At 43.7% G+C, this 141,139-nt stretch overlaps 5 protein-coding genes across 9 annotated transcripts in view; 2 read left to right on the top strand and 3 right to left on the bottom strand.

The window, feature by feature from the left end:
* Positions 1–8,210, top strand: part of SMG7 (SMG7 nonsense mediated mRNA decay factor) — a 34,722-nt gene extending 26,512 nt beyond the window's left edge. For 2 of the 4 annotated variants that reach the window (XM_054384494.1, XM_054384492.1), the window contains exons 16-21: positions 1,388–1,537; positions 3,899–3,979; positions 4,851–5,010; positions 6,762–6,932; positions 7,032–7,183; positions 7,728–8,210. In XM_054384494.1, the coding sequence (XP_054240469.1) occupies positions 1,388–1,537; positions 3,899–3,979; positions 4,851–5,010; positions 6,762–6,932; positions 7,032–7,183; positions 7,728–7,841 (828 nt within the window). In that variant the 3' untranslated portion in view covers positions 7,842–8,210. The remainder of the gene's footprint in view (positions 1–1,387; positions 1,538–3,898; positions 3,980–4,850; positions 5,011–6,761; positions 6,933–7,031; positions 7,184–7,727) is intronic. The other 2 variants (XM_054384495.1, XM_054384493.1) reach the window with 1 other exon arrangement.
* Positions 8,211–12,013: 3,803 nt separating this feature from the next.
* NCF2 (neutrophil cytosolic factor 2) lies at positions 12,014–19,359 on the bottom strand. Its single transcript, XM_054384525.1, has 15 exons — positions 19,186–19,359; positions 18,584–18,666; positions 18,167–18,275; positions 17,849–17,983; positions 17,368–17,475; positions 16,887–16,946; positions 15,968–16,011; positions 15,635–15,776; positions 15,299–15,361; positions 14,850–14,928; positions 13,957–14,000; positions 12,982–13,133; positions 12,790–12,901; positions 12,395–12,557; positions 12,014–12,111 (listed from the first exon to the last, which is right to left on the bottom strand). Exons 1-15 carry the CDS (start codon positions 19,357–19,359, stop codon positions 12,014–12,016), a joined length of 1,566 nt encoding a protein of 521 aa, XP_054240500.1.
* Positions 19,360–24,681: 5,322 nt separating this feature from the next.
* Positions 24,682–30,457, bottom strand: ARPC5 (actin related protein 2/3 complex subunit 5). 2 transcript variants are annotated; one of them, XM_054384171.1, is made up of 4 exons: positions 30,315–30,457; positions 29,546–29,627; positions 26,837–27,013; positions 24,682–25,910 (listed from the first exon to the last, which is right to left on the bottom strand). In XM_054384171.1, exons 1-4 carry the CDS (start codon positions 30,455–30,457, stop codon positions 25,848–25,850), a joined length of 465 nt encoding a protein of 154 aa, XP_054240146.1. In that variant the 3' UTR covers positions 24,682–25,847. The 2 variants fall into 2 exon arrangements, with proteins under 2 accessions (XP_054240146.1, XP_054240147.1); XM_054384172.1 differs by having other exon boundaries at positions 29,546–29,618.
* A 3,060-nt stretch (positions 30,458–33,517) lies between these two features.
* Positions 33,518–34,489, bottom strand: APOBEC4 (apolipoprotein B mRNA editing enzyme catalytic polypeptide like 4). The gene has a single exon (XM_054384604.1). The coding sequence runs from the start codon at positions 34,487–34,489 to the stop codon at positions 33,518–33,520; it is 972 nt and encodes a 323-aa protein (XP_054240579.1).
* Positions 34,490–65,499: 31,010 nt separating this feature from the next.
* Positions 65,500–140,427, top strand: RGL1 (ral guanine nucleotide dissociation stimulator like 1). The gene is made up of 18 exons (XM_054384279.1): positions 65,500–65,526; positions 66,492–66,602; positions 93,089–93,297; positions 103,668–103,745; positions 114,939–115,123; positions 118,362–118,495; positions 119,397–119,612; positions 123,866–123,969; positions 125,539–125,623; positions 128,474–128,563; positions 130,408–130,494; positions 131,799–131,831; positions 133,241–133,362; positions 134,432–134,521; positions 136,805–136,946; positions 138,751–139,086; positions 140,022–140,136; positions 140,258–140,427. The coding sequence occupies exons 1-18, from the start codon at positions 65,500–65,502 to the stop codon at positions 140,425–140,427; spliced, it is 2,334 nt and encodes a 777-aa protein (XP_054240254.1).
* Positions 140,428–141,139: the final 712 nt, after the last annotated feature.

Below are 141,139 nucleotides of genomic sequence, written 5' to 3'. Positions count from 1 at the left end.
AAGGAGATCAATATGAACTTATTTGGTAAGGAGCTGAGTATCAGTAGATGGAATTCCAGTAAACAGTGATGAATTCTCCCTTTTAGTTGTCTGTGTGTGGGATCTAACTCTTGGAAGATTTGGTTGCAAGTAGGTGTAAGTCTTGTTCAGTGTCAATGTGATGTCGATCTCAGCAGTGTGTCTGTCAGGTGGAAAAACAGGGCAGCTGGCAGTTTTGGAGGAAAATTTTTGCCTGACAACTGGTGAAAACTATAAAACCAGTCCAGGTGATTGCAGTTGAATGATGACTGCATGATGAACTCTTAACACCTATATAGTATGTTGAGTGTCTTGAGTGACTGAGGCTGGAAATCAAGGATGGCTGGAGCAGTCTTGTCTTGGATTGTGGTTTTGGTTTTCCTACAAACCCCACCATGCAGTGATACAGCTGAACACCTTCCTCAGCTCTTGATTGCACTAATGGAATACTTTGCTTCTGTTCATGCAGCTGTGCTTCATGTTGCTGTTTATAAAACCTTCAGTCTTTGTTATTTATTAACAGTCTCCTGGAGTTGTCTGTGAGAGCTTTTGGTGATGTTTATAAGCAAACTTAAACAGAGGCTTCTTTAAATCTTTGGTCAGATGTGCTTCTGTAAATGCGCTCAGGGTTTTCAGAAGGTCAGCTGAGATCACTTGATTTGTCTTTCAGAGAAAAGCCAGACAATATACAGAGATCTGCCTCTATACTGATGTCAGCTTGTGGTTTGGGGTCTAAGCCATGTTCTCCTGCCTGAAAGGGAAACTATGCCTTGGTGGAAGCACAGTGCAGTACAGACAGGAGCCTGTGATTCTTCTTTTCAGTACCCCTCACAAAATTCAAGGTTCCAAGTCTGACCAGCACTCAGTAGTCTGGTCAGCTGTATGTTGACATAGCAGCCATTTGCAGTGGAGATAAGTCTCATGGGTTTTAAACTCCACAAATAGAAGAGGGATAATATATAAGCATAATTTTACTTGAAACTTAAATTGCTCACAGCTCACCTATAGAAGAAAAATAATAAGATTTTGTGTTCCCTCTCCCTGAATGTGAAAACAGGTTCAGTGTTTGGCATAGCTGGGATGGAAAGTACACTCTTCACTGATGGCAGCTAGATGCCCACTGTTGTGATGGTGCAGTGCTCCTCTCAGTGCTTGTTAGGCCATGGGGCTGGTTATGTTTCCTGCTCAGTGTTTTTTCTTTGTGCCACAGCACACTTCTCTTGCACCACTTTCTCACCCTGCACTTCTGCATGTCTTTCTGCCTTTTGCTGGTTTCCCTCCTCTTGCTGTGGCTTAGTTTCTCCTTGCCATCTCTTGCTGGTTCCCTTTCTGCCTTCTGTTGTCTCACTGTGCTCATTTCTGTCACTAGGACCCCAAGAGCTCCCCTCTGCTTCCTCCGGACCTGTTAAAGAGTCTGGCTGCCTTGGAGGAGGAGGAAGAGCTGATTTTCTCTAATCCTCCTGATCTTTACCCAGCTCTGCTGGGGCCTCTCGCCTCTCTTCCTGGACGAAGCCTCTTTGTATGTATTTGATGTAATACTGCTGCTTCTCACTCTTAACTGGCATCTTCTGTGAAATGAGAAATGTAGAATTCCTTTCTCTCCCCCATCCCTCCTGTCCACCTCTCTGCTTCATGCGAGAGCTCAGAGCACCTGAAAGCCTGTGGCAGAGCTCTTGGGCCAAATCCAGGCCTGCTAATTTGTTCAGAAATGAGCATAACAGGTTTTTTGTCAGTAAAGTCCCCAGGAAAGACATCAACGTGTCATTTAATGCACTCGCTCTTCTGCAGTTGTACAGGCGTAGAGATAAGGGCAAGGGGCAGCACAGGCTCTGCTGTGGGAAGCCATCAGTGCAAGTCTAGCTTATGACAATCTTCATATAAGAATTCCCTAAAGGCAGGGGGAAGCTGCCCTGCTAAATGCAGAAGAGACTGTAAAAGGACAAGATGGTTTTGGGAGAAAGTTGTGAGCAACTGGCTAAGTAATTGGTGACGCCTCCAGAAATACAGCCCTTACTGCTATAGAAATACAGTCATCTGGGGCAGACTGAGAGATTTGTAATTTGTTTTTTACTATGTTTATGTATTAAAGCCTTCCTGGTTCACTAGCTGGAGGGTCTTGGAGCTGCTGAATTTGTAAATGGCCTTGGAAAATGCAGACTGCCTTTCTAGTATGGCCACAAGCATGTTGATTAAGTACTGCTATTTCAAATTAGTAACAGTAGCCAAGAAGAGTTCTTTGTGACTCCACTCAAAATCTCTGATTAAGTCTATTCCTCAGTTATTTTACATGCCATCCCAAGGAGCCGGGAGCAAGCCAGGCAGCCATTTCTCTCTCATTAGATACCTTTGCTGAGAAACTAATAGCTGCTGCTTCAGCAGCTGCCTTTGAAGCTCCTGCTCTTGCTCTTCACTGACAAACTGAAGGAAGCTCTCTGTGCAAGCTATATGGATATGCAGAGTGTGAATTTTGTTTGCCTTTTAAAATGTGCTTTCAAAGTAATGAGTTGTCACTTGGAAAAGCTAACAAGCTGGGAGCTGCTTGCCAAGAAAATGAGGCTGTTTGTCTTAAGTTTACAGGATAAAAGCAAAGATATTCCAGATATTGAGACCATGTTAGAGAGGAAAGCTAGTCCAGGTTTTTGTTGTTTGAACAATACATGTAAAAATATCTGAAATGCTGAGCTGCTATGAGTGCAGGAGGGCTTTTATTTGGAACAAGACCACAGCTTTCATTTATGATCACACACAGTTTTGCTTAAGGCTTCAACAATTCTATGGCTTGGTGATCCTGGCTCTACATTTGGTGCTATTTGTTGTCTACCAGCCAAGCTTTGTAACTGCTCTTTGGCTTCTGTATTGATGATAACTGATCCTGGGGGCTGGTCTCTTCTCCCTAGTAACAAATGATATTATGAAAGGAAATGGCCTTTAATTGCGCCAGGTGTTGGAAGAAACTTTTTCACTGAAAGGGTTCTCAAACACCAGAACAGGTTCCCCGTGGAGGTGGTTGAACCTCTATCCCTGGAGGTGTTTAAAAGATATTGAAATGTGGTGCTGAGGGAAAGGTTTAGCACCAGACTTGGTGGAGTTAGAGAATGTTTGGTCTCAATGATCTTAAAGGTCTTTTCCAACCAAGACAGTTCTATGATTTCTTCCCAGTGTTTCAGAGAGAGACTGATTTTTTCACTGTTTTCATAGCAGGAACTGAATGGAAAGCTGAGAAATAGACTGGCAATAACAGCTGTGTTAGAAGGGGTGGTGTAGATGAAGTCATGGTCCATAATGTCTTAACATGGAGCCCCAGGGGACTTTTGGTCCTCTGTTTTAAACACTGGCATTTGTTTATTCTTCTGTACAGTAATTTATAATGAGAATGCCACATGAAATTTGGACTGTTTAATTAAAAAATTACAACACTCGGCGATCTAAGAATGTGCATCAGGGATGCACTCAAAACTGAAAATAACTCTGTCAGTAGCAACATACAAGAGTAACCATATTGGAAGGAGTCCTCTGATCGCTGGGAATGATCTTATCTCATTTTTACAAGGTTTTGCTCAGCAATAGGGGGTTTTGGCAGGAGTCTCCTCTCTGGATGTATCAGAGTATTACACTAAGGATTTAAAAAGCTCTTCTGGCAGTGGGGTTTGCCTGAGATGCTCAAATTGTTGATTTTTAGGTGTTCATTATCGCTGATAGGGAAATTACTGGCTTTCTGTATTTGTTAGGTTGTTCTCCCTGTCCTCCAAGGTGCTGGAGCTAAAACGAAAGGAAGGTTTAACTGTGACCAAAACCATCTTGGCAGTTTCTGATAGAATACTGTCCTCCTGCTTGCTATGCTGAACACTAACTGTGATTTTTCCCTTTTTGGGTTCTGAAGAAGTCCCTGCTGGAAAAACCGTCAGAATTGATGTCTCAGTCATCGTCTTTCCTGTCCCTCAGTGGCTTTTCTCTTAATCAGGTAAGTGAGGACTGGTGTCAGCAGCCATTTGCTGTTAGAGTTTGACATTAAACTGGCAGAAATATGGGGACAGCCTTTACTTGAAAGCAATGGAACACCTGAAAAGAGTCCATATGGATGCCTAATTTCTGTGTTGGCAAGATTATCTTTACCTTTCTCAGCTGTCCTCCCAAATTCTCCCTGACTGTAGTTCTGCAGATGTACTCTGGACTTTTGCTGAGTTCATGGGCCTCTTGCTCCTAGTAGAATCATGGCGTTGACAGAAAAGGTACATCTCAAAGTGTTATGGTGTGTAGGTTTTGATTTTTGTGAGCAATGGATTGCCCATTCTCTTCCAGAGATCTGAGCAGGGTGTTGTTCATAGAATGGCTTAGGTTGGGAGGCACCTCAGAAATCATCTACTCCAACCTCCCCACCATGGGCAGGGACAACTCTCAACTAGACTCGACTGCTCAAGGCCTCATCCATCCTGGCCTTGAACACCCCCAGGGAGGAGGCATCCACAACCTCCCTGGGCAGCCTATTCTGGAGTCTCACCACCTTTGTACTGAAGACCTCTAAGATCCACTCTAAACCTACTCTCCCTCAGGTTCAAATTGTTCCCTCTTGTCCTATCACTAGACTGTTATGAAAAGTCCCTCTTGGATTTTGTGAGTGCTGGGAAATTAAAGGTTTGGTGGAGGCTTTGCAGTCCAGCCAGGAGAAATCTGTCCTGATTCAGAAGGTCATGGAATTCTTGTTAAATGAAATGGTCAAAGAAGAGGGGGAGTTAGAAAAATATTTTAATCTCTAATTGTTTTCATTGTGCAATCTCAGTGTTTGAAGTAAATCTGATACCTAAACTCTTTTTTTTTTTTTTTTTTTTTTTCAGGAAAGATACCCAAACAACAGCATGTTCAATGAGGTGTATGGGAAAAACATGAATACCAGCACAAAAACAGAAGTCACCCCTTCAGTTGCCCACCAGGAGACTTCACTATATTCTCTCTTTGAAGGGACTCCATGGTCTCCATCCCTTCCAGCCAGCTCAGGTAATCCTGGTCTGGTTTTTCTTGTCTCAAGTGATTTAAGAGGATTTGAGTTAATTCTGAACCTACTGCAAGTTAAATGTAACTGGGAATTAAAAAGAATACCTGCTTGACAAGGTGACTGAAGGCTTCTGCTTGGGTTTCTTTACATATTCTCAGAAAAATGAAGGGATTCTCTAATTAATGTAACATAAGAACCAGGATTTTAATTGAAGTAGTTGAACAAGATGAAAATTGTAGGTGTTAAATCATTAAATCCCTTTAGATTCCTGACAAGCATTTGGGAGTAGGGCTTGAATATCCTTATACTGTCAGTGTTGCTTCTTTGGAAGCAGGAAGAACTGGATTTCATAATGCAGATATTTAAAAGAGAAAGAAGCTATGTGACTAATGAGTGTGGAGGAAAATATGACAGTTTGGGGGGTGGGGGGTTGTTGGTGGTTTGTGAAGCAGCCTACAAAGTAAACCAACTTTTCCCTTATTTATCTTAAAGGCATAAACTGTAACTATTATGTTATGGGTTTTTTTTCTTCTGACTTAAAATCCAGAAGAGCACAAAGCAAGGAATTAGGTCAGTCTAAGAAATGAGTGAATTTTAAATACCATCAGCACTGGTCAAGATTTTTGGTTGCACCAAGACTGCTGCAACCAACCAGGAGTATTCATTATGGGTGAAATGGGAGGATTTGCAAAGTGCTTTTGTTCTAGCAGGATTTATGGCTCTCGTGGTTTCAGTTTTCTTTCCCTTCACCTCTTCATTCAAGATCACGGAGTTTCCTGCTCTGTGGCGGTGTCTTCCGGCAGTGTATTCTCCTGCCTGCAGATAGGCTTTTCCATGCAAGCTCCCCTCTTTGCTTCTGGTCTGAGTTACTTTAAAAACTCCTAGAACTGTAAAACATTCCCAGACTTGGGAATTCAGGTTTTAAACTTGCAAACTCCTCAAGGTCTTAATATTTTTTCCCACTGATTCATCAAGCTTGGAGGCAATTTTTTTGTTTGAGAAGACCTGTTAGAGTGGGTCCAGAGGAGTCTACAGAAGTGATCAGAGTGCTGGAACCTCACTGCTGCAAGACCAGGCTGAGAGTTTGGATTGTTCAGCCCGGAGAAGAGAAGGCTCCAGGGAGACCTTCTGGTGGCCTTTTGCTACTTGAAGGGTCTGATCAGAAAGCTGAGGATAGACTTTTTAGCAGGACCTGTTGTGACAGAACAAGGGGTGATGGGTTTAAACTAAAAGAGGGACATCTAGACTAGAGAGAAGGAAGGAAGGTGGTGAGACACTGTCCCAAGTTCCCCAGAGAGCTGATAGATGCCCCATGAATGGAGCAATTCTTGGTCACGTTATTCAGGGCTCTGAACAGCTTGATCTAGTTGCAGGTGGGTGTCCCTGCTGACTGCAGGGGGTTCAACTAGGTGACCTCTAAAGGCCCCTTCCAGTCCAAAACATTCTGTGATTCTCTGGAAAGTTCTTCAGGAAATCTGAGAAAAGCTCACTTTGACTAGCCAATGCTCCTGAGATTTCTTGGTTGTTTTGGTAAGCACATGTGTGCATTAAACAGTCATTTTCTTCTTGTATATGAACAAAAAAAAATTCACTCAGAACTTAGGAATTTGCATTGCACTTGGGGGAATAAAAACTGACCTTCAGCACTGGAGAAAGCTGAGTGATGGTAAAATTTGCATCAGTACTCAAATTTAAAATCAGGAGGCTCCTGCTGTTTCTGCTGACCTTTTCCCTCTTGCCTTCTAATCACTAGATCATTCAACACCAGCCAGTCAGTCTCCTCACTCCTCCAACCCCAGCAGCTTGCCAAGCTCCCCTCCAACCCATAACCACAATTCTGTTCCCTTCTCCAATTTTGGACCTATTGGGACTCCAGACAACAGAGACAGGAGAGTTGCAGACCGCTGGAAAACAGATAAGCCAGGCAAGTGGTGGGCTCCAGGCTGGGGTGAAGCCAGCTGATGGTGTTTGTTTTGCATTGGTTTTGCTACATTCCTTTGAACTTGTCCTTCTCCCATTTCAGCAATGGGAGGGTTTGGTCTGGACTATCTCCCAGCAACATCCTCGTCTTCAGAGAGCAGCTGGCACCAGTCCAGCACTCCCAGTGGCACCTGGGCAGCCCAAGGCCCTCCTGCGATGGAAGACTCCTCAGCTGTGCTTATGGAGAGCCTGAAGGTATATTTGACTAAAACTGTGCTGAGGAATGGATGCTGTCTGTGGGGCCGGAAGATCCAGTGATAGGCCTTAGCTTATTGCACCAGAGTTCAGCATCAGGAAAGGAAGGTTTTTCCTGCAGATTCACTTACTCAGGTAGTGTGGGAGGTGGGACCAGTGCTGGAGGACGTCACAGTTTTCCAGTTCTTGCTGTTCTAGAATATTTTGTGGAACAAGACCAGGCTGGCAGAACTGGAAGAAATGGTAGTGTTTGTTTTGACTAGTCTAAAACAAAAATTCGTTAATGTGGGATGAATTGGTATGGTAATGAGGATTCTGGAGGAGGAGAAGCTCCTTCCAGAGAGCCTCTCTTTAGAAGACCTTCTTTGAAGTCTGGATAACTTTCATGATAAGCCAGATATGTGTGATAAAGACGGAGGATATGGAGTTAGAGAGTCATTTAGGTTGGACAAGACCTTTAGATTGAGTCTGTCTCTCCATTCTCATCTGTGCGAGGGGGGTTGTCTGACATGAGTTGGTGCTAGTGTTGGCTGTTTGGTTTTAGTCCATCTGGTCCAGTTCCATGATGCACCCTGGACCCTCAGCCCTGGAGCAGCTGTTAATGCAGCAGAAGCAGAAGCAGCAACGCGGACAAGGCACCATGAACCCGCCGCATTGAGACAGAGGTGGCAGCCCTTTGCAACCGAAGGCTCCATAAACCATGGCATGTTGGGTTTGCAGGACTGGCCCACACGGTCCTGTGCAGGTGGCAGCCCTCTCTTCTGTTCCTTGCTGTCAGGAGGGCGTAAGTACTCCACCAACCCACTGAGTGTGCACAAAACGTCTGCAGTGCAAGAAAAACCAACACCAGGAACTCTCCCATCCCTGGGCCCTCTGGAGGGAGAGCGGAACTGCTGTTTGGCTCACTCAGTAACCCGGTATCACCGCCTCTCACCTTCTCCATCGTGCATGTCCCCAGCCACATGGGAAGTAAAAGCTGAGAACGAAGGGCAGATGGGAGAAGCCAATGAGAACTTCTCAATCTTTTTCCTCTCTTTGGGGAGATAAAATAGGAATCCATTAATGATTGCTTTGCTGACTGAGAATGTAGTTGAAATTACTCCTAAACATCTTTATTACTATCTCAGTAGTAAGATCACACTGAATTCTTCCGTACACAGATGTGCTTCGTAGTCAGTGTGTAGCAATGAAAGCCCCAGTTGCTGCTCCAGTCAGAGGTGGTTGGTGGCAAGGTGAGGCTCTATGTCCTGGGCTAGCAAAGGAGTTTCATGAAGGAGAGTCTGGCACTTGACACCACTTCACCTTTCACCCAAAGGCTTTGGCCAGCCCATGGGTGGATTAAGAGACTCCAGCATGAAATGGCCTCCTCTCAGTAGGTGTTTGAGCTAGAGTTGGTGACACGGGGCATTGCAGCACTCTGCTGGACAAGCAAGTTAACTGCTATGGGGTTTTAAATTAATGTTTGATTCCTGTACATTTTACTGTAGCATAGTGGCTAGCCCCACAAAGGGCAGGCTAGTCTGTGCATTCACAGCCTGACTCATTTTAATAGGTAGGTAGAAAGCTTTCAATGGTTTTTGGTTTTTGTTTTGGTTTATTTTTTTTCTTTCTCCATCCTCCCACCTTCGCTGGACGCTAATAGTTTCATTACCAACGTGCAACGTCTCACACACAAGGAAAAAAAAAAAGAAGAGAAATCAGGGGTCCAGCAGGACTGGGTAAAGTTGTCAGTCAGCCTGGACAGTGCAGAGCCTCTGCACCCCCACAGGCATACACATCAGCTCTGCAGAAACCTGTCCCCCCTTCCCCAGCCCCCAGCTGCAGCCCCCAACTTTCCGTTCTGGAAGGAAATCCAAGTGGACACGCGTGCGTGAGCCGCGCACGGAAGAATGCATAGTGCTGTTCATAGATGGAAAAGGTGCAGAAGGGAAAAAGGAAAAACATTTTATTTGCTATTTATTAGGGGGAAGGAAGACTGGAAGCTTCGCTTAAAGAAAAGGACAGCGGATTTGTTAGGTTTCCCAGGGAAGTCATGGAAACAATCTCAATGTCCATTTGCTGTGTTTAGCAGTAGGGGTTTGTGTGATGATTCAGGATCTCTGCGCTGGAAGCCAGCTGCAGAGCAAAGCACATGCAGGAGCCGAAGCGACACTGGAGTCTGGGCAGCCCCAAAGAATTATGAAAAGGGAAGACGGAGGAGACACGATACCCCTCTGGGAGGGGGGACACAGCAGCTCCCCCATAGTCTCCACCTTAGCAACGTCACTGTTCTTTGTTGCATTTCGAACCTGTATTTCCTTGGAAAAGTCCAACAGGTGAAGTTCCCACCCAGTGGTAACCTGAACCAAACCCCTCTGTGCTTCCCTCCAGCCCTCCCGGTTTGTGTCTCGAGCTGCGCACCCAGGCAGCTGCCACATTCCAGTGTTTGAACGTCTCACTGACTCTTGCACCCTAGACGAGCTAACCAGGTTCACCATCTCACTCCTGGCAGTGCCAGGGTTCCAGCCGCACCGTTCCACTTGTGCATGAGCATCCGGCCTCGGAAATGCCTCCTGACTCGGCTGGGACTCCCCTCCTGCCCTCCAAACCCCTGGGGGGAGCAAGGGAAGGGCCCCCCAAAAGAAACTGGTTTGTGTCGTAAGCTTTTTTTGTGTTTTTTGTCTGTCTGTGCAAGAACTGCAGCTGCTGAAATCAGCTTTGCCTTTAATTAAACCATGTTCTCTCCACCCAGATCTCTGTGTCACCTTTATTTCCTGCGTCACTCAGCTGCAGGCTTTTAAAACCACCTTATTTTTCTGTAGAGGTCAGAATAAGGTTTGAAGTTGAATTTGTCTTCTGTTTCAAAGAGGGAAAATAACTTGCAGAGATTCGGTCTTGGGCTCAGGGAAGATAATGGGATCATGGTTTTGTGCTGCCTGTGTGCTGGACTAAAGATCTGGGACAGCAGTGATTTGCAGAGCTCTTTAGTTGCAGATTGAACCCATTAGAGCACAGGCAGTGGGAGCTGGAGGACATGGATCCTTCTTCTGTTGATCTGCTTGCAGAGAAAGAGATCTGGATTTCTGGAGATCTGGATCCCTGGAGACATTCAACAGCTTGATGGAGCTCTGAGCAGCCTGACCTAGATGGGAATGTCTCTGATTACTGCAGGAGCTGGGACTAGATGACCTTAAAAGGTCCCTTTTAAGCCAGTGACAATTATCTATGATAATTTTTAAACAGCATGCTTCAAATGTGCTGAAGAAATGTGTTCCAGAACCCAAAAGGGGCCTACACAAAAGCTGAGGAGGGACTTTTTACAGGGGCTTGTAGTGGTAGGGTGAAGGGTAATGGATTGAAGCTTGAGGTAGACAGATTTAGACTGGACATCAGGAAGAAGTTCTTTCAAGTGATGGTGGTGAGACACTCGAACAAATTGCCCAGGGAGGTCGTCTATGCCCCTCCCTGGGAGGTGTTCAGGGCCAGGTTGGATGAGGCCTTGAGCAACCTGGTGTAGTGGAAGGTGTCCCTGCCCATGGTGGGCTGGGGTGGGTCTGGTACTAGATGATCTTTAAGGCCCCTTCCAACCTAAACCATTCTATGAACATATGAAAACTACAGTAATATTCTGGTTTTAAAACAAGAGGCATTCGTTCTATCCAGGTGACTTCAGAATAAGTTCCTTTAAAAATAAGGGGGCAGGAGCAGGGTAGATAATTTTTAAGTATCGGAAGGAGCAGCTGTCAGCAGCTGGGGAAGTTGAAATGCTGTGAAAGTAGCATCAAAGGCTGAGGGGAGCAAACCTCTTGGATAGGGAAGAGGCCATCAAAATTGTGCAGGCATTTATACTGGGGACAATTTCATTTCTCTGACCTGCTCCCAAAGGTGAAAAACTTTGCATAATTTTATTGCTGGTGGGGTTAAAGTCACTGTGTTTGGAAGCCAGTTGTCCATCAGAGCAGGGTGAGGCAGCATGGTTGGCAGTAAGTGTGTAACCTGCTGTGGGTGATCCTGCATAAGCAGCAGGGTTGAGCTAGTTGATCTCCAGAGGTTCCTTCAAACCCCCACCATGCTGGAGTTCTGTAATGCTTTAAGCAAGCAATAGCCTTTCAGCCCTTCCTGGTCTGTAGCTGTGCCAGGGGAGGTTTAGGCTGGATGTTAGGAAGAAATTCTTCACAAGAAAGAGTGATTGGCCATTGGAAGGGGCTGCCCAGGGAGGTGGTGGAGTCATCGTCCCTGGAAGTGCTTAAAATAACACTGGATGAAGCACTTAGTGCCATGGTTTAGTTGATAGATGGTGTTGAGTGATAGGTTGGACTTGATGATCTTGAAGGTCTTTTCTAACCTGTTTAATTCTGTGATTCTGTGAAAGCTAGTTCCTCTGCTGGCTTTGACAGGGCTGTAAATTCAAGTGGCACCACCCTCAGGGGTTTCCCCAGCTGCTAGGATGTGTGTGTAAAAGCTTTGTTAAGAACAGGCTGCCCAGAGAGGGTGTAGAGTCTTCTCTGGAAGATTCTAAACTCACCTGGGCATTGTGATCTTGGGCAACCTGCTGTGGGTGACTCTGCTTTAGAAGGGGTTTGGACTAGATGACCTCCAGAGGTCCCTTCCAACCCCCACCATTCTGTGTGATAGGCCAGGTGGGACAGAACATCTCTCTTTGCTGTCCTCGCTTTTAGGACAGCTATTTTAGAGAGCAATGCAGTGGGTAAAAGCACAAATAAAGCTTTTAATAGAAGTAGCAATAATACTGAATACTCATTTTCATGCAGTGATTAATATAGAAACTTAGTGATTGCAACAGTTGAATTCTTCATTTCATTCCATGTCCATGACTAAGCTCTTCTGAAATCACATCTCGAGGTCTTTAGTGTTAGACCTTTGAACAAAAGCAGATGGGAAGATGCCTATCTTCCCATTGCATTGGCCTTCTAACCAGTCTTCGTTCACTGGAAGACAAAATTGACACCGTGTTTGCACCCTAGGGATGTACAGGATCACAGTAACTTCCACGTGCAGATGAGGTTAGAACCCAACCATTTAGTGAGAAATACTCAGCTCAGCAGGGAAGGGGAAAGTAGGATTTTGAGCCAGTCTATGATTTTGTGTTGGGAACCCACAACTTCCACTAAGTAAGCAGCAGTTGCTATAGGTGCTTAGCATCTTGTAGTCACACCCATGCTCTCACCAGGGCTGGGAGGGTCTCCCCTCCCACAGAGGAAGTACAATTACCTTTGGATAAAACAAGTATCACATCTCCTGCCTGAAACTCCAGGTCTTCAGGTTGAGTGGCTTCATAATTGTACTGTGCTATAACTTGGGTTTGTCCCATCTCCTCTGGCATTGTCTCCTGCAGTGACTCTTCTGGTTTGCTGTCCAGTAAAAACCCCTCTCCCTAAGGCAGGAAATAACAGCTTTTGGCTTCTCTTTCTCTTTTGTACCAGGGTAAGAGACATGAGTTCTACTTTTTCACCCACTCTCTGCTCCTCTGCTTTTCAAGAGGTCACTGGCTTGCTTAGAAAGCCACAATCCTGCACTCACGGCAAGGAAAGCAAAGGCAAAGTCTGCTTAGATACCCTGCAGGGAGTGGGCTGCAGAAGTGTTTGCTACAGCTTGCTGTCACTGACCTCTGTGCTGTCACACCAGACTGTCAGACAGTTGCCCTTGCTTTGGCTCCAAGCCACCTCCAGGTTCTCTGTGCTCAGAGTCACCAGCGCTTGGCTCTCCACAGATTTGTACCTGGGTGTGCAGAGGACATGAGGTAAGGGTGGGAGCCCTGATAACATGGCTGTAGCTCCCTGCCACAGCCAACACCTCACCTTAGCTGTGTGTGCTCAGGTTGGAGCTCCAGTTTCTTGCAAACCTTCTCCAGGAGCTCTGTGTAAGAGACGTCTGGCTTGACTTGCAGGGCCACTGTGTATTTGTAGTGCACCTTGAGGACATGGGGGCTGGCAGTGGTGGCTTCAGCCTCCTGCGGGTGGTAAATTTGATGTCAGAGCTTGTGGTTGAGGGCAGGGAGAGGGACAAGGATGTGGAAACAGCAGTTGTATGAGTCAGAGCTGAGCTGTGAGGCATCAGCTGGCTGTTGGTCGGGGAGACATCTCTGCTCATGACCAAGCAGTTCTGGGTTAATGGTTGGACTTGACAATCTTAAAGGTCTCTTCCAACCAGAATCATCCCATGCTTCTAGCATGTGCAGCTCTTGGTACTTCCCTCAGGGCAGGTCAGCAGTTGGGCTACCCAAGCTGTGGTTGGATGAGCAGCTGGCTGGCAGCCCTGCTCTTGGCCCAGGAGAGAGCACAGTGTGGGATTAGGCACTTAGCAAAGAAACTGTGGCTTTCAGGTGGCCAAATTCAAGGTTTGTCCACCCTCTGACTCCCTTGTTTCTTTCTTTATTTTTGAGTTGGGACTGTTGTGTTTTCCCAACTCTCTCCGCAGTGTCACCTTCTGATGTGCTGACCCTGCCTAGGAGCACATGCAGTACAGCCAGGCTCTCCTATTTTTGCCCTTCTTCAGTGCTGCAAGTCAACCAAGATGAGAGTCATACGAGGGCTCTGCTGACACCTCTGGGCCCACCAGGGACTAGCCCTGGAAGACAACTCCTGTACAAGCAGCCTTAGTCACCTGGCTGGGTCCTGCTGGCCCCTAGCCTTGTCATTACACTCCTGAATGATGAAAACCTCAAACACTTGAGGGCTGTGGTGCTTGCCAGGCATGCCAGCACCTTTCAGCGTGCCGTAAATGCAGATCTCTAACACCAACAGGACCTTGGGTCGGCACTCACAGAGTATTACCTTTGCTGTGTCTCTCAGCTTCGTCACAGTAGCAGGAACATAGTCTGTGGAGGAAGAAAAGGGTGACTTAGCAAGTGGGACAAGGTAAGCACCCCTGCTTTGTGCCTAAACACACATCCAGATCTTCTGCAGCCCCTCTCATCAACATGTATCATTATCTGCAGCAACAGCAACCAACCCTGGAACCAGCAGTGGTCCTTTGAAAGCTGCAGCAGCAGCTGCCGTGGGTTTCATCCATAAGATTTAGGTAGAACCATCAAGCAGAGTCCAAGAACTCTAGGAGCTTTAGGGGTCAGGTGTCTTTCCTGGGTGGAGTTTTCAGCTTTCCACCATCCTAAACCAGTTGTGGAGGTTATATTGTACCTTTGTGAGGTGATGGTACCCTGGTGGTACCATGCCTACTCCAGGCCTCAGACATGGGGCATTAGGTAGCATCAGCCACGTATCACCTTCCCAGGGCAACCACAGTGCCTTCAAACCCAGCCCAGCTCACAGCAGGACTAAAATTGTCTCAGGTACCTTGCTCTAAGGAGAAGCTGGTAAGGAACCTTCTGGTCCAAGACTCGGACAGGCTGGGTCACTTGCCCCACTCCTGTCCCCAGGCCCTTTTTCCTGTTAGTTGCTGAGCTAATTAAGAGCACAAAGGAACTTGGTGTTCTCAGAGATCCAAGTGCTCTATTCCTCTGCTTCCTGAGCACTGCAGTTGCTGTCAGTGCCTCCTGCTCTAATATCTCTCCATCCATGACTACAAATATGTCCAGGAACAAGATGGAAATGAGCTCCAGCCCTGGACTCAAAGCCTGAGAGCATAACACCAAGGAAACCAATTCCAGCCTGCTGCCAGTGGTTTCTCCCCTAGAGCACTCCTGTCCCTTCAGCTTCCTCTCACTGACCTGGTGCCGGCCGCCGTGGCTTCTCTGGAGTGGCAGAGCTGGGAGACTCTGGGATCTCTGCTTCAAGAGAGGCTTCTTCCTGTGCCAGATGGGAAGAAGGTAGTGATGTCAATCCTACCCTTCCTAAGGGAGCTGCTGCCTTGTAGAACCTCCCCTCCAACTTACTCAATTCCCAGCGCTTGTTGGGTTTTGAACTGGGGAGTGTTGACTTCACCACTCCTCATCTCCCAGGCATTGCCAGCCACCATCTGGTGGGGCACACATGGCATCTGCACTGATTTTGCTGGTCACTGAGCTCATGTTCAATGACCATGAGGCAGAAGAACCAACCCCAGCATTATGAAGTAGAGGGATTTGCAGGTATGGGTCCTGCTGGAAGACCCGCAATATACGGTGAGCGAATGTGTGGAGATTGGCCCTTCCCAGGACACTGTCCTGGGCCTCCTCACCTGAACATGCAGCTTGTTCTGGAGCTCCACAGGCTCGAGGAAGTTGCAGGGGACGATCCCTTTCTGTGGGGGAAGGAAACGAGTGGGGATTTCTTGGCAAGGAGGCAACCCACTGCTGGAGGATGCAGCTGAGCTTGTCCTCACCCTGCCCTGAACCCAGGAGAGTCCCTGAGACTTGAAGGTTAGTTGCTGAAGGTTTCACCAAATCCTGTGGCCTGAGCCAAGGTGCACATAAGGGTTTTAAGCCAGAAGTTTGCTTTGCCTTGCAAGTTCTCTGTAGAACCTTACAGTGTCCACCCCACCATCTGCCCCCTCCTGCTGAGCACACCCCGGTACCTTTCCATTGAACATCACTGTAGCCCAGTTGTCCTTCTCTTTCTTCAGGACAAAGACAATGTTTCCTGGCAGGACCTGCAGCTCTTCGGCAGTCTCAGGGATGAACTCGAACAGGACACGGTGCGGCTGCCCTTGGAGTGCCCTGGGTGCAGGAGCAGAGGACAGGCCGACGTAGTTGGTTTACTTTGTGGAGGGAACCCTCTACATCTTTGTTTCTATCATCCATTCCTCTGAGTTTTGGGTGGTGGCTGAAAGCTCAACTTCAATGGTACATGATGAGGTTGGACCTGGCTGCTTGGTTGAGCAGCGTTGTCCATCCTTCATCCAACTTACCTGAGGATTTCTGGAGTCTTGGGCCTGGGGGGAGGACCAGAGGCCTGCCAACAAGAAGACAAAATTAGAATCACCAGTAATCTGGACCACTTGCTTTGCAGACATGTCCTGCAGCCTTCTACCATGCCTGCCATCACCCCTACATGGTTCCTTCCTCCCTGGGCTGGTGTCAGGTCAGATGATCTGAACCTAATAGGAGGTTTTGCTGCTTTGCAGCTGGCTGTAGTGGATTTTCAGCTCTCTGCCACCCTGATGCATAAAGCAACTGCCTTTTGTGCCATGAGGAGTATCAGTGGTGTTGATCCTTCTGAGGAGCAGGTTCCACGTTCTTCTTAGTTGGTTTTCAGAGGCACAGTCCTGGCTTCACTCATGATTTTGGTTTCAACTCACAGAGGGCTGAGATCAAGGGTTTGAGATCAGCTGGTTTAAACTAAGTTGTGTCCCCCTGTATCTTCCCATTATTCTTGTAAAATCCCCTCCTGCCACCATTGTCCTTTATGGTTACTCCTGCTAAAGTAATTTAAGGTTTCTGGTAGATTCATGAACGCTCTGAAAAAGTTACTAGAAAGAATGAGGTTTACAGGAGGGTCTGAGACAGCACCCCATTAAAAGCTGTCAGACCACAGCAATGGCAGGGCCAGAGGAGGTACCACCAGGCCACTACTTCCCTGTTCAAGGAACCAGCTTAACCTCAACCACAGTCATGGGTGCAGGCTCCACTCTCCAGTGATGTAGAGAGCAGCTGAGATGTGGGGGCAGCATCCATCTCCTCACTGTGGCAGTAGCAGAAAGTTCACAGTGGTGATGCTGCTTTTAGCCTCCCACTGTAAGCTGGAGCTCTGAGCAAGGTGGGGATGATACCCATCCCCACATCCTCCTGAACTTTTGCCAAGGATGCTGTTCACTGATGGTGCCTCACCGGTGGTTGGAGTGGAGCAAAGCCTGAGAAGTCATCCTTTTCCACCACGGATGCCACCACCTGCAGCCAAAGACAGACAGGCAGTTACTTGATTCACGTAGACATCTCTTAGACTTTCGATGTCTATCCTCATCCTTTGCTGTTGGCCAAGCCAAGTTCCTCAGGATGCTTCAAGTTCAAGAGGTTCACCTCTCAGCCATGGTAAGTTCTCAGCTCTTAGCCTCATGTTACTGTGGTTGCAGTCATTATAACCTCAAAGTTTCCTTTCATGTTTTAATCACAAATATTGATGGGAGCCAAAGTGTCCAGCTCCAGCTGACACCTGAGGAGCTGCTTGGCTCTCAGTCATCTGATTCAGGTGCTAGAAAATGTTCAAAGAAGGGCAAGAAAACTGGTGAGGTAGCAGCTCAGAGGAGTGGTGAGAGGGTGGACAGCAGCTCTCCTCAGCCCACAGAGTTGGCCTGAATAAATAAGATCTTACCGTAGCTTTTCCCAGGTAGTCCTTCTTCTCCAGCTGAGCCACTTGCTTTTCATTTGGTCTAAACAGCTTTCCCACAGGAATGGCCACCAGCTCACAGACTTTCTGCTTCTGTAGCACAGAGGAAACTTAGTGCTCTTCAGAGGTGAGATCAGGGACCTCTTCAGAGGTGAGATTAGTGTCCCCTTCTAACCCCTCTGGGATTAAGATCTTGCTCTATAAAGTCAAAACACCCCCATGACAGTCCAACCCTGGCCCCGACATGGTCTGTTTCACAATCGACTGCTTCACAAGTGACCCAAAGCTCTTCCCACCAACTCATGTGTCACTATGATATCCACATTTTGCTCAGCCCACTGCATTTTACTCCTGCTCGCTAAAGCTGCACCTACAAGGTGGTCTCTTTATCACTGAGATCTTCTTCCTCCTCACTGTGGGGCTGCCATGAGCAAACATGGCAACTGTAAGACCTGCTCCTCCATACCAGGATGGCTTCCATTGCCCTGTCAATCTTGTTGTGCTGTGGCTCGCTCTTCAAGTTCATGGCCAGTGTCAGGTGCTCCTCAGCTCTCTTCCAGTCCTCCATCATGGCATACACCAGTGCAATGTTGTAGAGTATCTGCCAGAGGGGTGGGAGCAAGGGAATGAGCTCTGAGAACTGATGGACCATTGCCAGGTAGGTGGTGGCACTGCACCACTTCTCTTGGTTAGTGCAAGGTACAAAGAGAGGTTGGCTGTCTTCTTAGGTTTCTTGAGCTGGTGAACAGACCTTCGGGATCAAAACTGCTGAGGTCTTCCTTACCTCACAAGCAAAGAGCCTGTACCGCAAGCCCAGGATCTTGTAGTCGATGAGCTGGTTGCCTCGCAGCTGGGCCAGTGCTTCTTTAAAGTCTTCAATGGCCTTTTCATGGCTGGGGAGGAGAGGACAAGAGTGTCACCACCTCGTGGTGCCAATCTGCCTGCCTCTAACTCTTTAAGCAAGATTGTGTGAGTTTAGCTGGGTCTCCCCTGTCTCCTTGCAGTGGTTTCAGACACCTTATGGGGAGCAGAGATGCTCCAAGGCTGGTGTTCATCCAGCCTTGCTGACGAACAGAAGCCTGGTTTACCTCAAGAGATTGCAGTTTGGCCCCTGGGCTGCCAACCTGCCTGGGGCCATCTTCAGCTTCAGGCTGCCATCTCCACAAGTGGCAAGAATGAAACTTTAAACCCTTCCACTCACTTCTGCCTCCGGTAAAACACGGTTGCCCGCTGGAAATAAGCCACGGCCAGATGCTTGTCACAGCCAATGCTCCGGGTGAAAGCCTGCGTGGAGGTAGGTAGGGAAGGGTCAAAAAAGGGGTAAAAAGGGAGGACCTTTAAAAGCCTGAGGCTGTAGAGTGGTTTTATCTGCCCTGCTTTAGACAAGTGGCCTAAACTGGGCTGTCTCCCTGCAGTGCGGGGAACTGGGTGGTGGAACTTGTACCAGGCTTCTAGTGTTTTTTTGCGCTGGAACCATCTGCCACCATTCACTCAGCATCTTAGTGCCTCCATGGCCACCTCTTGTAGAGAGAGAGAGGGTAAGCAGCAAGCTGTGCACCTCATCTGCTGCTTCACCTCTGATTTGATGATCTTGGAGGTCTTTTCCAACCAAAACAATTCTGTGACTCACTGGAGAAAAGGTTCAGCAAGAAAAGCCCAGGAGTGTCACATTTCATCTGAGCTTTAAAAAGCTCAAATCCTTCCCCTGGTCACAACATCACCCTCAGTTCCTCCTTCCCCACCACGCCCATCTGTCTGGCAGGTCTGCAAGCAGGAGTAGTGACCCCCAGGGTTGTACCTTACCTCCTCTGCCTCAGCCAGGCTCCCCAGAACAAGGTGCATGCAGCCGATGTTAAAGCAGATTTTGGCAGGAGGGTTCTGGACAGCTGTGAAAGCTTCCAGGGCTGCCCTCCACTCCTTCCTGTCTGCTGCACACACCCCTTCTTGCCACAGCCGGATCGTCTCCACCAGGGACATGGCGTGGTGGGAGCAGGACCTGAGGTCCACAGCCACGTCCTGGGTCTCGCCTCTCTCCTCGTTCTTCCTTGTGGTGTTGCTCAGCCTTTCTCTAGCTCCCTTCTCTTCTGCCCATGTCGCAAACCTGGCAGGAAGTGGCCTCACTCAGCGTCAGTGAAACGTGGCCCTGGGATGGGGAAGTGGGGCAGAGGCTGCAGCAAGTTTCCACACTGAGGTGCCACAGGGTGCACACTAGGTCCTCTCTGACAGCCACTCCTCACCTCTTATGGTTTTGCTTCTCTGAGTTTTTCATGAAAAGCCATGGATGTTGTTGGCTGGATGGTTGGCCAGGTCAAATTTAAGGTTGCCAAGCTTAATTTAGGGTTGCAAAGGGTGAGCACTGTAGCCAAGCTCCTTGTAGCCTTCGAAGTGTCATCTTCAATGGAAGTAGTTGATCAATGGTTCCTGCAAGCATCTCCTGCCAGCAGCTGGGCTGCTCAAGCAGGAAGGCAAGGTACAGTCCAAGACACAACCTTTTGTCCTGCCTATCTCCTACTGCATTGCCCCAGTGAGGAGCTACACTGCTGAGGGTACATGGAGTTGCCCAAAGATGGGGCTTCAGAGGCCAGTGACCATACCACACTAAGCCCCAGCAGTGGTGATAACTCACCCCCCCGCCCAACATCACTTTTCTTGAGGGCTTTTGTGGTCCATGGAGCATAAATGGTTCTGGAGTGCTACTGGGAGGACCCATAGAGGCGGTGATGGCAGGGGATCTGACCTGCTGACTCAGAAGGTTTGGAGCTGGGTATTCCACGTGATCCTAAGTAGTTTTGGAAAAGTCGATTTGCTTGTGCCTCATCTACCAGTGATGTGATGTGCAAGATGTGTCAGCAAGCCCTGTGCCTTGTGCACTTACTCATGCTTCCTCAGCAAATGACCATGGAGGAGGCTTGTTTGACTTCTGCTTGGGAAGAAGCCTGAGCTGCTGACGAGCAAGGACTTAGTTTTCAGTAAGAGTTAGGACTGAGCACCCCTGAACCTTGTGCTCTGTTTGGTTCTCCAGTTGTAACCGTGCCCTTGGCATCCCTTTGCTCTCAGTTGGCTCCCAGCGCTTCCAACAGGAGCATGGAGAATGTTCTCTGACCTCCATAAGAGCAGAAGGAAATGCAGCCACTGAAAGTGACACCAAAGGGTGGGAGTACCAACATGGTGAGCATGAAAACACCCCACTGAGCTGCCTTTTCTCATCCCTTTGAGGAATGGGAGACCCTATCTCATAGGAATTGGTTCACTTTACTGTAGTGATTCTATGATCATTTTTTGGCCATTTAATTATCTGAACAGGCACAGTGGTAGGGTCAGGATGATCCCAAAATGGGTACAAGGGGAGCTGGAGGGGGATGTAAGATCACCCCTGAGCCAAGTGTTGGGTTTTTTCCCTTGCCTTTCACAGAAAGATGGGATCTGCCAATGCCAAGTAAGCATTGCAGGTACTCAGAGCAGCTCATCTGCTTGGGCTTTTTTAAGGTCATATTCAGGCAATTTCAAAGCTTGATAAACAAACCCCTTCTAGTCTCTTCTTCCCCATTCTCTTACCAAGTTATTTAGTAGGCACACTCTTTTCTTCTACAGTCAAGTCCCAGAGGAAGTGGGTAATGAAGATGGTGGCATTTCCCACGAGAGATTCTTGGAGTCCAGCACAAATGCAGATTGCCAAGAGATGGGTAAGAAATAAGTAGAAATGCCCCAAATCCAGCAAAGGTGCAGCAGTCACTTTTCACTTTGCACAACAGGGCTCACTGCCTAAATCACAGAATCATAAAATGGGAGGGGTTGGAAGACACCTCCAGAGATCAAGTCCAACTCCCCTGCCAAAGCAGGATCACCTATTGCAGGCCACACAGGAACACATCCAGATGGGCATTGAAAGTCTCCAGGGAAGGAGACTTCACAAGATCTCTGGACAGTGTGTTTCAGTGCTTCAGCACCCTCACAGTAAAGAAGTTTCTCCTCCTGCTGAAGTGGAACTTTCTGAGTTCCAGTGTGTCTGTTGCTCCTTATCCGACCACAGGACACCGCTGACAAGAGACGGGCCCCCACTTCTTGACACCCACCCTTCAGGTATTTATCAACATTTATAAGATCGCCCCCTCAGTCTTCCCTTTTCCAGACTAAACAGCCCCAGGTCTCTCAGCCTTCACTCGTCAGACATGTGCCAGTCCCTTAATCATCCTCATATCTCTAGGTGGTGGCAGGGAGCAAAGTAGGAGCCTGCAATAACTCTTTGGTCAAGTGGATAACTTGGAGGCCATGGCTTAACTGGAGCTGCAGCCCAGGCCAGCAGCTTCTCTTGGCTGTTACAAAAGCAGGATGTGACTGATAAGGTGCTGTTGCCACATGCTCTGGGCAAGCTGAAGCAGTAGTGGGAAGTTTGCAAGCCAAGTTCAGAAGCACTGAGCCTTCCTAGAGAGCTCTGCAAATGCTGATCCCCTTTCAGTAGGTCCAGTCAGCATGTGGAGTATTTTTAATTGAAGGGTTCCTTCCTATAATAGGAAGGGAAATGTGCTTTGAAAAATTGAGTGGTTTAGGAATTTTTTTTTCTTCCCTGCCTATCATCTTTCTCTGATCTAGAAACCTGTTGTGCCATATTACTCAAGGGATTAAAACACCTCCCATGCCTGTATGTATGCTAATGTCTGCTCTTGTTGGGAGCTGAGGATGACCTCCACCAGCCCCAACTGCTACAAGACAGACACTGTGTAGAGGTGATTCCCATGTGAAGCTCTCTCCATCCTACAGGCTGTTCCATTCCCCACAAGCTCCTGTGAATGCCATGCTGGTGGATTTTGGCTGTGCCAGGATCACTCGGTGTCCTCTGCCACGTGCCTGCTGGGGTGCTGGTGGTATTTGTGTGGTCCATGAGACTGAACAAGGCAGGATTTGGAGGAAAGAGGTTAATTTGGTTAAAAACTAGACTTACTTTTCAGATTCATGTCACCCAGGTACCAGCAGAGATAACCTCCTGCAGATCCCTGAATGCATTTTGTAAATGGTTCTAAATACATCATTGCCTAACCAAGGGGAAGCTGCTGAACCTCTTAGGATGGCTCTTCTGGTTGCCTCCATCCATCTAATGCCATCTAGAGGTAGCTGACCTGCTTCAACAGCAATTGTTGTGGGAAATACTTTTAATTTATCTGGCACTACAGCTTTTCATCATAAAAACATAGAATCACAGAATCATTTTGGTTGGAAAAGACCTTTACAGTCATCGAGTTTGCGAACCCAGCAGTGCCAGGTCACCTCTAAACCATGTCCCTCAGCACCACGTTTACATGACTTTGAAAACCCTCCAGGGATGGGGACTCCAGCACTGCTCTCAACAGCCTGTTCCAGGCCTTGACAACCAAACAAAACCAACATCCGAACAAAACCTCCCCTGGAGCAACTTGAGGCCATTCCTTCTTGTCCTATCATTTGTTCCTTGGGAGAAGAGACCAACCCGCACCTGGCTCCAACCTCCTTTCAGGGAGTTGTAGAGAACGAGGTCTCCCCTCAGCCTCCTTTTCTCCAGGCTGAACAACCCCAGTCCTTTCAGCCATTCCTCATAGGATTTGGTTAATTTTATTAATTCTTGTTATTCTTATTTAATACATTTAATTATTTAATACATTTGTAAATAATACATTTATACACCAGGTTTACAAAGAGTAATTTATTAGTTATTTCTTTTTTTTAAATGAGGATTGATTGGAGTCTTAACCAGATTTGGATGAACAGAAAGACACAGAAAAGCCAAACAATCCCCAGGAGGGCTACAAGGACAGAGCCATCCCTACACATGCCCAGGAGGCCAAGGTGTGGTGGTATGTGTGGTTGAAACCCTGACCTTTCCTGTGGTCTTCCATGTCTTCCGCTTTGTATGCCCAGTACCTCTAGTTGTTCCGAAGAAGGTAAGCAAGAAAAAGCATCCTGGGAAGAAAGGCAGGGCAGGCACAAAGCAGTTGAGCGGTAACCACACTGGCTCCTGTCTGTGCTGAGGCCCTGAAGGACATGGGCACCCTGGGTGAGTGAGTGGTGTTGGGTGACAGGGGTCTACTGCCCGGTGCAGAGGCACCATGCTGCTTGTGTCTACCACATGTAGCAGCAGCAGCTGTACAGGTCTTGAACTGTCCTGGGGAAACTAGGGGAGGAAGAGGTGGGATGGAGGTTAAAAAAGCTTTAGTGAAGCTGTCTTACTGACTCCTGAGTGAACACAGTGCATTGGGAATGCTTTGGTCAAAGCTATCTGAAGGCAGTAGTTCCACTTTTCAGGAGAATGACTTGGGTCATCACAGAATCCCAGCACAGCAGAGGTTGGAAGGGACCTCTGAGGGATCACCTGGTCCAACCTGCCTGCTAAAGCAGGATCACACAGAGCAGGTTGCCCAAGACCACAATGTCCAGGTGGGTTTGCAATCTCTGCAGGGAAGGAGACTCCACAACCTCTCTGGGCAGCCTGGGTCAGGGCTCCAGCACCCTCACACCAAAGAAGCTTTTCCTGAAGTGAAATCTCTTGTGCTCTAGTTTGTAATGAAGTGTCCTTGGAGTGCCCCACACCTGGTTTCTGTAGACTCAGCCCTTCAGGAGCTCAAGCTGAGCGTGTGTGCCATTAGCAATGACGTAAGCACACCCAGTCACCGCACCCACAGGACAAGCCCAGCGCTGTATCTGTGCTTCAATCATTAAACCCAACAATTAAATGTTTCATCTTGGAGCTGGGATAGGCAGAGACAAACCAAAAGCCCACTGTGAAACCAGGAGTGTTGCTCCACAACCACCCTTCTCCTTCTTTTGTTCTTGAGAAAGCATCTAAATTAATGCCAGTTAATTAATCTGGCATTAATGATTGTGAGGATGTTGTCTGGCTATAGTTTTACCGTAGGTGGAGACATCTCCAGTAGTCCTGGTTTGGAACATACTGTTCTTTAAATCATAGAATTCCTTTGATTGGGAAGACCTTTAAGAACATCAAGTCCAACCATCAAACTAACACCACCATGGCCACTAAACCAAGTCCCAAAGTGCCATGCCCACATATTTCTTGAACACCTCCAGGGCTGGTGACTCTAGCACCTCCATGGGTAAATCCCAGATCTTTTAGTTGGAGAAAGCTCTCCACCTGTCACTGTAATACAACTACAACAGGTAGAAAGCAAAACTATCAAGAAAAATAATGGAAGAAGTTTTATGGCTTTGTTTTCCAGTGTTGTCCATCCTGGAACATCAGCCTGCTGAAAATGGTCAGTCCCATAGTTAACCTGAAGGCACTTCAGACACCAAGTAAATATTCAGCAACGATTTATTGTCTGGTCTTTGTTATTTTTACCAAAAAAAAAAGCAGGTATCAAAAAACAGCAAAGATTTCACAAGTTCCCCAACAGTTTTACACAAGTGAACTGCAGTAAAATGGTGAATGGAAAATATGTGTTTCAGTCCTGGCCCTAAACCATCAAGAGTGACCTGAGGTCTGGGATGTCCTGGCCTTTCCCAGTTCTTTGTGAGATACTCCTCTGTATTTTGGAACCTGATTTGCCCACTACCTAACATGTTGTGGCTCAACCCAACAGGAATGTAAACTCTCTGGTGTCCCTTAAGAGACTAGGAAAAAAAATATTGGAGCTCTGCAAGGACCAAGTGGACACCAGTTAAGTGTTTCTCAGATTTCCCCAAGCAGCCTCTTCATTGTGCTTGACAAAATTAGACTCCTTTCAAGTTGCTGAAAGGGGATTTGCTGTGTGAAAGCTGTTTTTCCGTCATTTCAGGATCTTTACTCCCACTGGGCTTGGCTCCAGCATAAATGGACCATCAGCCTTTTAGGTTCTACCATCCCAACTGCTTGATGGACAACTTCATGACCTCCCTGCTGTGGACCTGACTCATCACAAGGAACCTGAGCAGGCTGTGAGATGCAAGGGTAAGGAAAACGCTCAGCTCTCTGGAATGATTAATTGGGGTCAGAAAGGAGTTTTTGCTTGCTGTCCTGTTCAAGGCTGTAGGTTCAGAGGTTCACCAAAGGAAGTATGGTCCCATTACCTATGTTAATAGCTGCCTCACTTCTCAAATATAGATCTTAGGGCAAAACACTGCTTGGCTAGCAGAAAGAATTAAGACATTGCCCTCGGTCCCTCGGCACTTACTTGGAAAGTCAGGTTGAAATCAGCCATAATTACACACAAATGCCAATCACCCTAAAGACATCACTAGATGCTGTCACTGAAATGTTTACCAGTACCAAATATTCCTGTTAGAAACAAAATTGCACCTTCATAATTTTCCAGAATTTAACAAAAAAACCCATAAAAAAGAGACCACGATATGCATTACTGGTCAGGTATGAAAGCAGCAGCAAGAAGGCAAGCTGAGAGACAGGCACTGTCCATGGGGCAGCAACGGCATGTGGTGGTCTGGGGTTTGCACCAGCACTTCCCGGGCCCTGAAGGACAGACAGCTGCTCCTTGCTGGATTTAAACCGTTTTCCTGGCAGTCAGAACGCGCACGATGGACCCCACTCCTCCTGCAGCCAGCGCCTGGGAACAGAAACACGGGAATTAACCCCAGGTCAAGGTAACTACAAGCTGAAACCACTGATCAGAAAGCCTTCCTGACTATGTTTCAGATGAGTATCTCCCCACCTTTTACATTATAGATCACACAGAATCACTGAAAGCCAAGTTGGAAGGGACCCCAAGGATCATCTGGTCCAACCTTTCTAGGTGATAGTGTAGTTGAAATGAGATGGCCTAGTACTCTGTCAAGCTGACTTTTAGAACTGACCAATGTAGGGGAATCCACTGCTTCCTCTGGGAGATGATTCCAATGTCTGACTGCTCTCATGGAGAAACATTTTTCTTCTGGAGTCAAATTGGAATCTTCCCAGCAGTAACTTGTACCCATCAACCCCTGTCTTTTCCATGGGACTTCTTTTACAGAGGGAGTATCCATCCTCCTGGTGGCAACCCCTTACATATTGGTCTATGATAATAAGGTCTCCCCTAAGCTTTCTCTTTCCAAGGCTGAACAAAGCCAGCTCTCTCAGCATTTCCTCACATGGCAGGGTTACCAGTTTTCTGGATGCTTTCCAGTCTGTCCACACCTGCACAGCAGAGACCAAAACTGCACTCAAATGCAGGGTGCCAGGGAACAAGGACCATGTTTGCTCTTAAGGCAGTTATTTAACAAGCTTTTATTTCTAAGTGGCAAATTTTGCTTCCCTCTGGGAAGAAAATTCTATTTCCACCCACATGAATCACTGGACTGAAGGGTTTTGTTTCCCTCAGTCTGACATAAACCCAAACTTTAACTGCAGAATCTCTACTCAAGGAATCGGAAACAGGCACAAGAGCTGGCAGGACCTCTTAAAGCATGAAATGTGACATTTCAGTTTTACCAGACTTGGTGAGCATGCCCCAGACCCAAGAACCTGCTCCCCCAAGAGCACGCCCTGTAAACGCACCTTCTCATGCCACTGCAGCAGCACAGCACTGCTGTTGTCAGAGGGGCTCTCAAAGCCTTTGTAGATGTACTTCATCAGCAGGTCAACCCCATTCTTGTCCAGTGACTGCACTGCCTTCTCAATGTCATTGGCTTTGAATGAGATGAGGACCTTCAGGACAATGCTTTCTGCACGGTCCTGTCAAGAAATGAGGCAGGCAAAGACACACTCACTCCCATGTAAGGTGTAGTGCATTCGTCATTTGAAAACAATTCTAAAGAGCAGGTTGTGCACAAAACTTGTGACAATAACATGTAACAGATAAACAGCATCAAAGAGTTGAATTGTGTTTGTCCTGCTCTAGGTTTTTCCTCTCTCTGCTTGTTTGCAGCTCTCCACCTATAAACTCAGGTTACAGCTAAATAATAATTCTGAAACTCGAGGTCTGGCAAATTCCCAAATAATTTTGAAAGCTGGCTCCCTTTTGTCACCAGAGCCTCTCTGAACCACTTAACAAGATGCTAGGTTATGTTATGGCAGTGAAACACTGGCCCAGGTGGCCCAGGAAGGTGGTAGATGCCCCATTGCTGGAACCATTCCAGGTCAGGTTGATTGAGGCTCTGAGCAATCTGCTCTAGTTGCAGATGTCCCTGATGACTGCAGTAGGGTTAGAGTAGGTGACCTTTCTAAGTGACCTTTTAAAGGTCTCTTCCAACCCAAACCAGTCTGATTCTATGATTCTGTTCCATGGAAATGCCACTGCCCAGTCTGGAAGAGGAGACAGCTTGAATTCACGTTTTCAACACAGTCAGCTTCTGTCCCAAGATGCAAACTTGCTGCACTAATAGTTTGCATTAATAACCATTTGCAAGTCTATCTGGATGTCATTTCAGGCCCTGAAATGTGTGTGGCATGATTACAGCAGAAATTAGCCATGTAATCAGCAAAGAGCCAGCTCTTCCTGCTCATTCATCACTGGGGGTGGATGAAAGAAAAAGGTCTCATATATGTTGGACTTCTGAATAGTTCCATTATATGAATACTTCAAGCAGCTTCACTCCTTGGAAATTAAGGATGTTAGTCTGTTCATCTTAGTATCACATAGCTACTTCGCTTAGCAGGACCTCGTAAAAAACTAGAAGTAAAAACTTTGAAGTTCCACCAGACCAACTAAAAATGAGGCCAAACATTAAAATTGAGTGGTTCTACCCTCTTCAATTCCACTGTCTTCACAGTATGTACATCAATATGGATCTAATGGAAACAAGTCATTGATGTGAGAACAAAGCTTCTAAGCCGTTCATACAGCACTATCTGTAGCAGAATCCCAGCATGGTGGGGGTTGGAAGAGACCTCTGGAGATCTTCCAGTCCAACCCCTCTGCTAAAGTAGGGTCAGCCACAGCACGTTGCCCAGGATCACAATGTTCAGGTGGGTTTGGAATTTCTCCAGAGGAGACTCCACTGGGAAGCTTGTTCCAGGACTCCAGCACCCCTGCAGCAAACAAGTTTTTCATCCTGTTCAGATGAAACCTTCCGGGTTCCAGTTTGCACCTGTTGCCCCTTGTCTTGTCACTGGGCATCACTGAGAACAGTCTGGCTCCATCCTCTTGACCCCACCCTCGTTCCCCTTTAGATTTTAGTAATTACTGATCAGCTTCCCTCTCGGGTTGTTCCTCTCCATGCTAAACAGCCCCAGGTCTCTCAGCCCTTCCTCCTCACAGAGATGCTCCAGAATCCTCAGCATTTTTGTGGCCTCCACTGGGTTCTCTCCAGTAGTTCCCTGTCTCTCTTGAACTGGGAAGCCCGTAACTGGACACAGTTACTCCAGATGTCTCACTGGTGCAGAGTAGAGGAAGAGGTGGAGAACATTGCTCAACCTGCTGATGGCCACACTTCTTAAACAGCTGGATCTCAAAACCCTGTGAAAACCCTTGGGAAAGGTGAGTAAGTCTCCATGGGCAGCCTGGTGAGCAGCACAAGAAACATGCCCGTGGGACTCTCAAGCAGGAAGAACAGACCTTGGCAGGCACTTGCCATCTGGGCAGTTCCATGTCTTATCTGCCTATTCCTCCTGCTACTGCAATCAGGAGCCATTCAAGGTTTAGTTTGCAGAGGTTCAGAAATACAGGCAAGCAGCAGGCGTCTGCATTCAGTCACAGGGGGAGTGCTTGCATATGCTGCTGAGGTTTTGAACAGCTCAGTTTTGATTGGATGCAATAACCACCAGTTCTTCCTTTTTTGTAGGTTCAGGCTCTGGCTGTTTTAGCAGCTTCCTTAGTCAGAGGTGATGACTGCACTTGTGGTTCCTTGGTTGTTCAGCGCCAGTTACATCTATGTGCTGCCAGCTCTGGATCAGACACGGGCACTTGGTGCTGTGTGGAGTTTCCCAAGGCACACAACACACCAGCAGCTCAGGTAGGAGAACACATTAAACCTGATCCAGCACCAAGTTAAAGCACAGGTGACACCCAAGGCTGTGGTATTTTGAACAAGATTAAATGGCTGGAGGTCATGGATGTTTTGACATCAGGGAATGCCCTAAAACCAGCTTCCTTGGCTTCCTCAAAGTGCACTTGGCAGCGCTGGTGGGGTTATAGAAACAAAACCTGATTTTTAAGGAGTGTCAGGGGTTAAAGCTGTAAAAAAATATCACTGAAGTGAGAATTGGTTTTGTTCTAGCTCAAACCAGGACAAGGAGTAAGCCAAGAGTGAGTCAGTTCCTATTCACCTTCACTGCTTGGTTCTTTGTGTTGATGGGAGGGTTCTTCAGAGCCGCCTGTAGTGCAGCCGTCATGTTCCCTGTGCCAGAGGGTTAAGGACCAGATACCAAGTACTTAGGAAGCAACAGAACCAGCTGCAGGGAAGTGAGACCTGTAGTTGGCTTGTGTATGACTGAAAATACTTAACAGAACTAACGGTGGCTGCAATAATTACCTCAACAGCCAGCACAGACTACATTGTAAGGTTGCAATCATCAGGCCATTAGAGGAAGGAGCAGCACTGAAAAGAAGCTGCACACTGCCAGTATTGGAGCATACTTCTTAGGCTCCTCAGTGAACGAGGATCCAAGTAAAATAAATTATTCCCCACCAAGTCTCCAATTGGTAGCCCTCCAAAACAGGCCTCAGGGACAGCAACTTAGCAGTGCCTGGTGGAAAAAGCCACGCAGGGAAGCCGAGGGCTTTCCTCCACAGGAAAAAAACCCTTCCTCCATCCTGCTTGCCCCTCCCAGATACGGCAGCTCTGAGCCGCCGCCTCTGCCGTGATGGGGAAGAAGCGGGGCTGGCTTCCTTCTGTCAGTCTCGGTCGCTTGCCCCCTGTCAGCCTTGTAGCCCTTCCTCCTGCCAGCTCCGGCCGCCTTTCCCCTCAGCCGCTTCCCGCCCTCCTTTCAGGCCAGGCCGTGCCCGTTCCCTGCCCGCAAGGCTCCGCACCCAGCTCCCACAGCCGCCGCGCCCGCTCGTGACGAGACTCTTTCTCACCCGCAGGCGGAAGGATATTGCCGCAGGCACGAATCCACCTCGCCCTCATCGGGCCCCGCTTGCCCGTCGCCTCCTTCTTCCTCGTCCACAAACTTGTTCTCGTCGTACTCATCGACATCCACCCGGCGGAACCGCGCCGAGGACACCGTGTGCTTCGCCATGGCCGAAACGCTCACGCCCGCCGCGGGCACGCGCGCAGGGAAGGCGCGCCCAGGACAACGGCGGCGGCCCGAGAGACGAGCTGCCATTGGCGAGCCGCGCGGTGCGTCATGGGCCGGAGGTAGGGCTACTGCTGCGGGCGAGGCAGCGAGCGTCTTAACCGGTTGGGTGTCTGCTTGCGAGTGTCCCTGGCGGTGTGGTGGTGTGCGAGGCTTGCTTCTCGGTGCCTGCGGGGGGCTGTCTTGCTGTGTTTTTTGGTGGTTTGCGGGGCGGTGTTCGTTGTGGAGTTTGGTGGTTTGCGGTGGGGTTTGGTGGTGTGCGGTGAGTCTTGCCTGGTGGTGTGTGGTGGTCTGTTTGGCCCCTGGCCAGCCTCACCTGCAGTGTGCAGCCCCATCGGTGGCTGTGCAGCCCGCTGTGTGCAGTCTGCGTGCTGCTGTCCACCTTCATCTCTCGATGTCCAGGTTCTCGTACCTGCTATTTCTGTGGAACCACTGACAAGCCATGATGCCGTGCTTCAACTTTGGCCGATTTCTCAGATGGGTATGAACAAGGCAGGACCCTGTCAACCCCTCCCAGGTGTTTCATGGGCACAAAGTGCTCACATATCACCCAACGCAGTGTCAGTACAACATCTGTGGCCTGTGGTTAATAACTACAGTTTGGTCCTGAATTTGGAGGATTGAACACCACTTTATTGCTACTAGATTGTAATTTAAAAAAATATTAAATTACATCATTGGTTCTATGCTTTTTGGCAAAACAAGTAATAAAGAATCACAGGATCATTTTGGTTGCTAAAAAATCTCTAAGATCATCAAGTCCAACCACGAACTCAATACCACTGTGCCAAATAAACCATGTCCCAAAGCACCATGTCTACACATTCTTTGAAAACCTCCAGAGATGGTGATTCCAGCATCTCCGTGGGCAGCCTGTTCCAGGCCTTGACCACTCTTTCAGTAAAGAAATGTTTCCTAATATCCAACCTAAACTTACCCTGGTGCAATGTGAGGTCATTTCCTGTCCTTCTGTCACTTCATCGTAGGGAGAAGAAACCAACACACACCTCACTACAAACCCCTTTCAGCTTAGAAAGTTTCTTGTGAACACATTAGGTAACATTTTAGTGATAGGACAAGAGGAAATGGCCTCAAGTTGTGCAAGGGAAAGTTATAGAATCGTAGGGGTTAGGAGAGATCTCATTTAGTACAATCCCTTTGCTAACATAGTTGCTATAAACTAGAAGTTTTATTTTATGATCACAAGGCTTAATGGGGTCCAAATTGTCCAGCTCAAGCCCTTTACTCCTATAAGTGACTTTACACACGATATAGAAATCTCACAATTGTTACGTGTGTATTTTGGGGATTCTTCTGACACCTGTGGAGCTGCATGGCCCTCAGTCGTCTGACTTTGATGCTGGAACGGGTCCATAGAAGGTCAGCAAAGATGGTGAAGGGTCTGGAGAACCCACCTTGTGAGGAGCAGCTGAGGGAACTGGCGTTTTTTAGTCTGGAGAAAAGGAGGCTGAGGGGAGACCTTTTGGCTCTCTACAACTCCCTGAAAGGAGGTTGGAGCCAGGTGGTTGTCAGGCTCTTCTCCCAAGGAACAAATGACAGGACAAGAGGAAATGGCCTCGGATTGCATCAGGAGAGGTTTAGACTGGACATCAGGAACAATTTATTTCCCAAAAGGGTTTTTAAGACCTGGAACAGGCTGCCCAGGGCAGTAATGGAATCCCCCTTCCTAGAGCGATAAAAACCCTTCACCAGTTTAAGGTCATGATGAGAACCAAGCTACTATCTTTTTTTTTTTTTTTTTGACTCAGATACATAACATTTGTGACCACAACAAGAGTGAAAAAGTAGCAGAATCACTGATGTTACAAAACAAACCGATGTGTTTATATACAATTAACACTAACTGAGAAGGAACCCTTATTTGCTGGGAAACAACATGTTCTTTACTTTAGTTGCCCCACTCTTTAAGACCTTTAGTATAGTAACAAATACATTTAGGGCCACAAGAAATGATCAGAGAGCTGAAACACCTCTGCTACGAGGGCAGGCTGGGAGACTTGGGATTGTTCAGCCATTTTTTACAATAATGGTGATAAACACTCGCCCAGGTTGCCCAGAGAGGTGCTAGATGCTTTATCCCTGGAACCCTGTCAGGTTGGACAAGGCTATGAGCAACCTGCTTTAGTTGCAGATGTTCCTGCTGACTGGAGGGAGATTGGACTAGATGACCTTTAAAGGTCCCTTCCAACCCAAAGCAGTCTGTGGTTCTGTAGTGAATCATAAAGTGAAAACACTGCTTTAAAAATGATAGGAACTTCTTTTTCAAGTTACTTTTAGACTGTCTAGATATGTGTAACCCATCTCCTATTAGATATTTCTTACTCATCAGAAAATTACACAGCTGTGTGAGGTTCCTCTTAATTGAAGGCAACAGCCCTGCAAAAAAATCCTTAAAAAGAAAAAAAAACATACACACACATATGTGTATATAAACCCCCCTATTATAAAGGAAACAGCTTTATTCATGTATTAGCATTAACTGCTGAACCACCTTCCTGATAGAGGAGGAATTTAGGGAAAGTTATATGTTCCACCACAACTGTCTCAGCTGAGAGGCTACAGTCCACCTGTAGCTGTGCTTGCAGCTTGTGGATTGTTTGTATTTTACTGATAGAAATTGGCTTAAGGGTGACAACTAAATTAATCACAGGAGGTAATCAGGAAATCCTGAGGTTTTGGATTTATTCCTAGGTTTCAAAGGCATGGGACTAAACCAAAAGCATATTATCTTCATAATCAGATATTTGAGACCCACAGTTATTCTCTGGGCTAACTTTGGTAGGAGGTGACTTTATTGGTGCAGGGGAGTTTGCCATCTGTGTAAAACAGAGGTCTTAACAGCCTCAAAGCAGTTCAGTTTGTAGTGTCTTCAGAGTAGGGATCTGCCACTTGGAAACATAGAATTGAAAATATTCCAATCATTTTGGTTGTAAAATACCTTTAAGGTCATGGAGTAATTTCAGAATTCCAAGTTTCATTAAATTATTTCTTTGGCATTCTTAAATGCCTTATGATATTTTTAGGTTTGGGGTATAGATGTTCCTTCTGAAAGGGCAAAAACATGCCTGGGTAAAGCACCAAGTGGCTTTGAGATGTGGGAGGTGGCAGACTGCCTTTTGTCCTTTGGAAAGGCTGGTGGGAAGCCAGGCTAGGAAAAGAAAAGACCTTTAAGTTTTGCCATGCAGCAGGCTTTCCCTCCATCCCTTGAGGAAAGGTTTCCCTAAAATACAGTTTTGTTCCTGTGAAGTCATTAATTTGATGTAGATTTAGTTGATCTGCTGAGGTTCTTGACAGTGGAGTTGGGTGAGAAAGGGTTGACCCTGGGATGCCATACACAAAATTGCAGAGGAGGTAAGGCCATGCCCCCTCCGGCAGCCTCTGCAGGGTCACCCGAGGCCACAGGCTGGAGAGGCTCTGCAGAGCTTCGCAGTTCCATGTGGCAGTGGGGAAACTGTCCTCAGTGTGATAAAGGTGGGAGAAGTAGATGCAGAGCTTGATTTCTGGGTACTTCAGCAGGAAGTTGTAGATTTTACTTATGCAGCAGTGGAAAGCCTCATTACAAGGAGAGTAATTGGAATAGAGGACAATGCAGCCCAGGTTTTCATAGGTACCTGTGACTGCATCCAGATATCCACCTGTCTCAAACAGCATAGATTCAGGGTGGCTGCCTTGGGCAGTACAGTTTGTAGCCTGGCCTTTTTGGACTATTCTGCCTGAAAAACTCGTCAGTTCATAGAAGACAAGGTGTTTGGTGTGGAGAGTTGCTCTTGATCTGTAGGGGAAGCCAAAGATCCTGTGAAATTCTGCATAAGGAACTCTGGCCTCTTCACCAGTCCGTATGTGGTAGGGACACTGGGCACAGATGCGGTTCTGTCTCTGCCAGCAGTAGGGCTTTACCACAGTCCCCTGGCTTGTCAGGTATTCTCGGAAAACTCTTTCCTCCTGTGCATTCATGTTTTCATGTGTTGAAAAACCTCCCTGTTTATGTGCTGCATAGTTGACAATCCTGAATGAAAAGGAAAGGAATATTTTAGTTCAACAATTCAACTTGCATTGCACTTAAGCTGAAAAAATAATAGGGGATAGTCTCTTCAGAATGACACGTGCAGTGGCATACAACTTGCTCAAAGGAGGTTGTAGTGAGCTGGGGGTCAGTCTCTTCTCTCAGGTAACAAGCAATAGAGCAAGAGGAAAAGGCCTTAAGTTATGCCAGGGGAGGTTTAGATTGGAAATCAGGAACAATTTCTTCCCCAAAAGGGTCATCAAGCCCTGGAACAGGTTGTCCAGGGCAATGGTGGGGTCCTCATTACTGGAAGCATTCAAAAACATGTAGACATGGCACTTTGGGACATAGTGGTATTGGATCGATGGTTAGACTTGATGATCTTAGAGTTTTTTTCCAACCTCAATAATCCTGTGATTATATCAGCATATTGAAACATGATCAGTGACACAAAGAACAGAGTTCTTTGTGTTGCAAAGTTGCAGCCTTGGAGCAGCTTTAGTTTACACAAAGTAGTCTTTTCTGAAGGCTAAAAATATGAACAAAAAGCATTTCTTAGGTTTCTGCCCTCATACCCTAGACAGGAGAAACTGCATCATAAACCCAGCTGTTTTTCAGGATTTGATTAGCAGATGAGCCTCATACAATCTGGCCAAACAAACAAACACCAACAAAACAAAAGGTATAATCACCCTCAAAACAACAACAACAACAACAACAAAAGTTAGAATTACCATCTCAGCAGCTCCAGGTTGGGAGGTTAGTAAATAGTTCTCTGATTTCCTTCACTAGCTTTTTAGGATTGGTTCAGAGATGCCAGTTCTGTGATACTGAAAGCTTTATTTTCAGAATTATATGAAAGAAGAACTGTGGCTTCCACAGTTTTGGAAGCTGAGCTGTAGAAGGACCTTCCCTCAGCACGGTAACTTTGCTTCAGTTGTAATGCTGAGGGCAGGCAGGCTTCCTTTGGTGTTTACAGGTGCCAAGTGCTAGGAGACAAGAATCCAAACAGGATTTTCTTCATACAGCCAGCCACTGGTGGCAGTTACACTGCTGTTCTTTGCCTGTCAATATTTGTTTCCTGTCTCTAGTGATTAAGTGTCCTTTGTTTCTTTAGTACTGTTCTGATACAAGGTTTTTATAGCTAAAAGATGGATGTTGTTATAACAAGCATGTTACTGAATTTGTTTGCAGTCAGTTGTTATTTCTGTGCATATCTGTTTGTGGTGCCAGCTGGGCAGAAAGCTTCTCTTGTGCTTCTGCCCTCGTATGCAGGCATCGAGGCTGGCCCTTCCATAACAGGTTTGTGTGTCCCTCACTGAGGCTGTAATTCAAGCAAGCAGTGGACAATTTCATGGCTAAACTAAATCATGCCTGCTTGGCTTGGGCAGGATTCCAGCTGACTGCAAACACAAGTTTTGAGTAGATGAACAACTTTTGACTTGAGCAGATAATTATTTTTATTCACTGCTGTTCTAATTGAGGCACTGATCAACCCTGGATCTGATTTAATTCCATTACTACTTTTTCTGACCATGTACAGCTTTTCTGTCTGCATATTTTATTATAGCTTGACTCTGCATTCCATGGTATTTTGCCCTCTGACTGTCAGTGTTTCATTCTTCTTCTTAAATTACTAATTTGATTCATTTGCTTTGTTTTCCACTCCTGACTCTATGCCAATTTTCATGTATTTTCCTGTGTTGGAGCTCTTTCCTGATTCAGACTATTGTGCTGTTCTCATTCAGATTACATCTAAAGATTGACTTCCTGACATCGAGAATGCCCCATTGGTCATTTTTGACGTTTCTGTGTGGTTTTGATGTTCACTTTTTTTCTGTACTGTACAGTGCAGTATCACTGTAGAATTGGATTGTCTCATGAAACGAAAAATGCCTTTGCTACCTGGCACCAAAAAGAGGAGGTCTGAAGAAGGGAGTGCTGGATGTTATGAGTTTTCAGCACCTCACTCGTTCTCCTGTAAGATGCCAGTATTATTACAGACAATTTACAAAGCTGCAAATATGGGGCAAGGTTCCAGTTCCTTCTGTCACTGCTGGTGCTTGTGCAGAGCTCCAATGGCCGCATGATGGCAATGTTGGTCACCAGAGAGAAATCTCATTTTATCCTTGATGGAAGCACCGGCTTGAACTCTTTGTTTCAGTGCGTTCAAAAGGATTCTATTATTAAATGCACGTAAAATTTTATATGTCCCTCTACAACTCGCCTTTTTTATTTGTTTGTTGGCCTGATCAAAACCCAGCACATTCAATCTTCTCAACTGACAGCATCACATCATTACAGGATGGGAGTCAATCCATCTACCTTGGAAGTTTGGGACTCAGCTGGAAGAGTGTTGCCATAACTGGAGCTCATTTCTGTGTGCATTGCACCAGCCTTTGACTTCTTGGCCAGTGCTGTTCCCCTGAGCCAGCTGGGGCTTGCAGTGACAAGGGCTCCAGCCTTCCCAATCACCGAAATCCTCCACCAGCTCTGAGGAGCAGAGAAGAACAGAGAGCAGAATCCCAATGAAGCTCTGCATTTAAATGAGGCTTTTAATTTGCCATATATGATTATTTGGGAGGTGTAAAGACATGCTCAGAATAGGCCCTTTTCTGGTTTAGGAGAGGCTACAAAACTGGGTTTTGTCTTTTTTTTTTTTTCCTCCAATTTTTTCTAAAGTAGAAAAAAAGCTGCAAATGTGTTACTCTTAAACTGAGTATATAAACACGTATACATGAGTTAGGTTTATGGTTGGACTCAGTCTTAAAGGTCTTTTCCAACCTAACTTACTCTGTGTGTGTGTATACTCCCCTGTGGATCAGGCAGCTAAAAGCCCTCAGCATTCAGCTCTCTTGCAGGGAAAAAGGGAAAACAAAAAAAGTGTTCCCATGCACAAATTTCTGGAGTAATGCTGAACAGCTCGGTAGCATTTGTCATCTTGAAAGTATTTTATAAATCTGACCAAGTGGTTGAAATCTAGACTGGTCTCAATGGCTTTCTTGCTGCTGTTCCTGTTGCTTAGTGTCACTTAGACCTCATGCAATGGAAATAGGTAAAGGGGCTTCTGACTTAGAGGGCACCCAATTTGTCACAGCAATCCTGATGCATCTACAGAGGCAGTAAATGCTGCAGACTTCAGCTCAGATTCCAGTTTACACTGGAAATTTGGAATGCAGATGGTTTCAAGATGGGAAGTGAAAAACGGAGGTACTCAAAATGACTTCTCCCTTTTGGTAATTCTCATCTTGAGTGGGGAGGAGGAGAAATTCTGCCTGATCAGGTACCTGGTTTGATCTGTTATTCTTTATAAGGTGATTCCAGTGCTTCCTCTTGGCACTAACCAGTTGTAAAATGCTTTGAGATCTTCAAAATACGTGGTGGGCTGCAGTGTTGTATAAAGCTCATTCAATTTCATTCTCTTTATCCTTCAAATGCAACACACCAATCAAAGTAGTCAATGCCTTGGGATAAAAGCAAGATATCCAGACTTTTCCTTGTTCTCGACTGGTTGTCCATGGCCCAAGCAGAAAGCCCTTCATGATCTCATCCTCAGGAGAAACTCTTGATATTAAATAAGTTGTATGAACCTGAGGGTTTTAACACTTGTTGTTGTTAGGAAAAATCCCATCTTCATCTATCACTTTCACTGATTGAAAACATCATCCTGAGCCAGCAGATCATGTCTACTGGATATGATCAGAAATTCAAAACATGAGTTAACAGATCCAATTATATTTAAAATTATAATTGTATCCTTATCTCTCCCAATTGTATTGGAGAGGACAGGGATATAAATATAACTTTAAGGGATAATTTTGCTTTGACTAAAATGCAGCAGTCTTTGGGGCAGGAGCTGTTTAACAGTGTTCCTCAACAAGGTACAAATGTTCATAGGAGGTACTGAAGAGGAATGCTCTATCCAGTTGAAACCACAGGGGAAACTTCTGTGGTCAGTACATAATTACTGAGGTTGGAAGTCAGCCAAGATACAAGCCATATGTTCTGCTCCTAGGGGAAAAAAACCCAAAACCTTAATGAGCAGGACTGTGAATTATTTTAATCCAAATATTAGCTAAAACTTGATACTCTTCAGGCTAAGAAGCAACACAGAAATTCTGATCCATCCACGGACAGTTTGGACCTGATACTGTTTTTTCTGATTTAAGCTTGGAATACCCTGATTTATGAAGGTGTCTTTTGGAAGCGAAGTTGCATGAACCAATTAGGCAAAAGCTGTTTTTTCTGACATGTAATTATATGGAAATATGATGTTTTTATTCCCTAATCTAAACCATCATCTGCCTCCCTAGTCCAGCACAAGTGTATTTCTCTTTCTGGGAAGGGATCTGGTGCATCCTGGCAAAGCCTTGCCCTGAGTACTAGAATGGTTCCTTTTTTTTTTTTTCTTTCTGAAATAGGAGTGTTGAAATTCTGTTGCATTTCTTAGTACAGCTTGGTTCAAAATAATCTCTGTTGGAAAGCATTTTACACATGACTTCATTCAGTAAGAAGTTTATCTGAGTTCAAAGTCCAGAGCAGTCACATGGCTTTTTCAACAGCCAGAGACTTGACGTTCTTCTGCAGACCTAAGATTTGAAACTTAAGGAGAAAAAGAAGGGAAGGGAGAAGCAGGATGCTGTCCACAACTGCTAATAAACCCACCCACAGGGACAATTTCTACCAGAGCTGCAGTGGTATAACCTGCCTCCACACCCAACAATCTCTAAATTCATTTAACATGTGAGTTTGGGTTATCAAGCACTGCAGGAACAGAGCCCTGGCATTTTGCATTCTGCCACTGGGCCGTAAAGATTAGTGAGGATTTAGATCCTGAGTTTGGAACATTTCCTGCTTGAGCTCATGTGAAAGTCAGACCTTCAAGAAATGGTTCCACCAAACTTTCCTTACTTGTCTTGTCCAGCCTCAAAGGGATTTAGATTATCACCTCACTTCCAGAATATTTTCCAGGGTTCCTCTGCTCCTTTTTTGTTTCCTTTTCTCTATCTTTACATCTAAAAATAAGGATTTTTCCCTTATCTGTCTACTCAGAGGGGAATTTAATGTTTGGTTAGTTTTAAATCTTTTATCCACCAATAAATTTATGATGCCTTTGACAATGACCAGTATAAAGAATAGCAGTGTGTCTCCTGCTTCTTTTACGTTAGGTAGGTGCTGGTGAACCTGAATGGAGGAATTAAATAGAATTTTGCTTTTGAATTAGGTTGAGATTGGCATAAGTAGCTCTGCCATATGTTAGAGTGGCCTGTGAGCCAGCTACCCTCTGGTTCATTCAGTTTAAACAGTCTCTGTAGATTACTCTTCAGCATGATTATAAACCTGTTGAGATAAACGGCCATAACTGATGTTCAAGTGTTTTCATTTCAGCTGTTCCTTTTGCTGGCTTTCACTCATAGACAAGCAAACATCTAAAAGGGCCCTCTAAAGATTTTTCTGGGCTTGGAGAGACATATTTGTATCTAAGGCTACTTGAGAAGGCGTCATGAAAAATGGGAACCTGGAAACACAAAGTGAAGAAATTCTAATCATGCTTATTTCAAATTCAGATTTTCCTTGCTTGTGAGAATTCTGGGGAATGTCCTGGTTCTACAGAGTTTAAATTTACAAATAGGAAGGCTCCTACTGATGTCACTGGGTCTGTTGATGTGGGTAAAGTTAAGTAGATGTACAAATCTTTGCAGGGTATGGAACTAAAACAGAAACAGCTGCCAAAGGTGATTTAGTTATTGTACAGCTAGGGTACTGGCAGCTGAGGGTGATGGTTAACATTGCATGAAACTGGTCACAGTGGTATCTGCTGTTACTCTTACAGATATGAATTTGGATTCATATGTGGTTGGATGAGAAAAATGTAAACAGAGGTTAGGAAAGAGGTCACATGGCAGCTATAAATGCACCCCCCAAATTAACTAGAATCCAAAATTTGTGCTGGCATCATTGCCAGCCTGCAGCCCTTCATGACTGGTGTGAAAGTTAAGCCCCTTTCACTGAAAAGTAAGGGCTCCACTCCTTCAACACCAAATCTTTCATACCCTGAGAAAGTGAAAAGCTCTAAAGTTGTTCAGCAGTAACCTGGCATTGCTAGCTGGGTTCCTATCTCAAAGGCTAAGTATGAGCATTGCTATCCTCTTCAAGGTTTTTGTAATCCTTTGGCTCTCAAAAGAAAAAAAGGGGATTTTCTAAGCAATGCTGATCCACACTATCCTGCTGTCATCATCTTCTGACTTGCCTCTTTCCAAGAGATGATTCTTTCAGTTTCTTCCAGGAATCTAGCAGCATTGCTCTAAAGTCCTTTTTCCAGATATACAGAATGACCTTTCTCTTTTTTTCAGGACTCAGTCAAGCTTTTTTCTCATGATTCCTTCTAGCCCACTGGAAGGAAGGGAGAAGTTCATATCTCTTTCCCATCTGACTTTTACTCTTTTGGCTCTACTTGTAAGCACATAATATATACATCATGTCTGAAAGTCAGGGAATCCCAGCATATTGATAACTTGTTTGGGTTTTGCTCATCCTTTCCTGGGTAATATAAGACTTACACACTCCTGACATGGGTGAATGATCAGAACCAGACATTCATGTGCTCAGGTTTCAGAGAACCACGTGGACATGGTGAATGAGAGAGGTTTGCTTTATTTTTTTCTATAATAATCTCCATAAAGGTTGTTGTGTCAGTTTGTGAAGCTCACAACACACACACACACACACATATATATATATATATTTGTGATCTTTCTTTTATGCTAGAAAAATGCTGTCCTTGTGTATGCATTGTCCTAGGAAATATAAACTGAGATTGCAGCAATTAATCTAATATTAGTGGTTCCGTAAATCCGTGCACAGGTCTTTAACTGGAGACTGCAGAATAAGATGTGCTATTGGCGTTAAAGGCGGAGTGGAAACTTCACATGATAGTTATCAGCAGATATTCTGACAAGAGGGTGAATTTGACTGGAGAGAGGTTGGTAGTGGTGTTTGTTTGGTTTTGGGATGTTTTTTGTTGGCTTGGTTTTTTTCCCTAGTTGCTCTGTAAAGACGAATTGGTTAGCGGTCTGCTAGCTTTTGTGTACAGTCTGTAGGTTACAATAGATTACCCCTGTAATCTTGTGCTTGCATATGGGGAAAACCTGTCCCTGTTTTGATTATTTTCACAGGCTTCAAAAGTGTGACTAACCAGGTCATAAAAATGAAAAAGACAGATTTCCTAGTGAACTGATCAAAACCTTCATCTGTCAGCTTGTTTCCAATCAATATTGAAGAGAAGGCAAGAACGTTATTTGAAAATAAAAAGGATTGCTATTGTCTGGCTTGGACAGAGGTAAAACCAGAGAAAATGAAAGACAAATGCTTGCTGGCTTTGGAATATCATCCATCTTGAATAAAGCAGGAAACTATTGCGTCAAGAAGAAGCTGTGGAGTGAGGAAAGCCAGCAGTCTTCCATCCTAATTCATGGTCTTTGCATAACCTTGAGATAACATCACATCCATTGGGGTAAATTAGTCAATCATACTCCTCTTCCTCCTCCTGATACATATCTCTTCATTTCAGTGCTTTTCCTACTCTCCTCTTCCTGAAATGGGAATTTTCTCCCTGATGGCTCTTAGACTGGGGATTGCTCCTGTTTGACATTGAAATTGAGCAGCTTCCTCATTAGTCAGGGAAAGATACATCAATCTCGTATGCTGAAATGGAGATGGGTCCCATAGCAGTAAGGTGAATGAGGCATAAGGAATACTTAAACATCATAGGCAGAGTGACCAGTTTAAATTTCAGGAGAGCAAAAAGCAATAAGGAAAAAATATAGATGAAGTAACTCAGGGTGTTTTGGATTACTTCATTCAAAATCCCGTTCTGCTGAGCATGGTCACACCACAGATTCTAGGTTGAGAAATTCTTCCATATCACTTTATGAAGTGTTATCAGTGAGCTTTGCTTGTCGGCAGTTGGACTCTTTCCTCCTGACCTATGCAAAAGGCAGCAAACTTGCCAAGAGCCTGTGTTTAGTGATAGAAAATAGAAACCCAGAACTTAAGCTTTAGAGATGGAACAAGAAAGGCTGGCTGTAATTCACATGAAACACATGAAGCAAGTAGAAATAACCAAAAAATTATTGAAACCAGCTACTGCATGACTGCTAGTACTATGCTGCTTCATCTCCTTTCCATTTAAAGTGAGGATAATTCTTGGGACTCAAAGAGCCATATTTCATTCTCAGAAAATATCAGCTCAGAAAATGTGAGATTTAGGCTCAAATTATCAATGTGTGTAAAAACGAGCTTCATTGAAGGTCAGTAGAGCTAGGATTGTCTCCAGAAGCGTAGAGCCTGGGAAAGTTTTACCAGCTCCTTGCATAAGTGTCATGAAACAGGCAGGAATGTTCCTTTTAATTTTTGTCTGAGCTATGAGCTGTGTACATGTAGAATATTGAATCAATATTCAGGCCAATTCTGACCTCAACTCCACTTGTCTACTTCAGAGCCCTTCTTTTGAAATAGATGGAGTTCACTGACATAAAACCCATTGGAGTTGTGACCCCACTCTGTTAACATTATAACCAGGCCAATCAAAATTAGCCAGTGCAATAAAGGATGCTTAGACCTGTATCAACTCCTCACTCAGCTCAAACAGACTGACAAATCATAGCTGTACAACACAAGAGAGGAGGCCAGAATTTGGTGTTCTTTGGGAATACCCAGAGATGTCTGGGGATGTTTTAGCTGTGGGTATTGAGCCTGGGCATCCCAAACAGCCTCTACAGCCATTGTGACTTCTGGAGTTATTTACAGGTCATCAGGGAACCAATAAATAGGATGATGTGGCAGACATTGCCAAATGGTTTGGTGGGGCTCAAAGTGTTGTTTTCGGCCAGTTCTACCTCTAATCTTGTCATTAAAACAGTAGAAAAGGCAATAATATTTCTCTATTTAGATGCCCTATGTTCTCTCACTATGCAGAGATGAGTGTTAGCTAAACAACACAATTTGAGATCTGCTGGCCTCTAATAGAATAAGACTTTTTACAGTAGAGGAAAATCTGCTTTCAATTGCTATTGTTAGGCATTATTTTAGTCAATGAAAACAGTGTGCTTGGGAAGCTGCCTAGAAGTCATGTGATTTCAGGGTATTGCTATTTTCTTTTGTATGATAGAAGAGCCAGCATTTTTATGTCATGGTTGGATAAAGTGATGCATTCAGTCTTGATGACGAGAATTCACTCAGACTCCTTCAATACATCTAGGGCAGTTCACAAATAGAAGGAGCCATTTTTGTGTACAGCACTGAAGCCTCTTAGAGGTGTGGTTAAAACTCATATAAACTGCCTAAATCCTGTCAGTCATCTCAAGATCTAGTAAAAATTGCAGTAAGAAATAATATTCTGTTTCTAGAGGTGTGTATTGTGCATACTGAGCTGGTTTTTACCAGAATTATTTAGGAGAGAATGAGGTGTTTTCCAGTATAATTGGCAGTATTAAGACAGTGGGAAGTTTGAGGTTTCTGTTATTTTGTGTTAGTTGCACTGTTGATAAGCAGTTGTGTGAGGAAGGGAAAAAGCAGGAGAGGAAAGTGAATGAAAACAAACGAAAACATGAGAATACCACTAGCTGTGGAGTGTCTTGCATTCACAGGATAGAGGACTTCCTTTTCCTTCTCTGCCCCTTCTCCCGTTGTGAAACTGCAAGGACTGTATGACCTCATTTTGTTGCATACATGATTTCTTGACTCAATCGGTTGAGGTTTCCTGCATTCTCAGCTTAGTGTCACGTTTAGTGGTGGTGGGCAAACCTCCAAGGATTCAGATTGCAGATGTAGATCAGATAAGCAGTGAAGTTATCTCTTGGAATTAAACCTCACGGGGCTGCAATCTGCTCCTTCCTGCTTCTAGTTGTGTTGAGAATACCTCAAAGCTCTTGCTGTGATATCTCGTCCAGATATTTCAGACACTCAGATTTAATTTCAGGTTTAATGATTGCTAGTCTTTTAGATGGATAAGCTTGTGGTCAAGGAATGTCTTGTTATTTTGTGTTTATTTTTTTTGTCTTTATTCTGTCTTTATTCTGACTGAAGATTCTTTTCAAAGTATCGATGCCCTGATCTGCTATATGACTTCTAAACCTGAAGTCCTGAAACGAGCGCTTTGTAAATACCAATGAATTTATTTGATCTCTGGAGGTCCCTTCCAACTCCTAACATTCTATGATAAATACCACCTTGGCTCTTGCACAGAGATAGTCCCTCCCACTGTTTTAACTGCCAGTGGTTTAGTTCTTGCTCTCTGATACTCATCCCTGTCACATTTCACCCTCACTTCTTGGAGAACTTTGGGATGTTTGATTCAGTAAGTCTGTGAAATGTGGGGAGACCTGATATGTATGTAACAGAAGTGCTAAAAGCTGGAAAATAAAAACAAATTGTAACGTCCCAACTGTGCTAGAGTTCACAGTGGGTCCTTTGTGCTCATGCCAAATCGTAACTGAAGGTAATTCCTTGTTCCATACAATCTTTTGATGCACTTCAGGATTCAGGTTATAGTGTAAACCCATATCCTCCTAAAAGAGAAATTGAAACAGATTTGATTGAGAAAAATGAACATCTGGTATAGCTATGTCTCTTGCAAAGAGCTCAGACTTTTGTATCCCAGAGTGGGAGAAAAAAAATATCTCTGTGCTATAGGAAATTCTTAAAGAACTGCAATTTTCTTAAGGTTTTCAAATGCTATAGCAGGGCTGTGCCTGGATTTCTCATCACATCTTAAGAATCCCTCGGACAATTCTTAACAGCACTTGTGAAGACAATGCAGAATGGTTTGTGTGTGTTTGCTGGGTGTTGGTACTTTGATCCTTGATGTTTATACATTTTTATGTGTCTTTAGACATCTATAGGTTAAGGGTTAAAGTTTGACAGCTGGGACTGCTACCTATCAGACCTCTTCTATCTCTACTTTGTATACAAGTGCTTGGTAAGTGAAGTTATAAAATGCCAGGTCTCCAGTTTGATACCAGTCTGGAATGCAGCAGGTGAAATATTTTGCTGCCTCTTGACTTTCTCAGCCGGCACAGTGTTGTATCACATTTTGTGCTGTGTTATACCATAACTCATTGTTTCACTTTCCACCATCATAGTTTCTACTATTGCTCTGAATTTCTATTAGATAAATTTTAAAAAATAGTTGTGTTTATCTCTTGTATTCTCCAATCCAAGTTGTTTGAGAAGAGCATTTTTAACCTGTACTCTTTGTAACTTTTTTTTCCCCACTCTTTTTTTTTTGCCTGCATTCTACTCTTCTGGAGTAATAGGGTTTTTTCCCCCTTCTCCCTCTGAATTTAGCAGGAGAAAGCATACTCCAAAAATCTGTACATTTTTTGTCGCTAAGAAAAAATACAATTAAAATGATCTTGTTAAATTAAAATAAAAATAGATGATGATAAAACTTGCTTTCAAAATGCAAACAGAAAACAAATAGAGCTCTGCACAGGAAGCATGTAGCTGTTTTCTGGTTTGGGCCAGGTGTGATCCTGAGTCATGGAACACCTGGATTTCCACCCAACATATGGCTTGTATTGTGATAGCAAAGCATATTTCCTTTAAGTGGAAGAAAACCTGCTGGTTTACTTGCTTTTAATATTTTAAAAACAATTTAGTATTTCAGTAGCACCTTCAGTCTGATGGCTTCAAAGTGCTTTACAGATGTGAAACTAAACTCCTTGGGGCAGGAAGAGTCCAGTTGTATTTATTTATCAAGTGTCTGACACAGGATTAGCTCTTGGGTTTGCTGTATGGATTCTGTCATAATATGTGTAAGAAACAACTGTATTTTCTTGGTGAGCAGGAATGGGAAACTCTTGAAGAGATCTATTCCTTTCTGTGGACAGTGCCACAGCTGAGTGTTTGCCCTCTTCTAGATAGAAGGATCTTGAGTGTGACATGCTTATTTTGTCTGGTTTGGAAGAGGGAAGGAATAGACCAGAACCTGCTGTAAAGTAACTGAAGTTTCATAATGTCCTGTGTGAGGAAAGTAAGAGGTGCCTAGAAACATCAGAAAGTCTTAATTTTATTTCAGAGCTTCACTTTGCTCCAAACTAGTTGATGCATTTCACATAAATGAGACATCCCCTAGATCCTGCAGGATTTTTTGCCCCTAGATCCTGTGGGATTTTTTTGCTTTGCTTTTTTCCAAATGCCATTCTCATTTCTGTTAACACCAGTAACACATTTATTTCAGTAATTCACAGTTGACCGAGTTGTGAGCACTTGCAAGCCTCTGGCTGGGGTTAAAGGTAGTAGGAGTCTAGGAACAATTCTACTGGGAAGTCTCTGTTTGGGGTAAAGATGTTTCAAACCTGAGGTATTTCTAATGGACCACATTAATTCAATAGATGCCCCATTTTCTGATTCACAAAACTTAACACGTGAAAAATTTGGGGGCAGTTCTATGTATTAGCTGTGTTTTAAACACAAATCAACACAGAAAACTTCCTAAAATCATGTCAGTTTCTGAAAATTATGTGAGGCAGTGCCTAAGCCCTGACTTCTAATCCTCAGTAATCAATTGCATTACCTTCCTGCTGTACTGGTCCCCTTCTGACTCAAGAAGTGCCAGTATTTTGGGTTCTTACAGAGTTTTCTCATTAGGAAGAAAAAATCATTAGAGCCAGACTGTTTGTGGCTTTTTAAAAAATCAATTCACTTGTTTATGAAAAATCTTATTCAAAGCAACAACTTTGCACAGAGGAGGAATCAAACTGCTATGAGTTTTTTCTTTAGCTTCCAGGTAGTACCTTTCCCACACTCTTCTCTGTCATTGCTCAGCTTGCATGGTATCCCCCTGCCACCATCTTTATTATCAGCATTATTTCTTCTTCCAAGTCAATCAAGGAATGCTCTGACTTTGCTAATACTCAAGTTAAAAAAAATTCTGTGGATGATGGCAAGTACATTTAATTGGGAAGCCAGATGCAGATGACCTTCTGTTGAAGCTACTGCCCCTATAAGTAAAAGTGCCCAAATGTGTCCACTTCTGAAGAGCCACAACTTTTATAGTTCACCGTAGGAGCACCAGTGGAAGTCACCAATGGGCTGTACATTTGTGTGGGACTATAAACTGCTGTGAGTCATCCAATCTCAGAGGCTGCAGCTCCCTTCTCCTCTAAAAGCTTTGTGAAGGTCTTTATTTTGACTTGGTTGTTTCCAGAATCAAGTGTATCTCATAATGTCTTCATCTGTTGTAGTCAGTATTGTACAAAATCCCTTTCATGCCTAAGACCAGCTTTCTTTTAGTTACAGTTGTTAAATCACCTTTACTTAAAGGTTGCCTAATTTTACTTTGCTCCAAATCTTCATCTCATTTTGTTCATGTTTTCAGATTCTCTCTAATCTCAAAGCAGTTTTAGTTATGGACCTGAGCAAATGAGGTTTATGCGAGTATGTGATTTTCTAGCTTGTATTTCAACTGAATCTTGGCTCACTGGGCAGCTATCAGCTTGACTTAGCAAAGTAGTAGAGGTTTCCCAGGTAGTATCACAAAACCCAGCATTTGGGTAGAGAGAAATTGTTTCATGTGAAAAAGGGTTCCAACTGGGGCTCCAAATATTTTCTTCTCTGCCTTCTTCTAGCAGGCCAGTTGGCACAGACATATTGGTTGGGCAGTCAAGTGGTGGTGAGGACCAGCTACAACATGAACTGTTTTTTGCCTGGGCTGCATGGGAAGGAGGGTAGGATAACTGGGCTATGTGGAGGAAGGGATGAAATTACTTAGCTCAGAGACTGATTAGAAGCTAGGCTTCGGTTTTGTGAGAAAAAGAATGATTGATTTGTTTCAGGTCTGTATTATGGGGTTTCATAATAATCCAAGTCTGAGTTTCTCTGTATCTGTTCCAAAACCCCACACAGGAGGTTTTCTGAGACCTGTTGAGTATGCCCTGCATTTTCACAGGCACTCTCAACCATGGAGGCCATAATTACCAAAGTCTAGTTTTCCTGTAGTTTGTGTTTGGAGATAGCTTCTTAGAATCTAGAATCAGCATGCTCAGAATGGAGTATTTTCCAAGATGGGGTCATTTTTTATCAATGAGAAGCTAGAAGGGCCTTCTCTCCTTTCCAGTTGTAGAAGATTTCCATCAACCACACAGCAGTTTAAATTTCTGTTCAACCTGGCTTAAATCCACTGGTTTAAGGGGGAGGGTGGCACGCAATGCAATTGCCTGGGAAATCAAAGAAAAGAGTATACTGAGCTAATTCCTTCAGTGTTGTTTTAAAGACTTAGCCAGCTGAGCCCTCAGAGTAAGGTTGATCCTTCCCAACATCTCATCAGGTTTTGATGGCTGCGGTTAGGAGTTTTATGACTTGCTACTAACTTATAAATCTCTAGACTTAGAGTTTCTTCTTCAACGTGTACATAATGCCTTTCTAGCTTCAGTTCTGATGAAGAATGAGTTTGCAGTTGTCACATCCTCTCAATCCCTTGTTCAATAGATTTCAGGTATTTGGGTAGATGATACATGGCAAACACACTGCTGCACCTCAGGGAGAAGGCTCAAGGAGATCAGTTGCTTATTTTGGGAGCCTCCTCAAGCTACTGTTGTGTAGGTGATCTCTTGGTTTTAATGGCACCTTTCTTTGCAGTGGAAACATGATAAACCAGAAGAATTTCTCTATGATCTTTGCTAAATATTGTTTAAGATACCATTTACCCCACTCTGCTTGTATTGTTGCTGGCCCAGATACCTAGATCAAAGGAGGATGTAAAACAATTCCTCAAATAATTGAGCACGAAAAGGTGAAACAGTGACCTAGATAAGAAACATTTTCACAAGCACAATAAATAAGCATGATAAACTCCTGAAGAGGGACTTTATAATTCCTTTGGTGTCTGTCTCCCATGGAGACTAATTAAGTTTGGCCATGGATCCACTTTTTTAGCATACCTGTGTAATACCTTCATTTGATTTGGGTATGCTTGTACTCTGTTCATGTATTAGCACAGGAGACCAACAAAGATGATGGAGGACAGGTCAGCACAGGTAAAAGATTCACTGCCATCTGACTCTTCTGGGAGATGGCTAGTGCTGTTTTCTGATCCTGAAGGTAGTCCTGACTTGACTATGATACACATTGTGACTTTTCTCCTTAAGCCTTCTGATTAAACATGTAGGAACAGACAAGTTACATGCCCTGTACCTTATACACAGGGCACTTGCTTTTAATGTAGTCTTACGTTAATCAACATTTGTATAATCACTTGAATATTACTTTGGAATATTTACTTCCATTCTTTTCATCTAAATACCGTTGGAGGAACTTCTTTCCTCATTTCTCAACTGCAGATTGAACCAGAAGAATTTGTTGTTTGTCCAATGGGTAGGCTGAGAGCTGGCCATAAGGTTACAGTGAGGGAACTCCACAGGAAAATAAGAAAAGGAGGTGAGGAGAGAAGGAAAAGGACCCATCCTGACATTCAAAGTGTTGTGATGACACAGCCCCAGGAAAAGGATAGACCTTCAGACTGTGAAGTCTGTTGCCTTAGGGGTATAGCACTGCTCTCTCCTCTTTTCCTTCCCCCCTCACTAAACCATTAGAAGCCAGACTATTGTAAAAGGTTAGTTAGTATTATCTTGATGTGATTAGTGATGAGACACAAATAAAAAGGTCACTTTTCCTTAAAAGGACGAAAGGAACAAAGCTGAAAAGGGGGGAAATGCAGGGCTGGAGTGTTATCCAGTATCAGTGTAGTAAAAACACAAATATATATATATACCCTCATCTGAACCAAATTATCAGCATTGCCTGACTTCCCTGGAGATTGAACTGTTGAGTCTCTTCCAGAACCCAGCTATGATCTCAGATGCTTTGCATTTTGAAATTTAAATGTAAGGAAGTTAGCAAGTAATATATGGATTTTCAAATTAAAACCCATGGAGCGGTTTGATTTAGGACTTCATGGCTCCTTGGCTGACATGTTGGCTTTCTATGTTTTTCTAACTAGACATTGTGTTTCTCGGGATAAAAATAATGTCCATCAAAATAATCTCGAAGCCTGGGGAGATGTGGTGATAGCTACATAGTCAGTGTTGGTTTTCTAGAGGGTGGAAAGGGATTTAAAGCAAATCTCTTGGTGCTCAGATTATACTGGACGATATCCTTATGTGTCTGACAGCTGTTAGGATTTCAGCCACATAATTATCAATCTCATCTTGGCAAGCTCCTCCCTTCTCAGTGTGAAGATGATGTAACTACAAGACTTAAAAAGTAACAGTCTTTGCATTATCTTCATATTTTAGATGCTAAAGGAGTTATCAAGAACGTACTGTAATGCTGAAAATTACAAAAATCACAGAATCCGAGCATGGTAGGGAATGGAACGGACTGCTGAGGATCATCCAACCCAACCCCACTGTTAAAGCAGGGTAACTCACAGCAGGTTGCAGAGGATCACAATGTCCAGGTGGGTCTGGAATCTCTGGAGAGAAGGAGACTCCACAACCTCTCTGGGCAGCCTGCTCCAGGGCTCCAGCACCCTCACAGGAAGGAATTTTCTCCTCCTGCTCAGACGGAACCTCCTGGGTTCCAATTTGTGCCCATTGCCCCTTGTCCTGTTGCTGGGCACCACTAAAAAGAGCCTGGCCCCACCCTCTTGCCCTTTAGCTATTGAGAAATCTCCTCTCAGTCTGCTTTTCTCCATGCTAAACAGCAACAGGTCTCTCAGCCTTTCCTCCTCACAGAGATGCTCCAGGCCACTCAGCATCTTTGTAGCCTCTGTTGGACTCTGCAGTAGTTTGTGGGACATGCCTGTCCCAGAAAATGTATACTCAAGCCCCCAGCACATTCATGGGGTGATGACATGGGGCATGTATCTGTTGCTTTGCCTTGCTGTTTCTAGTTGTTAGTGCTGGGCTGTGCCCAGGATCAGGCTGTTGTGACCTGGCTGCTCAAGCCCAGGCCATTCCAGCATGGTCTTTACAAGGGATCCACTTTCTTCATTGTGATGCTGGTAGCCACTTGATGTGAAGCATTTCCCCAGCTTTGGTGGGCAGACAGGTCAGGTTGTTGATGCGTTCAGCGTTATTTTGAAAGACTGAATCTATTCATTAAAAAAAGTGAGCTGCAAATAACATCTTACAAAAGTCATGGTGCATTTCTTTGTCAATGATTCTTTGTTGATCTCAGCCTCTGTTTCTTTCTATAAGCGTCTGTTCCTAGGCTGCCAGGCCTGAATGGAGAATAGGAAGTCACTCCAGCTGTTTTCCTCGTGTTGGCACTCTGTGCTGAACAGGAATTGCTGAGCAAAGAACATCATTTCCCCAGAGAGGTTTGCTGGGGTAGCACAAAGGCAGCCTGGATTTATTTATTTATTTATTTTTAATTAAAAGTTCCTGCCAAATACTATCATCAAGGGTTGGGAGGAGGGAGAGAGGGAAACAAATCCATGAAGTGTGGAACCCAGTTGGAAGAGCAAGAAACCTGCCTGGGAAGGCAAAAGAGCAGTGTTTTTCTCTGTGGAACTCTTTGCTTTTTTAACATATAAGCACTTAGCCAGAAAAGAGGACTAGGATTTTTAATTATTTTTCCCCCTCTTCTGCAAATCTTGTTTCTGTCTGTTACTCCTCCAACAAAGTTGGAGGGATTGTGCAACGTTGCACTTGGACTAGCTAGTGGAACAAAAAATAAGCAGAATTCCTTCTCTTCAACGGGTGCCAAATTATCAACTGACACATTGTGCCACGTTTCGGTGATAAACGCACGTCTGGCCATGCTGTGCACTAAGCTGAAATTCTGGTTTTTCCCTTTTCTTGGGCTATGACTTCTTTGCTTTCTTTTTGCCACAAAGAATAATTGATACATATCTGGGGGGAAGTGGATCATACAGTGTCATTTTGCTTCCTGCTTGGAGGTTTAATCCGGGATATGTCCATAGTGACTGAAACATACTGCCACCTGATGCTGTCTGCTGCTGGTTTGAGTGGTTTATTCCAGTCATCAGTGCACTGGTGATCACCTTAGAAACTCCTTTAGGGCATTTGACACTTTCTGGTATTCTTACAGGCAGTATTACTAAAGAATTGCCTTGCAGTTTGAGTATTCCTCTTTAGCAAGGCAGCTTCAAGTAAACTACTTGTGGATCGAAGACTTTATGTTTTAGCTCATTCTTTGGGGATGCCTCAAAATCCTCATGGTTCCTATCACTGTTCAGCTTATAACCCAAATGGAGAGAATTTCACAGAATCACAGAAACCCAGCACAGTGGGGATTGGAAGGGATGTCTGGACATCATCTAATCCAATCCCCCTACAGCAGGTTCACCTACAGTGGGGTGGATTTCTTGTGTGTGTGTGTGCGTGTTAGTGTTTGGTTTTTTTACTATACTGTGTAATTATGAATTACCTGCTCTACTTTTTGATTTCCAATCCAGGTCAGCCTCTTGAATGCAGTGACACAATTTGCACAATTAATTTGCTGTTTGTAATATTCCCTTGAAAATTCTGTCTTCCTTCCTGTTTATTGGTATATTTCCAGCCCATCTCTGGAGAGCAAAATAGTTGGCTTCTGCTGGAATTTTTGTGTACAATGGTCAGCCGTGGCCATTACTTGTTTTTTACTGCAGAGAAACTATGTTTGACAAAGACTATGTTGACAAAGATCAGCTAGATCTTTGTCTATCTACAGCACATCTTTAGAAATGAAAGGAAGTTGTAGTGAGGTGGCTGTTAGTCTGTTCACCCAAGTACCAAGTGATGGAATAAGAGGAAATGGCCTCAAGTTGATGTGCCAGGGGACGTTTAGGTTGGACATTAGGAAAAATATCCTCCCTGAAAGGGTTGTTGAGGAAGTGGTGGAGTCCTCATCCCTGGGGAGGTTTAAAAGCCATGTAGATGTTGTGCTGAGGGACAAGATTTAGTGGTGGACTTGGTAGTGTTAAGTCGGACATGATTTTAAAGGTCTTTTCCCACCTAGAAAATTCTATGATTCTATGTAGGTTTTCTTACCTGTTCTTTAACCCAGCTGGGGTTTTGTGTTCATATATTTATAATCAATATAAGCTGAAGGACGTTTCTTGCCTGAGCTTCTGGAAATCTCTGAGGCAAATTAGCTGTGAAGCTTTATACACCTAAAAACATTCATGCCCTGTGTTCAGCAGTCACTCTTGTAGGTACTTTGAAAATATCTAAGCCAGGTATCCTTTGACTGTACCCATTACAAAACACACGAAATATTTGGTTTGTTTGTAATTTTGCTTGGAGGAATGGGATTGCTTGGAGTGGACGGTGGAATCATTTATTCTTGTAACATCCTGTCACTGTCCTCTTGCTGTTCCAGTCCTTCTTTTATATAGATACGTTTTTTCTAACGTAATTTTCTAGACCTGGATTCCCTCTAAAATTTTCCACTCTTCTGGTCTCTGAACACAAGAGGATTTCCCCTTTGTGGAGCTCTGTTTATGTTTTCATTTTGCTTTTTGGACTTTGTCTAATTCTTCAGTAAAGATCAGCTGGAAGAGAATTGGGGGAACTGTCAAAACACAGGCTGTTTCCTGTCATTGTCTAGAGCCTCAAGCATTGTGGACTTCCATCTCCTTCCTGTCTTTTGTTTCTGGGTTGATACTGTTGTCTTTAAATAAGTCCAAATAAAAATAGATGTAATAGAGCTGCAAATAGAAATTAGAATCCTTAAATGAATGCCTTTGCCGTCTCAGCACAACGTGCCAATAATAATAAAACAACATAATCTCAGAGGGGACTGAAGTGTTTACAGCCTGTGGGTCTAATCCTGTCACCTTTCCCTTGCAAGGGAATCCACTGAAGTCTAATGAACCTGACTGAGCATCTTTTTTATTTGTGTAATGACCTTATCCTGTTGCTGTGCTTCACAACAGAGAAACATAATGAATGTTAAAAGTCAATGTATTGCTAATCACATTTCATAATTGCTTTCAAACAGCCATGGAAGATAGTCCATTGCAGACCTCACAGAGGACAAAAGAACGAGATCACACCAGGACCTGAGCAAGATGGAGAGAGTCCAGCCAGGCTGGAAAAGGCAAGTCGCCATTGTACAGACTGTTGTATTGGAGTATGGGATATTTCAGTGGTAGAAGCAGTAAAAACAACTAAACCATCACAAAAACAACTCAACCCCAAATTCCAACCTCCCCAAACCTGGATTTTATTGAATTCAAAAGATAGAAACCTCATTTAGAGCTTGCTGTGGTAGTTAAGTTAGTAAAGCCCTGAAATTTTAACTGTTTCAGTGAAATGTATGATTAAAAAAACACAATGCAGGGACCAGATAATATATTTCTTAGGCTAATTGTTACATATTTGTTTACAATTATCTTCTTTTCTCCTCTCTGCAAATCTAAACAGCACTCAAAAGAAAGCTGCAGTAGGAGTCTGATTTAGTGGTGCCTACTTTGCTCTGTAGCAGGGCTAGAAGATGGTAATAAAACCCTTGTAGGATTTGATTAAATCAGTTAGAATGAATGTAGCATTAAAGAAAACAAGAGACCCATAGATAAGCCGAATTCTTGCTTCACTTCAATTATTTCCCTTTTAACCCAATATTTAAAAAAAAATGACAACTCTGGCTTGCTGGTTGCTTGAGCACTGGGAAAAAGGTGGGATTAGTAGCCCAAGCCAGCTGGAAAATGAGGTTTATTCTCATGTCTTCACTCCGATCTGAATCGAAGCCTGTGTTCTGTTTTCTGTTACGCCGGTGGGAATCCTTTACTGGCTCAGATTAACAGCACTGCCATCTGAGACCACAGAATCCCACAGAGTGCCCTTCTTACATGAAAGCTTGCAAGAATTTGGTTTAGATCTGCCTGAGAAATCTGTCCATGGTGTTCAGCACTCTTCAGCATCCAGAACAGCTCTTGTGTATGACTGCCACTCAGCAGGCTTCTTAAAATGGGGTCTATTTCTGAGTATTTCTCTGTATTTTTGGAGGATTTCTAAGTATTTTGAAATACATTGTCCCCAATAAAGGGGGATAGATCTTATGAGCTCAATATAGGTCATTTAGAATAAGTAAGCAAATAATATACATTATAATAGGAAGACAAGGATGCATGATTACCTCAGCCCTGCTACTTTAACGACCTCTCAGAGGTTAAGAGTGCTATGTTTGTGCGCAACATTTAAAAGTGCCAGACTTTGGGTTGGGGTTCACAATTCACAAGATCACTTTATGCAGATTTCCCTCATGTTTTAAGTCTAAGATATGGACTTCTTGATGTTTTATTTGTGATCTTTAACATATATAATGCCATTGAAAACATGTTATTACGAGGATTTATTACAGGAACAGCATCTAAATTGGAATTCTTCATTTACTTGTTCTGTTAAGCATGTATATGTGAAATGAGTCAAACTGAAGACATCTGATTGTAACTTGGTAGGAGGGATAAAGTTCTTGGTCTTTGAACTAATTAGATACAAATATGGACCCAGCTGGCAAAGATCTGCTCAGAAGACCAGGCTGCCCTGGATAGAGTGGGAAATCCTCCTAGCATCCTAAATAATAGACACTTCAATGTAATTACTAAGCCAGGAGTCCTCTGGGGAGTGCTTGGATTAAAGGATACCAGAGGGATACAGACTTTTAGGGGAAGAAATACTTCTTTTTTTAAGAGGTAAAATGAGAAAGATGCTAGAGTCAAAATTAGGGAGATGAAAATCCTTATAAATATATATAAATCTCCGACTGAGATTTATACTGTTCAAGCATACTGAAACAGGGCCATAGAAGATGCATGTGCAGTATGTCTGTAGCCAAAGCAAAACGAAAGAGAGCAGAAGGGGAAAAGAAAGTTGTTTGTAAATGGGAAGTTTTGAGAGCTCATTTAATCAAACAGATTTCTTATTCTGGAAATGGAAACTTGCTAGAAAAGAACATGAACTATGGCAGGTAATTTGGGAATGAGGAGAATAATTGAGTACTAACAAGCCAATAACATAAATAACAAATTTGTAAATGTACTGAAAGTCAGAAGCTGCTTATGGAGAGTCACACTTTATGGAGATGAGAGCGCAGTCAGGGAAAATGAGAACTTTGCTAAATCAATCCAATTAAACCTTGCTTAGTTGCAAAAAAAAAAAATCTGGAACACAGAGAAGGCAATCTTTTGAGTGATAACTGTATAGGCGAGCCAATTGATTCACAAATCAGGAAAAAGATTATGGATTTTCTTTTCCTTAATTCAACTGCTGCAAAGAAAAGAACCAATTTATATCACAATGTCTGTAGGACAACTTGGTGGTTACAACACTGATGTTGGTGGTTACAGGAGAAGTATGGGAAAGTCAGTCCTTTCCTTGAGAGAGGAAGAAACTTGAGAGCTCCATCTCCCTGTATTCTCCCTTAATAAGCAATAATAAAACAGAGAAACACAGTCTTATTGTTTACAGAGTGATCTCAACAGCATAAGCAACTTTCATTTCATTGATACCTTTTTATCCCCCAAGATATCCTTGTTTCAAGCACTGTGCAGTGTCTCTGCTTCGGTTTCTGCCTTAAACCCTTGACCTGTCATAGCTGTTTTGTACCATCTTTACAAAGAAATTTCTGAGTGGCATTTCCATGCAACATGGTTTTTACTTTCTTTTGTGTGTTTGGGTTTCTTGTTTGGTTTTTTTGTTTGTTTGTCTGTTTGTTTGGGGGGGGAGGTTGGGTTGGGTTTTTTTTTTTTGGTGTGGGTTTTTTTTTTTTTTTTTTTTTGAGATATGATTAAATTGTCATGAAAGGGTAGTAAAATCAGGGGCAGCTCAGGTGGAACTTTGTGATCAAACTATCAGCTGAGCAAGACATGGGTTGTACTGGTGGTAGGGTCTGCTGCAGGATCCAAATCTCCATCTGGCTGAAGTCACCAGGTTGTCCTGGAGCTCTGCTGTGTGACAAGGCCAACTCCAATTGATCATGTCCAGGGAGTACTTGAGTCTTCTTCAACCTCAAATGTTTTTCTCTTTCTGCCATTTTTCATGCTTCTTGTGACATGAAGATTTTGGTGCAAAGCTTAAAGGTTTAGGCATTTTGGTCTTCTATGGTGCTGTTATTTTTGTCACTGCTCTTTTAGGTATATAAAGCTGTCTGGATATACTAGTCTTCTCTTTTCAGTCTTCCTTAATTTTTTTTTGGAGGATGGAGTAATAATTTTTATTAGTTCTGTATAGGCGCTGGGGTTGATTCTAGTCTCATGACAATGTAAATGGGGAGAAATGGAATTGACGTCAGGAGAATTACCCACAGTCAAATTTGTAATTGAGCAATGCCTTTTTAGACTATTAAAGTATTTATTATTTGCAGAAAGTTTTTGAATTGTTCAAATGAGGCACTTGGACTCTGCTCAAAGGTAAATTTTTTGGAAAGTTTCAGTGCAAACATTTCATCCATGTGTGAGTATGAGGAGAGTGGAAAACTATTTTTCCTCTCCATAAAGACTTTTTGCTGCTTTCATTTGAACAGCTTTGCAGCATGAGTGTGCTAAAGTTTGGCACTGAAATAGTCAGAACTGTGAACTGTCTTAGTTTTGGCTTTGATTTGACTGAGTTATGAGCCTTAGAAACCCATGTACTCAGCCTGCAGTTGAAGGGTTTGTTTCTTCCTTCAAAGCGTGTGAAGGGTGCAGTCAAGAGGATCTGCTGCAGACAGCCAAGTAGCACGAAACTAGAGAAGGAAGCAGCAGGGACACGTGGGGCTGGAAAAGGAACAGAAGACCTCGTAAAGCACTCACGGCCTAAGAAACATTTCTGGGTGTTTTGCAGTATGAGCAACTAAGATTCAAGTTCCTCGGACTTGCTGTCTCTGCTTCTACGTGTTGTTTCCAGAGAACCAAGGGAGGTTTCTGCAGACTGAGTAGGGGCAGATATAAGCCTAGATTCTGTGGTAGACTAACACTGTGTACACTCTTTTTGAATCAAAAGGCTCAGGGGACAGAGACTAAAACACACTGTTGTTTCTTCATATGCCGTTGCAGGTGGTGCAGTTTACCAGCAACGTGACCATGGTTTTGCAAGCAGCGTTGCTTTGAAGTCTTAACAAATGGAAGTCTAAGGACTTGCTGTTCCTGAAGGAGATATTCCACCTAGATCTGAGATTATACAAAAGCATGCCATGTCCTACCGAACAGCGTAGTTTGTGAAACAGTGCATGCCTATCTAATCACAATCACATGAGAAATGAGAGGTCACAGCAAGGCTGGATGTGCTTCCTTAACTACAGAATCTTCTGACTTGGCATCATTAATTATGCAGCCTTATGAATCATTAATTGAGTTTTATGTATGGGAGCTTTGCTGCATTTCCTCTCACGTTTTACCATGAAGTTGGTTAATATTTCCAATTACTTGAAGGCCTCTCTTTAGTTCTAGTGTCAGTGAAGACAGACTGTGATGAACTTGTGTATCCGGCACTTTCCTGAGCTGCTACTGCATTGTCACACCTTTCAATGCTGGTCAGAGTGAGTAGAAAACATTGGGTTTCCCTTTTTGCACAGGAGAAAGGATTGCAAAAGTGGCAGAGAATGGAAGATAAGACATACAGTGTGTAGTGTAACATTTCCTTTGCTTCGATTGAAATGGCCTCAAGTTGTGCCATGGGAAGTTTAGATTAGATACTAGGAAACATTTATTTCCTGAAAGCATTGGAAAGGGCTACCCAGGGAAGTGGTGGAATCACCATCCCTGGAGGTGTTAAAAAAAATTTGTAGACATGGCACTTTGGGACATGGTTTAGTGGGCACAGTAGTGTTGACAGTTGGACTTGATTTAGAGGTCTTTTCCACCCTTAATGATTCTATGAATAGTTACTGGTCTAAAATTCTAATTTAACTTTTTACCCCCCAGATTTTTTCTTACTGGTTGACATGTAGTGACAGTGTATCTCAGCCATTTAAATAATACAAATATTCAAGTTAGTTTATTTCCAAATGAGGAAGGTGAAGGACCTGGCTCACCTCTGTTACTCCCTACATCAGCATGCAGCATGTGCAGAGTATTGCCCCTGTACTGATGCAAATGACTGCCTGAGGTATGTGCCTGTGAGGTGCTTTGTGCTGCAAAGGACCTTCAGTATAGGTGAGCTTGTATCATGCTGAATGTTAACCAGATCTAAAGCACTCCCTGCCAAACTGTGTAATTGAGTGGAAAACAGGAGCTCAGGTGTGCACAAGGTAAAGGAATACTACTAGGTGAGTTTCATACAGGAGCTGTGGTGAAGAGCCAAGCTGCAGATCAAGAGTCCATGGCCATTAAAACCCAATATAAAACTGATAACTGTTTTGTGTTTGCATTTCTATGGGTTCTGCATTTTGCAGTTTTTGTGGCCCATCTGTGTGTGGTTTGGGTTTTTACAATAGTTTCAGTCTCGAGAACTACATTCTGCAGCACCTGTTAGTTATCAAGTGGAGGGCATGTGCTCTGAATGGAAAAGAAGGATGAAATGTGGTTATAAAGAAAGCAGGCAAACAATTAATGAGATAGTCTTAACAGAAATAGCATTTATTTTCTTTTGTAGGCATGCACTTCTAATCCATCATCCATTGCAGAGGTGTCTCTTTGGACAGGCTTTATTCTAGATGATAAATGCTCGTATTTTTTACAGGATGAACAGTCTGTCTTGTGGAATCCTCTCTTCTCATGAACAGTTGAACACAAACAGATAGTACTCTTGAGGTGATAGCCATTGCTTCTTGGGGAAAAAAAAAAGGTAACATTGAAAAACATTTAATGCAAAGCGTAGTTCCTAGGAAATCTCAAGCATATGCAACATGCAAACAACTCTAGCCCCTAGCAGAGTCAAGCATCAGGCCATGGAAATGGCTTCTCTCCTTTTAGGCTGCATGACGCCTTTCTCTCATGGAGAAGCTATCTAGGATGACTCTTATGTCACCTGGTTACTTTGTCCTTTGCCCTCCCAGATATGTCCCTTATTTGGGTATCTCTGACTTCTGTTTCCTCTTCTCCTCCTGTTAGGCCCCTAGCAGAAGCAGTAAGACTGGCTCCTCTTTCTTTCCAGCTGGTTTATAGTCTTCTGCTTTGTCTTCTCATGAAAGCGTCTGCAGGCCAGCTGTAGCAATAGCTGAAAACAAGGAAAAATCATCACTCTGTGACTAGCTTATTTCTCTGTGGAGAGTCGACAAGTTCTTTTGGGGCTCTAAGTGGTCAATGATCTGCAGTTTGAGAGCTTTCCAGACCTCAAAGTATTCTCTTATATAATATTTCACTGTAAGGAGTGTAAGGTTGCATTCACAAGTGGATTTATGCTTCTTTCTTGTTGCGAGGGGGGGGGGGGAATGCACATTCAGATGCGTTAGAGGAGCAAATCTGATTCGGTAGAAAGGGCAGGCACAGAGATTGGTTATAGCAGGAATGTAGTCATTGCATGTGAACATGATTTGGAAAGAACCAGATACTTAATACAGCATTGCTCAGGAGTCTGGTTTGTTGGGATGGATCAGTTTTGTGATTAATGTCTGTGAAAAGAGCAAAACATCAGTTCCACTAAACCTTCTTGCAGACTGTTCTTATGCTTTTCTATTGTTCCTTGAAGTCTTTACAGAACATCTTTCAGATTAATCAGAGCCTGCTTTGTCTTCATCTTTTCCTGTGCATTCTGATCCTGTCTCTTGCTCTCACAAGAGCTGAACTTTACACAATGGTCTTAGAATGCAGCTAAATGGAAGTTAAATGTTACATATGCATTTCCTCCATTCCACTATTAAATAATCAGTGTTTGGATCTAAGGCAGATTTTTAGGAGTGCAGACTGAGCATAATCCTTTCTCTCTAAAACATCAAAGAAATACATGTATGTTAGGTAGTATACATACCCAGATAGGCATGTTTCTGTACAAGTTAATGACAGGAACTGGACTTCAGACAGGTCCTTCTGTGAAATCTGTAGTCAGTACAATATGTTTCATTCACTTCGAAAGATTCTGCCAGTCTAGGAGAAATCTCATGTATTCCATGTAACACCACTTGTTGTAGTTAGGGGATCTGACAATATAAATACAGACAAGGTCTGTCAAAAGAAATAGTGTAGTTAAACTAACCTCTTTGTTTAGCTGGAGAGCAAGCAAATACTGCAGGAAAAGAAAGTCACGCTACGTTGGAAAACACTATTCCATCCACTGCCAGCTGCTTTTAGCGAAGACATCACCCCAACCTACAAAGAGCCTTTTCCCACGTGAGAAAGTTACCAACTGAATCCAGGCTTCCAAGGAACTAGAAAACTGCAAGTATTAGACTTAGCAGAGGATTTGGATAAACAGTCTTCATCAAAAAGATGTTGCAAATATTATTCCTGGGCTTTTTGCAATGCTGCATTTGATGTACTTCTTGTGGGGAGAAGACTTGGTCACAGGGAGGCTTGAACCTGTGATTCACTGATTTCAGGGCCTAGGCTCCAGCTCATCAAAGAATCTGAAGAATTTAGTTTATTTGACATGAATGTTTTAAGCTCATGCTAAAGTAAGCTATGGCTTATGTCCTTTTTGAACTAGCATACCAGGTTGGGGCTAAACAAAAATTAAATTGGTCAGACTAAGGTGTGTTGTCTTGGCCGTTTTGCAGTTTCCCCCTTGCAGCCAAACTAGTTGCTGAGAACAATTTCTAGAAACAATTTCTAGAAACTAGTGCAAACTAGTTTAAGTGATAAGTAATAACTAGATGAAGATTTTAATCAAGTAAATACTGAAGGTTTCTACAAATGGCAGATCATTTTAATACTGGGTTGGTGGGGTTTTTTTGCCTCATCCTTAAAGAGCACTAAAGCTTAGCACAGACAAAGAAATTTTATTTCAGGCTAATTCTGATACTTTCCTCCCACATCAGCTGACTGAGGACATCTCATTGTAAATGTATTGTCTTCCAGGCTCGCTCAGAAATCTGTTGAGCTGGGAAATAACTTCCTCTGAAGCATAACCTTCACAGGTGCTTTTAGCACCCATGACAGAAGAGGGTGGGTGGTGCTGGAAAACCCCAGAAAACACCAGTTTGCCATCTCAGGTGCATGTTTGGCAGAGCTGAGATTGAGGGATGAAAAGATCACAGAATCGTTTAGGTTGCCAAAGACCTTTAACATCATCAAGGCCAAGATGAGCATTTGGGTGTGATTTAAACTGTGTGAAACTTCAACTTCACATCTGGAAGAGTGTAAGATAGCTCTTTGTTCTTGTAAAATAGATGTCTCTGTTGTCATACAGACCTCATCACCTTGGCCAAAATTTTTGTCTCCCTTACTGCATGTGTTGTAGTACTGCATGTTCAGCGGCCCAGGTGTAGCCACACTCCAGGGTTGCAGTTTGTACAGTAACTTGTTCGTGCAATTTCTTAGGATGAAAGCCAGCATGTAAATTCAAAGTATACTGTCACAAAACCAGGATGCAGTTTGATATACTGCAGAATTCTGTGCCTGATTAATGTCCCACCTGACACCTTTCACTCTGATTCTGATTTGGTTACTTTCAGAAAGGTGTATTTGTGCTGAATGTTACGAAGTCTGGGCACCTTATTTCACTGAAAATAATCTGGAAAATAATCTGAGAAAGTCTAATTGCAAATTAATGAATTAAGAGAGTAGGTTTTTGCTGCTTGCTAAACTGGATTGGTTCATGTGCCACTCCTTGACAACAGACCTTCTCTCTGTTATCTATCAGCGACCCAGAGGATTTGGAAGTACCATCATCCATAAGAGGACTTGTACCCTGCTTTGGATGAAAAGCCCTGAGCTTGTGTCTCTGTAAGAAAGCGTTCCCTAAGTTTCAAATGTTAATGTTAAAATCCATTTTGAAAGGCACATTCAGCAGAAGCTAAATTGAGTCAAAGGCATGTGCTTGTTCCTACTGTATTAACTCATTACCATTTTCTTAATATTGAAATACCAGCTATTTCTAACTGCCATTTTTTGTTGATTGCCACCCCAAGTAATGGTAGTGGCACTGGTGCACCAGAACACACCATGACAAAGCTTCTTTTTCAACACAGAATAATTATTTGCCTTTGGTGTTCCTTGTAGCTAGATACCCATTTTCATGTGTTTGTCCTGTTCAACAGCAATTTGTTCTGAAACTGCTTCGCATGCCTGCTGGGTTAGCTACAAGAATTCAATGCAGGCTCTCTGGTTTTGCACCTAAAAATTATGATGTGGAAAGGCATTTTGCAAAATCTGAAGCATTCAAACTGCTCTGTTCAGTTTTACAGGAGAAACCAAGGGGGTCTGGAAAATCTAGAGTTTGATTTGTATTCTATGATACATTTTAGTCAGACTTTTAAAGCCTTTCTCTGCCTCAGCATGTTCTGGATCACTTTCAGTATTAGGTAATAAACTAAATGCACAGCCTGAAAAACAATCAGATCAGTTCACCTGTGACAACACAGCTCAGTCTTGGTTTCATAGCTTAAAATAATGTTCCTTGCTTTCACATGCTTCCTCATGTTAACAGCTGCAAGTGGTAACAGCCTGTCTGAAGCAGCCCCTCTCCTGAAATTACTGGAAGTAACACTTTGTGTATAAATATGTAATGCACTGGCTGTTAGCAGAGGTCCAAGAGGTCTGAACTCTCTGGTCCAAGTCTTACTGCTGCCATTGGCTTGTATGGGAACTTCTGGATGCAACTTCTCTCATGGACATAGCTCAGGCAGCAACTTTAGTGGTTTTAAAACCATTTAGCTTGAGATCCTGTTCACATGCTGATGTCTACAGCTTGTTTGAGTGAAGGTGGTCATGCCTGATACAGGCTTGTCTCCAAGAAAGGGCCTCCACAGAAGGAAAATGGTGTTGTGGGTTTAGTCTGTGTCCAAGGAGGTAGGTGGGAAATATGTTGGGACTGTAAATTCTTGATTACAAAATCAGTATGAGAACCTTTTCTTCTCGAATAGGAAATCACTCTCTTAGGGAGACACAGGTGAAAACACTCAGCATTTGTTTCCTAATGTCTAATGGTGAAATGTGTAGGAACGTTTTCCCCTTGCCTCCCATTTTCCATCTCCTCAAAGTAGGACATCAGCCCTGTTCTTCTCTCAATCTGATCTCACACCCCACGTCTCTGCTCCTGCTGGCTCCTCTATCACCTGTTTCTAATCTGGTGCTACACAGGTGCAGCTGCACATCCCCTGTCCCTGCTATTTCCATCTCCCCGTGAGGCGATGGTGGTCATAGGCTTACAGAGGGCTCCCAGGGACCCCGAGCCAGCGTAGAGGGCAGCCTCGCTGGCAAGGGCAGGAGGTGGTGGAGGAGGAGCAGGAGGAAGGCTCTCTCTCTGCTCCGCGAGTGCTGGGCAGGCTCAATCTCCTGCAGAGGCAGGACCAGAACATAGCGGAGCGTCGAGCTTAACTCTTAACGTTGACTTTTCACGCCTTTGGAAGTAAGTTTTTAGAACTGAGCTTGGCTTGAAGTTCCCGTCTTTTGTGACCCTCGGTTTTTAGGCTAGGACAGAACAAAACCCGCCAGCAGCGTGCCCCCAAGGCGACCAACCCTCAGCGACCTGCACCGGCAGCCCGCTCTCCGCTGCCGTGTCGGGGCCCCGCAGCGCGGCTGCACCCGGCCGGAGGAGGCTCGCGGAGGCGTTTCCTTCGTGCCCGGCCCCACGGGGAGCCGGGCGGGACGCTCGTACCTTGTCCCCCTCACAGGGCAACCGGGGCGAGGGTGAGTGACCGCCCCTCTCCGCGCTGTAAACCCCGAGTAACTGCATCCCCACGGCTGCTCCCCGCACGCTGAGCAACTACACCCAGCGCAACTTTCCTGCCCGTGGTAAACAGGAAGCCCCTCGGCGGGGCCGGGCTGAGGCGGGGCCTGGCGCTGCCGCCCGCCCTCCCGCGCCGCGGAGCTGAGGGGCCGCACGGCTCGGCCCGGCCCGGCCCGCGGCGGCGGCGGCCGCTGGCAGGGCAGGGCGGACCGGTGAGGCGACGGCGGACAGCGGCGTGCCCCGCCGAGGCGCCTGGGAAGGCATCGAGAATGAAATTGCTGTGGAGAGCTAAAATGGTAACAGGGCGTCCCGTGTCCCAGTCCCCCCCAATCCCCTGCCCGTGCCGCGGGGTGCTGGTGGCCGGGCGCGCCGCTTCCCGGAGCCTCGCCGCTCTCCCTCGCTTCCCCAGGGATGCGTGTCTTCCAGGGGAGGATGGAGAGAGGGAAGTTAGTTGCCTTTCGGAGAAATCCACGCGCCTGTTTTGTATGCGTGCGGCAGCGGCTTTGCGCTCTTTGTACGGTTCATCATCTCGGCGGTGAGGAGTCACTGCTCCAACACATCTTCGGTTAAAGTTGGAGAGGCGTTCAGCTTCTCTTTCTTGTGTTTTTCATCCGCTTTCTGTTAGCTGTGAGTTTTAAATCCTCGACTGACTCCGGCAAGTTGTGTTTTGGGTTTGGTTTGGGTTTTTTTTTTTTTTTTGTTTGTTTGCTTGCTTTGTTTTGTTTTTTTAGCATGAAAGAATAGGTTTTGGAAAAGCAACCACAAGTGCTCTAGGTTCCTACTGTCAAAAGAAATAAAGGGTCCCTGTATTTTAAATGCTTGTTAACTTCAAAGTTTAAAGGCTGCTTTGCATAAGTAATTCAGCAGTTTTTAAAAGTGCAGTTCTTCCATAATTGAAAGACTGAAGAGATTAATTGCTTTGGAAAAGAAGGGAGTGAAAGGGAAGAGAGAACTGCTAATCAAAACCAAACTATTTCCTTCGAAAAGTCTTTATACAACTATTTAAAATATGTGCTAGCCTAGGAAAAATGGTTAAATGGAAAGTCAGGGTATCTTGATACCACAGGAAAGGACAGCTTGCCAAGAATATCTCCAGTGTTCCCTCCATCTAAAAGAATCCTGTGCTGCTGTGATTGTTGCATTTACTTTGTGCAGCCTATCTTCTGCCCTTAGCAATAGAGCACCTGGTATAGATTGTGGCTAGTAGAAGAGGGATAGTGTTGTTTTCTCTCTGATGTTTTCTTTCCCCTTTCTTTGGTAGACCACAATTCAAGATGAAGGTGAAGAAGTAGAAGAGGGAGCTGTTTACCATGTCACCCTGAAAAGAGTGCAGATTCAGCAGGCTGCCAGCAAAGGAGCAAGATGGCTTGGGGTAAGTGAGGTTGGTGTGGCAGCATTTTGGAAGGCTGGTCATGGACTTTGGAGGGAGCTGAATTCCACACCAGTCATTACAATATTAACATTTAGCTCTGGCTGCGCTTGCTATTTAAAAAAGCAAAACAGAAGACTGAAGTTGTCTGTCAGGATCATCTGAAATAACTTTCTCTTTGTGTTGACTCTTCTTCTTGACATGTAAAAAGATTTTCCCAGTTGTGGCCATGGCTCAGTTGTTACTTAGTGCAGAAATAATGAGCTTAGCTTCTGGCCTGAGAAGATGGAACATTTAACAGTTATTTCAGACTGGGCTATAGCTTGTTTCTGCTGCTAGGAATGTATCTCACAGCTCCCAAACAAATAGCCATGGTATTTTGATTAATGGAGGACTCTGAAAAGTTAGTAGAAACTTCCTCAAAACGTTTGGGTCTTATTTTTGTATTGCTTTCTCAGCCAGCTGAGAAATTAATTGTCTGCATTTCTGCAAGAATTATAGCTCTCTATTGTTTTTCAAAAGTATATTTCAAAGCAGGAAGGCTTTAGTGGTAAGTAAAATGAGCTTCAGTGCACACACACTCAACTGCTGAGTGCCTTCACCTTTGTCAGACCAAGTCCCCAGCTGATATAACATGTCCTCACTTTGGTGGAATTATTGCAGCTGTGGCAGCTGGAGCCAGATCTTCAGGAGGTCGCTACAGCTTTCATATTATTTTATGTTTATATGTTTTCTTCAAGTTTCAAGGCAATAGTAGGAGAACTTGGTTTCATGTAGTATCCAGGTTGGTATTTTAAAGATTTTTAAAACTGTCTTGAGGTTTATATAAAAAAATTTTCTGGTGATATTCTGTGAAATAAAAGCAGTATAACAAGGCTGAAACCACAGTGAAAAAAGATAAGCAAATTCTCTCCTGCACATAGATAGTGTTTAGAATCTCCCCATCCCATGTTTCCAAGAAGTACACAGAGTTCTAATCAGAACAGATAATTTCAAATCTGCTTCCTTTGAGTGGCAGATTTCCCATCTCTGCCTCCTGTTTCCTACCAGGAAAAATATTAGAAAGTATTTTTGAGCTCCTGTAAATTCCACCAGCTGGTGGTTTTGTGTAAGAGTTGGAGATAATTTTGAACATGTCTGTGTCCCATAAACATACTTTAGGAAAGTATATTTTTTCCCCCTATTTTGGCTCTGTTGTTCCTTTTGTGTAGAAGGAGTTTGCCAGGTCTTGGTCACATTCTCAAAGGCAGAGTGCATTTGTGTTCCTGAGATCATCAACCACAGCTGATGGTGCTAATCTTAACAGGCAGACAAACGACTGCAAGGTCATAGAGGTGGCTTTTAGCTTTCTGTCGTTAGTGTTAGATTTTTTTTGTAGGTCAGAATGGAGCCTTTTTTGTGGAGAAAGACACAGTGGGTCAGAAGTCTGCACCTGTTCTGGACATAAATTGGTGACTTCAGCTTTCAGGCTGATGTCTTCGATCAGGAAAAAAAAATCTCATGCATATTATTTGAAAATATTTTAAAATATACGGGCTATTTGTTTCCCTTAAGGTCTTCAGAACATGAAATATTTTAAGCTCTTTCTGTGATCTTGTTTCATTAATAGCTTTACTGTGGTCCTAAAGTCAATAAATAGCCTCTAACCCAAAACATTATTTATGAATAGCCATCCCTGCCCCCAGCAGTTTTGCCTTCAAAAGCGTCATTGTCTCATTTAGAATTGTCATCAGGTGACTTTTTTCTTAATCTTGGATTTTATGAATTTCTTTTTCCCTGTGCTCTGAAATTCATAGAACTAAATAAGGTGTTAGATTGATCAGGCTTGGTGTCCCTTTTTGTTGGTGGTGCTCTAAGTCAGGCTTAGGTTGAAGACTCAAGGTCAGCTGAAGAGTATGGGAACAAGTTGTTTGTACATCAGCAAGTATTGAGCCTTCATTGACACAAATACAGCAGCTCTGTTACTGATTATATGCATGTGTGGATTTACTTTTTAAAAAGTTACTTTTTCAGTGTAGTTTGTGCCCTGTAAAGGTCTCATTAGAGGTTTGACCTTCTCTGTGGTACTGAGCTCCTCCTGGTTTAGTAGCACAGGTCAAGTTCCTGGTGACTTGAAAAGCCCAAGTAATTTAAAACCTTGGTATTTTATGTGGATGTTAAATACTGTGTGGTACCAGAGCAGGAGCTTGATCCAGTGGTTCCAGAATGGTTAGTTCTTAATGATGCTGTATTTGCAGAGTCAGGTGAAAAGTGTGAGGTGGTAAATTCTTGGATGTGTCAGAAAAATGCAGATTTGAAATTTCCTAGAACCTGTGGTGAAGGCATTTAAAAAGTCTGGCTTATTGTGAATGTGTTGGAATTTATTACCAATTTCTTTAATTACTGAGAAACTTGAAGTCTTGGTTAAATACGTTCTTGTACAGGTGTTAGTAAGTGAATGAACCTAGGTCTTGTAAGTTTCAAGAAGTCTAACAAATCTTTTTTTAAAGTTTCTGTCCTAAGAACTCATACAGAGTTCTTGAATGGCTGGCCCTGAGAGAACAGTCAATTTTCTCATGTTGAAATACAACTGGAAGCCCTGTACTGTGAGGCCAGGCTGGGAGAGTTGGTTGTTCAGCCTGGGGAAGAGAAGGTTTCCAGGGAGACCTCCTGGTGGCCTTTCAGTACTTAAAAGGACCAGTAAGAAAGCTGGGGACAGACTTTTTAGCAGGGTGTGTTGTGACAGGACAGGGGTGATGGTTGAAACTAAAAGTTGGCAGATGCCTCATCCCTGGAAACATTCCAAATCAGGTTGTTTGGGGCTGTGAGCAACTTGAGGTAGTTGTAGATGTTTCTGCTGACTGCAGGCAGGTTGGACTAAATGGCCTTTAAAGGTTGCTTCCAACCCAAACCATTTGGTGATTTTATGCTGCACAAAAGCACTAGCCTGAGTGAAAAGAACTTGCAGACTAAGTATCAAATGAGGCCTGGCTGCAAACATATGTTTGTCTCAGTTGCTGATTGGTGTCTGAGGCAGTGGTATCCATCTCTCAACAGTCTGATTGTCCTCAGGTTATTTGTAGACATCAAGGTAATGGAGAATCTTAATAAAACTTGAAAAGTTAAATGTAACTTCTGGAGGTGTTGAGGGAGAGTACTGGTTCAAGAAGACAAAATGAAAGTGGACTTTCGTGTCTCCAGGATAGACTTTGAGGGAGGTCTCCAAAATCTTGAGAGAGGTGATGTGGAGATTGGGAACAAGCCACAAAGGACATGGAAATTGAGATACGTAGCCTAACTTCTTTGTGACAGAGAAAGATGAAAAGTGAAGGTTTGTATAGATGGATGGCACACTTAAAAGAGGGGATGAAGAGAATGCTTTCTGCAGCAGGCTTTTGAGTGGACATTCAGCATAATTTTGAGTGGCATTATGGTCAGGCTAGGAGAAAAAGGAATATCAGTAACTGGAATAGAAGGTTTAAGAGTGCAGCAGGGGATTTAAATGATGTAGCTGGAATGAGAAGGTTATGCTTTAAAACTACAACACATAACAAACCTGAAGAATGAGATGTGGCTTCTCACTGAGGATGTAAAGACAGCCAGCAGGGAAGCTGGCACCCAGTGTTTCAAACAGGATGATAACTGTTGTCCAGAAGGAAAAGACAACAAAGCGGAAAAGACAGGTGAAACGTTTAGAGTTCTGTGGGGCTTTTTTTTCTTGAACTGACACTCAGGTACTCATGAAAAGAAATGGAGACAAGCTGAATCATACTGTAGCCAGAAGCAGAGAAGAAGAGTAAAGCCATGGCTATAAAAGTAGATCAGCTGCTGAACACCTGAATTTCTGTTGCCAGGAGCAGTATGCTGATGGAGTATGAATGGCATTGGAAGAGGTGAACTCCAGTCATTGATTCATTGTGAACAGTAGACTGAAAAGTAAAGTTAGTCGAAGGAGAAAGGAAAATGGGGCAGGTAGAAAAGTGGAGAGGTGGGGAGAATGTTTGAGGTGAGATACTGACAGAGATTTTTGAATGATGAGGAGATTTTGAGGAGAGTAATGAGACTGGGAGGCAAAAGGTCCAAGAGTTATAAGGTGAGGTGAGGTGAGATCCTCTAGACAAGCTAAAGGATTTGAGGAGCACCTCAGGAAATGAAACTTATGCACTTGCAACATGGTAGAAATGAGAAGGACTCCTTGAACCTTTGCAAAGAGAAGTTAAGCAGCTGGGACTGCAGATGTGGAATGGGGTTAAATTGCTTGATTGTGGAACTGACAAAATTGAAAAGTGGAAGGAAAAAGCCTTTCTAGTGAAGGTAGTTGGTCTGGTTGTTGTGCTTGTGCCATACACCACTTGATGCACACATCGAAGATGCACCATAGCTAGGGGCCTGCAGAATAGGCCTTACAGTGGTAGAAAGAGAAAAGAACAAAGACAGTAGGCAGGAAGAAAATGATTTGCCATATATATAGCAAAGAAGCAAGTGAAGGAGTGGTTTAAAGCTACCTGGATGGGTAAATGTTCTTGGTAACTAGTAAGAGTTGAACTAAGGCAGGAGGAGATACTAATCTCACAAAGAGAAATGATCTTCTGGGTTCAAAAAAAGCTGTTGGTTTGATCTGTTTGCTTGGATATCTGCCCTTGAAAACACTAAAAAAAATTAGTCTATGGAGAGGCTGAGGAATTACAAAGTATTTTGAAGGACCAGTTGAAGAGCTGCTGCTGCAGCATAAGCTGAAAGAAGGACTTTTGGTCTGGAGACAGGTGTGTATGGGAGCTCTATCTGGAGGAAGGAAATATCCTACGGGCTGATGTTCAGGATTGGTGTGGCAGAAGTGGGTTGAAGTTGAATAGCAATGAATGCAAAAGCATGTTTGTGAATGAATTGAGATAAGTTCTGCTATAGGATGACAGGTTTTTGTCTTTGTGCTTTCCAATTTCCAATCATAGGATTGATGCAAATGTGATGCAAATCAGAAAAGGGTCACAGTAGTAATTTCAGTCATCTTTGAGAAACTAGATTCAAACTGGAAGGGAGACAGGAGAGGACTTTTGGGATCATCAAGAAAATGATGAATTTGTTATAATCTGAACACTTTAGCTTAGGTTAACAAAAGGAAGATTTAGGGAGTACATGATTAATACCTTTTAAACATCATGAAATAAGCACAGTGGAGGGAAAAGTACTGTTCACCCCAGCTATAGACTGGTGTATAAATTGTTAGAAATGAAAGGAAAGTTTCAAATCATCAGAGCAATGATACAGTGGAATTGCACTCCAGCGAGAGTGAAGGGAGCAAAGAACCCAGCAGACACCAGCACTGGAGGTAGATGATTTAGACAAGAGAATTATAAGGTGATTTCCTTTGGTAGCAGAACACAGCATCCTCCAATTGTGTGTTTCTAAGCCAAAAGGAAACGTAAGAACAAGAAAGTGTGCAACAGAGGGGAGGACTGGGGTGGAAGTTGCATTTTTGAGAGGAAAAATGTGGGAGTTTGTGACAAAAAGAGATCCAAATGTACAATCAGAGGGAGGAAAGTTGGCTGTGCAGAGCTGGTTGTGTGTAAGAGATGAAGGTGAGAGTCTGGAGAAGTTGCACTACGAAAGGGGGAAGCATTTGAAAGCAGCTGTTTTGTGGTAGAAGTCCCCTTATCTTAGCCAGGGGTCTTATCCAGGATGATGAAGAAAAGGGTGGCTGAAAAGCTTTGGCTAATTAAAAGCAGGCAGTGTTGTTGCTCTCTCTTGCTGATAGAGGAGGCTACTGCCAAAGGTAGGTTTGAAGTTGTTGTTCTATAGGCAGTGGGAGAAGGACAGGTGGGAGTGAGGAGACAATGAGGAGGAGGGAGGTGGATAAAGAGTGTGCCTTGTTCATGTGTATCTGCATACACACTGGGAAGTGGAATATGGAGAAGTGGATGCAGAAGAGTAACAAAAAGATGTTGGAAAACGGTGTGAAGTTGGAGAACAACATTGGTGTAAGAACAACGGGGCAGAATCAGTGCCACAGAAAATGAGGAGTGAAAGGCTTGGGTGTGGCCTGGGCAAATGAATGAGGAGAGTACAAAAAGGAAAAGCAAAGAAGTTTTTCAGATGCTGTGAAGTGACTTTTGTAGACCTCCCTGTTAACCAGCCCAGAGTGCTTTATCTCACCCTTCCAGGGCTTAGGTAGGGGCAAGTGGCTGGTGTCCTGCCCTGGTAATGAGGAATGAGTCTTTGAGACAGGAGAGGCTCCCTAAGGCTTGTCAGTGTTTTTTCCTATTGGGGTCTTTTATCCAGGAAGGAGTGCAAAAGAGACCTGCACTCTGCCTCCAGAGTTTTTACTTGGGCAGGTCCCAGGAAAAGCAGCCAGGAATGACACTTCCCCAGAGTCTCTGTGCACCAGGGGAGGCCTGCAGAGACTGTATCTCTACATCTTAAATGATGGCTAGGCTTTCAGAGGCAGTCCTCAAGCATCCCATTTCTTGCTCTGCTGATGGATGGCATGGACTGCTCTTCCTCTGAGCCTTAGATACCCAGATAGCAGGGAAATGCTATGCTCCTTCACAGCCACTGCTGCCTGCTTTAGTTAGCCTTTGATTCCACATCTAGGGTGGATTGTGGATCCATACTTTTTTCTTTCTGATTTCTTTTTTTGGTCACAGCTGAACTTCTGGCTCTGGGGTTTGTGCAGGCAAAGATTGATTCAAAACATTGCTTGTCTTGATGTGTCTTTGATACTGTAACTTTGAGTGTGCAGCAGAACATGCTCTTCTAACACTACAAACTAACTGCTGTAGAATGGTGCTTTTAAATACCTCCAAAGTTTTGAAAGGGGAAGAGCTGAAAAGGACCAAAAGTCTTGTTAAATATTTTTGTGTTTCCTTAACACCAACATTATTTGATAATTTCATTTTTGAAGAATTTTGTGGTGTGTTAGAAATGCATTTTGAATGGGTGTCTTGCGTTTCACGCTGCATGTGACCATGAGTTTGGCTTCTAAACACATTTACAGTCATATTGGCAGGAAGCTTGTACTGGAGAGTTCAGTCAGAAAAACATTACAAAAACTTTTAAGTAGTCTGTAGCCCAGTTAGGACCTAGGACACTGCCTTCCCTTTGAATTGAACAGTCTATCAGAAAAGGTTTAGTTTATTTTTTTTCTCTCCAAAGATGACCTATAAGTATGGGTTGATATTTAAATGGCTTCTGGAACCACCAACGTTTTAGGAACATGCACAACCTCAAATTTTCTCTGGGCCTGCTCCTTACCCTCTCATATGCCCTTCTGAGCCAGCTCTGTGATTTCTTTTTGATCTTACTTTTAGGTCCCAGATGTTCTGGTCAAAAGTTGTTTGTTTCCTGTGGAATCAGCAGGCAAGGACTTGGCTGATGATTGTCCTTCCTGCAGCTTGCTGTTTTGTCTCCTGATTTATAGCATGTGTTGGTCCTTTTTGGGTAAATCAGACTCTTTGGATCAGGTTCCTGCAGCCCATCCTGACCACCCAGACCAAGGCCAGGGTGTAGTTCTGACCGAATGTTTGGCAGAAGCAGAAAAGCAGTTCCCAAGGAGCTGACAGGCTTCTTATAGAAATCATGTTGTGCTATTGTCTACTCCAAATGCTGTCTTCTCTGAGAAACTGTCTTGGAGCAGGAAGAAAGATGGGGTGTGTTCCCATCAATATTGTGTGGTAGAAGATGCCTGTCAACTGCTAGAGACCCGAAAAAGTGGATATATGAGATTTCAGAGGAAATGGGATGATTTTGCCTATAGGCAGGTGCATAGTTACAAATAAGCTTTGGCATCTCACTCAGCTTGCCTTTTGGTTTTGAGGAGGCTCTTTCCTCCTGCCCTTCCCTTCAGTTGTGGGTATATTAGTACCATAACATCAAAGCCCTTATTAATGACTTCTTATGGAACATTTTACTCCTTCCTTCCTGGTTCAGGCAGAGGTCTCTGCTCCAGGGATACACCAAGGAGCACTCTGATGCAGTCATCAGCTGGATAATAGAGGCTGTATGTGGAACAGCACTCTGAAATGGAAACTGAGCTTATTATGAGTTTTAAAATGGAAGCCTAAAAGATTACTGTCTCATACTTTGCCAGTTCCAAGGACAAAATGTGTAATTAGAAGGGTAACTAGCTTTGTAGCAGTGTCACACTCTCGGTTGAGTTTCAGACATCCCATTCCAGGCTGTGACAGGGCTTTAATCTTGTGTTGTTAACGCTTGAGTCGAGGCTGGAGGATGCTCCAGTGAGGCCACATGGAACTAAGGAGGGAGGCACAGGCAGCCTCCTTTCCTATGGGGCTGTGCAGAGGCATCCCTCACTAATGTTTCCTTGATTCAGTGGAATAACAAGAGCTGAGACAGTGCAGTGGGTACTGCACTGGTTGTGTGTGACTGGATGTTTGGAAAGCTCACAGCCAGCCTATCAGTTGGGTTTGATTTGATTTTTTTTTTTTTTTTTTAATGGACAAAAACTTGCCTTTGGCACACTTTCAGTATACCTCTGTCATGCAGGAATATAATGATATCCTGTGCTATAATTAATCTCTACTGGGGATTCCTCTGCTAGCTAGGATGCCTGTCTTTTTAAACTATTCTTCTTGGATGCTTGAGGTTCTCCCTGAATTATAGCATCTCATTGTCTTGCAGCTGAATGTTATTTTGCTTGCTTTATCAAGAATTGAAAAGAAGGACAAAAAAAATCACTTTACAAAGAAACCATAATTTTCTTTCTGAATCCTAGAAGATGTAGGTCACTTGTTGGGTCGAAGAAGGGTTGGTGAGGAATGTGGCTATGTGTCATAGGAAAGCCTGGGAGAAGCAGCCTATGAACTGGACTGAGATGCTGTGAAGAGAATAGCCCTGGAGAAACCATTAGCTTTACAGTTTGGGTTTTGATGTTTCCATTTAAGAAGCAAGTTGAAGCATTGCGAGCCTGTTAGTCATGCCTGGATTTAAATTTAGCCTTGGCAAAGCTAATTAAAAATATGTTTGGTGACAGTGTGTAAATGCATGCTTTGGACTTGCATCTTTTACTACTGGTGTAGGAATCTCTTTTCTAAACATACAGCCTTCTGTAGCCAGCCCTGTGAGGGGCTACAGCTGTGAGAAGGATTGATCACAGAGTGATCAGATCATGGCCTAGCCCCTTGAAGAAAATGGGGTTACTTGGTCTGGAAGGGGTAGATGAACCTTAACTCAGTGCAAATCCTGTTCTTGCTTGCGTTTGTGTGGCGTCTTGTAAACCAGAGGCAAAACCATAGAACCATACAATATTTTGGGTTAGAAGACACCTTCAACAGTCATTTAGTCCAACCCCCCTGCACTGAGCAGGGGCATCTTCAGTTAGAGCAGGTCACTCAGAGCCGCAGACAACCTGGCCTGGAATGTTTCCAGGGATGTCTTAGTGTCATCACCACAGTAAGATCATATCAGAGATTGTAAATTGTTATGGTGAGACTTGTCGTCTTTTAGTAAAAAACACCAGTAGGACAGGAGGTCCCACTTGCAATGGAAGCGTGGATTGCTCAGACAGCAGGAAAGCTGCCTATGTCCAGTGGAGGTGGACCAGTTTGATACACCCTTCTTTGAACCCTGAGATGATACTTTGGTATGTTTTATTTGATTTCTTCTCTGTATCTCCTCATAGTTAATGCAGATACATTTAGACCTCACTCCTAAAGGGCTAAGCAGCTGACTAGTAGTTGTTTATAGGGAGCTGTTGTAGTTTGCCTCTGCAGTGTCCTTCTTCTGACCTTGATTCACCCACAAAATGCTCTTTTTTTTCCATGCTGAGTGGCCATACAAGCTCTTAAAGTGAATTGTAGTTCTTCATGGGTGGTATACTAGCATGTAGCTTTACATTAAGGGCTGAACTATAAAGTTTTTATGTTTTCACACCTCCTGGAATAAGAATTTTATTGAGATGTGTGAGGATGTGTTTTGTTTTGGGGTTTATTTTATTAAGTTATAAAGCTATAGTGAGGAATTCTGTGTTTTGGACTCTGAAATCTCTTTACAGTTTATGGAAATCACTCTACCTAGGCTCAGAATGAACTCATGCCTAGTGCCTGAATACAGCTGCACTGTAGCTCTCAGTTCAGCACCATGCCACCAATAATTCAGGGACCGGAAGGAAACTAAAAGCCTATCCAAGTGAAATGATAATGATCTTGCATTCTTACAGCATTTTTCATCCATATAACTGTCAAAGCATGGTCACAAATTTTCACCAGGCAGACTATGAGAAATATGCTGTAATGTGACATAGTACAAAAGTATGATTGAGGTGGGGCTTTACTGCTGGGTTCTCTGCTGGTGAGTTCCCCTTTCTTTGGGGAGATGGGGAAAAAGTGTTTCTGGGACAATGTGACTTTAAAAAGAATCTTTTTGGAGATTGCTGAGTTTGAAGCATTAGATAAAGTTCAGGGGGAGATGGATTAGCTGTCAAAATGTCATGGTGAACTTTACTTAGTGGCTTCATAGTGTTATCACATGGATATCTTCTCCCCTTGTGACATATGCCACAAGGAGCAGCCGCTTAACAATGCACAGCAGCATATTGAAACAATTTAGGACCAGAAGTGAATTAATTCAAAACTACTTGAGCAAACGAGGACTTCTGAGAGTCCAGAGTTCAGTGGAATCATTTGCCCACCAGGCAGCAGAGCAGTTGTGAAAGCAAGCTCCAATACGAACCTGGAGAGTGCAGTGAAGCTTAGAAAATAGCACTAAAAAGATGACAGTAGCACTTCACTCGTACCTGGTGCTTTTCCTCTCATCTCAAAGGTAAGGGAACTAGAAAAGGGATCCAGAGGTGGGAAAGGAATGCTGAGATCTGGAGACACTGAAAGGGTGAGGACTTAAATTTGCAACCAGGATTGATGTGCAGGTTTTAAGAAGTGCATTTGTTAAATTTTCACAGGATTGCGGCTCAATATTGGCAATTAATAGGAGGATATACAGAAATACTTAAAACAGTGAGTGGAGAAGGGACACTCCAGGAGTGTTGGGTGGTTTTGAAAGCAAGGGGAAGGGGTGAAGAAATGTGTTAATTTTACATTGCATGTAATAACCTGAAAGACTTGCTGCTGGAAGAAGTAATTGAGTCCAACTGAGTCTGGAAGAATTCAGAAAGGATTTGGCATTTATATAAATAATGAAAAGAAATGAATGAATACTATGTGAGATGGGAAGCACAAAACATGTGAGATTTTGTGATGTGGGGATAAAACAAGCACCTCCTGCAGCTGAGAAGAGGCATTCCCTTTAGACTACTTATTTTGTATGTTATGAGTGTTATTTCTTCACCTTCCTCTATAGCATATGGCCATTGTCAGAGGGGAAAACCTCAAGTTTAGTTTAGAATGATAATTATTATGTGTTGCTGTTTATAAAGTTCTGATTTCAATTTGTTTGCAGCACGTATTTAATGAGGCAGAATAAAACTGATCACAGGCTATCATAAAAAGAATCATGAGAACTTTAATGTTCAGAAGATGTCAAGGCCATATTGCAACATAGTGTGGGAGCGTGTTGTGGACCTGTTTTCCAGCAGTCCTACTACCTCCTCCTTGGTCAGTGAGAGCTCTGGGTGCTCAGAGCCTGCTTTTGTTGTCTGCGTGTGAAACAAAAGTTTGCGTCCTTGCTGGTTCCAAATGTGCAACTGTAAGAATTGTGTGGGTTGCCCTTTGCTTTCCCCCATTCAGCTTCATAATAGCTACTTTAAAAATAAGGCAGCTAGAAGAGAGTATGGTGCTCTACATGTGGTCTCATCAGACCCTTTATGCAGTGGAAGAATAATGTCCTTTGACTCACTTTGGTACCCTTTATTTATATGTTGCAGAACTGTTTGCTTTTTGTTGCTGCTTCCAAGTGTTGTGCTGAAAGATTTAATGTGCCTACTCTAACCCTTCAGATCTTGCCTCTAATGTGTGTGCCACTGGGTGACCTTTGAGGCTAGTACTTTCAACAGACTTTTTTGTTGGCCTCTTATATTTCTTTGCATGTAGTTGTATAAGCCATCTGTTGCCCATCAGTGTAGCTCCCCTTTAATAGCTTTGGCAATCAAAATAAAACTTTGGCTGCCTACACCTTAGGTGTGAATCTCTCTGCCATTTTGCACAGTAGCACTTCTGCTCTGTCAGGCTGCTGGGTTACAGTCTGAGGGAAGTTTTATTTGTTTCTTTGCCACCAGTTGGTGATCAAATACCAATTTACATCGAAATTTTGCAGTAATCTCTGCATAGCTCAGCCCTGCATCTGTGCAGAAGCTATTGCATACTAAAATTTGTGGTGGTTGTCCCATAGCTGCTACTGCTCCGCTTGTCTCCTATGACTTCATGTAAAATCCTCACTGAGAATAAACTGGTTGCTGCATGTGATATTGAACATGTGAATTATTGTGTATAATGGCCCTGTCATACCGATTTGGGGACAATTGTCAGACTGGATTTAGAAAGGTAGAGCAAGTCAGGAGTCCTGTGCTCAGTGTTAATTTGCTAATGACTCGTCCTGTGGCTTGAGCTGACCAACTTCTTTTCTGAGGGTTTCATTTTCTTACCTGTAATACACTTGCTACTCATGCTGAGATTTAGTGATGGTGATGAGGCAAACTCTTGTGCTTTAATACTTAAATAGAGCTCTAAAGATTCAAACTTAGAGAAAAAGTCTTCTACTTTGTTGGACATTTAAGAGAAGTTGTGTAGCAGAGCAAGATCCTCCTGATATACCCTGTGACTGTTGTCCAAGCTTTACCCTTGGAATTTTGGAGAGTAATATACTCTACTGTTTACAGATGCAGAGACTTGGCTTTGCTAATCCTTTCTGTGAAGAGAAAGGTATCAGATGAGATACCAGAGTTTACCACCTTCACCCTAAAACCTGGGGGTGCAGCACTTGGAGGAGTGGTTCTCCTGTGGGGTGGGTGGCTGTGTTGTGGTGGGTCACCACCAGACAGCTTGTGGACTATAGCCAGCAACACTGCTACCAGGATGTAATGGCCCTAATAAGGTGTAGGTATTTAAAATAGTTTTGCAAACTGATCCTGGTTTTATAATCTATTTTTTTTTCATCTGTTTTCCTCTCATTTTCTTCCCAACTTTTTGTTCTGAATTCAATTTTAAAAGGTTGGTTTCTTTTCCCCTCCCACCCACTCAGCTGTTTTGTACAGTTGCCTTTCTCCTTATGAACCTTTCTCCCGGTCAATAACTGTTTCTTCCTTTCTAGGACTCTTTGTGCAAGTCAAATTACAGGTTTCTATTACAAAGTGGCATTTTCTATTGAGAAGGTTCCAGAATGATTGAAAAATATGGAACGACTCAATGTTTTGAGATGTCATAGAATCACAGAATCAGTCAGGGTTGGAAGGGACCACAAGGATCATCTAGTTCCAACCCCCTGCCATGGGCAGGGACACCTCACGCTAGCTCAGGCTGGCCAGAGCCTCATCCAGCCTGGCCTTAAACACCTTCAGGGATGGGGCCTCAACCACCTCCCTGGACAACCCATTCCAGGCTCTCACCACTCTCATGGGGAAGAACTTCTTCCTCACTTCCAGCCTGAATCTCCCCACTTCCAGCTTTATTCCATTCCCCCTAGTCTTATCACTTCCTGATATCCTAAAAAGTCCCTCCCCAGCTTTCTTGTAGCCCCCTTCAGATATTGAAAGGCCACAAGAAGGTCACCTCGGAGCCTTCTCTTCTCCAGACTGAACAGCCCCAACTCTTTCAGTCTGTCCTCATAGGAGAGGTGCTCCAGCCCTCTGATCATCCTAGTGGCCCTTCTCTGGACACGTTCCAGCATGTCCATATCCCTCTTGTAATAGGGGCTCCAGAACTGGATGCAGTTCTCCAGGTGGGGTCTCACCAGAGCTGAGCAGAGGGGGAGAATCACCTCCCTTGACCTGCTGGCCACACTTCTCTTGATGCAGCCCAGGGTCTGGTTGGCTTTCTGGGCTGCAAGTGCACATTGACAGCTCATGTTGAGCTTCTCGTCCACCAGCACCCCCAAGTCCCTCTCCTCAGGGCTGCTTTCCAGCCAGTCACTGCCCAGCCTGTATTTGTGCTTGGGATTGCCTCGACCCAGACGCAGGGCCCTGCACTTTGTCTTGTTGAACCTCATGAGGTTGGCTTGTGCCCACCTCTCCAGCCTGTCAAGGTCCCTCTGGATGGATCCCTTCCCTCCAGCGTGTCTGCTGCACCACACAGCTTGGTGTCATCAGCAAACCTGCTGAGGGTGCACTCAATGCCTCTGTCCATGGCACCAACAAAGATGTTGGACAAGACTGGTCCCAGGACTGATCCCTGAGGGACTCCACTTGTCACTGGCCTCCACTGGGACATGGAGCCATTGACAGCCACTCTTTGGGTGTGGCCATCAAGCCAGTTCTTTATCCATCTCATGATCCACCCATCAAACCCATGTGTCACCAGTTTGGAGACCAGGAGTGGTACAGGACAGTGTCGAAGGCTTTGCTCAGGTCCAGGTAAATGACATCAGTTGCTCTCCCCTCATCTACTAATGTTGTCACCTGTTCATAGAAGGCCACCAGGGCAGGATTTGCCCTTGGTGAACCCATGCTGACTGTACCAAATCATCTCTTCACTATTCTTTTGCCTCAGTAGTGCCTCCAGGAGAATGTGCTCCATGATCTTACTAGGCACAGAAGTGAGACTGACTGGCCTGTAATTCCCTGGTTCTTCCTTCTTACCCTTTTTGAAAACGGGAGTAATGTTTCCCCTTTTCCAGTCAGTGGGGACTTCCCCAGACTGACATGACTTTTGGAATATAATAGAGAGGGGTTTAGTACCCTCATCTAGCCAGTTCTCTCAGTATCCTGTCGGGTCCCATGGACTTCAAATTTTCATAGCTCTTGGGCTTGAAACTTGTCACTTGTGATACATCTCATGTAGTAGCTTAGACTTCTTGATCTCAGTGGCACTTTCTGACTCTTAAAAATCAATTATCTAAACTCCAGTGCATCTACACGTCCTAAACCAGAAATAGACCAAAATGTTTGACACCGAGGGTGGTGAGACACTGACCCAGGGTGCCCAGAGAGGTGGCAGAAGCCCCATCCCTGGAAATGTTTCAGGTCAGGTTGGATGGGGCTATGAGCAACCTGCTCCAGTTGCAGATGTCTCTGCTGCCTGTAAGGGGGTTGGACTAGATGATCTTAAAGGTCCTTTCAACTCAAAACATTCTATGAGTCTATGCTAAAGAACAATTTAGGGGTTTATTTCCTCCTATATATAATTTATGCCCCACATAAACTTACATAAAAGCTTGCATACATTGAATCATACCAAGTTTCTGTTCTGACTCAAATCAAGTGCAGAATGACCTTTGGTTGTTTATAGTATTCATGTGGATAGAACTCATTAAATGAGGTTGGTAGGCTTTGTTGGTGTTGGGATGCACATGACAAGTCAGTGCAACCCGTCAGGTTTAACTGTTGTCTTCAGAGGTTAGTTAAGTGTTCCTGAGGCGTGTTTGGAAGCCAGTTGAAATTAGATGCAAATACAACAAGAAAATGATTTTGAAGATAAAGGTGCGCATCCTTTTGTCTGTTTGCTTGTTTTATTGTCATCTCTGGCCCTACCTGTGCTGCATGTTGTATTTTTAGAGGAGAAACCCTTTAAGGCAGGGTTTGGTGCCTCGTGTTTAGACACGGCAGCCATTGTGCTGTTGTTGGAAATGTTTCATGAGTAACAATAACGTATTTCATTTGGAAGTCAGATCTTAGGCTTTTGCATTCCTCCCATTGAGTGCTTCAGATTGATTCTGGCTGTGCTTTTAGTCTGCTGGCTCCCTGTAGCAGGACACAAAATGTGAATGAACTCTTACACACTTACTTAAACCACGAGGCTGACGTTCTTCATGCAAAACCAGTTGCTTTGTTCAGAAAACATTAAGTGGTCACAAAGTTAGGACAGGACAGAGAAGAATAGAGGTATGCTGTTAACTCTTGATGGATGATTAAACAATGCCCCCCCAACCCAGACACCAGAGGTGGACAATTTCTCTTTTATCTTGCAGCTTGAGGTGTTTTGCTCTTTCTTCCCCCATTATGTGTGAGCTATACTTGTTTTGCATTCTGCCTCAATACTTCCCCATAATGATGTGTGTGTTTTGGTTTGTGTCCATTGCCTAAGGATTTAAGTTCAACTACAACATTCTTAAAGCAAAACACAAATGTCTGCAGCGAGTTCAGTGCCAGCTCACAGGACCCATGCTGCTTTCTGCTGTGTCAGAAGAGGTGGGTTAATGGCTGGGTGCTCTCATTAGAAGGATGCAGTTGTGTGACTGTGGTGTGTTTAGTTGCCATGTGTGTATATAACTTGTCACACAAAATGCAGAATTTTTCAAAGAGAAGATGAAAGAATTGATGCAAGGATGTTGCTGTCACAGGGATGGGACACAGAGACACACACACATGGTCATGCTTAGATGGGGAACAATCTTTTTAACAGGGCCTTGTGACAGGACAAAGATGATGGATTTTAACTGAAAAAGGGAGATTCAGACTAGATAGAAGGAAGCAAATTCTGACATTGAGGGTGGTTGGACACTCACCCAGGTTGTCCAGAGAAGTAATAGAAGCCCTGTCCCTGGAACCATTCCAGGTGAGGTTGGATGGGGCATGGAGCAACCTGCTGTATCTGCAGCTGTCCCTGCTGACTGCAGGGAGTTTGGACTGGGTCTTTAAAAAGTCTTTTCCAACCCAAAACTTTCTATGATAGACACTCCCATTCCTTATATGTGTACAAGAGAAGAATCTGAGAGATTCCGTAATTGAATCCCCTGTGACTGCTAGATAATACAGTAAAAATGCAGTTTGGCCTGAACTAGTGATTGATTTTTGGACTCTTTTAGCACTTTAAGAAAGGTTCAAGCTGGTAATCCTTAATAATAGGTAACATTGGCTTACTGTTGCTGCTTTTCCTACTCAGGCCCCACCCTGAAGAGGTTTCTTAGTTTCAAAACAAAGGGTAGTAAAAAGCACAGCCATCAAAATGAAGATTATAATGCAGTTTAGTTATATATTCATGCTGTGGTCATAAAAACAATTACTTACTGCTAGCCTGTGTCTTGTAGCAAAGACTAATAAAGCTTGGCTATAGAGATTGCTCACAGTAATTGTTAAAAACCGTGCAATAACATTCCCTGGTTATTTTTCCTTCCCCCAAAATACCTTATGTTTTAACTTCAGTTTATTTTAAAATCTCAGTCTTCTGCTGTTTTCCCCTCTGTCGGAATGCATTTCATCTCCTCTACCTACAGCTTTATTTTCCACCTATTCATACTATTAAAATCTGTCACTCTTGCCTTGTTTACGTTGAGTGCAGTAGCAGTTTACACTGATTTCCTGAGTCAGTGTAGTATTAATTTCTGTGTACTGTCTGAGCTAGCTTTACAGTGGGAAAGGAAAGCCAGCAAATAAGGATGAATAAAACTGTTTGGCATTATGTCATGTGCATTCATGCTACTATTATGCAACAGAATTCTTACTTGGGGCATCCTTAAATCCATTTTGAGCTCAGCAGTGTTGCCTACTGTCTCATACAGCATGTTTTTTGTCTCTACTGACTGAGCAGAAATTGATTATGAGCTTCGTAATTAAGTTAAATCACATTCTTGGAAGGGGAAAAAATAATGTGACTTTTCAGAGGAAGTTTTTTACTACCAGCAGCCATACGTACTGGAGGAAAATGATCTTTGTTTCTGAACGGTCAACATTTTTTCATGTTGACCTGTAACTTTTGTGCCTCTTGCTATGTTAAGTCTGACTGTTAGTGGTAATATTGATCATCCCTTCTCTTTGTTGTGCTTGAGGGTTATTAAATGACAGCATGTTTTATGTTAGCATTTTTCATGAAAGAAGCATTTCCTCTGATATTTCTTAGGGTAGGCACAGAGTTGTGGTCATCTTTAACATCCAGGCAGCTTAGAAATTTGATAATTGAGACTATCTCTGTTCAGTGGCAGTGTCATTGGACTTATACCAGAGCAGTATGAAGTATGGCATCAAAATTCAGCTGTACTGGAAATAATGCTGTCATATGCAGCCTTGTGTTAAAATAATCAAGGCTCATTTAGCAATAAAAGGGAATTAGGGAGATGGGAGGGGAAGCAATATTAAAGTTGTGGTTATGCAATGATTGCTTTAAGGTGGATGAGACCAAGAGATGAGGCTTGGGACAGGGTTACAAAGGCTTGAAGAACAAGGCTTTTGATTTCAAGGAAAACTATGAGTTATTTATGGGCTAGATGATGACTCTAGCAGACATATTTTTTAATATCTGGGAGGATATTGGTGTGATTAACATGGGGAGAAAGGTTCAATGTTGTAAGCATTTGAAATCCAGATAGAATACCTTCCCCTGTTTTAAGCTGTCTTAAGGCTGCAGTGTTGTCACTGTTGTTGAGAGGTAAGCTGACTTCTGCCACCTTACACAGTCTGCCCTGTATAAAGTTCTTTAATATTTTCATTCAAAAGTAGTCTGGGAAGGATGAAAAGGGACTAATGTGTGGGTTTGGATCAATAATTTAGCCTAAGATGCCTGATCAATTGAAATGAAGAAGGTAGATTATTACCTGTGCATATTCATGTTTGTTAGAAATGCTCTTCAAATTGGGAAGTTGACATGTCATGTTTTCAGATTTTAGTTAGCTCTCCTGTAGGAGGTTTACATGCCAATAAATTATTTCCATTACACGTATTCAGCCTGGCTGCCTACAGAGCATATCAGCTTGTCATGTTTAGCAAAAATACTGCAATGATTTTTGACAGGATCCTGTTTTCAACATGTTTGTTTGCACCAGGATTTCTGCTGCTCCTTGCTTTCTCTGCCCTTAGTTGTTGGCTTGTGACAGTATTCTACGTTTGCTTAGTAGCAGTACAGAAGCTAAGGCCATGGAAGGTCTCTTCTGTGGAATATACTTGGTGTTTCAACCCTGTATTAAGATCTAGACTGACTGATATTGCCTGACTTCAGCAGATGATTCCTTCAAAGACAGTGAAATGGGTGAGAAAGAACTGGGGAGAAGTTTTCATTTTGGTAAGAGTTTATTTTCAAACTCCCAGTAGACCTTACAGATGAGGTCCTTAGCTCATCTGGCCTTTTGAGCTGAATGCATGGATTTGTCATATTTTCATTGCTGCTTTCAGCTTTCATCATGTGCTTGCAGCCACAAAGCTAAGTTGGTTTGGTGGTCTTCTACATCTGCTGAGTGGGCTCAGTGTAGAAATGGTATTGCCTAGTTCTGTAGAGTGCTGGTCACTTATGGGCTCTGAAGTAGTTTACAGAGGTTGGTGTTAACCTGCTCTTCCATGGCTGCAAATCTGAGGCATGCAGAGATCTTGCATTTGGCTCTATCCAGGGATAATGTTCCCATGGCTTGAATTTCCAGTGTTAAGATTCTCTTGAGCCACCTTTTGAGGACCTCCCAAGAGAACTACTTCTTCCTGCAAGACTGTCATCTGAAAAGCCAAACTCCCTATGGATAACAACTTCTGGGGTGGTGAACCATCAAAATTTCTTACTTGATTAAGGTTTAAGTTGTGTTTTCAGACAATTACAACTGAGACTTGCATTCTGTGTGTAAATACAGCGTTTGCTGTGCTGTGAGCCTAACCTCTTCATTCTCCTCAGGTGGAAGGCATAGTACAGCCATCATTGTCATCTATAGTGAGGATTACTGAAAGCTGGCTCAGAGTCAAGTGAAATATTTGAGCTGTCTGCCATTGTTTTGTGCTGTTTTTCCCTGCTCAACATCCCCTTCTTTCTCCTTTGTGGTTCCTAATAAGTCACTTAGCCTGGGAACTTCAAGCAGGCTTTGGCACCTATGAATTTCCAGGACAAACTGGGAGCAGTGAGAGTGGGTAGGGAGGAAGAGAAGTTAAGACAAGGGTTGTTAGCAGAAATGGTAATTACTATTTGCTGTTTCTGGGGCACAGGGGAGCTGCCCCAGCTGCTTGTTTCCCTCTCTAAGGATCCCTCTATAATTAATCCACACCTGTAAAAGTCTTTATTAGTTTTGACAGTTAATCACTGACTGCTTTATGCAAGTCTAAATACTCTGTGTAGAGCACTTCTCTCATGGAGATATGTAATACTTCTTTCATCTCCAGAAGTCAAAATGTTACAGAAAATGAGCTGATTTGACTCCTAAAATGGACAGTAGACCCTCTTTCCTTACCTTTGGGCTGGTGCCCCGTTTACTTAGTTGTTTATTAGTTTGAGCATTTACTTACTGCTCAGTTTGATGACTAGACATTTTGGTATTCCTGTGCACTAAAGAGAGGAGGATGAAGAGTCTTACCAAAGTAGTTCTCTAATATAGAAGGGCTCTGGCAAGACATTTAATATCGGACATGTTTGTTTGCTGGATTAGGAGAGTGTTTCTAGCAAATGTCATTTGATGACAGCTGTTCCTCAAACAGTGTAAGATGCACATGACTTAGAATCTTAACCTGACTTGCTGGTTTCTTTTTCTTGCTTTACTGTTTTAAATTAGGAACTTGCCTAAGCTTCAATGTCCAATCAAAACCATGACAAGGAATATTTACACACCCTGACATATTATGAAAATAATAAGTCCCTGGCATGTTTACAAGAGAACAAGACTGTGGTGAATGGCAGAACTGTGAAACACATTAAGCAAAAATGAAAAGGGTTTAAGTAATCCTATTGTTTGGGTTCAGTTAACTCAATGAAAATTAAGTCAGATGACGAGAAGAGGGTGGGAGGGTTTGTCTTGAGACAAGAGAGGTGAGAGTCAGAGATGGAACTTCATGTAGGTGAGAAGCAATGTGAAGATTGGTGCATAAAACTTACAAGACAGCTAGAAATTGAAATTTTGGCCTCTTGAAAAATCTGTATGCCATACAGGGAACCTCTTAGAGGACTTGCTTCTCACTGAATAATATGGCTGCATTCCTTTGCTGCACAGATGCTTCTAAGAAGTGGGCCACATTCAGAGGAGGAATTCATATGTTCCCATGGTTGAATAAGTTCCACTGTTTGCAAGAGCTGGACAATGCCATTTTAATGCAGACCTCTTTGAAGATTCAGTTCCTTAATGCACTTGCTCCTTTAGTTGCATGCAGCGAGAGGTGATGTGTAAATTAGGCTTCTTTACTCTTGCTTTGATTCATTTGGAGCTAGTCCCACATAGTTCACTGATACCCAAAGGAGTGGCTATTTGCATAACTTCAGAAGGGGTGAGAATACGCAGCTCAGCACCCTCATCTGCCTGTTGTTTCTTATTTCCCCAGAGTGGTTAAAGTAGCTGCAAGGTGCCTGAGTTGAAAGGGTTCTAACTGAGCAACAACATTTGTGTAGAAGGATGTTTTTCTTTTCTTCTGTTCTTTTTCCTTTTTATTTTTTTAATCTTTTTTCACCCCTACCTCTAAATCTTACCCACAGCTTTTGTTGTTACTCTTTGCCAGCTCTTAAGACAGATACCAGCCAGGCTGTGAGCTCTAAAGAGAGGAGAAAATGAGAATGCCTTTTGTGTAATGATCATGGAATTAATTGGTCCTGGAAACTCTGGGTTGCTGCCAAGAAAGGTTATTTATGTGGTAAGAAAGGAAAGGAAAAGAGAGGAGCTTTGGAAATCCAGGAATACCCCCAGCTGTCAGATCTTGGGAAAATGCTCATGGAAGTTATTTTGACTTCTGAGTATGATGCAGAATTCTGATTTTTTTTATTTTTTTTTCCAGCAGCATCTAAAATGAGGAGACAGGAGTTAGAGAACTGCAGGTCTCCACAGTTGTTTTTATTTCCAAGTGCACTGTATGATAAAAGCAGCTGCTCCTGCAAAGGCATCCATGTTGGCTTGAGTCTGCAGGAGATCTGGCCACCCAAATCCTCCTGGCTTTCAAACCATGGTTTCCTAGAGTGGAAATTGTGCTGCAGACTCAGAGTTTTATCTCATATGAGCTGACATTCCAGGCTGACAGCTCTGTGGAGGAGAGGATAAGGGCATGGGATGCAAGGCTCCTAAATACTGCCAGCATTGAAGAACTGATTGCAGGAAGAAACATGGATGTGTCTACCTTAGTGACACATGAAACACTTTTGGCTATGTCTGATAAGCTTAGCTAAGTCACCACTCTTTCTCATGTGCACTGTTTTGTGGTATTATTAGTGCAAAAGTACCATTTTTTGATTTTTTTTTTTTTTTTTAGTTCTTTTTTTAATGATCACGTGGAGTGGAGGAGGAGAGTCAGCACAGTGAGTGCAAGTTTGAGTCAGTTCAGCATGATTGTCAGCTGCTGTGGATTTCATCTGTCAATACATATGGGACAGTCTTCCTTTTAAGGGGAGCAGGCTCAACTGAAGAGCTCATTAAGCTCTTTACTGGAGGGAAACACTGTGTCAAATAACTTTTTAATACCTCTGCAGTTGTTCTTTACAAAAAATCAAGTGAGTAGGAGTTTTACAATAGCATCTGTGTGGTTTTTGCCATGGAATCCAGTTGTTCTTCAAACAACTTTTCTGTTTCATCTGTCTTGCTACTTTCAGTGATGTGTGACTGCATGTTAAATGAAGACACCTTAGGGTTTTATTCTGTACTGGTGTTATAGATGCTTGTATTTCTGGAGCTTTTGAAGCTTAATCATTCCATGATTTTATTTTTTTTTCCTCTTCTCTCTTCAAAGATGAGTGTAAATATTAAAGTTTTATGCTGGCAAGCTTGTGTGTAAAAAAAGGAAATAGGGGCAAAATTAGAAAAAAACTCTTATTCTTACTTTCAGAAGGCTAAAATTGATTCATATTTAGGCAAACAGTGAAAAGAAACAGTCATTCTTGAATTACAGTGCCTTGGTTTTAGGTAACTTACAAGTTACTGCACTTCAGTTGTGTTCCAGCACAGGGTGTCTGTCCAGTAAGCTAATAAAAATAGGTAAAGTGGAAAACTCCCCATCTGGAAAAGCTGTAAGTTTCAAGGAGAGTTAAAAGCTTTTAAAAAAATCTGTCAAAATCAGTAAAAATTGAGTTAATAAAGTAGAAATGTTAGAAATGGCTCAGCCTGAGGAATATTTGGTATCTCATTTAATTTTCTTGTTCATCCCAATTGTTTTCTTTTGGTATTTTTTTTTCCAGTCTGTCTGATGGAAAAATAATTACATTGATTTCATTCCACAAGTCTCACTTTCAGAATCTCAACAGATATTTGTATTGGAAAAAAATCTGCCGACCTCTGTGTTTTGGGGTAAAAGTGATTGTTTCCAGTGCTACTTCTGAAACAATGACTGCAACCCTGTATGTCATTATCTGGGGAGCAGCCTGGTTTTGTACTGTTCAGAATTGGAACTGTTTTTTTACCTTGAGTCTATTCCCTCTTGCTAAGATAAATCATTAATGAAGGAGATGATGGTGTTTATGATTAATTTATAACCCTATTGAAGGTTAATGGGTAGTATTTGTACCTTTGGCCTATGAGGTCTGTATTTTGGTTCTCAATTCAAGTGAAGTACCTGGCAGCTTTGGGGCATGTGGAGGTTTTGCTTTATTTTCCTGTCATTGGTAGGCAAAATGGCAATAGATCAGCATGTCTCAGCCCACTCTTGCAGAGATCTAATGGGAAATAGGGATTGTAGTATCAAAGGTTGCACGTGGTGTGTCACCAGGTTCACAAAGGACTGTTGTTGGAGTCTAGTCGGAGACCTGCAGCTCATGAAGTTCCCCAGGGATCAGTATGGGGTTCAATCTTGTTCCACATCTTCATCAATGGCTTGATGAAGGAGTGGAGTGTGCCATCAGCAAGTTTGCTGATGATACCAAACTAGGAGGAGTGGCTGACAGACCATCAGGCTGTGCTGCCATTCAATGAGAACTCAACAGGATGGAGAGTTGTGTGGAGGGGAACTTCGTGAAGTTCAACAAGGGCAGGTGTAAGGTCCTGCACCTGGGGAGAAATAATCTACTAGTACAGGTTAGGGGCTGACCTGCTGGAAAGCATCTCTGTGGAGAACTTGTGAATGGGCAACAAGTTCAGTGTGAGGTAGCAATGTGCTTTTTGTGGCCAAGAAGGCCAATGGTCTTCTGGGGCAACTATTCTTCCCCATGGGCTCCTTCTCTGGAGAGATTCCAAACCTGCCTGGACACTGTGACCCTGGGCAGCTTGCTGTGGGTGACACTGGACTAGATGATCTGTAGAGGTCCCTTCCAACTCCCCCCTCATGTTGGGATTCTGGGATTTTACACACTCAGCTCCCAGTAACAAGCTGCTTGCAACTTATGACCTGCTTGTTCAAGCCTCTGTAGTGGCAGCTGTGGCAGAGGGAAGAGGCCTGTTGGAGATCTCATATTGTGTTTTTTTTCTTATCCTGCAATTGTCCATGTGGCTTTCTGGCACTTTGACAAAGCCTGAGTGAGTCGTAAAGATTGTGTTGGTTCTGGAGCCAGGCTGTGCAGAGGAAGGTCAGCGCCTTAATTGTAACCAGCTTAGAGCCCAGTTAGAGCTCCTTCAGTACTGGGCATCTGCAGCTGCTGTTGGGGAGGGTTTGTGTTTGAAGGAACCTTTTAGCCTGCATGTTTTTCATTCAGCGTGGAGCCTCCCCTGTTTCAACAAGGACTGTACATGTGGGTCACATTTGGTGCTGATGAGCTGTAAAATGATTGCCTTAAAAGAGAGCAGGCCCTTCTGAAGGTACAGTATTGCAGAGGATTAGTGAAGGTATTAGAATGAGACTAGATCAGTACCCACACAGCCTCACAAAATAAGGCCTTGCAAGAAGATACCTCAGTCCAATCTTTCTACGTTTACTTTTGAAAGCTGCTGTCTGGTAGGAATCTATTTACTCATCAGTGACACTTACAGATTATCAAGGCCATAATCCATTGCCTGAAAAATCAAAACGAGACTGCTTAAAAAACGTAAATAAATCAGACAGTAAAATGCTGTGTTTGTGTATTTTTAGCCTTGTAGAAGACTGAGAAAATCTCAGTGAAGCCTTGAGATGCTGGGACTACGTGCCCTGTCAAAATTTACAAAGAGCTTCAGGAACGTCTTTGAATAGTGGTGGATAGAGTATTTCTCTAAGCAGGAAATACAAAAGCAAACATGAAACCTCCTTTGCCTTTGGGTAGTCTGGTTATGTCAGTGAAGAGATGGCCTCTTGATTAAATCCAGACTGAGCAGTTTCCTGTTAGCATGCTAACTCAGCCCACATCATCTTACTCTGAAAGTCTCTTACTGAGCTCCTCTGCCAAGTCCTTTCTCCCTTTTAAACTTAGAGGCAGAATTGCTAACATAATACAAATACAACTCTTAAAAGTCTCTTAAAATTATTTTTAGCATTTTAATGTTTTGCTGACAAACTCAGGTTTACATTTTCAGAGTTTGTGCTTGGCTTGGCTTTGGTTTTTGGGTTTGTTTGTTTGTTTTTTTAACATTCTCCCAACACGATGTCTTGTGGAAGGAAGTTGAAGTGTTGCAATTAATAGAAAATGTTGTGCATGTATCAGTCTTAGAATTTGGTGTAGATTGTGTATTGCCTTCTCTGTTTATAAAAGGTATTAATGGGTTCATGACACAAGACTGAGTTATCCAGTTTGTAATTTCATAGTCTGGTTGAACATATAGAAACTTGCAGTGCCTCCAGAAATCGTCTTACAGCTTGCACCCAACCTTGTTGGGCTGTGTCAGCCTGTGTGTTTCTGCAGCTATGGGGGTGAACAAAGTTGGACAATTCATTTGGGTTAAACCTGAGCCTGCCATGTGAAGAGCTCTGTTTTGGCTGGATCACTTTACCAGCCCAGCTTGCTCTAGCAGATGGGCAGAAGAGATTAGAGTGGATGTTAGGAAAAAAGTTTTTACTGAAAGAGTTGTGAGGCATTGGAACAGGCTGCCCAGGGAGGTGGTGGACTTGCTGTCCCTGGAGGTGTTCAAGAAGCGTGTAGATGTGGCACTTCAGGATATAGTTTAGTGGTCATGGTAGTTGGATTATGGTGCCAAACAGAAACTGTAAGAGAAATTGAAATGTTATAGTGACATTGTTTGCAAAATGACTTTGAGACCCTCCTTGCAAAAGTATCAAATCCAAATGTGTTCATGACTTTAGATTCTGTGTGGCAACCCAAAGTTGGTATTTTCAGAAAAGGAATCACAAATGCTAATGCTAAAGTTGTGGTTGGCTTTCATGTTTATTCAGAAGTGAAGTGAGACACTGAATTGCTACTCTTGTTCCCTCCAGCAATATTATTCTTTGTGGGATAATGGATTTCCTTTTAGATAACAATATATGATGGGATCATAAGATAACTTGATAGCAGTCAGACTATAAAATGTTTTGCAGGGTGTGTCAGAGGAACATCTTAATGATAACTTATTAAAAACCTTGCTTAATTTGGTAGAGAATTTGGAGAGACAAAACTGACAGAATTGGTCAGTAACTAAAGGTGGACTATTGCTTCGAAAAGATGGAATTTAGTTTGTTTTATTGTAAAAGCTGTGTCAAGGACCTGGCTTCTGTCTGACTTTTGCAATTTGCTTTTGCTTCAATGTTGTAGGTGGAAGAGGACCAGTTACCTTCAGAACATACTGTCAGCCAGATTGAAACGTACAAGATCAGGACAATTAAAGCTGGAACTTTGGAGAAGCTTGTGGAGAACCTTGTGACAGCTTTTGGGGATAATGATTTTACCTATATCAGTATCTTCCTCTCAACATACAAAGCGTTTGCTTCTACTAAGGAAGTACTGGAACTTCTCCTTGACAGGTAAGAGCCTGTTTATGAGAACTGAGCCATCATTTGCATGTTAGGTGAATGTCCTCAGGAATTTCTTAAGTCCACTTTCAGTGGATACCCCTTGGACAAGTGTCAAGAATGCTGCAAAATTCAGAATTTTCCACTTAAAATATAAAATGTCTAAATGTCTGCTGCCCTCATTCAAACTCCCATTAAAGCACAGTTAACAGGTAGGGAAAGTGTGCAGTGTCTGACTGCTAAGGAACCAAACTGGGAACACATAAATTACTTAAACTTTCCTCCCCCAAAAAACCTAGAATGTGTGGTCTGCAAAGTCGTTTCTAGGACAAATTCCTACATTTTGCTGCATAATGATGTTTTGAGACTTAATTCTCCTGATTTGAAACAGGGTTTGTACAAACATAAGAAGGAATTCAGTATCCCCATCTACTACTCTACATGAGCGTGCAGTCATAAATTTTTGCAGGCAGCATAGAAACTGCTTGTTGTTATAAGAGTAGCTTTTATGGTAAGACTGTTAAATCACATCTGTAGCAGTGCTTAGAACCTGCAATGTTAGTTTTCTCATCCTAAAATCTTGAGTTATGATTGGGTCAGAGTTGAGCTTATTTTGGGAGTATCACATTTGTTGCATTTTCAAATTAAACTGACGTACAGAAACTGTTCTTCTAGCATATAGTAGTCAGAACGGAGGAGTATCATAGAAACTCCTAGGTTTTGATTTTGGCTCTCCCACTAGGCAGATAAAGAACAAGGCATGGATGCATTGTTTCTGCTTTTTTTTTTTTTTTTTGCATCTGAAAAGGAGTATAATACTACTTGCCTTGTAGGAATGTTATATAGCTCAATTAATAATGGTGTTGATTGTAGCAATAGCTACAGTAACTTCACAGCCAGGTAAGAAGTCAGATAAGGAAGGAGCAACCATCCTGGGGAGCAGCTATGTTTACTACTGTGAGCTTTACCTTTCAGTCCATACCGATTCTGACATAGAGCATAGGAAGCAATAAAAGTTGACCATGTTTGTATACCAGAATACAAAAATACTGAGGAGTTCCTTCTTTTGAATTAGTTCTTTCTGTACTCTGTTTTGGATTCAGCTGTGGACATACGTATCCTTGAAGAATAAAATATGAAAGGATACCAAATTTATGGGGATTCTGGTCATAAAAAAAAAGAGGAGCTGATTTAGCAAGTGACAGTGTGTCATGACAATCTCTTGCTTCTTAAGAATGTAAATTGCCAGAGAGCCACAAATGTATAGGAGAAACCAATAGTTCTGTGCATGTACATTGTCCCTTTCAGCCAGTAATACTCCCTGTGTGATTTCTTTTACTTACTTTTTTTAATAAAGATGCATTTTTAACAGGAAAAGTTGGAACAGATAAAATAGTAGCATTTGCAAAGATGCTTTGCCCAGAATGGCTGCTTTAAATATCGTTCCCCCTAACTGTACAGTTTTTGTTGCTTTGCATTGGTCAGTTGCCAGACTGCTCTTTTGGGGTTCTTAGGCATTAATTGATGTTCATCTGGGGAAATTTTCTATGAGAACTTGAGAGTACTTCAAATAATAAGAATCAGCCAGTCAAAGGTGACTCTAAGCTTGATGATACACACCTCACTTTTCAATAAAAGGCTCTCAAATTGCCTTAAGACAAGGCATTTTGTCTTAAAGTACATTTCTATATCCTGTTTAAATGCCCAGAAAGCATCTTCATGCACGTTCCCCACCCAGTTCAACATAGTTTTGATTTTTAGTAGTTTCCGTTCTTAATTCTGTCTTACTGAAGTACTTCAGTAATGCAAATAAACTTCCCACCTGAGACCATGACCTCATTTTACAAATCACTGTTCAAACATGCCTAGAATTGCTTGCAAGAGCCCCCACCCTGAAGACCCTCTGCTGTCAAGAGATGATGAAGAAAAGCAGTGAGAGAAACATAAGTAAGTGCAGATCTCATATATCTGACAAGCAAGTTTTGGATCTGCTATCAAATCTGCTAAGCTGGGGGCTCACCCAAGTGATGTTTTTGGACAAAGCTCTTGGTTCTGGGAGGCTGCCTTGGCTCCTTGGTAGTGGCTGGCATTCGGTCAGGTCAGAGCCTCTGGGCAGGACTAGGAAAGGGGATGTGGAGCAGACCTGGCGTCTGTTTTATTCCCCTGCGTGCTTTTGCAGAGAGGACTTTGTGTGTGGAGCCTTTGTGTGGGACAGGTGATTATTTCATGTGCAAGTGTCTGAATCTGTTCTTCTTGGTCACCTCAGTTGGGTGGATTAACTGGGTGCTCCAGAGTGCCTGAGAAGCTAAGCTGTGGGTGCTGCTGGAGGTCTGGATGAACTGAGGCATGGGAGAGCATGTTCTGCCACAGCATCCTTGCTCGTGCTGTTCCATCTTTGCCTTTAGCAGGGTATATTGGTCTCCAGAATTGTCAATTCAGCCCTTCAGTGACTACTGAAATGATCAAATCTCTCTGTAATTGAGGGTTGAGGCATTTTGAACTTGGGGTTGGGGGCAAAGGGGTAATCCATTGAAACAGTCCATTAGCCTTGTTGTGGTTTTGATTGTTTTGTGGTGTTTCATCACTAGCCATTAAAATGCTCAGACTGTTAGGCTGCACTGTTGTAGGGGTGATTAAAAAGTCTTCTGGCAATCTTGCCTTTCTACTGAAGTTTGTAGAAACCTCTAGATTCTATTTTCTTCTCATATTTCCCCCTAGGAATAAGAATCACAGAAACCTAAAAATAGAAACATACAAACTTAGGGAAATATTGGAGTTACAAATTCAGATACTCAAATATCAGGAATTTAGAGGGGGAAGCAATCATGATCTTAATGAAGTTCATCATCATGGGCTTTAGTTTCTGTTTTGTTTTCTCTACTGTAATTATTAATAATAGGATTTTTAAAACAGCCTAAAGAAAGTAATTACTTGCTCTCTGAGAATCATTGCTCATAAGACACCTAAACTCTTTGGGCTCCTGTGAAGATGCCAGCTCCATGCAGTAAAGATTTCTGTAAATTGTATAGCTGGTGCAGTTTAGCTCAGTTAATCTGCAATTAAGTTCTTAATATTTTCCTATCTAGGAATTACATCTGTAATATTGCAGTTGGATTGCAGTACAAAAGAAGTGGCAAGTCTGGCTCCTGAATTTGTATTTATGTTTTCTCAGGAGAGTATCAGAGGAGAGAAGGGCAGCCTGGAGTGGAAAAGAAATGGAGCAGACAGGACTAATTCAGTTTAAAATGTGTGTGAGGGATTTCAATTGAGCACTCAAGCAGGAATAACCAGGCAAATAGGTATCCTCTTATAAAGATGTGCTAGTTACTCACTGGATTGCTGGCTGCTGACTGAGGGGAAGAATCTTAGAATCGTAGAATTGTTTTGGTTGGAAAAGACCTTTAAGATCTTGGGCCAGACTTGGGCACTGCTGTGTTCTTGTGGTCTTGAAGAGCTTGAGTTCCTGTCTCCTTGGGTTTTAGTAACATGCTGCTGGCTTTGTAGAAGTCCTCCTTTAAGGAGAGCGAGCCTCTTATGGGTTGGCTTTGGGGGTAGGAAAGGAGAGTAAGAGAAGTTCAGATGCTACAATTTTGCTTTGGAGAGCCTAAATGAAATTTATAGCAACATCTCAGGCAGTTTTGGGTAATCCAATTGTGTGGAGCAGCAGCAGCAAGTCAGGAGCATACATGACTAAGGAAGTCAGCCCTGCCCTGCTCCTCTGGTGCTGCTTTAAAGAGGTGAACATGTCAGAAGAGGGCAAGAAAACACAAGGGAAAAGTCTCAAAGAACATAATTTTCTTTTCTGAGCCAAGTTCTGGTCTCACTGGCTTGTGTACCTCTCGGAACAAGTTACAAGGTCTGCTTCAGAGGAAGGGCATGTAGGCTGCCTGACCCTGTCAGCATTACCCCAAGTTTTCTATAATAAATGATGGAGTCCACAGGAAATCCTAGGAGGTCACCACTTCCTTCCCTCTCACAAATCTTAGGAGTGTAGCATTTAAGAACCCTCTGGATGTTTCTCTTGGCTTTTAGAATATCATGGATAATCTAGAATTTAATGGCTTGGGACAAATAGAGATGAAGCTATAAAAGTTAGAATGATTTACATGCAGCTGTGGAATATGGACTTGTGAAGAAAAGCAGATGTTATAAGGAAAAATAAAAGAGAAACGGGTAGTAATTGAATTTAATCAGCTTAGTTTTCAGTGCTGCATTTAGTGGAGAACAAGCAGCAAAGAATCGGCACTTCGACAGCTTACTTGTTAGTGATACTGCTATTTTATTTTCCAGTGAAGTAAAATAGTGATGAAAAGGGCGATCTCTTAAAGGCAAGTAAGATTTTGGCATTAGTCATCAATTTTAGTTGCACATGAAGAGCTTGAGCCCTCTTTCTTTCTCTCGATGTGGAAGACTGTGGAGTAAAGGGACAGTTGTGAATGGCAATGCTGAGCTCTTGTTTGGTCTGAGGGAGAACAGTGGCCAGATCAACAAAGACCCTTCCAACTTTTTGCGGGGGAGCTGCTTCTTGCCTTAGAGTAAGAAGGAACAGCATCTGCATCTCTGTTATAGCACATGGATTTTTCTTTGTAGGAACATATATATTGACAATATGTGATAGGATATTAAAAGAAACTCTTTCACTGAAAGGGCTCTCAAACACTGGAAGAGGCTGCCCTGGGAGGTGGTTGAATCCCCATCCTTGGAGGCAGAGATGAGGTGCTGAGGGCCATGGTTTAGCACCAGCCTTGGTAGAGTTAGAGAATGGTTGGACTTGATTATCTTTTCCAACAAAAATTATTCTATTGTTCTAAAATTCCTCCAAAATATATGTGTGAAAGCTGAGTTGTCCTCAAGACTGGTGCATCCAGTTTCTGTTGGATTTGCTGTTGTAGACACATCCCTCACTGAGTGCTGCAGAATTGTCTGATGAGCATGCAGACATACGCACAAATTCAGATTAGACAAAGAGAGTCCCAGCACCCTTGGAAAAGTGCCCTGGGAAATCAGGATGCATTGTACCTGAAGGTTGTGGAGGGATACCTGTTGGTCATTTGATGTGGTCTGCAAGAGTATCCTGTACAAGCAGTGCAAGAATTCACTGAATCTGGGACATGAAATATTTACTCTGTCCATAAAAGGTGAGATTCTTTTCCCTGAGTGACAGAGGCAAAAAAGTAGGTGGTGTGCTTAAGAGAAGCTGAGGTGTTAGGGCAGAAAAAAAAAAGGATTCTGTTAATGTGCAATTCAGAATATTTTAAGACAGATATAGTTCCCTGTGTTTCGGTCAGAAGATACTGGATTTTTTTTATGGTGCTACTTGTTGTAATGACCTTTAAACTGGGCCCTTTAATAGTTTTTGTCTTTAGTAAAATCAGAGATGTGCCATTTGCTCTCTCTGTAACTCTTAACACTGGTTGGAGATTGTGAATTAATCTGTTCTTTCTTTTTTTTTCCTGACCCCCTTGAGGACTTCAAATTAAGCTTTTGCTTTTTACTAAATTTGAGAACTTTTGGCTGGGTTTAGCCTATAGAGGTTTTCTTTTAACACAGAGTAGAAGTCAAACTTCGAAGTCATGGGCATAGGCTGGTACGTTGAAAAGGGAGGGGGATGACTTGTATTTTCAAAGCTATATAAGAGTAATTGGATGTCCACATCCCTTTAGTATTCATGGAAGTCTGGCATCTAAATGCAGCAGACAACTTTGAAAGGCTGCCAAGCCTTTAACATTGTACCTTCTGATATTTTCTCTTTATTTGGTAGAAGTGAGTAGGGAGATGTAAAAGAAAAAAAAAAATCTTGTTGGCATTTGGATGTGAAAACACTTGATGGAAGTTCCTGGGGGGAGGAAGAGGAGCCCAGGTCCTTATAACCCTGGGTGTGGGGATACAGCATGCTGCCTCCACAGAGGATAAGTCCAGAGTGCACCCAGTGACACTGGGAATATGGAAGTGCGCTGGGTGCGCTCTAGGATTAACCACGCACACATAGGATGTAAGCCAAAAACATTTAGCTGTCTAGATGAGAGCAGAACTGTGCCAAATGCCTCTTAAGTATTTTATTTTGTCCTGATGATCACGTTCCTTGCAACGGTGCTTCAAAGTAGGGCTGTGCTGTACTTGGCACAGGCACAGAGAAAGTGGCAGCTGGTCCCTGTCTTGAGGAGTTCACAGAGAAGGGGATGGATCCTGTTTGATGGGAGAGCCACAGCTGGGTAATGACAGCAAATAACAAGTTAGTTGTGCATGTTCATTCCTTCTCATAGTGGGTAAATGGAGAGGAAAATAAAGGCAGAGAGGGGACCCTGAAGGAGAGGGTCCTTCAGTAACAGAGTGCCATGTTTTGGAACACTAGCATTTGGCTCACTGTTGTGGCATCTTTTCCCTCTGCTGTTTTTCTGTATAGCAGGTAGTTTTGTCTGCTCCCCTACAGAAGTGATTTCACTTCCGTGCTTCTCTGTGTTTATAATTCAAAACACCTTATGATTCTTGCTCTGAGTATCTGTGCTTCCAAGTTGCTTGTTTCAACACTTAAGAGCCTTATTTAGGCTTTGTTTGCGGCTTCCTTTTTATTTCCGAGTTATTCAAAGAGTATTTTCCTCCCTCTTCTTCCCTTCCCTTCTTAACAGAGATGCAAGTGTGCATTTTCTATTCTATTTTTTTCAGTATTTAAATATTCAGTGCTACCCATTACATTCTGGTCTCATTTGCTTAGTCAGTCCCTTTGAGTGGAGTCTATAACTTTGCAAATGCCAAGCAAGGCTGAAAAGTTCTGTGGGCTACAGGATCCTTTTGTTTCTCATGTCTTTTTTTTTTTTTTTTTTTTGTATGCAAAGCATTCATACAAGGCTGGATAGTGAATGGCTCTTTGTCCAGAAGCTGGTGAGAACAGAGCAGTGGAAGTCTGCAGAAACACTGTTCTTTACATCAGATGTATCATTAACTCCTCTTAACCCATATTTAATGACCTGTTGTTCACACGGAGCTCTTGTGAACAGAGAGATAGGCAGAGGTTTGCATCTCGCAGGAGAATGAAGTGTGTTGTACTTCTCAAGTTTTGCACAGAGAGTTGTCTGCTCTTTGACTCTGTTATGGATTTATATTATAAAAATCAGCATGTAGCTCTCTCTGGGATTTAAATACAAGTGCCTAATGTTCTGCAAATCAGCATTTGATATTCATACAATACTAGGACAATGACACCGAGTCAGCATGATGAATCGTGCTCCAAGGATTAATGGCAAGTTTTGAAAAATGAATATAAACATTTAATTGTTATTCAAAAAGCCAAAGCTTTCTTTGCATATTTCTCCCAGCAGGGAGGAAAAAAACCTCTTTTGTCTCTTGGCTAAGATGTATTTGAGTCATCTTACGTAGCAGATGGCAGCAGAGAGTGAAATCCGCTCACGTTAGCAACAGGACAGGAGCAGCTGTCATAGTGTGTAATGTACCTTCTACCAGCAGCACATCTCCATTCTGTCCTGGGTGATTTCCAGTGGAAGACATCAGCATAGTTCTTCCAACAGCCCCCTTAACTCTCTTTTGTGCAGCTTCTTGGTAACAGGGTTAAACACTGCTGGAATACTTGGAAATGCAGGACAACATACAGGTCTGCAAGAGCACTCATTGAAACCATTAAAATTAAATCTAATAAAAACAGGTTAACTTTTACACTTCAACTGAGCCAAGAGGTGGAAGTATTGCTATTAAGGTTCCTGTGATTTATTTCATTCTTGCAGGAAAGCAGTGAGACATGTCTCTAGCAGTTAATTGCATTCACTTTGAATTGCAAACACTAGTAATGAGCATTTAGGGTATGACTAAAAGCTGAGAGAAGCCAGGTAGGATTAAGTGGTGAATTCAGGCGTAGCCAAGAATCAGAAAAGAGATATCTATTCAGTTTTACAGCTTCAGTAGTGCTGATCCCAAAAAAAAGGAGCACGGGCAGGGTGTGAAATTGCTTGGGAGAATATACGAGAGAGCACAGAAGCTATTGATGCACTCAAAAAAAAAAAAAATAGAAGGGGATTGACAACCATTGTTGTAGCAAGCAGTGGTTCTGCTGTGAATGCTCCTGTTGTGATTCACTGTGACGACCAAGGGATGGAGGTGTTATTCAGCATGTTTGGAAGGCATTCTTACCCTGTTGTCAGCTTAGCTAAGCATATTTTTGCTTTAGATGTATGGCTTAGCTCTGTGAAATCCCGATGGCAAAGTGTGTGTACCTCAAAGGACCCTTTCTGGCTTAAGAAGTACTTAAACCCTACACTCACACTTCTGCTATCTTATAGGACCAGCAGGACTGTTTCAGGGTAACTGGGAAGAATTTGAGACCTATAGAACATATGGTTGTAAGACTTGATGCATGTTGTTAGCCTTTTCTTTAAGGACAGATAAAGAAATGCTGAGATTTCCGAAGTTTTCAGTTGAGTGAGAGACATGTATTGGTCAGACTAAGCTAGTGGGTTTAAGCAGTCATGGGTTTGTTCTCAGCTTTGTCATAGATACATGTTAACAACAGGAGCAAATAAATTTTTGTTATGTCTACCTGCAGTGTAGTTGGAGATGCAAGAGCTCGTTTGAAATGAACAGCTTCAGATAATGCAAGTGGTCTTAGAGCAGCACTCTCAAGGCTGAGGAAGCCCAAGCTGACCTTCTTATGTGGTTATGCTGCTCCTATCAGAGATTTCTTGTTTGCCCATATTAGTTTGGGTTTACTCTGCAGTGGACTGGAATGTTTGCAAACCCTTGATCTCCCTTTGCCTCAGCTTCCCCATCCACGGTGGAATTGTCCAGTGTTAAGCCCTTGTCATGAGACTGTTGCAACTTAAGTTCTTACTGTAAAGTCTTGTGGAGTTCTGAAATGGTGAGCCATGGTAGGGCAGAATATCAGTGTAAGATTGGTGGATGGTGGTGGCCAGGACAATCACCATCTTTACAATCCAGTGGTAAGCTTGAGTTAGGTACACTGGCTGACTTTCTGTGCAGATCTGGGATTCTTCCACACAAAGCCTTAGACTGATGCTTTAGAGGAGCATAAAGCTGCCATCTTTTTGAAAAGTTATGGATGAATTTGTTATGGTTCTGACATGAACCTTCTGCACACAAACCAACAGCCCACTCTATTTTTTCTGTCTGATGCTGTAGCACAAACACTTGAAGATGCACTTGTTTTCCTAACAATTTAACTAGAGGTACCCGACAATTAGTTGAGCACAGAATGTGTAAAATCAGCTTGCCTTTTTCTGAGCTGTAATTGTCCACCTTCCTTAAAGCTGCCTGTAAGGAACCATGAAATTCTTTATGGAGCTGTAGATCTGAAATATGGAGCACTCCAGCTGAAAATCATGGAATCACAGAATGGTTTGTGCTTAAAGGGACCTTTGAAGGCCATCTAGTCTAATTCCCTGCAGTCAGCTGGGGCATCTTTAATGAGGTCAGGTTGCTGAGAGCTCTATTAAGCTTGACCTTGAATGTTTCCAGGGATGGGACCTCCACCACCTCCTTGGGCAACCTGTTCCGATGTCCCACCACCCTCATAGTAAAGAATTTCTTCCTAATGTCCAATTTGAATCTGCCCTGGTCTCGTTTAAAACCAATTTCCCTTGTCTTGTGGAAAATGAAGTGTAAAATCCTGCCTTCAAGGCACATGCTTTGCCCATGTATGTAAGAGATGTTGCTTTGCCCTTTTGGAGTTCTGCCCGTGGTTTCCTCCTTCCCAGTGGCATTTTCCCAGTGCCGCAGGCCATTTCCATATGTGACAACTGCCTCAGTAGCTTTGGCACAAGTGGATACTTGCCACCTAGAAAACCATGTGAAATCACAGTTGCAGGTGGGAGGAATGACAAAACACTAGAGAAACAGAAGCTGTGTTGGAGAAAGTGGTTGTGTTGCAGTCACTGTGACACTGGAATGTTGCTCTGGCAAAGGATAGAAGTGAAAATGGGTGGAAAGGATGCCGAAAATGGAGAGTCCAGCCTGACTTCAGTCCCTGCACTGAGCTGGCTGCACTGCTCACTGGTCACAATGGTCAGAGTAAACTTCGGGAGGTTTTTGAATGTCCAGAGTAGACCAGCTAAGTGTCATGCAGGTGATGGTGCCCAAAGCCTGACTTGGAGCTGTGAGCAAAGAAATTGTTTTGATTGATTCTTCCTGTGTATAGGTTGCTTCACATGAATTAAGTTGGAAGAAACCAGTTACGTCTCTAGGATTTGTTTTTTCCTTCCTAAATGTAATAATCTCCTTACTTTTGCTCAGCTGTTAGATTTGTAGTTTGAGCTAGGAACACTCCTTATGTATTTATGGTAACTGTGTATGAATTGTGCTATTGGAGGCTTTTCTTTTATTCAGTAGAGGTTTCTCTAAACACCCATCTCATTTTTCAGAAATGAAAACCTGGAGACCTCGAGCTGTGAAGAGATTGAGAGTGAGAACTCCTCCGAATACAAAACCGTGCTCAGGACGTAAGTGTGGCTTTGGCCAGGACTTGCGGTTGGGGTAGCACATGGGCAGTAGAGATGATGTTCCTTTTCAAAATCCACAGTGCTGCTTGCTTGCCTAAACAAGCTTGTGGAAAACCATCTCATCATCATCAACCATCTCATAACACACCACAGAATCACTCAGAGTTGCAGGATGATAGCAGTTGGAAGGGACCTCCAGTGATCATCTAGTCCAACCTGCCAGAGCAGGTTAACCTAGAGCAGGTTGACAATAATATAACCCTGAGATCTTCCCACCAGCAAAATCATCTCAAAATTAAACATCAGATGAGCACATCTAGGCCAACATTTTGTTGTTTAAACAGACAAGGAGTGTTTGTTGCTCCTGTCTTATCTATGGCAGTAAATGTTTATTGCTTATGACTGATTTTATTGTGCATTACAGCAGTGTCTGCAAACCAAAGGTGGGGTTGTCTCTGGCAATGTGTGCGTGCATGTGTCTTTTCCATTAGTGCCCCTGTGATTTACAGCTGCTCTTAGAGTGAAATTTAAATTCTGAAGTCATCCTAATTTGCAAGAGAAAGAGCAAAACTGTTGTGAAATGCAAGGGGGAAAGTGGTTTGGTTATCCTCTTAGCATCATATGAATTTGTGTTTTTATCTTCAGACATTGGGTGTAAAATGTGCCTTAGGTCATCAATGTTTGTACTTTGACATCTGTAGAAGCTATGGTTTGCAGGACTGTGGCACTGAAAAGCAGCTGCATCATTACATTTGGCTACAGTATCTTCAATGTTTCTGAAGACTGTTTTTCTAAGAATTTGTCTCAGCTTCCACCAGTTAAGAAAACCTTAAGTTTTTTTTCAACCAGTGCACTGATTTCTCTGCCATTGAAGAAGGCACCTTTAGTGTCTTTTTGTTTTGACATGGAAGAGAAATGTTAAACTTCCTTATCATGAGGTCCACAGTCCAGTCAACACTGCAGCATTGCCATTCCTGAGGTTCAGGCAGGCTCAATTCAAATCACATTGCATTCCATGATATTGTGCTTAGTCTTCTGCTTACTTCCATATTTTTCTGATGGCTTGTGCACTGGGATAGGGAGGTTTCAAGTCTAGGTTTAAATGGCTGCCATGAACATACCAAACACCTCCCTGTCTCCATTGTCAGCTTTTTTGTCATTCACGCACAAACTATTGTGTTTAACCCTCAAAGATAAATGGGTGGAAGCTCCTTGGCTGTATTTCAGTAGCTGTCTCTGTAGTAGAGCTTAATTAATACCTGTAAATGATACAGGGTTCTCAAAGGATTCAGTTAGAAAGAAAAAGTTAGCACTTGGTAATTTTTAGGGGTTTTTAGTACTTAACTAGGACAGAAAGCTACAAGCTCTGCTGATTTGAGCTCTTCCTCTTTCCCCATGAGAGTCAACAAGGGAGCTCAGTTCTCCTCAATTCTTCCCTGCCTTTCACTATTTTCACAGAATGGTTTGTGTTGAAAGGCACCTTGGAAGGTCAACTAGTTCAACCCCCTTGCAGTCAGCAGGGTCATCTGCAGCTACAGCAGGTTGCTCAGAGCTCTGAACAACCTGACCTGGAATGGTTCCAGGGATGGGGCATCTACCACCTCTCTGGGCAACCTAGGCCAGGATCTCACCACCTGTAAAAGATTTCTTCCTTAGATCGTCCTTGGATCTCCCTGGAGCCTTTTCTTCCTGTTTCACCATGAGAACTCATCAAAGAAGGGCTGGTAGTTAACACTTGGTCACAAGCACCGAGAAGACAGTATAAATGTAGTGGGTAGAATGTAACAGGCAGACAGTGGTTTCTGACACTCCCATCCAAAATGAGCTCTAGGGTCTCCTGCAGCTCTGGGCAAACCATTTGACCTCCCCCTATCTCAGTCAGTCCAGTCATAAAGCATGAGCTAATGTAGTACCCTTCCTGCAAAACAGATTAAGGATTTATATTGGGGATGAAAAAATAATTTCACCTCCAGTTGCCTTCTCATGGACCCAAAGGAGCTTGATGATGAGATGGAGAAAAAAGGGGTGAGGGTAAATCTGATATTAGTGTCACTCAGGCTTGTGTCTAGAGGTGAGCTTGCAAGTGAAATAACATTTAGTAGGAGCATGTTTGCCTTATTTATTTTTAAATGAAATTGTCTTCTTGCTGACGTAACACGTAGTTTATCTGATATCTCCTGCCTGGCTGCTTCCTGCTGCATCAATGCCATCTTCCCTTTTGGCATGTAATCATCACATAATGCCTCTGCACAGCCAGGAACTGACAAATGGATGGAGTTTGTGTTCCTCTTCCTGTGGTATCCCAGCTTCTGATGAGTTTGTCTGACAGTTTTCATTAATATAGTTGGTGCAGCTGATTTTGAGCCTTTATACCTCATCAGGTACTTTTAAAGTCTGGATTTGATACCTGCTCCCCAATCACTTATAGAAAGCTCAACAACAGTCAGCAAAATAATTTGTCAGGTATATGTGTTTTAACAGATCCCTGTATAAATGTGAGTCACTTTCCAGCCTTAAACATTTCCACTGGTCACAGTTGCTCTGGCTATTTGTCTCTTGCATAGCATTAATGGTATCTGGAAAAGAGGCTGGCTTTGTAGTCCCATTGCAAAACACGTACTTCTATTAGTTCAGGTTTTCTCTTGTTTGGGATAATTCCAATATAATTGCATTTGCCCTCTTCTCATAGAACAGAAACATGATAGAATTGTGCTTTCAGTTTTATATGACTTGGAGAAGAGGAAGAAGGAGCAGAACCATGATATTTCTTACTATGAACTCTGCATTCCTCAGAGGGAAAACATCTCATGAGGAAGCCCATGTTCTGTGGCCAGAGATTTCTGCATTTCTCAGACTCCTGTTGTGACAGCTCAGATGCTTTAAAAATCCATTTGGGGCTTTAGAAATGGGGATGTAATTTCAAGCATTTCCCCTGGTTTGACACACACACACACAAAAATGCTACAGAAGTTAAAAACAACTGCAGGAGGAGAGTTTGACTAAATATCTCATGGAGTTTTAAAGGAGAGGGGTCTTTGCAAAATATCAGGTACCTGTGGGAGGAATAGTGTCATGTGTAAGCCCATGGGTTCCAGCTTCCTCTGCTGAAATTCTCTGTGCTTTCTGTACTTGTAGTCTAGGGGTGTGATATATTTTGAGAAGGAAAATGTCTGCAGTACATAATTTAAAAATTATTATTTTAGCATCACACTCCGTCTTCATGTAGCTCACAACCCCCTTGCACTTGAGTACACTCAGGGCACAACCTCATTTGAGAGACTTGTGGGAGCTATAAACCTGCCCTTGTGTTTCCAAATTTGGGGTCTGATCCAGCAGTTCCTTCTCACACTTGTTGCAGTGACATATAGTTGTTACTGACCCAAGATCACTTCAGCTATGTTCAGAAACATGCCTTCTAAGGATCCCTTCTGCCAAGGGGATTTTCTCCTGTTCACTTAAGCATCATTCCTGTAATTTTTGGGCCACTGGAATGGTGAAAATAAGAGACATTTTTTTAACAGGAATCTGACTTAATTACACTAAATACATAATGTCTTTTGGGCTTTATTATTATTAGCAAAGGTACTGCAAGTTTATAGGTTTAAAAATACACAGTTTGGACCTTAGAGTCATGGGTAAGCTCTGAACACCATCAAAAGCTTTATGAGCTTCAAAACCCTGCCATTCACGACGCTAGGCTTTTCTTAGTATCAGGACCCACCTTAGCTTTTCGTGTTTTGCAGCTTGCTTTCCACAGTTCTCACTACTTTGTCAGTCAGAAAGTTTCTGATTGCAAGTAACAGAAGAGTAAAGTCCAGAAAAGGTCAGGTACTCCAGTCAAATGTCTGAGTTGGGTGGACTTCAGCCTGGGTTGTCAGAAACAGGATGCTATGCCTCCCTTAACTGACTGATAAGGGAGTTGTGAAGAGTAGCTTCCTTGACCTTCTGTCTCCTCCTCTGAGCAATGCATTTTGCTCTTCCTTGCATCACATAAACAGGATTGCTTGCTGCTGGGTCTCAGTTCTGCATGTTTTTGTGTTGAGGTGTGACAGAGTTGACTCCTCATCTTAGGTCAGTGCTGTGAATGGAGTTCTGTGTTTGCTACATTTTTAGCTTAGGACTTCTGCTGACTTCCAAAAGAAGAATAGTTTTAACACAGAAAGACATGAGAGTCCAAAATTATACATACATTAAACACAAATAAGGCTTACCAGCATGATAAGCAGCATGAGCAATTAAAGAGAGGTCCATGTGACACACATTGCATGAACTGTGGGGGGGGTTTACTGTAGTTTAGTTATGGTTTTGTTTTTAAGTGAGATTGTATAGTCCATGTATGTGGTTTGGTACACATTGCCCAACAAAAAGCAAGCGAGGAAAGAAGGAAGAGCAAAAAAAAATAAACTACTTTCTGTTGCTTGTGTCTGAAGCAAAGACTCTCCACACCTTACCAGCCAGGAGTCAAGGGCAGCTTAAATCCAAGAGATCTCAAGTCTTTTACCTATTCTGGGAAGAGGATCAGCAGCACCTAATGCTGTTTGGAGAGTGCAGTGCTCCTGAAATCTACAAGATAGTTAGAAACAATGCTTTGGGTGATACAACCTGATCACTGTGATCTCTATTCAGAGCAGGAGAGCTCCACTGTTAACTTTTAACTCACTCTTAAAAGGTTTGGTTTTCTATACAGAATGATCTGTGAAATAACTTGTGCCCTGTTTTCCTCCTGCTTCTGAAAGGTGGTGGTTAGATCTCTGGACAATCCATTGCTGGCACACCTATCTATATGCAAAGCACAGGCTCCATGAATTTAAAGAGGCAATGTATTAAGGGAGCAACACACTTCTGTCCCAAAGGATGGGCATTAGAGACCTGTCTGAAGCTGGTTGAGGGCAGAGAGCGAATGATAAAGCCTCCGAAGTATAAAATGTTTTAGCTGCTTGTACCTTTTGGAAGCCATTAGTGTCACTGGATACTGAGATGCCTCTGAGTGATGTGAGGGTCCAAAACAGTGTCGAGGCCATGTCACTGAGATGACTTGCTAGGCTTACAAGACCTGGAGAGCTGATACAGCACATCACACTTCATGGATAAAAGGTGCTGAGCTTGTTGCCAGGGGTTTTAAAGATTTCTGTCAGTGAAGTTCCCAGAAGTGATTCAGTCCTGTTCAGCACAGACAGAAGAATGTCCAGCCTGGCAGTCCAGGCTTGCCTGCAATGTTTGTGTTCAGGGAAGACAAGTGTAACGTTAACTGAATCTAGTTGTTTGAAGACCTTGCTCAAAAATATGTAGTAGGAACCTGAGGTGACCTGTGGGAGAGGCTTTTCAAGAGACAGACAGTGTTGCCATGTTGGCCTGTGGACTTAGACCATCATTTTTTGTTTTTTTTTTTTTGTTTTCCAGAGGTCTAACAGTACATTTTCTTTACAGGCACCCTTCAGGCATGCTGGTACAAATCATGTGGAGAGGAAAAAGTTCTTAGAAATAGCTCTTGTGTTTGTCAAGCTTACAGGAGACTGCAAAGCCAGCAATAGGGGCATTCTGATCCCTACATCATGTCTCCTGATGAAACTAAAGAGACTTTAAGAGCTTTTATAAATCCCAGTTTAGGTTATGTTTCTCAAGGATACCAAAGATAAAGTGGTAGAACCAGAAAACTGGTCTCCAGGTGTGAGATTTCAAATGGGGAGATTAATTATTTGTGGTGTTTTGTTTGGTTTGGTTTTTTTACCTGGCTATGTGGAATGTTCAGCTCCCCAGTGCTGTGGAAGGGAGGGTTCTTACTGGAGTTGGACCAGTGGAATGAGAAGCAGAAACAGATTATGTAGTACAAAGAGTAAACAGAGCTTTAAGCTCCTCTTCTGCAGTCCGAAGCACTGCCATGGCTCAGTCCTGAGGCTTTTAAATCCTAAATGAGCTTGAATAACAGTAAAAGTCCTTTCAAGCCTGCTCTTGGACTATAAGATTGTGGTTTCCTTTTGCTACTGGCTTTAGTTTGCTGATTGGGAGCAGACTGGTGGTGCTCTCCCTCAGAGGAATGACAGGCCACAGAAATGAAGCAAAATACTCTGGGCTTTTGTTATTGTCTTATGTGTCAGTTCCTAGTGGCATCTGCTTTATTATCAAAATGTGGAATTTATTTGCTATTAAAACTTGGAACGTGATGTGATTGAAAACCACAGACAAAGCAGCTTGAATCTGAACCAAAGCCTCCTTGTTTCATTCCACAGCAATTGGGTAAAACAATTCAAATACAGAAAATTAAGGATTGATTCAGTTACCACATGGCATGTCTTGCATGTTTACCCCTCCTCTTCTGCATTAAAATAGCAAATACCAAAACCTTCAATGTAATACTGCAGCATCTGGAGTTTCTCATAGTGATAAACATTGTCCTGTGGCTTCTTATGCATTTAGATCTTCCCGACAGAAAACTTGTCTTTTGTTTCCTCCTGAAGTTAACAGTTCGGCTGGAAAACAATGTGCAGGGTTACAGCACTGCAGAAATTAAACTGGTCCTGAGACATTGTACTCCAGAAGAACAGACACCAAAGGAATGTGAGACAGATGGAAGAAAATTGGCTGGAAGTTCATGATGCCTGGGAAATCCATGGTAGGAAGCTGTTAAGACGCATTTGGGAGAGCAACAATCGGCATTCATTCCAGTAAAGCCAATTAAGCTAAAACAACAGCAGAAACCAGTGCGGTTACATGAGAAGCAGAGTCAAACACCGGGCAGCATAAGCAATGGAAGAGTGGGAGAGTTATGAAAACAACCAGAACCAAGCAAACAAGAATAATTAGAGAAGAAAAATAACGATTGGCATCTCAATTAAAACAAAGAACAGCTAGCAGAGCTAATCCCTTAGTGACTTTATATATAGAGTCCTAGCGAAAGTCTCTCTGTGTGCTCTTCAACCAGTTCTTCCCAGATCAGAAGAGGAGCAGATCATTTGCTGGAAGTCATCAGCACCTTATTTATAAACAAGCTGGGTGTGAGAGGCTACCCTTCTGTCAGCCTTTGCTTGCGTTTTACATACATTTTACACCCAATTCAGAGTTGAGATTCAACTGCCTATGGTGTTATTTAACAAGGAAAACTGAGAAAAATATGGCTGGCTTTGTCTAGCTTGTGTGAACAGACCTGAAAGCTATTGCAGGGACAGTGGAGGAGAGGGAATAGCCTGCTGTAAAGATTATCCCATTGGTAGTCTTAGCAAATTACAGGTCATTTTGTGCATGTTCCTGTCCAATTTAATAAGAAATCAGTCATTAAATCTCTTTTTACAACTGAGGTTCTCCTTATTCCCCTTACTGGAAGAGATTCTCTTCAGAAGTAATTGTAGTGGGAAGGAAAATATTGCTTTTGCCTTTTTGGCAAGAAATGATCTCTTGAATTCCTATGCAGACCTCGTCAGGACCAGTGTTAGAGCTGTCTTCCTGGTTCAGAAAAGAATATGCAGAATTTCCATGTAACATTTTGACTGACTTGTGGCTATGTGATAGGAAGGCCTCATTTTCCACCTTTTCAATGCCCTGCTAGCTCAGCTTAACAAAGTTACACTTGGAGCTGCCAGAGTCTCATCAGATTTTGTGGTGGCTCATAGGTAGATGGGAGCGGTTAGTAGTTCTGTGTTCCCAATTTGTGAATGGCAGGATCAGATACGCTTCTTTCACCTAAGAGTAGATGGAATTTGGAGACTGAAACCTTCAGAGATAGGCTTCAGGCAAAGCTGGTATGGAAATCAGAAGACTTTGATAGGTGTGAAAGCATTGCTTAACAGAGCCCAAAGCCTGTGGTTGGCAGGACAAGAGTTAAACATTTTTTTCTTACAGGCAGGGAAGGAAAAAATTATAGTTCATTGTCAATGCATGAAAAATGTCATCTGTGATGTTTCTTTTCTGTCTGGGGTCTTGGAAGGCTCCCATTCCTATCTCTGTCTGTATGTGGAGTACAGGGAGTCTCTTCTCAAGGGCAACAAATGTAAAGGTACTGCAAGATATGGGCAATTCTCCAGCCCCTTTTCAGCAAGGCTCCCTCCCTGACACACTGATTAAACCGTCGGGCGGTAGGAGGTCAGTAGGGCACTGTGTACCTTTCTTCTCTTTCTTATTTCCCCTCTTGACTGAAATGATTTTGCTGGCAAAAATCAGTGTCTGTAACAGCTGTGAACTCTTCACCCTGCTCTGGGAGACTGGCTCTGTCTTAAACTCTGTTTATTCTTCAGCTTATGAAAGTGGCCTTCAACCAAGCCTCCGAAAACTAAGAGTGTGTGAACAATATTAGCACAAGAACTCACCCTGTGGAGAGGCTTCTCCTTCCAAATCATTGCTGAACTGGTAAATGCTCATGGTTTTAAGTGCTGCTGTGACACAGTGCTCTGGGAGTGAGCTGGAGAGGATGATTAAAAATGTGAGGAAAGGAGAGGGCAGAGTGAGAGCTTGGTGGCCTCTCTGTGGGCACCCATCTGTTGGTGGCCTTCTTGCACCTTAGGCTGTGGAGCTGGGCAGGAACTGTTGGCTTCACTGTCATGGTCATGGAGCACTGGCTGTTGTATGACACCTGTCTAGTTGAGAAAAATCGTTCTGAAGCTCCAGATAAAAACTCCACCACTGGCCTAAACCACAAAGGTCATCCCTGTTGCATGTGTGGTGTAAGCTTGTCTGAGCAGAGTTGTGAAAATTTGGTCTCAAAATGGTTTTCAGATGTGACAAGTCTTCCAAGCTGTATAGTCTGTTTCATATTTGCACTGAAACCTGAAATCCAGAACACGTTTGCATGTTAGCTTTTGGTTGCAAATACTCTTTGTAGCTCTAAAATTGTAACTCCAGAGGTTCTCCTGTCAGCAAGCCTAACCAAACACTATTGCTGACAGACTGCCAAATACTCTAGTGAGAAATTTGAAGTTGCCACAACATCAGAGGAGGAAACAGAAGAAATGACAGACTGAAATGAATGGGACTTGTAAAATGACATCTGTATGGGATTAAAAGTTAATTGAGTTTTAAGGAAAACACAAGGTGATTAAGATGAGACAAGGAGAGTGGGAGAAACTACTCTTTCATAACTACTGGTTTATTGTGAGTGCCATTGAGCAGCTCAGTTAACCAGATATTGCTGTGGTTTCCTTACTTGCAGAACAAACATGCTCTGATATGAGAGCTTTCTTGGCTGGCCTTTGGGTTCTACATGTGAAATCTGTGTTCATATTTGAACTCCTCTCATGATCTCATAAACTGAGGAAAGAGAAGTTCCTCTGGCTTGCTTTTCCCTTTTCATCTTGCATCTCTGGGTCTATATTAACATGATAGACCCAGAGCCACCACATTCATGTTTTTGAGGATTTGAACTTTAAAACTGTGCCTGATTGCCATGAGCACAGAGCCCCGATGCAGTTGGAGCAGACACATTGGTGTCTTCAGCTGTAGACTTGTGGCTGAGGTTTTTACTGAGGGCATGTCCTTTTCCTTTTCATGGGGTGTCATCAGGAGCTTGGGGTACTGTTACTGCATGAGGATCTTGTGAAATGGGGTTGTTGGAAAAGGTATCAGGGAAGATTTCTGTGATAAATATGGTCTTTGAAGGGCTAAGCTCAGCCCTAAGCACTTACAGAACCCAGTAGGACCCAGTGCAGACTGGGGCTGATGTTAACTTGGTCATCTCAGCTGTGTTTCTGATGACTCATGAGATCATCTTCCCTGCAGAACTGTTTCTTGTTTCCTAAACATTTTCCCTGCTTCCTGTAACACCAATACCTGTGAGTCACCTCTTGTGCCTGCCACAGCATTTAGGACTACTGGCTGGAAGAGATGTGAAGTACTGGGATGGTTATCATAGAGGGAATCTTCAGGACTTTCTTTTCTCAGAAGTAGAGATGTTTGTTGTGCCTTTTCTTCTGGAATAAGGGGCTTTTTCCCTTTCATGTTATGTCTTACTCTGAACCCCACAGTAGGTGATCATGAGACAGTGGCCATGGCCAGTGTGCTATGTTGCGTGACCACACAAAAATCCTTTTCAGCTCAGATAAACAAAATTCTCTTTAAAAAGCATTTTGATCTTATCTGTGTCTTCCCAGCCTGCAATATCTGCTGTGACCAGTGCTGACTGATGCATCAAAACATACCTGCTGGTTTACCAGCATGTTGCCATGACAAACCAAAGACCTCACAGCTTTTCCTGCAGGAGGAAAAAAAAGAAGTTGCTCATTATTTTTAACCTAGGCTTGAATTTTCTTAAATCTATAAAATAAGATCTCCCTGTACACAACTGTTAGACCATTTCCCTTAGCACCTCATCCAGACATCTTTAAGTATCTCCAGGGATGGTGTCTTTGACCTCACCTTGAGTGCTGTGTGTAGTTATGGACTCACCATTTGAGGATGTGAAGGTCCTTGAATGTGTCTAGAGGAGGGCAATCAATCTGGTGACAGGGTTGGAAGGCATGTCCTGTGAGAAGGGGTGGAGGGCTCTGGGTTTGTCTAGTTTGGACAACAGGAGGCTGACCTCATTACTCTCTGCAACTTCACAAGGAGGGCATGTGGACAGGGAGCTGCTGAGCAATTCTCCCTGCGATTCAGGGACAGGATGTATGGGAATGGTTTGGAGTTGTGCCAGGGGAAGTTCAGACTGGACATCCAGAAGCATTTCTTTTCCAAGAGGGTGGCTCAAACCCTGGAATAGGCTTTCTAGAGAGGTGGTCAATGTCCTGAGACTTCAGCGTTGAAGAGGCATTTGGCCAATGTCCTTAGTAACATGCTTTAAGTTTGGGTCAGCCCTGAAGTGGTCAGGCAGTTGGACTAAATGGTCATTGCAGGTCCTTCCAACTGAATTAAGCTATTCCATTGTGTTAATTGCTTTAGCTGTCATTATTTTATGTCCTGAATTCAACAGGAAGGTCTCAATATAGCTTACATGGATTTGATTCTTTGTTAGTTTGCATTTGCCAGGGCTGTAACTTTTAGGAGTGCAGACCAGGGTCAACTTCACTGAAGTCCCTGGCAAAACCTGAGTGGCTTCTTAGTAAGATTCCATACATAAAAAGGATAAATTAACTTTCTTGCCCAGAACAGTCTCCATGTGAGTTCTGGTGAGTTGTGACTGTCTCAGTGTCTTTATTGCTGTGTGAGATACAGGAAGATCTGCTTGCATCCATAGGTGCTGTGTGCAAGCCTTGTCTTCTCTCTGTTCGCTCTTAGTGCGATAGCATCAATCTTAAGCGCCTGGCTCGATCAGTGTTCTGAGGATTTCAGAGAGCCACCCGACTACCCATGTTTGCTGAAGTTGCTGCATTACCTGAAGAGGAACATGCCTGACTCTGACCCAGAGAGGAGGGCACAGAACCTCTTGGAGCAGTTCCAGAGCCAAGAAGTGGAGAACGACTGTGAGTTACTTTTCCCTTCTGCCTTTCTGTTTTCCCAGTCTATGTGGTATCACAGGGATTTATGTGGAACACAATTAATTAACTCTTCTGCTTAACTGATGCTATTGAGAGGCTCACTGGTGCCTTCTTCCTTGTTTCTTTCTTTTTAAAAACAAAATCTCTCTATGAGGCTGCAGGTTTTGTGTGGGATGAAGTTGTACAGTGTAGGTGCCCATATCTGTTCATTTTGGGATGGACTGGGAAATCCAGCACTTCTCAAATACTTAGCTGCTCAGAGCTTTGGCTAAGTGGCTAATTGTCAGTGTAATTTCCATGTCACTGAATTAGAGCCCACAGCTGCTCTTCAGCTGGGCTTCTTATTTCAAACATCTCCTTCCCCCAAGAAAAGCCCAAACCAACAAAAAGCAAACTACAGAGCTGCAACAAACTACAGTCTGAGTCAGAAGCCCTGTTGTCATGAGGCTTTTCTTCCTAGTTACCGTGTCAGAGGAAGTGACTGTGGCTGTTTTTTCCTATTTGAGTGGCTGGCTGCTGGTATCCAAGGACAGAGGAAAATCTGACGTTATTGGGGGTCACAGTGGACCGAAACAATAGTGAGCTGTAGTAACACAGATAATGCTGTGTGCAGCTTCCAGCCTCACACATACCCTTACCCTGCTCAGAAAGCTTCCTGTGTCACAAGCTGGAAAGCCATAGGAGCTCATGGAGTGTGTGAGAACTAAGATCAGCTTCCAGCTTTGGCAAAGGGGCAGGAGGGAATAATGAATGTAATAAAGGAAATGACAGAACACCCCCCCCCATTTCATCCCTTAAAACCCATGTCTGCCGGATGTGCCAGAAATACCATCGCAGTGTGTAGTGCTGTGAAACGCCAAATTAACTTGGCCATTAACATGGACATAAAAAGGAGTAGTGCACAAAGCCCAGGCGTTTTCCCTGTGGAACACAGGCAGGTGAATGGGATTGCCCATGTGGGCCTATTGATGTCCTTTCCTGGATTAGGTTCCCACAGGGCAATCAAAGAAAGCTCCCAAGAGCTATATTTGGGTGCATCTCTTATTCAAAGCGAGCAGAAGTTCCCAGCAGCTCTTCTGCACTGATTTCTTCAAGTAACAGTTGAAAAGGTTTTTTCCAAGTTACAGATGGGTCAGCCTGGACGATACTGTGGCAGATAACATGATGAACTGTGGCAGAACAGAGGCTGTGAATTAGAATAAAATAAAAGAACACAACTGATCTGTGGCGTCTGCAGAGAAGAGTTTTAGAATTGCCACTTCTTTCAGAGAGTTCTTTCAAGACTCTAAATGTGTTTGTCTGCCATCAAGGCTGGGTAATAATTATCATTCTAAAGCGTTCATCCTGTGCTCTGAATTTACAAATCTGGGTCCTAATCCTGCAGTTTGATCTGGGGTAATCAGAGCTCCATTCAGTGCTGCCATCAGCTATGCCAGCAGATTAGATTGCAGAACCAGATCCATAGATAAAAGCTGTTCCTGGCCTCACTTCTTGCAGCTTGAGCAATACAACCCAAGGTGAGTCAGAGACTGCAAATTCAGAAGGGGCACGTGGTTGCCCTCAGCGAAGTCAAGAGGGCAGCTGGGCTCAGAGAGGGTTAAGTGGATCAGGGTGATTCGAAAACAATGAGATACTTGAGTACAAGAGGATTCCAGCTTCTTGGAGGGTAGGGAAAAGACTGGTTAAGTGGTTATGAAGGTGAAAAAGATGGGAGAAAAAGAGGTATGAAAAGGGAAATCTTGCTTTGGCCTGATTTTAAGGATATTGTGAGGATTTTAGTAGGCAATGATGAGAATTTTCAGTTGAATTTCAAGAGCTGAAAGGAAAATGAGGAGTTACACAGCCAAAAAGAGAGAAGAAAAAAGAGTGACTCTTGTAACAGTTCAGCAGAAGTCCATTTAATTATCTGTATGGTTACAAAACAGCCACAGAAAACCCCGCTGGGACAGAGGTCTCCATTTATCGAGTTCAGCTCTGTCAGTAAATGTACAGATGGAAGTCTGGGTGCAGCCTGTACCCCTAATTTCTTATATCAAAACTGCAGTGATTTACATTGGTGATTGGTGCTGTTTTTTGGTTTTTTGTTTTTTGTTTTGTTTTTTTTTTTTTGCTAATGGCTGAAGAAAGGAAAACCAGAGTATTTTGACAACCAGTGATGAAGTCTCACTTTATCTGCTTTTGTTACTTTCATGTTTGCTTTAATTGGGTAATGAAGTGTTGCACAACATACCGGGACATGCACTGTGTGTGGTTGTTAATGAAATCCCCCTGGTAGTAAACTCAGTGCTTGTGGTGTTAGTCTTCAGGTCCACTTTTTTTCCCCCCTTCCTTCTCAGGGAGTTACTGCTGTCTTACAGTAAAAGGGATTAGGAAGAGGATTTGTTTTCAGGAGTTTTCTGTTTGACTTCCTCCTCCACCATGGGAAACAAGGGCATATCTTTGTGTTTTAATGTGGCTTTGTTCCTAACTTGTGGGAGCCAGAAGGTGGCATGGGAATATCCATGCAATCCCTTCCCTTCTGCACAGGACTGGGTCCCTCAATTGAGAACAGCTCTCCTCTCCCACCTCTTCACTGCTGCCCAGTGCAAGTTTAGATGAAGCACTCAGCTGAGTGCTGTAGGTGCTCATGGTATTCCTTTGGCTGGGAAGAATTCCCAGAGAGGGAAGGTGAGGGATGCTGGAATAAACTTTCTTCAGTACAGCCCATGTGGCCACAAACAGTGCCAAGAAATCTGATAGCTCTTTTTATTTTTCATGCGGGAGATGAAATCTGGATGTAAGAGCATTCCTAATGCAATATTTTGGGGAGATAACTGCAATCTCGTTCCTCTGCAGTTTATTTTTTGTTGTTTACATATTATAAAATGCATAAATACTGAAAAGTTAGATTAGCAAAATTCAGCTGTGCTAATAAGAAATTTTTGTTGGGGGGTGGTGGTGTTTCTTCTTTCAAAAGAAAGGTTAGAAAATGGGCTAGGCCATTTCTTTGCTAAGAATCCTTCAACAGCTCAGTTCTAACTCAGTTTCTCTTTCTTCCACCTTCTGTTTGCCAACAGGTCAACATCTTTCTTGTTAAAACATGCAGCACAGTGGGACCATGACATCAGGCATGCCCCTTGGAGCATTCTGCTGCAATATATACTATAGTCTCTTAAACAAACTTCTGCTTTGATTCACTGCTTGCTGTACACATTTACAAAGTTGTGTTTTTTATCCTGGACAGGTGACAACTTCATTAATATTACCTTCTGTGACCTGGATCATAAAGAGGAACTGGAGATCCAGTGTGAAGAAGATGTAGAATTCTCTTCTTTCCAAGAGGACCTAGTGGCAGAACAGTTGACATATATGGATGCTGTACGTAAATATAGAGCTTGAGATGTGAGGGAAAATAGTGCTGGGTTTCTACAGTCTGTCTGTATAAATACAGTGTTCAAAAGTAGGTGAAACACTTTTCATTGGTGACCAGTTTTAAGACAAGGAGCAGTGGGCACAAACAGGAATGCAGGAGGTTACACCTCAGCATCAAGGAGAACTTTCCTGTAAGGGTGCTGGAGCCCTGGAGCAGGCTGCCCAGGCTGTGGAGTCTCCTTCTCTGGAGACATTCCAGACCCACCTGGACACTGTGATCCTGGGGACCCTGCTTTAGCAGGGGGGTTGGACTGGATGATATCCAGAGGTCCCTCCCAACCCCCCACTATGATGGGATAGTGTAGGTTGTTGGGACACAGAACACAGGTCTACCTGGTTATCCTTCATTGGGCTTTTCCCTTCAGTCATTCTGAAGTTTTGGTTGGGTTTCTTTAAGGTGTGACTGTGAACTCTCCAGCCTTCTTGGCAAAGTTCAGTGTTTGACACCTGAGATATAGCACATTTTGACTGTATTACTACCTGGCCTAAAGATGTACAGGTAATCTTTAGTGTTCTGGTTTGGTTTGTCTATATTAATCTCCTTCAAAATATCACTGTATCTTCTTTTTTTCCCCCCCCCCTCCCCCTTTCCCCTTGGTCATGTGACTGATCTAAAGGTGTCTCTGATTTTCCCAGGACTGTTTAGCTGACAGGTTTCCTAGGGCATCAAGCCTATAAATAATATGCTAAAGTGTCTTATTTTAAACTAAGAGAAACCAAATCTTTAGCTTTTTAATTCACATTAGATTTTAGATGCAATTTGCACTGTAAACATTCTTCACTGTCTTGTGGACAATAGAGATCTAGGAGAATCCTGCTGACTTAAGAAATCTCTGTTTCACTCTAGAAACTCTTCCAGAAAGTTGTTTCCCACCACTGTTTGGGAAGCATCTGGTCTCGAAGGGACAAGGAAGAAAACAAGCACCTGGTACCTACCATCAGAGCCACCATCGTTCAGTTCAATGCAGTTACCAATTGTGTTCTCAGCACTATCATGAAGAACAGGGAACTCAAAACACATCAAAGAGCCAAGATTATTGAGAAGTGGATTCATGTTGCACATGTAAAGCATTTATTCTGTATTCTTTAATGTTTCTAGTGTGGGAGGCGGGAGGGGATAAAGGGGTTGTATGTATTGGTCCCAGGTCAGTGAACATCTTAGCTCTAAATCTTTCTCTTTTGGACTGCTTTTCTTTGTAATAGCAGATGAAATATTCCCCTTTCTCTCTTTAGCTCCTTCCCCACCATAGAAATAGGGTTGGTACTGGTCTCTTCACAGGGCTGGGAGCTCTAATTAGTGGGTGAGGCAGATGGGGAGTGCCATATACTTGATAATATAAGATTTATAAGTCAGGGATAAATTCAACCACTTCCCTAGGACGGAAATACTGCTCATATCAGTGAAAAGTGAAGTGATGGTTGATAGCATCCAAAGGTTAGACTTGTTTTCAGAGGAACATTTAACAAGAGTGGAATTGGACTGGCAGTGGTGCAGGCAGGATAAGCTTTGTGGTCACCTGTCTTGGGCCATTAATGTTCAGTCAATGGGCAACATGCTCCCTCTCCTGTGTCTATGAGCACAGTGGGAGCTGAATTCAGATGTGGTAGAGGACAGCACAGCTGTTTGTGTTTTCATACCTTCATATACATCACAGAATTACAGAACCATTTTGTGTGGGACAGACCTTCAATATCAATCATAGAGTCCAACCGCTCTTTAATTCTACCAAGGCTGGTGCTAAACCATGGCCCTCAGCACCACATCTCTGCCTCTTTTAAACACCTCTGGGGATGGGGATTCAACCACTTCCCTGGGGAGCCTGTTCCAGTCTTTGGCAACTCTTTCAGTGAGGAAATTTTTTCTAATGTCCAACCTAAACCTCCCCTGGTGCAACTTGAGGCATTTTCCTCTTGCCCTATCACTTGTTAATAGGGAGAAGAGACCAATCCCAACCTGACTCCAGCCTCATTTCAGGAAGTTGTAGAGAGCCAGAAGGTCTCCCTTCATCCTCATTCTCTTCAGACTAAATAACCCTGGTTCCCTCAGCTGCTCCTCATCAGACCTGTTCTCCAGACCCTTCACCAGCTTTGTGGCCCTTCTTTGACCACACCTTAATGTCCTTCTTGCTGAGAGGGCCCCAAAATTGAACCCAGTATTCAAGGTGTGGCCTTACCAGTGCCAAGTACAGAGGGACAATCACTTGTTTTGAAAGCAAAGTAAATACAAGGTTTAAGTAGGTGCAGACAAAGCTATCTTAATTCTAGGAAGCAGCAGCCTCTTAAACATGGAAAAATGAAATTATTATTTGTACTCTTTTGTTTTGAAAAGTTCTCGAGGCTGAAAGGTTGTTTGCCACTGAGTTACTCACAGTTTACATCAGGTGTACGAACCAGCTGGACGTGGTGGGGTGAGAGGTGCAAGCAGTGACCAGAAAAAATAAGTATAGAATTACAACATAATGCCAGTCTCCTCCTCTTCTGCTTTATCAGTCTCACGTGTTTCTTGAACACATTTTCAGCCTTCAATTCCATTCTCTTGTAGCAGATTAGGTGTTTCTTCAGTTTTGCATGAAAGAGGTTGCATGCCTTCTTCACATAACTCTAGTTTGCTGATTTCTTAGATTTTTATCTTTAATATTTTACTGTAATCTTTGTAACTGCCCTTCAGAGCACCAGGCAGCTGGCACTCAATGAGATCTCTCTCTTCTGAAGAGAACCTTGAAGCACTTTCATATGGACGTGTGTGGACTTTCATTTTAAGAATCTCATGGATTCTTTCCGAGCTATACAAAATAAGCAGTCATGAAAAGCTCAAGCCAAGCTCCCCAGCCTTGACAATGCACTTTCTATGCTTCCAGAGACAGTGTTGTCAGTCCTGGCACTTCAGCTCAGGCCACTGCATGCTTCAGAAAGCTGGTGTGGGAAAAAAGTCTGTCACCTCTCTTCTGACACTTACATCCACTCACTTGTGTTATCATCTGATGGCTGCTTTATAGCCCATGTGGCTGGATTAGGAAGCTTGATTCCCACTTTCTGAGTGCAGATCTTTAAGCTGCAGAAGGCATCAGCAAAAGGAGCCTTTCTGGGGCAGCCTGGACTGCAGCTGGGCAAGCAAGTCCAAAGCTTCTTCCTGCTCAAGTTGTGGCAGGCAGGACAGGCAGCACGCTCAGCATACGTGTTCTGGGGACATTGTTCTTCTCCTCTGTTGATTCAGTGGCTGTCCCTTTGCTTAATCAATGCACATAATTAAATAGCTGAGTCTTAGCTAAGCACATGAAAAATGCATGTGCATGCTCTGGACAATAACTGCACATGTAGAACAGCCAGTCGCATGTGTACTTAGCTGCCCACTTCTGAAGAAAGCAGATTGCTTTGTGCATGCAAATGAGTATTTGGAATAGTTAGGTGCCTGAATTAGAAACTAATCCACTCATTAGAGTGCAGTTATTCACTGACAGCTAACTCTGTAACTTAGCAGTTTGGAGTTCCACGGTTGTTACCTGGTCATGACTTTTGGGTCCAGTTTCTTGGTTTACAAGATAAACTGAAGTCTTTTTCTAGCTGCCAGCCCTCTCTGCTCCACCTAGATCTAAGATTCCTGAGCAGGAGCAGCCAATTTCGTGCACACAATATTTTCTTTAAAAATAAGAAGTAAAATGAAATCATTAATATCCTGTTACACTTAATTTTATTTTTTTTTAAATCAAAGTTGTTTCTGCACAGAATTCTTTCTGGTTTTCCCCTTGTGAAGGACACAGCATGAAACAATGTTAGTCGAACCACTCTTAAAAATCCTTTTTATATACAAATGAAAGCTTGCTGAAGTTCAGTCTGCAGTCAGTTAAATCGTTAAGAACACAAAAGCCAATATTGAATTCCTAATGTGCTCTAAATTAGGCAATGTGCAATTAGGTCAGACTGCTTCCAGATTGGATCTTCCAGTCCAAATTCCTGTTGTATTTGGAAATACAATTTGTGCCTTTAACTTTCATGTTGTCCCCACCTGAATTTCAAGTTTAACACAAAGATCATGTTCTTAAATGTGTCAGTCCCTGAAGAAGAGCTGTTATGTAGCTCCTTTTGCCCCAAACCATGCACAAATAACTTTCAGGTCTTGCATGTCCTACCACATGATCTTGAACTTGGTCTTTATCTAGGCTAACTGCTTCAAGTCCACCCAGTCTCCTTAAGCCACAAGATGTGAAGTGTAGCCTCCTAAGTTTCACAAAGATTATTTTTAGGTATAAATGAATAAATGGGAGTAAAAGTACTTGCCTTAGTTGTTCAGTCAGTGTTAATGTAACTCATGAGCAGAGCTGTTTGTGCAGAAATCACTTCACATTTGTTCATCTTACAAAGGAGATAAATGATGTCTGTTTCACTTTAGGCTCTTTTACATAATCAGTATTACTACTTTTAACAGTCAGCTCCATCAAAATGTGCAGAAGTGGAATTGCAGTTTAGTGAACTCTCATCTCCATGCAGTCGAACACTCCTGTGTGGTGTCTGCTGAATTTCCATGTACAGATGCCTCTGTGTGAGAGCTTCTATTTGTGTAAGAGGTCCTTAAGTCTGTGGTGCCCTTGCCCTACTTCATAAGCCACCAACAGATAAACAGCAGTTCCTTGGAGAGTCACAGGCCAGACTTTCCCCCCTCCTTCTTGCTTCCACCTGCATTGCCAGGAAATCTGTGCTATTTTGGGGAGAACCAAGTTTTTCAGTATGCTTTTCCATCAAAGCTTCTGCCACAGAGATGCTGCATAAGAAACGTTCATGAACCTGTTAGGATTTGACCCCAGCTCTGGACAAGTTGTGAAGGTTTATCTCTCTGAGTGTGCACATACTTGAATAACAGGTTATTCCTTTGCATGTCTTTGTTTTTAATTGACACTTGGGTGATGGAGGGGTTACATTTTAAGTACCAGGTACAAAGAGGCAAAGCCTGGCTTTTTCACCTAAAGGCTAAAAGGGATCAGTAACTACAAAGGGCTTTTTAAGAAGTGTGATATTTGTGCTCTTCAGCCCAGATTTGTAGACTCTGTTCCACTTTTATTTTTACTAGAACTGGAAGCTGTAGCACCACAACATCACCACAAATACATGAAAGTGAGGAAAACAAGATCTAAGTGCCAAAGCCCATAAAGTGCTTGGTGACTGGAGATGGGGAGTGGTATTTTGGATGCTCAATATTTGTACAGCTGCCTGCTTAGCAGTGGGAATGTGTAGCAAGCATGACAGCGGTCAAACAGAAGAGCACTCGCATGATGGTAGTGCTGACATTTAATGCTCCTGTATTTCTAACCACTCCTTTCACAGGAATGTAGGATGATGAAGAATTTTTCCTCCTTGAGGGCCATCATTTCAGCACTGCAGTCCAACTCCATCTTTCGGCTAAAGAGGTCCTGGGCATGTGTTGCAAAGTAAGTTGTCTCCTCCTTCTGCTTCTGTGGCTACTCCCAAACAATGGCAAAAAACTCAGTGCTCTGTCTTTTCATCTTGTTCTTCTCAGTCTTCCTGTTCTACTCCTTCATGGACATCTGTTCTCTCAGAAGAGCTCCTCATTCCTGTGAGGCTCAGACATGAACTCCTCTTTCATACTGAGGGGACAACCTGCCCTCAGGGATACTGGGTCTCTTCTGACATTTATAGTGTATTGGATCTTCCACAACCTATTTTGAAAAGCTGTGGGACTAGCTACTCACCCAGCTCATGCCCACCACTCTCAGAAGGTCAGCATAAGGGCACCATGGTACTTGCCTGTTGTCTTTTTCTCCTTTGAATCATAGAATCATCATAGAATGGCTTGAGTTGGAAAGGGCTTTAAAGATCCTCTAGTTCCAACTCCATTGCCATGGGCAAGGACACCTCCTACTCTAGACCATGTTATTGAAAGCCTCATCCAGCCAGGTCTTAAACACATTCTTAAATGCAGTTATCACCATTGTTGACCTAGAGTGGGTCAAGTTACTGTTCTCAGTCCCTCCTTCTCATCCCAACTTTCTTCTGAATTGTAAGTTAGGCTCTGCTTTTGCATAGTGAAAAACTTGTAAGGAATAACATAAAGTACAACAGCCATGGCAGATACGTGTGTGAAGTTGGAGGAGGTTCAGGTTATGACAAACTCTTACTAATGTTCTCCTAGTCCTGACATTTTCTTAAACATATGCCAAAACTACAAAACCTCAGTCTGTACTGAAGACAGGATTTCTTCCAGAGGAATACCTTTATGTGCAGCTGCTGTATTTACTGCATGCCAAGGACACCAGAAATCTCTGTGTAGGAAAGATGGTGTCCTGCTTGTTCCTTTTGGGAAGGAGAGATTTCATTCCTTTACCTCTGATAAACAGATGAAAATGGCCCTCTGTCACACAGTACACTGCTGCATTTCCCATGCACAGAGGTGGGCCTTTCCTTCTGTTGCCCTGTGTTCCTGATCAGAGCATTGCCATCTTTCAAGGTCAGGCTGGACTGGAATCTGAGCAACCTGATTGAGGTGAAGATGTCTCTGCTGACTGCAGGGGAGTTGGACTGGATGACCTTTAAATGTCCCTGCCAACCCAAACCATTCTATGACCTTGTTTTTGTATCACTGGGCACTAGAATACACTTAAATGCTTCTAGCTTTTCAGTGTGCATGGACCAAGGTCAAAAATTAAGTGCTTGAGATACCTCTCCCTGCTATTTTTCTGTTCCTTTGAACCCATTTAACCACCTTCTTAGAACCACAGACTCATACCCTGCAGTGTGATTGAAAATCCTGCTCTGGGTCTGCATACCTATGGCATTTCTTTGTGATGCTGTCAAATAAAGCCTAAATTTATTGGGTGCACCTGATGATCCCAGGAAGGTTCCTAGTAGAGGTGCCACATCTCACTGGATACATTTTGATAGTGGTGTCCTTTATATGCCCAACTGTTAATGATCCATAAAAAAAATACTGACCTGGTCTGACTGCCAGCACAAAATGACTGGATCTTTTCCTGTTACAGGGATGCAGTGCTGCTCTTGGAGGAGCTGTCTGATACTTTCTCAGACCATGACAACTATATGACAACTAGGGAGCTGCTGATGAAGGTGAGACTTAGCTTGAATTGCAATGCTTGTGATCACAAGCAAAGCTGAGCTTAGCCCTTTCTCTAACCGACTGCCAAAGCTCAGCTCTCTCTGTCATACTGGATGAGGTGCTTTATGCAAGAGAGGTCTGTAAAACTTGAGCTTTTATGCTGGGCTGAGAGGTGATTTTGTAGCTCCAACAGGTGGAGGGAGAGGATTCTGTCCCTCTGCTCCACTCTGCTGAGACCCCACCTGCATTGCTGGGGCCAGCTCTGGAGTCCTCAGCACAGCAAAGATATGGACCTGTTGGAGTGGGGCCAGGAGAGGCCATAGCAATAATGGGAGGGCTGGAAGCCCTCTGCTATGAGGCCAGGCTGAGAGAGTTGGGGTTGTTCAACCTGGAGAACAGAAGGCTCCACAGAGACCTTCTTGTGGCCTTTTTAGGACTTAAAGGGGCCATCCAGAAAGCTGGGGACAGACCTTTTAGCAGGGCCTGTTGTGACAGGACAAGGGGTGATAGTTGAAAGAGGGAGATTGAGGCTAGAAGAAATTAGATAAGAAATTTTTGACACTGTCCCAGGTTGCCCAGAGAGGTGGTAGATGCCCCATCACTGGAAACATTCCATGTGAAATTGTTTGGGGCTGTGAGCATCCTGCTCTAGTTGCAGATGTCCCTGCTAACTGAAGGGGGACTTGGAATATATTACCTTCAAAGGTCCCTTCCAACCCAAGCCATTCTATGAAGCTACACTAGCATCAGCATGTTGAGCTTGGATACCCACAGAGAGCAGGCTGCACAGCACAGATTTCTCTGGCCTTGTTCACAGGCCAGCAGGGCCCCTCAAGCTGAATGTCATGCTGCTGCAGTTAGGTCACTGCTAACACTCCCTCGGGCATGGTGATGCCTCTATCAAGGATAGCTGTGGCTTTATACTGCTCTGTACAAAGAGGAAAAACTTGTGCACCCCCTAAGCAACCCTGAGAAGGCTCAGGCTTGTGCTGGTGAGTGCAGAGCAGCTCCAAACAAGGTTCTTAACTGGGTGTCACCACGGTAGTGCTTTTGATTTCACTGGAACAATGCCACTCAGCTTCAGCTGAGGAATTAAACCAAGATGTTTATCCAACTATCCCGTACCTTTCTTGGAACTAGAAAACAGGGCTGGGGATTTCGAAGGAACAGGCTTCCTGCTCTGTGTGTGGCCAGATGGACAACAAAGCAGGCTCTCTCTGAAACAATTTGACTTCTGCACTCTCCTGGGTGAACCCCAACAAGCTCAGGAGCTTGAAAGGAGTGAGGAGGAATAGCAGGGAAAGGTTATGTTCTGTAGAAACTAAGGAAGATTTGTGGCAGATTTTTCTGTTTACATAAAAAAGTTTCAGTAAACCAGTTTAGTTCTTGGCAGTTCTCTCCAGTCAACCTGGCATTTGTACCTTACCCCTTGCCTGGGTATCTGAAACACTCTGTTTTGTTCAAGAGACTGATGGGTGAACGCATTCAAACCTCTCCCTGTTTTGTTTCTCATCTGTTTATTAACATCTGTAGCTGTTTTAAAGCAGGTGAGGCAAGCACAGAGGGAAAATGTGTGTTCAGAACAGCTTATTTAACTAAATATTAAAAAGACAGAACAACTCAGTCTGAGCCCAGACCTTCTGGCTCCCAACAAATCGCTCTCCCTCAGTGACTTTGCAAACCATTTTGAAAGCAGTGAGGGAAGAAAAGTTCCTCAGAACAGCTAGAACCTCTCTCCTACTTCTCCTCTTGGACTGTTCTGTAACGATGGGAGGATTGATGACCACTGGATCCTTAACAGCTTTGTTTTCTCTTACTATAAATAGTCCCTCCAGGGAAGCTGTGTTTGGCCTTGCTACCCATCCTGCACATTTCAGGGCAGAGCATACAAAATGCCCTATGGAACAGGCTGGCCATCACAAGAGAGGGAGCACTGTGTGCTCTTCTCCCCACACAACAGCTCTGCTGCGAGCTGAAGTTGTAGCTTCTGTGCCAACCCACCCCAGCTGCTGTTTGTGAATCTCCACTGTAATTCCTACTGTCTTGAAGACATGGAGACAACACTCCTCCTTCATTCACTCCTGTTCTGAGGAAGCACATAGAGTTTGAGTGACCTGATCATTAGCTGTGACTGAGAGAAGTAGATGTTGTAGGATTTTTACAAGCACAGGCTGTTGTTTTGTCTTAAAAAGACAAACCACTTATCCAACCACTGGAAAAAAAGAACAGTAACTACCAGTGTCCTGTATGGATTTAGAGGAATAAAGGCTGAAGGATCTGTTGTGAAATAGCTAGCTCATCCATTCACAGGAAAGCTTGAACTGTCGAGATGAAAACCTATTGCTTCCATTTCCTGCGTGGTTTTGGATCAGTCAATAAGCCACAGAGGGTAGTTGCTGGATCTCTGTGTTGTGGCATAGAAAGAACAACGAAGTATTGCATAAGGTAGAGAGATCTTTACTTGTAGCAGTCCTGACAAGGAAATTAAACAGAAATCCCGAGGTTGAGAGTTATCAGGATGGAGTTCAGAGAAGCATCTGGCCACCTGAAATATATCTAAGCTTCTTTGATTTAAAGTCCCAAGAGACTTTGAGCAGCACTTAGCTTTGGCCAGAGCAGAGGCATCTTGGAGGAAACTTTCCTTACAGTCAGTCATCTTGTGGGATTTTGTTCAGAATTCCCAGTGTACCGCTCCCAGAAAATTAGTATGTGTACCTCCACGCATGAACCTGCACAGCAAGTATTTGTTCTGGCCTAGCTTGCCTGGTTAAATGTATCTGCAATTATTTGACACCAGTGCAGCTGCCAGCTCGCCACTTAGCTCCTGCATTAATTGTGTTTAATTCTCTCTTACCTCACAGGAAGGAACGTCCAAATTTGCAAATTTGGACAGCAGCGTGAAAGAAACCCAGAAAAGGACACAGAGACGGCTGCAAAGTCAAAAAGATATGGTATGTTTGGGGTCTTTTTCCTCCTTTTTTGAGCTGGTAACATGATTAACCCTAACTAGTGAATGACAGAAGCAAATCTGTAAAGGTGTTTTACAAAGCGAGCATGCAGTAGGCGATGCTTGCGAGTGTGCCCTCTGTCAAGAGAAACCACCACAGCACTGCTGTCAGTTAGCTGAGACAAAGCAACTGAAAGGTTTGGAATGACTGTGCATCCTGGCCCTGTAAATATATCCCCTTCTGCTGTGGATCAGAGCGAGCAGGTAATGCTCTGTGCGTGTATAAAATGTGCTCATAGCAGCTCAGCGTGAGCTGACACGATCCACTCGCAGCCCCAGGACTCACCATGTGCTGGGCTGATCCCCAGCAGTGTGGGTAGCAGGTGGAGGGAGGGGATTCTGCCCCTTTGCTCTGCTGAGACCCCACCTGCAGTGCTGGGGCAAGCTGTGGAGCTAGTGGAGTGAGGCCAGAGGGAGGCCACAGCGATGATGTGAGGGCTAGAAGCCTTCTGCTGTGAGGCCAGGCTTCAGACACTTGGGGTTGTTCAGCCTGGAGTACGGAAGGCTCCAGGGAGTCCTTCTTGTGGCCCCTCAGTGCTTAAAGGGGCCACCCAGAAATCTGGGGACAGACTTTTTAGCAGGGCCGGCTGTGACAGGACAAAGGGTGATGGTTTTAAACCGAAAAAGAGAGATTTAGGCTAGCTACAAGGATACCTATTCCACTGAAGGTGGTGAGGCACTACCCAGGTTGCCCAGAGAGGTGGTAGATACCTCATCCCTGGAACCATTCCAGGTGAGGTTGAATGGGGCTCTGTGTGTCCTGCTCTAGTTGCAGGTGTCCCTGCTCATTGCTGAGGGTTGGACTAGATGATATCTAAAGGTCCCTCCCAACCCTCCCAAGCCAGTCTGTGATTCTATGAAATGATTGATGAATACACACATGTGTTCATCTTTTTCAACTCTCTAGTTTCTGCCCTCCCATTAACTACTCTTGTTACCCTTTAGAGAGAAATAGATAGAAAAATCACACAATTTCATGTAGTAAGATATGTAATGTAAATACTGGAATTCTTGTGATCAAGAAAATTGACTCTAGCCAGAGCAAGAATCTTTTTTAAACAAGGTCATGAAGCTTCCGATGTACCAGCTTGAAAACTACACAGAATTCTAGAGAGATGGCTTTGTAAAATGTGTCCACTTTCAGTCTGCTGATAAAAATGGATTTTGTGTCCAAGTTGGCAAAGACAGGGCAAGAGAAATCTGGGATAGGGAGGCAAAGTGCTGAATATAATTTTTAATTCGACTGGGAAAAATCCCTATCCTTTCAGATGGTAGAAACAAGCATTTCCTTCGCAAGTGTGTAGAAACATAAACCCTGCTCTACAGCTTCTAGCAGCTGAGAAGGTTTATGGCGTGAATCATTACTGTTAAAGTGAGGTGAATGGCTGGGGAAGATGGGCACTTCTTGGAGGAAAACATTTGAGTTGTCTGTCTCATGGTGTACCATCATCAGGTGAAAATCAACTGTAGTGAAGCAGAAACTGCTTCCATAGGCTAGCCAGGGCCGTTCCTCAGCTCCTTCTCTGGCAGCAGGTAACCAGGGACCCTGTCCCTCCTCAGTGCTTCTTCCACAAGCAGGGTTTCTGGTGACCCACTGTTAAAAATCAGGGTAGGGTGGCAACATTGCAGTATAAAACCACTAGGCAATATTGGTGAGAGCATCTTGTTCTCATTAGAATTTGATTTAAATTCTAGATTAGACACTGAGGATGGTGGAATGAAAGAAAACATGATTTGTAAGACCACTGTTTGGTTCATTTTCTTACTGTTGCTCTAATCCTTTTGCAGGGGGCAATGCAAGGCACGGTTCCTTACCTTGGTACCTTCCTCACTGATCTCATCATGCTTGACACAGCCCTTCAGGACTATGTTGAGGTAATTTGGTGTGATTATTTTTTAATCCTAAATATCCTCCCTATCTTTCCACCTCTGAGTGTGCCTGTTCTTGTATCTCTACTGGATTCTCATGCAGCTCATAAAAATCTGTTGTCAAAAAAAAAAAGAAAAAAAAAAAGAAAAACCAAAAGGAAATGAATGAATTATATTGTCAACAGGAATCTTTGAGTGCAGTTATATCAAGGGAAAAGCTTAGCATTAAACAGGCTGCCCAGGGCATTGTTGGAATCCCCATCCCTGGAGGGGTTTCAAATCTGTGTAGATGTGGTGCTGAGGGACATGGTTTAGTGGTGACCTGGCGGTGCTGACTTGACAATCTTAAAGGACTCTTCCAACCAAAATGATGCTGTGATTTTGTAATTGTTTCCTTAGGTTAAAAGCATGAGGACAGTAGGCTTTCCATTGTTCTGTTTTATTTTTCTGAAAACAGAATTTTAGTTGTAAGGATTTCTCTGAATAACTGGTAAAATACCCAGAATCAGGAATTCAGCCCTTCAGACACATCTGAGGCCTAAAGTGATTAAGGACTTGGGTTTTTCCCTTTCTCTTTAAGCTGAACAAGGAGAGGGAACCAATCTAGCATAGGACGGGGAAAAAAGATTGCAAGAGTCTGGTCTGTAACAGAGACTGAGGATGGGGTCAATTTTCCAAGGTGGTTGTTTCAAAGGTTTTCAAACACCTTTGAGATATGGCCCCATTCATGGAGACACTTGAGGAGCTGTGCTGCAGGCATTCAGCCTTCTTTGTGCTGGTCCTGGTGTTTAGCATTGCACCCTTCTCTCTGGGCTGGCAATAGCTGCTGGTCTCTTTGGTTGTCCTTTGTTTTGCCAAACTGCCCTAAAGCAGTAAGGTTGCTAGATGTCCCTTTTCTTTTTGGCCATTTCCCTTCTGTCCATGGGTTGTGTTCAGCTGGTGTTCCTGAGGGTCAGTGGGAACGCTGCTGAACTCAAGCCTCACAGCACAGACAAAAGCCAAGCTTGTTTCTTGCATGCAAAATCCCACTAGCATTCTCCAGGCCTGATCTCAACACAGCTTTTATGAGCATTCTTGGGCTTTGCTTCTTGGGCAGATTGCCATGTAGGCCATGAGGACAGATATCCTTTAGGGACTCAGCTCTAGGAGTGCTAGGGTTTATATCAGGTCTGGAAACAGGTATTTTTAGAAGGCCCTTGCTCAGGGCAGGTCTGTGCTTTACATTAGTCTTGCTGCTTCATCCTGTTCGTGATTGCATTCAACTGAGCACATGCTCTTCTACTCTGATCCCTTCCCTTTCCTTCCAACAGGGTGGCCTGATAAACTTTGAGAAGAGGCGAAAGGTAAGTTGAATGTTCTGTGGTGTCTTCTCGAGCATTCTGTTGCCAGGGACACATGTCTTTGCATCTACAAACCCATTTGTTTTAGTGCAAGTTTGTGAGGGAAAAAGAGATCTCTGAAATGCTGTGAGGCTCTCCCAAACACCAAGGGGTGGCACAGGAAGAGAGCCTACTTCAGATGTGTGCAAGAGGGGAAGAGGAGCTGCAGGCCACCGACTTCCCTGGGGTTTACCTCTGGGGTATGCTCATTCCTTCCTTTTGGTGTCCATGGGAATACATGACATGTGTGTCCTGTGTGTTGAATCAGACCTGGTGGCATGAGACCTTTACTTTCCAGAAGATACAGTTTGTTTGTTCCTCTGCTGCAGTGAACAATTTGTAGGTAAAAGGCTGCAGAGAACAAACTAGGTACACAGGACTTGAGAAATCAATTCTATCAGTTTTCCCTTTCAGCCTGAGCCTTGTCGGTCAGAGATAAGTAATGCTGTGTAGGAGTAAAGGTACTAGGGTGACATCTGTCCAAGTGAAGTCATGCCAAATCTCCCTTCTGGAGACTTGGATTTGGCTGTGACAGAAACATTTCCTTCCCTTAGCTGTCCCCAGCTCTACAAACCAACCACTGCTTGCTCTAGCTTTGCATGTCTGACTGCATGGCTCAGGATACCACTAATGTCATACATGAGCTTCACCATGGTTATCAGCCCAGCTTTGTGCTAACCAGCACCAAAGCTGCCAAGCCAAGGATAGGTTCCATTCCTGAGTCAATAACCTGCTTTTAAGGGGCTTGTAAGAATTATTTTAGTGTTGTAGTCACACATAGCTGGGGCAGCAGTTTATGTTCCTCTGGTGCAAGCATGAGTGCACAATGTGCAAAGCCAGGGAGGACCAGACTGCTTTTGTGGCAGGCACCCCCCAAATTTTTGCTCTTGCTTGCTGCCTGAGAACCACTTAAGAACAAAGCAGGATTCTTCTCTCAGCTGGTCTGGCCATCACAGTGGAGAATGGGTAGGGTCAGCTGAGGAGCTTACAGAACTTACTTAAAACCCTTTGCTACCCTTGTTCCTGGAGGAACAACCAGCAGGGCTGCTTTCAGTGGGTTTGCACTGACATTACACTTCAGGCAGTCCTTGGGACAAGCTCTGTGATGAAGCAGGATTCCTTGTGTTTGTCTTCTGATTTGTGTATGCCTGTTAAAATGGTCACATCTCAGTGCACACAAGTGCTGGGCAAAAAAACCCAGGTGTCATTGTTTGACAAACTGGTTCTTGAAACAGACACTCAGCTGAAACTGAACTTCAGGTCAGACTGAGTTGGTCCTGGGTCTCTTGTGGCATGTGTTTAGTATAGGAGTTTGTTTGCCTTTATCTTGTTTTCTAATTAGAATTCCTGTTTGCTTATTTGTTTTCTTTTAGGAATTTGAAGTCATTGCCCAAATTAAGCTGCTGCAATCTGCGTGCAACAGCTACTGCTTGACACCAAACCAAAAATTCATCCAGTGGTTCAGGAGACAGGAGCGTTTAACTGAGGAGGAGAGGTGCGTTCTTAGTCCGGCTGGCAAAGCAAGCTATTCCTACCCTGCTCCCACCCACAGGCAGGTTAGGTCAGCCCTTGGCTATCCTCTTACAGGGACTTGAGTGTACTGTTGCTCAGGGGCAGTGGAAATACATCTGCCTCCAGCTAAACAGCTGGAGAAAACCTGTTGAGCATTAGTTTTGAGATTGGAAATCAGGCTTTTGACTTTGAAATGAGATAGTCTGTTGTGTCTGGGCTGTCTGTATGTGCAGACACAGGCTCAGAAGTCAGCCCTAAGGGAGATGAAGATGCAGTCACTGAGCGTTTGGCTGGTGGATGTGGGCAGCAGGTAGCCAAGGCAACGCAGCGCTTGCTGAGTGCTCACCAGATCAACGTCTCCAGGGTATTTGGGGTGGATTTTGCATCCTGGCTGAGCTCTATGCTACTAGATCCTCCCAAGACCAATTACTGACAGCATTGTACTATCTCCACTAGGTCTTGGCTACCACTGTGCTGCTCTAATGTAAGCAGATATGTATTGCATTACATTGACTAGTACTAAAAAAAAAAAAGGCAGTTAGCTTATCCAAGATTCACATGAAGTATTTTCTTGATCAAAAAAGCATTGTTTTTTAAAACCATTGTGAAGAAGTGAAATATCCCCTTCAGCATGGTAAAATGTAGACAGAACTATAGTGATAAGAAGCAAGGAAATGGCCTCAGGTTGCAACAGGGGAAGTTTAGGTTGGGTATTAGAAGAAACTGCTTCACTGAAAGGGTTCTCAAACACTGGAACAGGCTCCCCAGGGGGGCAGTTGAATCCCCATCCCTGGAGGTGTTCAAAGGATGCAGAGAGGTGGTGCTGAGGGTCATGGTTACCACCAGACATGGTAGAGTTAGAGAATGGTTGGACTCAGTGATGTCAAGGGTCTTTTCCAAGTGAAACAACGATTCTACGTTCCTCTTTGTGGGGCTACAACCTTCTGTGAAGTGGGAATCACTGAAGGTTTCTTGAATTTCATGAATATTGCTACTTAGAGAACTAAAAGTATTGCATGTAAATACCTAAACTGGTGCCCTCTGTTTTGCAGTTTCAGCCTTTCACGGGAGATTGAAGCAGCTGCTGACATCAGCACCACACCACCCAAACCTCGGAAGAGCGTGGTGAAGAGGCTCAGCCTGTAAGTGTGATGGGGCAAAGGGCTCATGATGTGTTAATGTCAACCTGAATAAATCAGATAAACAGCTGTAAAACCTGGCCAGGGTTCCAGACTGCTGCATGGCTTTCAGGAGACACCATCAGGTAGGAACGTGTGCTTCTATCTGGAGCTGTCTCTTTCTCTTGCTAGGAGTCATAAGCGTCATTAATGAGCTTAGAAACAAATAAGCCTTCCTAAGGTGTCAGGAAAAGGAAAAAATTTAGTGATGGATGATAAATTTAATATCTGTTGTGTCCTGACTTCCCTGAATGCAGCAGTAGAACACAGCAAGTGAGGATAAAGCCTGGCATGTTAGTAGTCTAGTTTGCTCTACACGTGCAAAAATTCCTGGCAGGGTTTTAAGATGAACATTAAGGGTAGCAAAAAGATACTTGATAACAGAAACAATCTGCCTAATCTCCCTTCAAGTTAGAGAAGGATGAAAAAGAATCATGGGGACACAGTCTAGTTTAGTGTAATGCCACAAAGATTCAAACAGGAGGTGGGTGGAGATCAGGGCAGGCAGCTAAACAGCCATGGGAAACAATAGACCAGCAGGAATCCAGGGAGAGAGGTGGGGAATGAAAGCAGGGATCAAGGTCTGAAGTAAAAACACCTCAAAGGTGAGACACTTGAACCTGATGGAAGAGGAGAGGACTCCTCACATGCCAGTGGCATGAAGAAGATGGAGAAAATTATGAATTTAACAGCACTGTCAGCTCTTACCTCTCCTTTTCTGCTTAGTTCTTGGACATGATTTCCTTAAAACACCCAGTTGCCAGTCTTGTCCTGTCAGTGCTGCTGCAGATCAGGATCAGAATGAAGAATAGATGTTTTCAAACTGGGCGTTTGAATTTTGATACCCTAAAAAAAATCCAGGCAGCTGTCTGGGAAGTGTTTTGATGAGTCCATCTGAGTTGGTGGTGATGCTATGAGACCAGGGCAGTGACTGTTCCCCTGTACTCAGCACTGGTGAGGCTACGCTTTGAGAACTGTGTTCAGTTTTGGGGCCCTTACTACAAAAAAGAACATTGAGGTGCTAGAGTGGGTCCAGAGAAGGGCAATGAAGAGCAGTTTGGGGGAACTGGGGTTGTTTAGCCTCGAGAAAAGGAGGCTGAGGGGAAGACCTTTTGGCTCTCTACAGCTCCCTGAAAGGAGGTTGGAGTGAGGTGGGGGTTGGTCTCCTATTTCAACCAAAAAGTGGTAGGACAAGAGGAAATGGCCTCATGTTCTGCCACGGGAGGCTTAGGTTGGATATTAGAAGACACTACTGAAGTGGTTTCTCAAACACTGGAGCAGGCTCCCCAGGGAGCTGTTTAAAAGAGGCAGACATGTGCTGGGGGCCATGGTTTAGCAGCAGCCTTGGTAGCGTTAAGAGAATGGTTCCATGGTCAGTTTGTGCTGTGTAGACTTTGTCTAAACAATCTTTCTGTCTGCACCCTGAAGGTATTTTGCAAATGAATAATGTGGAAAAGCCTGGCATATTTCACCCTGGCAACCATGAGTGACACCTCTCTAAATTGTTCTAGGTCATTGCCTGCATGCTGACATAGCATCTAATGGGCCTGGGTTCTCTACTTCATACATCAGAGCAGTCTGTTTCCTTTGACACTCCTTTACCTTGACTTGACCTGCATTTACAAATGAGTCTTGGGAGGACAAGCCTGTAATTTACACTTTCTGTGCTCTCCTCCTGATGCACATCCCCCTTCAGCCTCTTAGAGAGAAGCTGGTACCTGTGGCACCTTCACTGAGCAAAGGAATGAATCTGCCTTGTGAAGACCTGCAGTGGTGTTTGGCCTTCTGTTACCTTTCATGCACTGTTTCACTTACTCATGGTGATCAAGTAGGTCTTGAGCTGCCTCTTGGTCACAGGGACCAGGATGTGACTGCAGTGTGTGGGAGTCCCTAAGGAGGATCCAGCTGCAATCATCCCTCAAAGTTGCTCCTTGTGTTTGTAAACACATCAGATCAATCATTTCCTAGCAAGTAAGTCTGAAAACTCTGCAGACCAAAGAGGACTGATAGTGGGGCAGTAGCTCTGATTGTGGCCCTGCAGCTGGTGGGTAGGTAGGGCAGGAAGGCATTGTCCCTGCTAGTGTGTGACAGCCCCTGTAAACAACACAGAGGAAATGAAAACAATAGGCCACTCCAGAGAGGAAAGCAGAACAGTAGGTAGGGCTTTTGAACCAAGTGACAGCTTTACTTAGCCCAGCTCTGTTCTGCTTTCACTGAGTGGCTTTTATGCTCTCTTTCCTACACCAGACTCTTAATGGGCTCCGAGGCGCTCGCCCACAGCACACCCGTCAAAGGCAAACCCAACTTCACGCGTGGTGGGAGCTGTGGGGAGAGCACTGACTCGGCCAGCATATCCTCCTCTGAGCTCAACAACTCTGAAGCTGAGGAGGTAGGTCTGCAGTGCTCCTGGGGCACTCTTGGGAAGTGTCACAAAGAGCTACGGTCTGGGCTTTGTTGTCAACATAGAAAGGCTGATGGAGACTGTTGATGCCACAGGTGGGCCCTAGATACTTGCTCAAGCCTGTTGGTCTTGACTAGATCATTGATTTTAGTAAAATGCAGAGGCTCTAGAAGTGTGTGAAAATGGAAGCAATCCAGTCAGGATTTTTGCACAATCCGTTCTATGTTTTTGAGGTACAAGGCAGACTGAAGTGCTCCTTCCCTGAAACCAGGTTTTGTGGTACCTGACAGTGGTTTTGGTTTAGGTGAGGCTCTGGAGAAGCACGAGGTTAGTTTTTCTTTCAGCCCCTCATAGTGCTCGTTGAGAGAAAAGGGGCAGGCTCGTGGCACTCCTACCTTTGAGCCTTTGGGAAGTGGGGTTGAGGAGCCCAAGCATTGTGCTCACTCATGGCGCATGGCAGCATTGATGTTAGCAGTGACAGGGACAAGAGGATTTCTGAGTCCCTGTAAACAAAAGTAAATGAAATGGGAGGACTCAGCTGAAGAGGAGTAAGATCAACAGCTGGTCATTTCCTCCTTGAATACCTTGAGTTTGATCAGTTACTCTGCTGTTGGCAGCCTCCTGCTGTGTCCCTCATGCTCAGTCAGCTGTAGCTGAAGAAGGAAGTCTTACTTGAGCTCATAGATGAGTGCTCACCAAGGAGAACCCAGCTGCAGCAAAGCTGTGCCTGCTCTCTGGCAAAGGTGTTTCCTGGGTGGGAAAGCACATGTGCATTAGAAAAAGTCTCATCTAGAGAAGGCAGTGCAGCTGCACCTGCCCAAGTGCTGGTCAGAGCTCACCAGCCCTGCAGGTTTGACATATGAGCTCCCTTGGCTTGGTTTAATTCCTCTGGGGACATCGAGGTGTGGTGCTGCTGTACCCCCTCCTGCACACCAGCACATGCAGCCAGTGTCCTACACAAGGCCACTGAATCAGTGTGCCAGGAAATCCCTGGTCTTGCCAAGAAGGCAAAGCCCTACACCCTGCACACTAGCAGCTGGGACATCCCACAGCATGAGTGTTCAGAGTGAGAGCAGCTGGGCTAGGCATTTGCTGTTACCTTCCAGAGAGATGAAGTACATGGGCAGGAAACAGCAGAAGGGATTTGGCAGGGGTTCCACAGTGATGTCTTTCCTGCAGACTCTTCTCTTTTGAACTTAGAAGTTGCATCATAGGAGGTTTAGCTTGGACATGAGGAACAATTTCTTTCCCAAAAGGGTTGTCAAGCCCTCGAACAGGCTGCCCAGGGCAGTGGAGGAGTCCCCATCCTTGGAGGGGCGTATAGAGAGAGAGCTGTGTAGATGTGGTGCTGAGGGACATGATTTAGTGCTGACCTGGCCAATGCTGGGCTAACGGTTGGACTCGTTCTCTGATCCTAAAGAACATTCAAAGAGAAGTGGCAGACAAGGAGCCATGTGTTTTTTACTCGTGTAAAAGCACTGGCCTGGAGCAGGAGCAGCGATTTCTCGGCTGGTTGCCCACAAGCTGATTCTGGTGCTTGTATCTGCTGCCACCTCCTGGTCTTCTCTTAGTAAAGAGGAAAGCGCGAGCAAGTCCAGCACACCCAACGGAAATAGGTTTCCGTTACAATGGTGACATTAATCAAGGGAAGGTCACTTTTTCTGGAGACATGGAATACCAAGGCCAGTGGCTGAGTTTTATATGTGCCTTTTGCTTTCCCAGCTTCTTCCCCCAAAAGGACAGACTTGCACAAGGGCCAGGTGCTCACGGTGGTTTTCTTTCTGTTGTGTAGCTCGTTGAAGCCTCTGGCCCCACGGACTCCTGCGACCCCTCCCACTCCTGCGACCCCTCCCACTCCTGCGATTCTTCGTCCTCCTGCGACCCCTCCCCCTCCTATGATCCTTCTGACTCCTGTACCCCTTACCCCTCCGGCAACGCCTCCCCCTCCGGCGACCCTTCGCCCTCCGGTGACCCCTTCAGTTCCTCTCCACATCCCGAAGAAAAGAGCCCTGTCCCTGTGAAAAGAAGTACCCCAAAAGCTCCTCTTTACAACCATCAAGGAGAGGACAGCTGCATTATCAGGGTCAGCGTAGAAGAGGGCAATGGAAATATGTACAAGAGCATCCTGGTAAGTGGTGTGGAACAGCAAAATTGTCTTCATACTGGTGATGATGTCAGCTAGGCTGACTTAAAATGGTACTTTTAGGTGTGAGAACACTGGGCCAAGCTATCAAACCTGGCGTGAAAGGCAAAGTGACAAATGCCACAATTCAAACCAATGAACGAGAGGTGGATCAGGTTGCCCCAGGATCACAGTGTCCAGGCGGGTTTGGAATCTCTCCAGACAAGGAGACTTCACAACCTCTCTGGGGAGTCTGCTCCAGGGCTCCAGCACCCTCACAGCAACAAATGTTTCCCTCCAGTTCAGATGGAACCTCCTGGGTTCCTGTTTGTACCCCTTGCTCCTGGTCTTGTTAATTGGCACCTCTGAAAAGAGTCTGGTCCCATCCTCTTGCACCCTGCCCTTTAGCAATTATCTGCATTGATCAGATTTCCTCTCAGGCTGCTCTTCTCCAGACTGAACAGCCCCAGCTCTCTCAGCCTTTCATCTTCACAGAGATGCTCCAGGCCCCTCAGCATCTTTGTGGCTCTCTGCTGCACTCTCCAGTAGTTTCCTCTTTCTTTTGAGCTGTGGAGCCCAGAACTAGATGCAGTACTCTAGCTGTGGCTTCACTAGGGCTAAGTGAGGAGGAGGAGAACCTCCCTCAATCTGCTGCTGGCCCCACTCTTAATGCATCCCAGGAGACCACTGGCCTTTGTCACTGACTCACAGTGAATTTGTCCAACAGCACCCCCAGCTCCTTCTCCACAGAGCTGATTTCCAGCAGGCCCCCCCCTCACCTGTACAGGTGCAGAGGGTTGTTCCTCCCCAGCTGCAGGACTCTACCTTTGCCCTTCTTGAACTGATGAAACTGAAATTACAAAGAGCTGTTCCCCACAGCCTGACAACTGTGGCTCCTGGCAAGACAAAGCTTCCTTTTGACTGCAGCTCTCTCTTTGCAGGTAACAAACCAAGAAAAAACTCAGGCAGTCATGCAGAAGGCAATGTGTAAACATAACCTGGAGGCTGAGGCACCTGAGAATTATGAGCTTGTCCAGATCATCTCTGAGGACAAAGGTAGGGAAGCAGCTTGGGAAATCCGGCGTCTGCTTTTCAGTACTTAAAGGGTCTTGTAGGAAAAAAGGGAATTCTCTCCTGCCTTTCCTTCTAAAGCCTGCTCTGGCCTCTCTTTTTGCAGAGCTTGTGATGCCACCCAAGGGGAACGTGTTCTATGCCATGAACAGCCAGGCTGTAAATTACAACTTCGTTCTTCGTAAAAGGCCACCACTCTCCAGCCAGGAAAAAAAGAAGGGGCTCTCCAACCTGCGACTCCACATGAAAGCCTCAAGGTCATCATGGAATCTGTAGGACTCACCATTAACAAAAAAAAAAAAAAAAAAAAAGAAAAATAGAAAGAAAGAAAAAATTTTAAATGGAAACTAATTTAAATTAATTCTCGGCTGCAAGAACTCCACCTTCACTACCATGCAGTATTACAGCAGATGAATGCATTCCATTCTGTAAATAGTTGAGGCTGAAATGCCATGTGAACATTGATAGGACTACAACAAGAGTCTCTCCTGCCTTGCAGCCAGACTTGAATGGACAAGACGTGGATATACAGGAGAGTACAGACTGGGATTATTTTTCTGTTTAGTTGTTTGTTGGTTTTTTTGCACATTAGGACTGCAACTTTTGTCTTAAACGCCACACAAGCCAACTATTTTTGTGAGAAAACATTTGCCTTTGTGCCAGTATTACTCAGAAGAAGAATGTCTAAATTTATTTTTGTATAACTGGAGAAGAAGAGTCTCAATCCCATTCTGCTTGAACCAAGGAGCACCGGTTTGCAGAAGGTGTGGGTGAGCTGAGGGCCACCAGCAGCTTTTGCCTCCAGGAGGCGTTTGCAGTCACAAAAGAGGCAGGATGGGTACGGCCCCTGAATGCTCATTGCTGAAGGTGGCAGGACCTGCAAGTCTGTGCACTGTGTTCACACAGCTAGCAAACTTCTTTTTGCACTTGTTCCACACCAGAACACTTACCCTGCTTTGGATTTATTCTTTCTCCAAAGAACTTTCAA

Source organism: Indicator indicator, chromosome 10 (assembly GCF_027791375.1).
Source record: "Indicator indicator isolate 239-I01 chromosome 10, UM_Iind_1.1, whole genome shotgun sequence".
In the NCBI taxonomy this organism is placed as follows: domain Eukaryota; kingdom Metazoa; phylum Chordata; class Aves; order Piciformes; family Indicatoridae; genus Indicator; species Indicator indicator.
The sequence above is the reverse complement of the archived record's forward strand: the minus strand, read 5'-3'. Positions and strand labels throughout refer to the sequence as shown.

Excerpts from the sequence above, each read along its gene's own strand:
- NCF2 (XM_054384525.1), bottom strand. The coding sequence starts at position 19,359 with ATGTCCCTGGTGGAGACGATCCGGCTGTGGCAAGAAGGGGTGTGTGCA. Across the intron at positions 17,476-17,848 it reads GGGCAATGGAAGCCATCCTG|AAGCAGAAAGTCTGTGAGCT; the intron begins GTATGGAGGAGC and ends TCTGTGCTACAG. Across the intron at positions 13,134-13,956 it reads AGCTGAGAGACACAGCAAAG|GAGGCTGAAGCCACCACTGC; the intron begins GTAATACTCTGT and ends TACCACCCGCAG.
- ARPC5 (XM_054384171.1), bottom strand. The coding sequence starts at position 30,457 with ATGGCGAAGCACACGGTGTCCTCGGCGCGGTTCCGCCGGGTGGATGTC. Across the intron at positions 27,014-29,545 it reads CAAAGAACCAAGCAGTGAAG|GACCGTGCAGAAAGCATTGT; the intron begins GTGAATAGGAAC and ends ATTTCTTGACAG. Across the intron at positions 25,911-26,836 it reads TGCTGCAGTGGCATGAGAAG|GCGCTGGCTGCAGGAGGAGT; the intron begins GTGCGTTTACAG and ends TTCTGTTCCCAG.
- APOBEC4 (XM_054384604.1), bottom strand. The coding sequence starts at position 34,489 with ATGAATGCACAGGAGGAAAGAGTTTTCCGAGAATACCTGACAAGCCAG.
- RGL1 (XM_054384279.1), top strand. The coding sequence starts at position 65,500 with ATGAAATTGCTGTGGAGAGCTAAAATG. Across the intron at positions 93,298-103,667 it reads CTGGAACTTCTCCTTGACAG|AAATGAAAACCTGGAGACCT; the intron begins GTAAGAGCCTGT and ends CTCATTTTTCAG. Across the intron at positions 115,124-118,361 it reads CCAAGAAGTGGAGAACGACT|GTGACAACTTCATTAATATT; the intron begins GTGAGTTACTTT and ends TATCCTGGACAG.